At 43.2% G+C, this 102,899-nt stretch overlaps 1 protein-coding gene across 4 annotated transcripts; it reads left to right on the top strand.

Moving 5' to 3' along the window:
• The first annotated feature begins 813 nt into the window (after nucleotides 1-813).
• Nucleotides 814-97,942, top strand: SLC22A16 (solute carrier family 22 member 16). 4 transcript variants are annotated; one of them, XM_027600832.1, is made up of 9 exons: nucleotides 814-927; nucleotides 1,142-1,285; nucleotides 72,109-72,588; nucleotides 79,447-79,564; nucleotides 84,144-84,675; nucleotides 87,971-88,098; nucleotides 90,482-90,591; nucleotides 91,655-91,754; nucleotides 97,370-97,942. In XM_027600832.1, exons 2-9 carry the CDS (start codon nucleotides 1,158-1,160, stop codon nucleotides 97,577-97,579), a joined length of 1,806 nt encoding a protein of 601 aa, XP_027456633.1. In that variant the 5' UTR covers nucleotides 814-927; nucleotides 1,142-1,157; the 3' UTR covers nucleotides 97,580-97,942. The 4 variants fall into 4 exon arrangements, 3 of the variants coding, with proteins under 3 accessions (XP_027456633.1, XP_027456634.1, XP_027456635.1); XM_027600833.1 differs by lacking the exon at nucleotides 814-927 and having other exon boundaries at nucleotides 1,071-1,285; nucleotides 90,482-90,586; XM_027600834.1 differs by lacking the exons at nucleotides 814-927; nucleotides 1,142-1,285 and adding an exon at nucleotides 56,012-56,133.
• Nucleotides 97,943-102,899: the final 4,957 nt, after the last annotated feature.

A 102,899-nucleotide genomic window follows, 5' to 3' on the forward strand; every position in this document is an offset into this window, starting at 1 on the left:
GAGGCCTTCTCCCCTTGCATTTCACAAACGTCAAAGTGGGATCTTCCCAAAATTCTTGATGCGGAGGGAGGAGCCAGTGTATACTGTTCACCCTCCTCCTTTTAGGTCAAATGTCTCCTCTCAGAGAAACGGCCTCGCCCCGGACTTCTGTGAATGAAAGGTGTTTTATCAGAGTGAAAGGGCCAACTAGAAGCCGGGGTCATCCTCTCTTCACGCGGTCTTGTGTTCAATGGTCAGCATGATGACCGGGAGAGAGCACGTCCCCTCGGTGTTCCCCCTGACGCGGGCCATCAGGGAGCGGGGTTGGAGGGGTCACCCCACCTAGTGATGCATCTAAGAAGCAGGTCAGCCCAGTACAGGCCGGCACAGAGCCCTCTGTTTGCAATTAGCACAAAGAGCCAATTCACCAGCCCACAAAGCTCGTCCTCCATAATAGTCCTAATTAGAAACATCATACATAGGAGGGAAACAATTTACACCGACTCCAACATGAGCTCATGGCAACAGAGTTGTTTGTTTTTCAGCCCTGGGGCTATAGACACACATGGCTCAAAAAATAATGCCTATGTATTTTAAAGACTGAGATTTTCAGACACTCCAGAAGAATGTGGCAGCAGCAAGATGCTGTGCCAAAGCAGCCTCAGTTATGACTCCCGCCCACCCCCACCCGTCCCCGCCCCATTTTACTTCCTCTGCTGTCCGTCTTAGGGAGTGTCAGGGTTTTGTCAGTAGCTTAATATTTCACAAAATAATTTGCAACCGGTTCTTTCTTCTTTGTTCTCGCGTAACCTTGAAATTTAAGCGTCTTTCCGTCTGCTTTCGGTCCTTTTCCACCAGTCGGACCCTGATGATGTTTCCCTTGCTTAAGGGAGCAGAAATCAGCATGCATTTCTGTTTAGCAGTCCTGGTGCCTGGAGCAAGAAGCAAGTAAGCGTGCTGAGCGCTGGCTGCAGTTACCCCACGGTTGCTAGGGGAGCCAGAGAGGGCCGACAAAGAGCATAAACCCCAGTGTCTCCCGACACTTTGCCATCAACACTCCGAGGCTGGCTCCTCATTTGGAGCAGGGGTGGTTTTTGGGGGTTTGCTGTTTTTTATTTATTTATTTTTCCTTCTCTCTCTACGGTCTCTCCGTCTGGTGCAGTGGAGAGTAATTCTCCATGTCAGCTCTGGGAGATGCCCAGCGGACGTCGTCTAGAGTCCCACCTGCACTACAGCACCACCTTCCTGCCTCTTCCTTTTTTCTGCCTCTGGCTCCTTGTTCCCCGGCTCCCACAGTAGCTTCTGGGTAAGTGTGTGGTCGGTGGGTCCACTCGCTGGCCGCGAGTCCGGGCTCTCGTTCTGTGATCTGGGGCCACTTCAACTCTCTGAACCTATTTCCTCCTCTGTAAGACAAGAGAGGCTTGATCCCCTCCTCATGGTATTGTTTTCAACATTAAATGAGATACTGCATCGAAGAGCCTAGTACAAAGTACTATGGCGTCCGATAAACATCCTTTATCTTGTCATTAATAGTCTCATGGCTTTCTAGATTTTCTTGGTGATCGGTCCTCCCTGAAACTGTGACCACGGAGGATGGCAGCAGGGCCAGAGTACACATAGTAGATGTTCAGGAAATGCCATATGCTGAGTACCTTTTTCAGTTAATACCCAAAACTACGCTGAACATGCCGAACTGATGTTTGGAAAACACATCAGGACCTCCTCAGGTTTTGTTGGTTTTAAGAAGGCCAGGTTAGTATTTTGCTGCCCTAAGGAAGAGGTGAAGATCAGTCAATGGACAGAATGCCACTCCAGCCCAGCTGTCCCCTGCTCCCTTCTCCTCGCCCTGTGGATTGAGATAAAAAGTCCCCCGAGACCCCACCTCATGCTGTAGGGGCCATGTGGGGGTATTAAGTAGCACCCATTAAATTGCCTTAAGGACAGTGTTCGAAATAGTTCTTCCTTCAGTTGGATATAAGATGTATTTTGCCACGAGGCTCTTCCTGATGACCCACTTTTACTTCCCCACTTTTATCTATGTGAAAATTCTCCACTTGCAGACTTTGCTTAATTTAATGCTCCCTGAAAATTTACACGTTCACCAAAGAAATGAAAAGAATGACCACAGTGTGTACAGAGGGGTGTTTTCTGACTGCTACAAAACTGCTTCATTATGCACACAGCTGTGTTTCCCTGGGTGCACCTTGCCCTGGCCCCGCCTCCTTCTCCGGGAGCCTGGCCTGCTGGGGGGCGGGGGGCATTGGCCGCAGAGGTGTAGGAAAAGGGATCAGGAAGTGCAACTGAGTGGCGCAGACCATTGCCCGAGCCCTGAACCACGGGGCAATCACAAGTAACTCCAAATCCTAACACAGCACTCACAGCACAAAGACAAGTTCCGTTCCTTTGTGCTGCCCAGAGCCTTTGCCAGCTCTCAGGTCACGTTGCCCGGAACCATGTGCTTCTGCACTGAAAGGCCCCATTGTGCTGACTAGTCAACAAGGCAAAGCAAAGTTTGCCCCCTGCATCAAAACCTGGACCGTCCCTGACTTTTTACGTGCTGAGAAGTGTGTGCTTAGTATTGTATTAAAGTAAACGGGGAGGGGCAGTTCCTAAAAAGAAAAATAGATACTTATCTGCTCAGTATCTCGGATTGGAGGCTTTTGAAATGATCTGAGAAATGGGCTTATTGCTTTCATTGCTTCCTTCCTTCCTCCTCCTTCTCTTCTCTGGCATTCATCCTCCTCTCCAAAGCTTCCTTTCACAGTGACCCCAGGTTTCTGTCGGGAATTTTCACCCCACTGCATGGATAAACAAACAAAACAGACTGTTATAAGTGCACTGAAAACATGGACAAAAAGACTTGGAAAAGTTTCTGACACAGAAACCCAGTTGGGTGTGAAGTTATTCTTGCAGGGAAACAACAAAGTGAGCTGAACATATATACAGCATCATTAAGAGCTGCCTGTTCAGACATGGGCATCCAAGCGCAAAACCAAGATCTTTGCCCTGCTTGGGTGCACCAGTGAACCTGTCTAGTCCCAGTTTCCTTGTCTATACAATGATGCATTTGCTCAGAGGATCTTGGGAAGTCTCTGGGGTATGAGCTCAAATTCCAGTTCTACTGTCTGCCTCTTCCTGGTTCTGAGATTCCACAATATCCTTCTAGAAGACCGACATGGTAGAGGATGGAGGGAAGGAATAAAAGCCTCTTCATTAATGCAGAAATTGAGGTAAGGGGTCAATGTCAGTGAAGGCACTAAACATGGCAAATGTTGAAATGAGGAGGACAGTGACAGCAACTGACTCTTACTCTTTGACACACAGGACTCTCGATTTGAAGTTCCTCAAGCTCCTTCTTTTCTCCTGGGAGCTCATTTCTTTCCTAACAACTTTCATCTGAAGTCAGGGGAACTGGCCCAGTTCAGGGCCTGCCACAAACTCAAGCAGGCCCTTTCCCTGCCTCAGTTTCTTCATTGGTGAATGGGAGATATGGAGTTAGCTGATTTCTAAAGCCCATCGAAGGGCTAACATTCAGATTCCGGAAATTCCAGGAAATGCACACTCAAACTAGCATTCTGACGAGTGAAAAACCAGAAAAATAATTGAACCAATGATTTTCAGACATTGGACCACCAGCAGTGCACGACACTGATTCCTGGAAAAGTGGAAACAAAGGAAGCGAATCCTGTGATCGTCCCCAGCTGACTACCTTCAGAGAATTTCCAGGCCATAGTGCAGGGAAAGGGAATATGGGTGGGGCCCAGCAGTATCCCTGAATAGAGGAGATGGAGCTGGGATCCCAGGGAGACCAGTGAAGCTAGAATTCACAGAACAAAATACTGGAGAGGAGGGAACTGTACCCAGAGGACACTGTGGAGTTCTACAGAGCATCCTCTTCAAGTCTTCAGCTGAGTGCCGATCAGCACATGGCATGTGAGGGAACTCCATGAGACCAGGGAAAGAAGCATAAGGATTAGAAGGAATAATCCCTAGAGCCCACCTAGGACAGGGAAGAGTTCCTATCCCCACCAGCCAGAGTTGAGTACTTTGTAATTCATGGGGCATTGAGGAGAGTACTCAGAAGGGTATTGTCTCAGGAATGGGCCTAATTAGCCTGAGACTAAAGGCTGCCCTGGTCCTTCCTGACGAGGCTTAACAGCAAGCCTTGAAAGGACCAAACTATTTCCAAGTAACTTAACCGTGTCCCAGAACAACACCCAATAATATCTTAAAAATAAAAGAATATCCAGCACTCAATAGAGTGAAAATCAAGCAAGAGAAACATGAAGAATATTCTACCAAGGCACAGGATAATCAAATTGCTCAAAACCGGTGAAAAAGAGAGAATCTTAAAAGTAGAGAAAAAAAAGTTATGTTATGAACAGAACACAGGTAAGGATGAAAGCAGAGTTCTTGTTAGAAGTAAAGCAAGTTGCAAGACAAAGGAATAATAATCTTTGAGGGTCTGAAAGAAAAAATTGTCAAGCTAGAATTCTATACCCAGCAAAAATATCTCTCAAAAAAATGAATGCAAAAGGAAGATTTTTAGACACACAAAACCTGAAGGAATTGATCACCAGCAAACCTATACTGGAAGGAATGTTAAAGAAAGTCCTTCAGGCAGAAGGAAAAAGAAACAAGATAAAATTCTTCCTCTACACAAAGGGATGGAGAACTCTGGAAATGGAACTTCATTTAAACATGTAACAAGCTCTTAGGTGGGACTCTTTCTGTTGACCTGGTACCAGGACCCAAGAGTGAGAAAAGAAAATTGCTCAATACTCAAGTCAACATTCATAGGAGCCAGAGAACCAAGGATTCCTAAGAGGAGACAGATGTGGCCCTGTTACCACCAACCACCATCTTCTCTGTAACAAGATGAGGAAAGAGAGAAGTCAATCTAAGAGTCATTGGAGTATAGGGGGTATGAGGAGAGGCAATTCCTCTCCTTCTTGTGGGGATGAGAATGGAGATAGCTGTATGTTCTCTCCACTAAGGGTGTTCTGAGAAAATCATTAATAAAGATTGGGGTAGAAAGTAGTTCTCCAGTTGGACAACTGAGTAAGAAAAGGATTTGCTGATTCACCAGTATGTCATTAGGAGCAGAGAAGAATCTTGGAGAAAGAAGAGAGAAGGCACAAAAAGCGGTTGCAAGGAGAAGCTGGAACACACCCAGTTTGCCAAGGCTAGGGAATGAGTTCTCTGTGGTTCATGTGCATGTTACTTAGAAAGTAGTTGGATTTGTTCTATTTACATTCCAAGATAGTTCTCTCCTACTCCCCAGGGAGCTTGAGCTCAAAGAGTCTGTAGGTATACATTCAGTGATGGGAGCTGAAAAGCATGGAAGGGTTGAACCTGATTTACCATATCCCTGCCCAGCGAGTCCCTCTGAAGAACTCACATGTATCCCCTAGGAAGCAAGTGTTTGGGTGTCCACCTCACAGAGGGCATCAACAGTCAGTCTAGGTCTGCCAGTGAAGTAGCCACCACTGCTAGGCTATAGCAGTGGTCTGTTTGTATAAGACGCTTGCCCTCTCCCTGCTCTAACTCTTAGCCCAACACACTAGAGGAACTTGACCTGGAAGGAGAAAGTAGGGGTAGAAGTGGCCCAGAATTCGCCTTCAGTCAATCAGGGTCCAGTTGCACAGGATGAGGGAGGTGAGAACGTGAGAACAGAACTGAGTTTGGAATGAATGTTTTAAATTCTACTGAGGTTTAGGGTGCCTGGGTGGCTCAGTTGTTAAGCGTCTGCCTTTGGCTCAGGTCATGATCCCAGGGTCCTGGGATCGAGCCCCGCATTGGGCTCCCTGCTCTGTGGGAAGCCTGCTTCTCCCTCTCCCACTCCCCCTGCTTGTGTTCCCTCTCTCGCTGTGTCTCTCTCTGTCAAATAAATAAATAAAATCTTTAAAAAATAAAAAATAAAGTCTATTGAAAACAACTGGAAAATTATGGATCTGCTGAAGATGCCATTGAAACATCTACTACACAATGGAGAAAGTAGACTTAGTATAGTACATTTGGGAAGAGTATTTAAGAAAAATAAAAAGCTTTAATGTATTGAAAAAACAAAACAAAACAAAACAAAAAACCCCAAAACTGTCTTCCCCCCAAAGGCACAATACCTTTGTGAAGACTTTTCATCTTGGTGCTCTGGTTCCCAGCAGAGAGTGAGGTGCTAATGAGGCCAGAAAGGGGCCATGAGACCATTCACCCTCTCTACCCTGCTCCTGGGGAACTCCCAGCATGCCTGGCCCTTGGACTGGTGCCTTTTCTCTGCAGCTGGCTGTTTAGTGCATGGCCTGTCTGCCTGGAAGGAAAACAGGAGAGAGAGACCTGGTCCAGCAAGGAAAGACCTCATATGCCATGTGTCCCTTTTCAGCAGAGGGGTGGTTTCTGAGTCCAAGCCCAGCTTCGGGACCATCCATCTCTAGGCTCTGGCAGCTGTGGTCCCAGTTAGTCCCACTGGAGAAGCGAAGGTAATGCCTCTGCCTGAGGATAGGGTGGGTAACTGGCTCTCCTGGGAAGAGCCCTTCCCACCAGGTGACTAGCAGCTGAGCTCCACCCCAGTTGAAGCCTCGACACTTAAGTTATTTTATCCCCTTTTTACTCTGCAAGTAATACGCATTCTTAGTTGAATAAATGAGAACATACAGGTAAGTGAAGAGAAGAAGAGGTGGAGGAACAGAAGGCTGGACCTCAGAGAACGCTGGAGAAACCGCTCTTGTCCTTTCTTCCTTCTGTTTACCTGCTTCATCTACTGCTTTGTCTAGGCTTCCTCTTACCTCTTCGCTTTCATCCTTTAATTTCTTCGTCCTTTGCCCCTTCTGCCATTTCAACTCTGGATTATTCCCCCGCGCTCAAATCCCATTCTGCCGCGGGGCTTTGAACCTTCTCTCCGTTGCTCCGCCTGCCTTTGCGCTACTTCCTAACTGCAGCGTCATGATAACGCGGCGGCCGTGGGCTCTGCTTCGCACCCTCCTGGATTTGCCTGCCTACTGCGGGGAAGAGAGAGTGTGGTTCCCACAGTTCCCTAGGGACTCTCTCACCGGATTGGTTTAGGTCACATGCTCATCTCTGAACCAATGACTGGCCAGAGAATACGATGTTTTGATTGGCTACCTCTGGGCCACTTTCCAAGCCCTGGAGCTGGGGGGGCAAAGCCTCGTCCAGCCCACAGGTGCTAAAAGGGCCAGAGAGAGGTGGGTCCTCACCTGACAATCGGGCTCTGTTCTGGGAATAATATCCTGGAAATCTCTATCTCAGGAAAATATGGAAAGCTCCTTGTATAGAGCAGAAGAAATATGACAAAATAGATTATGGGAAGATTTTGCTTTTGAGTGTAGTAAGTGCCGGAGTCATACTGGAGGTGTGATTAAATTAAATAAATCATATTAAATGGGCACAAATCCGAAGGGCATACCTTAGTTTATTTAATACTACAGGGTTTTTTTCTTTTTTTTTTCCTTTTCTTCAAAGAAAAAACCCTCGTGTCTTCTAAACAAAAGAGGATTCTAAATGAAGGATAATCTACTTCGTTTCCAACCAAACTCACAGTGTTAAAAATAATTTCACTATTAAGGAGCACTCTTTCAATGCCAGGTCCTGCCCTACACTCTGGACATGTTATTTTTAATCCTATTAGGACTCTGCAGAGTAACTTAATCATCTCATTTCAGGGATGAGGAAACTGAGGGCGAGGGAGCATGAATAATTTTCCCAGAGCAATACAACTAGTAGCTCCCACTACAGGATTCAAGCCCAGGTTGTATAGCCAGAGTATCTTTCTCCGTTAAGAAAATACCCCATTCCCTAAACTTGTGTTTGGTTGAGCTTCAGAGGGATTTTTGCGCTCAGAGTGCTTTTGCAGCTTCAGAAGCCAAAGCTTCAGTTGCTTCTGAACATCTCAAAGGCCACAGGGACAGAAATAGCACCACATGGACAAGGGACTTAAAAGAAGAATCTAAAATTTCAGATATTGTATAGACCAAAAAGATGCACGACTTGGGTCTTTTAATATGGATTAAAGGATGCCACACCTCGGTTTTCCAAAAGAACTCTTTCCTTTTGGTGTGCCTGGACTGGTGAAGTGTACGTGGGCTTCGTAGAAGCATTCTGATGCCATCTCTTGGTCAGACCAAGGGCTTGGGAACTGAAATGCACAAGAAGGGAGCACCCAGGGGAGCACATTACAGCCTTTTCTCTTTGTACCTCCTCTTATTTCTGTGGGTTGGTTTTCTTTTAATTTTTGCATCACATCTCTAATGTTATTTGGCTTCCCGAAACTCTCAGTCACAAGATTTCAGGGTTGCAGTGATAGTTTCTGTTACCATCTTATCTGCTCCCAGAGTCCCCTTTCTGTTACAGAAATTCAGAGCAGGAAAGTTGATGCTTTTCCTGACAGGTGAGTCGCCAAGAAAATGTTTGAGTCCTCAAAAGGTGATGGTTTCACTCCAAGCTGGTGAATTCCACGAGCAAACAAAGCTCTGTTTGTAACCCTGTCTGATAAGAATAATCTGGGATGTGTTTTCTGTTCGGTACAGGAAATAAGAGGCGAGTGATCCTACTTGGCGGAATTTGGCAGTTCTTCTCTTTAGTCAGTATCTCTTATTTTGTTACTCATATTTTAACAGAAAGAAAAGAAGCCTCTTAGAACACCATGAAACCCATATTTTGAATGGGGTAAGGTAAGGAAGGAAGTGTGGGATGTGTCCAGAGGACAGACCATTCATCTGTGTGGCTGGAGCGAAGGAGATGTGGTGGTCAGAAGGAGGTCAGGGCCAGTTTTCAGGGAGGGCACTGAAGGGTCAGCTGAGGAGTTTAGGCTTTATTTTCAAAGCAATGGGAGCTACCAAGGGCTTTTGGTGAGGTGGATCAGAACTGTGTTTCAGGGAGAACAATTTATTAATATGTGAAATAGAATAGAATATAGAGAGAGTGGAGACAGGGAGGCCCGGGAGAGGTCCACGAGAGTCTGCCGGGCAGAAGCAGGAAGGCAGGCATTAGCATCTGGAGAGTGTCAGGATGGAAAAGATGGCACGGGGGCGGGGGAGAGCTACTGTAAAGACAGAAGTTACAGGATCAGAGTTTGCATTTGGATATGGAAGGCAAAGACGGTGCCAAGATTTCTGCAGAGGGAAGACGGTAGTGCCATGTACAGAGGTGGGGGGAACACAGAGGAAGCCTGTCATGAGCTATGAAGGCACACACACGAGTTGTGTCTTTCCACGATGTCAGCTTTATTCAATCATAGAGCAAAGTTAAATAACAATTCTAAAGTAGGTTCAGGATTCCAAACTCAATGACAATTCACCATGGGATTAAATTTGGCTTCTTACACAGCACCCAGAACAGGACAGAAGACACGCCACAGAGCAAACAAGATCAGAAGGGTGAAGGAAGTGAACGAACCAAACTCGAAGTCAGTCTGGGCGCACAGTTGAGATAAGGCCTCAGGTCTGGTCTGGGTCAGTTCTTAGCGCTTCCTTCTTCTGATGTTCCAGCAGGGAAGGCTCTCGGTTCTGTTGGGATACCCATCAGACAGAGCCTTCAGTGCAGTTGCCTTTTTTAAGTGGTCAGACATAGAGGGGTCAGGTCTGAAGAGTCTGACCATTTGCTGCCTAAATCCTCCTCTTCCTAAAGGGATTGAATCAGTTTTGGGTCTCTGCGGACTCCTCTGGTTCTGCTCGTTATCAGTTCTGGGGCATCAGCTGACATTGATCCTGGCGATATCTCTTAGCTGCAGTACCTTAACTGCTTGTGTCATTGCCTAACACAGGTCCCTGCTTGACCCAGGCTCCTGCTTGACACGAGAGACTCCATTTTGCTCTCTACAAAGCACAAGTTTAAAAGAAGAGACCGTGAGACCCCTTTTGGACATACTAAGTTTGGGGTGTCGAAGGGATATGTAAGTGGGGTTGCTTAGAAGGCAACTGTATGTGTGCACCTACAACTCAGAGGCTTAAACTATTAGCTAAGTTTTTATTTTATTTTATTTTTATTTTTTTAAGATTTATTTATTTATTTGAAAAGAGAGAGAGTGTTGGGGGGAGGGGGAAGAGAAAGAGACTCCCTGCTGAGCACAGAGCCTGACATGGGGCTCATCTCATGCCCCGAGATCATGATCTGAGCCTAAATCAAGAGTCGGAAGCTTAACCGACTGAGCTACCCAGGTGCGCCATTAAACTATTAGCTAAGCTTTTAGCCCATGTCACCTACACTGAGTGGTTGGTTGGAGCCATAACACTGGATGAGAATATGAGAGGTTCCCAAAGGAGCAATAAAAACTAAGGGGAACTGGGCAGGTCCTTGAAGAATACTGATTTAGGGAATGGGAGGAAGGGGTTAGAGAAATAGTCCAACCAGAAAAGAACAGGGGTCCTGGAAGCTGAGGGAAGACTTTTAAGAAGGGTGTGGTTGGCAATATCCAGTTTGGTAAAGGGGCAGAGAAAGTTGAAGATGGGAGCTGCTGACCTTTGAGAGAATGCTTATAGGACACTGGCGAGGGTTGAAACCAAATTACAAAACATTGAAAAGTAAGTGGTTGGGACACCTGGGGTGGCTCAGTCGTTAAGTGTCTGCCTTCGGCTCAGGTCATCATCCCAGGGTCCTGGGATGGAGCCCCGCCTCAGGCTCCCTGCTCCACGAGATGCCTGCTTCTCCCTCTCCCACTCCCCCTGCTTGTGTTCCCTCTCTCGCTGTCTCTCTCTCTGTCAAATAAATAAATGAGATCTTAAAAAAAAAGTAAGTGGTTATAATTATTGCCACTGAATTGCATATTTATTTTTAAAAGATTTTATTTCTTTATTCGACAGAGAAAGAGAGAGAGACAGAGCACAAGTGGGGTGGAGGGGGGCAGCAGGGAGAAGGAGAAGCAGGCTTCCCGCTGAGCAAGGAGCCCAATTCGGGACTCGATCCCAGGACCCTGGGAGCATGACCTGAGCCAAAGGGAGATGCTTAACCAACTGAACCACCCAGATGCCCCTGAATTGTACATTTAAAAATGATTAAAATGGCAAACTTTATGTCACCTTTTACCACAAAAAAAGTAAGTGGGAGAAAAATGTAAACATTGAAAAAAATCTTCTCTTTCCATAAGTGGCCTGAGGTGATCTCTGAAAATGGCTCTCTATTCACTTGACCCAGAAAACCCTACAAAATCATGCACATCAAGAGGTTCAAATCTTCATGTTCACTTTAAGAACACACGTGAAACTGCCCAGGCCATCAAGTGTATGCAGATCCAAAAAGCCACTGAGTCTCTGAAGGACATCACTTTGCAAAACGTGTATGTGCCATTTCGTCATGACAATGGTGGAGTTGGTAGGTGTGCCCGGGCCAAACACTGGGGTTGGAAAAAGGGTCGGTGGCCCAAATAGAGGGCTGAATTTTTACTGCACATGCTTAAAAACACAGAGAGTAATGCTGAACTTAAGGGGCTAGATGTAGAGTCCCTGGTCGTCGAGTACATCCAACAAAGCCCGCAAGGTGAGGCATAGAACTTAAGAGGGCTCGTGGCTCGTGGTTGGATTAACTTGTACGTGAGCTCTCCCTGCCGCATGGAGCTGATCCTGACTGAACAAGAGCAGACCGTTCCTAAACCAGAAGAGGAGGTTGCTGAGAAGAAAAAGATATCCCAGAAGAAAACGAAGAAACAAAAACCTTAGGGCCTGGGAGTAAATTCTGCATAAATAGATGCAAATAAAAGTAAAAAAAAAAAAAAAAAGTCATACTATTCTCTATACTTCTCTCTATGCTTGAAATAAACTGATTTAAAAAGTAAGTAGGAAAAAATTAAGTGGTAACTCAGAAATGGAGGTAACAAATACAGATTACTTTTTAGAGAGATTGGTAGCTGAATGTGGGAACAAAAGGAAGGAAGACACAGCTTGAAAGGGTAACAGGATAGAAAGAATTTATTTTTCTTTTGATGAGGCAACTTGACCATGTTTCTGGATTGAGTGTAGGATCCAAAGGCAGGGGGAAAATGAAGGTGGGGGGTACAGAGTGGGTTGAATGGTGGCACCCAAAAAGATACGTCCACATCTTAACCCCTGGAACTGGGAATGTGACCTTATTTGGAAAGAGGGTCTTTCTAGATGTAATTAAAGGACCCTGCGATAAGATCATCTGGATTCTCCAGTGGGCTGGAAATCCAATGCCAAGTACCTTTGCAAGAGACTCAGGAGAAGACAAAGAAAGAATAGGAGGAGGCCATATGAAGGTAATGACAGAGATGGGAGGGATGCAGCCACAAGCCAGGGATGCCTAGTGTCACCAGAAGCTGGAAGGGGCAAAGAAGGAATCTTCCCCAAAGCCCCTGGAGGGAGCAGGGCCCTGCCAATACCTCGATTTGATGTCTGCCCTCCAGAACTATGAGAGAATACGTTTCCATTGTTTTAAGCCACCACGTTTGTGGGCATTTGTCCCGCAGCCTTGGAAACGAATGTGGGTGCAGGTGGGGGTATTCTGTCACAGGTTGAGGTCCTGAAACAGACCTGGGGCTGTATCCTGGGCATCTAGTGTTCTGTGCCCAGCCCAGGGCCAGCACAAACGGGTGCTTGGTTATTAATTTAGACATTTTGGCTTCAAATAAACAGAAATTGTAGGATTTCATTCACAGACAATTTGCCTTTGCCTTCATTCTTTTCTCTTTCCCACTCAATTTTAAAGAAAATCAACAAAGATTTCAGTAAAGAGGGCTTTCTCTTTCACTTTTACTTTATGTCTTTGAAGGTACGGCTGTGGAGCCACGTGAGCACCAGAGGGCTCTAGGGGAGATCTTCCCTGCGAGATCGTACCTTGTGCTCATCACAGGCCAGGTGATGGGGAGTCTGTGCCCGAGTGGGGCAGCAGGTGGCGAAGGGAAAAGCTCCGCGGAGGCCTGGAGATGGGCCTGCCCCTCACAACTGGGATGCACAGTAGTTGCTGATTTCAACCATGCCCATCCTTCCAAATTCCAGTGCCGGTGGGCATTCCTGGGGGCCAAGCTCCCCAGGGACAGAGATTTCTGTCTTCCCACCCAAGCGTCATCCTAGGGGAGATGGGGAGATGGGTGTGGGCCAGGATCCCCCTCCAGGCCAGAGCTCGGGTACTATTTTGAGGCCTGAAGGAGGTGGGGTGGGCCTGACATGCTGCCCCCTCCCCCATCAGAGCTTGCCTGCTCCCCACATCTCCTGGAAGTTTTGCATTGGGAACTTTCAAAGTTTGAGGAGAGGACCTCAGTGGCAGAGCTGGGGAGTGTCCTCTGGCAGTTGCCTCAGATTTCTTGGGGTGACAGTGACGGGGGGGGCCACAGACATGACTGCTGGGTTGGGTGGCCCTCGGGGATAGCACAGCTCTGACAGGGTCCTCCACCACCAGTGCCGTCATTCCCCAGCCTCTCTCATGGTCACAGTGTACCCCCCCCCCCCCCCCCCCCCCCCCCGCTGCAGCAAGGCACCATCTCCTCTTTTCTCTCACTTGGGGCATCTCTCTCCTTTCCTTCTCATTCCTGTTTGTTCAGGTGCCCCTATCTGGAAACTCTGGTCTTTGTGCCCCCTGGTCTGACCACTGCGTGCTCAGCTGTCCAGGTCTTAGAGCCTGCCCACGGCATGAACAGCATGTTGCAGGCTCCTCGGCCACCACCCTGTGCTCTCTGTAACTTGGTCCCATGACAGCTCCTGGTCTCTGCCCAAACCTCCCACTTGGGCTACATTGGGCTATTGTTTCCTTAACACGTGGCTCTGGGTTCTTGCTCATCATGTTACCTCCACCTGGAAAGGTATCACCACTGATCTAATCAGGCATTTCCTTTGAGACCCAGCTTTCCTACTTTCTCCACGAAGCCCTTTCCACTTCGGTGGTCCACAGTGCCTTCTCTTTCCTGTGGAAGTTTCTGATTCAGTAGTACTATCCCCTGTTCCTACTCATTTTTCATCTGGCACTGATCATTTTCATGGATGTATGTACGCTCTCATCCTCTCCTTCACACATTTGTTCAGAAACAAATATACCACGTACCAACTATATGCCAGGCATTTGAATATAACAATGAGTAAAACCTAGTCCCTGCCTTCTAGGAGCTTTGGCTATGGTGTGTGTGCTGGGTGTCTCCCCCCGGCTCTTCCACATCCATCCGCTGCCCTGCTTATGCCTGAGAGGCTGACCTGTGTGGCGCCATCTACAGGCCCCCTAATCCCCCTCCTCCCTAACCCCCCCCTGCTTCCGGTGGGCTCTGCCGGTGGAGATCCCCTGCAGGAGAGCAGAGCTCTGAGCTGGAGGGGTCTTGCTCCGCCCGGCTCCTTGCTGTGGAGTTGCCCTGGTAGGCAGTGTTGCTGGTTTTTCTCTCTGGATCTAGTAACGGTGGGTTGCCTTTAATCCTCGGGCAAGGGGTGGTAACTGTGCCCACTGTCATTAGCCCCACACCATTGCATCATCCATCCCTGTGGCTTCTGCACGCCCCACCCATACCTCTGTGGGTGGTCCCTGCAGTCCGTGTCCTCCAGGTGTTTGCACCCTGACCTATCCGGGTGCAAAGCCTTTCCCAAGGGGAAGCTGGAAGGCAGAAGCTCACAGTCTGGGAACAGGAGAGACTACCGCATAGTGTAAGCTCTGCACATCAGAGTCTCACGCACAGAGTGGATGCCCAATAACCTCTTTTACTTATATGTTTATAAAGGAAATGTACTCTTTCCAACTTAACTCATATCCCACTCTACTTCCCATATGGAGCATTTCATCATGGCGAGACTACCAAAATAATTAAAAAATTTAAAAAGCATGCTTTGCTGAGGAGCTTCTGGCTAAGAGCTCTGAATGTGTGCCCCAAGGGCTCCAGGGCAGGACTCCAGCTGGGTGGTGTAAGACTTGCTGTCCTCACGTAGGTGGCAGTTGCTAGAACGGGGACTGTTTCGTTTCATTAACAGAGCAAAGCATGCTGTCAGCAGGCAGCGATAGGCACGGGACAAGATGCAACCAAATCTGACTCCGAAACATCCTGCCCTAGCTTCAAGCACACTTCCCCTGTAGGGGTTTTCCAGGAGCAGGATGGTAATCAGACAAGGAGAGCCCCCTGGAAGAGGAATTCTGCTGAAGTCCAGCTAACATGTTCTGGACATTCAGTTGCCCCAAAACTGCCCCAAACACTGTTTGCTACGAAGCGGAGTTCAGGATCCAGCCGGACCGTCTTGGACTTCACCCACGAGTTTAGTTTTTGAAGTGTCTATGGGATTGCCCATGTATCTCTAGGGTGAGTGCAAGAGCCAGATCCCAAAGCATCGTATCGTCCGTGGATGCTTTAACACCCTGCTTAAGGAGAATTTATTAGAAAGAAAAGACTGTTCAGCCGGAGGAGATGTATCTAAGACGCAAACTTTTCTTAAACCCCACTAATGTACAACCTCAACCCACAACTGGATTCAATTACTGCGTGGAAAGAAAGGCATTTTCTCATAAAGCTGCTCTGTTTCCATGCCTGGCTGCGAGCTGGGTCAGTCATGACAAAGACAAGCCTGTGTGTTGTTTTTGGTTGTTTTTCTTTTCAAGCTCTTCCACTGGTACGGCCAGGCCCCAAGCCGTTTGGATCAGTGCTGTGGGGGCCAGCTTACTTGTTTTGGCTTTCAGCCTCTTTGTCCAGCATTGATGACAGAAGAGCAAGCCAGTGTCCTGCGTGACGGGAGGAACGGCCGGGCTGTACGGCATGATTCCGTGGTTGCACGGTGCTGTGTGCCCCTGAGGAACAGCACTTGGGAGGAAGGTCAACATTCCACGGAGGGAGAGCAGAAGAGATTGTAGGGGACTTGTGAGGGGACTTGCATACGTAGGTCTGGGTGTATCTGTTCTCAAATATTAATAATTATAGCTGCCAGATAAAGTGCTCCCTTGTGGGCTCTGGGCTACCTGGTCTGCAGGGCTTTACCGTGAATTTACGTAATCCTCCCAACAATCCTCTGAAGCAGGTACCGCAATTATCCCCACTTTCAGGTGGGAAAACCGAGGCACAGAGAGGTGATGTAATTTGCCCCAGCTGACACAATCAGTAAGTCGCTCCGAGCCGAGGCTCTTGTTCACTGCATTGTCCCAGAGTATGCTGCAGAAATTTTACAACCACAAGTGGCATTTATTTAACCACTAAACATATTCATTGTTCATTATTCTTAAATCATTCTTACAGTATTCTCAATTCATGATTTTCCTTGACACAACTAAAGGATCTATTTGTATTGTTAGATATGCATTTTAAATAATAGGACTGGGAGACCCGTTTGGTCCAGCCTGCCTCAGGTAGACTAGAAATGATTCATAAGGAAAGCCAGTGGGCTTTCACAGAAGCTCTTGCACACAGGGAGGCTAAGAACCAGCTCACTCAGCTGTCTGATCAGGAGCCCAGGCTCCCGGCACGGGCTTGGCTCTCTGATAGGAAAATCCAGGCCTTCTGATCTGGAATGAACATAGGCGGAGCCATCAGCTTAATTCCTTGTGAAAGTTGCCAATTTGTTGCCTTTCACATCCTGATTTACCCCTCATTACTTGCTCTGCAATAATGGACCCAGCCCCTATTCGCGGTTCTGCTTTGCCAGCTAGTGTGGTGTGCAGTTCTGTCAGTAGAGTGTCCTAGCGGGGCGCTGTGAGAGGCTGGGCCTTCTCTGTCGGGTTCCGGCGGGCTTGCCTTGACAGGCTCCTGCGGCATGCACGGCTCTTTCTGCCCTGCCAGCTGGCCGGCAGCTGTGGGACCTTCCCGGGGGCAGCTCCCCTGGCCCCTCCCTGTGAACGATTTCTGCTAAAGCCCCCACAGGAGGTTCACAACGGAGTGCCAAAAGTGGCCCGTCTCCCGTTGGATGGGTCCCCTGGCATCCCATTGGAGAGCTTTGTTGTGATTTCTGGGGCATGGTATCTCAATGGATGGCTTCCTCAGTACTCAAGACAGCAGGCTCTGGAAAGTCCCACCCATGCAGCCCCTTATGAACTCTTCTGAGCACCATGGCTGTACCCTCTCCAATGAAGTCTAGATCTCAGTCTTAGAAGGAGGTGGCCTCTTCCTGAAAGTTCTATCTCAGCCATAAGGGCGATAGCCCTCCTCTGTGTCTGTGATTACTGTTTTCTTTAGAGCAGTCTTTACTTCTTACTAGCCAATCTCTTGTTACTCCAATTCCCTGTTAATAATTCTTTTTTTTTATTAAAGATTTTATTTATTTATTTACTTGACAGAGAGAGACACAGCGAGAGAGGGAACACAAGCAGGGGGAGTGGGAGAGGGCGAAGCAGGCTTCCTGCTGAGCAGGGAGCCGGATGTGGGGCTCGATCCCAGGACCCTGGGATCATGACCTGAGCCGAAGGCAGACACTTAACAACTGAGCCACCCAGGTGCCCCTAATAATTCTTTATAGTTAACTTCCCTTGTAGAAATTACTGTGTGGTTTCTGTCTCCTGTTTAGACTCTAATATATTTACCATATTGTTTTTAGTCTGTCATTTGAAATAAAGATGTATCTCTTCTATGAAAAAACATGTAAAAATTCATGGAAGCAATGGAAACAACATAAAAACACTTTCACCACAAATTTACTAGTAAGTAACAAACTTACTAATAAGTTAGAAAACTCCGTATCTTTTTTTAATTCTTATCTCTCTATCTGCATGACTAATTGTGACCCTGGTGCATAACTGAGTCTGTGATCTATGTTTATCAGTTTGACATTAGTTTACATAAGCAACTGGATGCAATCCCATAATCCACATGGAGCCAGAGTCCACACAGGCTTGCATTTATCATCAGCCATGGCAAGATCATATTCCATTTTTTTCAGATGCTAAAGTTTGCTTAGCTGGTTCCTAATTGGTGGATGCTTGGGTTGGTTCCTGCTTTTCCATATTACAAAAACTAAGGCTTAAAATATCTTTGTTGAAGTTGTGTCAACCCCAGCTAAGTTTTTCTCTTGTCTCCCCCTTTCTCCTCTCTTAACAGCTGGGCTTACACTCTTCCCCACTGGTAGACAAGAGATTATAGGGAAAGGAATGAGAAATACAGGGAGAACGTCTGCCCAAGAGAGATGATGGAACTTTTTATTGCAGTACAGTCTTCAAGAAGCAACAGGCTGTACTCTGGAGGTACCTCTTGCCCAGAATAGAGTGGGTCTCAGAGGTAGGGGACAACAATTGGTTGGACGGTATGGGGGAACTAAGTATTGGGAAGAAAGTCATTCCAGAGCCCAGGACTGTCTTTTTTTGAGTCTCATATTGTAACTTGTGACTAATGCATTAGTCATACTGAGCACGTGGAAACTGCACAATATATACTAGAAAAACATTTTAGTTCTCAAGAATAGCCTCAAAATCAGACAATGCTTGAAGTAATTGAGAGTGGGAAGCACATTGTGATTACTGCTCTCTGACATTTTAAACCACCAATAACTCAATTGTTTCCTGAATTCCCAGGGAGTCAGGGAACACCAAAAACCCTCTTTGTCATTCAGCTAAGTAAATGTTAAAGTCCTGCTTAAATCTTTTTTTTTCCTTTTTTCACAAAAAAGCATTCCTGGTGTGATGCCCAGAAAGAGGCTTAAGCATAGCACCCTTCATATTGTTCATTTTTTTGTTCACATATCATGTTTATCTAAGCATTATTTATTCCACACTCATTCTTGTTTTTTTTTTTTTTAAAGATCCACCTATTTATTTTGAGAGAGTGAGAATGAGAGAGAGAGAGTACATGAGAGCTGGGAGGGTCAGAGGGAGAAGCAGGCCTCCCGCCGAGCAGGGAGCCTGATGCGGGACTCGATGCTGGGACTCCAGGATCATGACCTGAGCCGAAGGCAGCCGCCCAACCAACTGAGCCACCCAGGCGCCCCCCCACACTCATTCTTAAAAACAGCTTTTGCAGCACATGCAATTCTAGGTTCTTTTCTCTTATCACTTTGAAGATATTATTCTACCTGTTTTCTGGTTTCCGTTTCTGTTGACACCTTTATAGGTCTATGCTGACAACCTAACTGTTTCTCTGTCGGTCATCTGCCTTTTTTTACTGCTTGTTGCCTTTAAGATCTTCTTTTTGAGGTTAGCATTCTGCAGTGTTACTATGATGTATCTTAGTGCAGATTTTATTTATTTTTCTTAATCCTGCATGGTCTCTGTTGTGCTCCTCTATCTGTGGATTCATATCACTCATCAGTGCTGGAGCTTCTCATTCATTATCTCTTTGAATAATGCCTTTCACCTGTTCTCCCTAGTCTTTTCTGGGACTCTTATGATCAGCATATTAGAACTTCTCATTCCATCTTCCATGTCTTCACCCCTCTTTCATGTATTCCTGTCTCTGTGTGCTGTATTCTGGGTAATTTCTTCACACACACTAGTTCACTGATTCTCTTTTCAACTGTGTCTTAGGTACTGTTTACTCCAGCCATTGAGTTGTTAATTTCAACAATTATATTTTTTATTAAAAAATGTTTTACTTAGCTCTTTTCCAAATCTGCCTGGTCATATTTCATATACAGTATTTAAAAATTTACATTGGATAATTGCAGTACCAAAGTCTTGAAAGTATGAATTTGTGCTTTCTGCTTTCCCTTACCTATTGTGGCTTATTTTCTTGCTGTTTGGTGATGTTTGATTCTGAACTCATTTTGCTTGATCTGTGGGAGTGCTGAGGGCCTAAATCAGAGTTATTTACCCAAAAGAGGTTTTCATTTGCTTCCTCCAGGACTGAGACAACTGATCTAGCCCCTTCAAGGGTCAGAGTTTAAAGCAGGACTTGAGTTTGGCTTTTGCACCTTCAATGGGCCCAGGACTCAGTGTTTGATTTGGTCCTGTACTGACCTTAACACCTCTGATTGGCTTTCAGCTCGATGCTCATTTCTTTGGACTCTGGAGGGTTCCTTTGCTATCTGCAAGCCCACATTAAAAATGACATTGTGTTTGGTGCCCGGGTGGCTCAGTCGTTAAGCGTCTGCCTCCGGCTGAGGTCATGATCCCAGGGTGCTGGGATCGAGCCCCATGTCGGGCTCCCTGCTCGGCAGGAAGCCTGCTTCTCCCTCTTCCACTCCCCCCGCTTGTGTTCCTGCTCTCGCTGTCTCTCTGTCAAATAAATAAATGAAATCTAAAAAAAAATGACATTGTGTTTAGGATCTAAGAGAATTGTAGCAGGAGGGCCTTCAGAGGATCGGCTCTGCCATGATACTGGGAATAGGTATCATGTGTTCATAATATTCAGGTCATATGGACACTGAAGCAAGATATACACATGCAGAAGCAAACACAGCCTGCACATCAACATTTTAAGATAAAATAAGGATATGAGAGAGAGAATATTTAAAAGCCCCCTCTGTCCCTCTTCATACACATGCGTGTGTGTGTGTGTGTGTATACATACATCACATTTTTATAATAGAAAAGTTAGAGATTATTTTATAATAGAAAAGAGCTGATACCCAAAGTAGGTATAATACTTCCTCTAAGGGACTGAAGCTGGTATTCAGGATGGAGTAAACAGCATTAACAGAGGCGCCAAGAGGGAATAAGTAAGGCCTTATCTTTGAGTCTCTGTTTATAAACCAGGCCTCGCCTCACTGTTATTTTATTCCTCTGGTTTCATAATTATAAGACTTAGCTAGTAATTTTTCATATGAATATCCCTTTTAAAAGTCCTCTGTAATTTACAAGATGGGTGCTCATTAGAGTCCTCCTGGTCTTATCAGGTGGCTTTCAAACATGGACAACAAAAGAATGAACCATGTCATTTACTCTCCTTGATGATTTCGTAGTTCAGGGTCCTGAAATCAAATGATACCTCAAAGACACGCACCTTGTTTCCTACTTCTGTGTGCAAAGTTAACTTTTCTTCCTTACAATATGCACTTACTGAGGAGAGTTTTGAGAGGACTGGTTTTTGGTTTTTAATACTGAGATTCCCTCTGACATGTATATGCCTTCCCCTTGGTATGGCAAGTCCGTTTGGCTCAGCCTCCATCCAGATCTGTGGTGCTGCACTAAACTTTGTCATTTTCTCTAGTCTTCAAAACAAGATGATCCAAAGCAGGGCCTACTTATGGGTTGGAAATTAATTGTAGAAAATCTGGGCTCTGAACAAAAACCACATTTGAAAGAGTATGTCTTTTCTTTTATTGGCTTTTGCTCTAAAAAGCAAAGGCTGAAAAACAGCTGTTAGCTGTTTATACAGTATTTTTGATTTAAGTGTTAGACAATAGCCGTTTTCTTCTCCACTTAGAATGACACATTTTTTTCTCGGGCCATTTAAGTCCTCTCTCCGTGTGGCCGCAAGTATTGGTATGCACCTCCTCCCTCTCCCTAGGTTTCTGGAGGAGATTAAGGATTCTTTCTTTCTTTCTTTCTTTCTTTCTTTCTTTCTTTCTTTCTTTCTTTCTTTCTTTCTTTCTTTCTTTCTTCCTTCCTTCCTTCCTTCCTTCCTTCCTTCCTTCCTTCCTTCCTTCCTTCCTTCCTTCCTTTCTTCTTTCTTTCTTTCTTTCTTTCTTTCTTTCTTTCTTTCTTTCTTTCTTTCTTTCTTTCCTTCCTTCTTTCTTTCTTCTTTCTTCCTTCTTTCTTTTCTTTCTCTTTCTTTTTTTCTTTTTTTCTTTCTTTCTTTCTTTCTCTCTCTCTCTCTCTCTCTCTCCCTCCCTCCCTCCCTCCCTCCCTTCCTTCCTTCCTTTCTTCAGTTTCTGTTTTTTCATCTTGAAGTCAGACCTTGGCTTCTCAGAATAGATGGCTGAGTTTCATACCAGGTCAGAGATCTGCAGGTTACCTTTTGGGCCAATTTGACACAGGTATTCATACAAGACACTCTAGAGGAAGTTTCTATAGGTGCAAAGTATCTATAGGTTTGTGGCTAGATCACATGAACCCAATTCGATATGTACTGAGTTGTCATTTATTCTTGAGCCCTGAACACTGATGGTTGGTTTCCTCCATTTGGAATTCAGACGGTAATTCTTGGCAATCCCCACTTCCTCAGACATGCTCTAAGGACAACAAACTTCATCATCGCCCTTACGGTGCAGAGCAGAGCAAGATCAGCAGGACTCACGGAAGCCTTGTAGATGGGTAGGGAGCACTTTCTAACCTGCTAAAACGACCCAGCCAGAACGTTTTCTTGCATTCTCATCTCATGTGTTACCATGGCAATTATTTAAGACAATGGTAACAGCACCAAGTTACATGTTATTTCAGGTTTTCCTGATATCAGGCATTCAGAGGCTGCCTAAAAAACATTGAGCCTCTTCATTTATCAGTTTATCACACCATGAGCCAGGCAACCTCTAAACCAGTTTTTAGAACTTGGGGATTCTTACAAGGTGACATCTGAGAAGCATTAAGAGCTTGTTGAAATAAAGATGTAGCTGCATGAAAAGCAATTTTTGTACCTTTCACTAGGACCCTGGGTATTTGCAAATGTATCGTGATAATGCCACCTCCAACCCCCTAAAAACACCCTAGAGGTAGTCCTCAATCTTATTTTTTGGTGACACAGGAAAAACCATTTTTGCTCTTATTTAATAAGGAAAACACATTATCATTTTAAAATTAAATTAAATTATTTTTAGTTTAATTCCAGTATAGTTAACATACAGTGTTATATTAGTTTCAGGGGTACAGTATAGTGATTCAACAGTTCTATACATTACTCATGCTCCTCATGATAAGTGTGCTCTTAATCTCCATCACCTATTTCCCCCATCCCACCACCCACTTCCCTTCTGGTAACCACCAGTTTGTTCTCTATATTAAAGAGTCTGTTTTCTTGCTTGTCTTTTTTGTTTGTTTGTTTTGTTTCTTAAATTCCACATATGAGTGAAACCACATATGGTATTTGCCTTTCTCTGACTTATTTCACTTAGCATTATACCCTCTAGAGCATGTCATTGCAAATGGCAAGATTTCATTCTTTTTTTATGTCTGAATAATATTCCATTGTATATATATATATATACCACCTTTTCTTTATCCATTCATCTATCATTGGATACTTCGGCTGCTTCTGTAAATTGGCTATTGTAAATAATGCTGCAATAAGCATAGGGGTGCATATATCTTTTTGAATTAGTGTTTTCATATTCTTTGGGTAAATACCCAGTAGTGGAATTACTGGATCATATAGTAATTCTATCTTTAATTTTTTGAGGAAGCTCCATACCATTTTCCACAGTGGCTGCACCAGTTTGCATTCCCACTGATAGTGCACAAGGTTCCTTCTTCTCCACATTCTCACCAACACTTGTTTTTCTTGTGTTTTTGATTTTAGTCATTCTGACGGGTGTGAGGTGATATCTCATCATGGTTTTGATTTGTATTTCCCTGATGATGAGTGATGTTCAGCATGTGTGTCTGTTGGCCATCTGTGTGTCTTCTTTGGAGAAATGTCTGTTCATGTCTTCTGCCCATTTTTAATTGGATGATTTGCTTTTTTGGTGTTGAGTTGTATAAGTCCTTTATATGTTTTGGAAACTAGCCCTTTATCAGATATGTTATTTGCAAATATCTTCTCCTATTCAGTAAGTTGTCTTTTCATTTTGTTGATTGTTTCCTTTGCTGTACAGAAACTTTTATTTTGTTGCAGTCCCAACAGTTTATTTTTGCTTTCTTTCCCTTGCCATAGGAGATGTATCTAGGAAATGCTGATTTTTTTTCAACAAAAATGGCTGCTGTCAGAGAAATTACTACTTGTGCTCTCTTCTAGGATTTTTATTGTTTCAGGTCTCACATTTAGGTCTCTAATTCGTTTTGAGTTAATTTTTGTGTATAGTGTAAGAAAGTGGTCCAGTTTCATTCTTTTGCATGTAGCTGTCCACATTTTTTTTCCTTTAGAATAATTGGTCCAAATTAGATGATTAGAAAAACAGCTCCCTTGGGTGCAACTTAAAACACTAGGTTTGTATGACATTATTTCAAGAACAGGTTTTGTGGTAAAATAATCTCTTCCTTTGGGAGATATAAATTTTGGCCTATGAAAGACAGAAATCCTGTAGTGAAGAAAACCTTGTGGAACTACGTTTTCACAGGACATCTCTTAACCTCTCTTAGTATATTCATTGGGAAGAAGTGGTCCTGAAGTCTGTCTTGAAATTCATGTCATCAGCATCCTTACATTCTGCTCAGCAGCCCAGGACTAGGAACCACTGGGGATCCTACTTTCGATCACCCTCTCTTATTACTGCCAGCTCTCTACTTTCCTTACCAACTCCCTTTGTTTATGGGGCAGAGCCCAAATCGGGAGCCAGTGCCCAATAATAAGGCCAGTCCAACTCCCACTGACTGACTTACTCAGAGCCTTGACTTAAGAGGGAAGGAGTCCTGATGGTTGAAAAGAACTGACGTCTTCTCCGTGGTTGCCCTCACCTGCCCTCTTGCCTACAGGAAACTGTTTCTCTTTTGTGGTACATCTGCTTGCATTATTAATTATTGTGTGGCTCATCTGCCACTTTGTGCTAGGTGGTGGGTCAGTGTGGGTGGGCAGAGCCATAACTTGTGGGGAAGAGAAGGATGTAGAACCACAGCTACTCTTACAGAAAGGGGCAGGCATTTCCAAAATATAGGGCTAAGGATATTTATCCTCAGCCATGTCAAGGCCGGCCCACATGAAGTCGAAGTCGACATGGGGAATAACAGCCACAAAGAAACACGTGTGACTTTGCAAAGGGCTAAAAGTAGACGGTGACTCAGGCCACTGCACCACACCACCTAGGTGTCAGCTTCCTGAGCGTGGAAACATCCATCTCAGCCCGGAGATCAGAAACCTTTGTCAAATAGTGTACCAAGGTTCTGTGCCCTCTTCCTCTGGGTGTCTGGCCGCAGGGTAGGGAGAGCAGAGGGGCAAGGAGGAGGAGGAGAGAACTGGCGTGTTCGGGCCAGTCATTCCCTTGAGCAGAGGCCAGTGAGACTTTTCAAGAGAGCGGGATTTCCATTTGCCAGTGAAATCCATCTGTGTATGTATCACTTTCACCATGCCATGTCACAGACTGCATAGTGTTGGGTCACAGGTTTACCTGGTTACATTCATGACCCTAGCCACTGTACATGGACAGCCTTTGCAAGGAGGAAATAAAAAGTTAGAAACGGGTTGCATAACAATCAGTTTCATAGCTGAGCAAGTTATGCCTGATAGGGCTTTCAGCTATTTTGTTACCAATCTGCCCCCAGGAACAAGATAAGGCTGATAAAATGTTTATGGGCTAGTAAATTTTTTCTACTAATTTGCAAGGCTATAATAAAACCCATGAACTTGATGGCCTGCAGGAAACATAACAAGAACTGGGAATGTACAGTAATTTGGAGCTAGAAGGCCTCTTAAGGCCCTACAGGAAATGACTCCAGGCAAAGAGATGAATCACTCTTTTAAATAGAGAAGAATGATGCTAAGTTTGTACTTAACCAGTTATAGCCTGAGAAAAGATGTTCCAGAAAGAAGTGGTGGAAATATCCTGCTTTCAATTATTCTTGCTTTAAAGAATAAAATTAATTCAAGAATATAAAATCAATCTTCAAACGAAAACAGTTACTGAGGCACAGAGTGTCCTGCTGTGTAATGCTGACGGCTATTTCATACAGTAGCCACAGTCACACTCTGCCCTCTTGTGGCTGAAATATTATTATAATTAGAATTCAGAAGACACTCTGGCCTATTTTAGTTATTCATCAGATTTGTTTTGGGGAAAGTTTATTCAAGGGAAAAGATGGTTTGCAGAAAAGCATCATTGCTGGGGTGCCTTACAGCATGTACATTTGAGTGGGGTTATTCTTACACTCAGGGGAGCAGGAGTCAAAAGGAATCATGATGTTTTCATAGATCAAAGAATTATTCATCACAGAAAGCTGGCATTTTAATTATTTGCTTAATGTTCAAATGCTCTCATTTTTAAACATTTTACAGTTATCCACATCTATAAGTAACAGTAGATTATATACACTATCCTATTTTATCTCAAAACTAGGGAAACTGAGGCTCAGGATATTAAGTATTGTTCGAGTTTACCTAATGAGTAAATGGCAGAGCTGGGATTTGAATTAATCTTTCCCTTATTCCATAAGCCTGCATACTTTCTCCACTGTGCCAAGTTGACTCTCTAGCCAAATATTTCTTGAGTGTTTAATACATGTGAGACACTGCTGCTGGGTGCCTTGAGACTGATAAAGTGTAAGATACTCCTCATTCTTCAGGAACTTATAGCCTAAATAGGGAAATAAAAACATAAATGGATACTCAACAGTGGAAAACTTAAAGCTTTACCTTTAAGATCAGAAACAAGGCAAGGATATCCACTCTTGCCACTTTTATTCACATCATATTAGAATCCCTAGCTGGAGGCATGAAAAAGAAATAAAAGGCATCCAAATTGGGAAGGAAGAAGTAAAACTGTCATTATTTGCAGATGACATAATATTACCTATTAAAAAAAACTGTTAAAACATAAATGAATTCAGTAAAATTGCAGGAAACAATATTAATGTACAGAAATCTGTTGCATTTCTATGTTTTTTTTTTTAAGATAATCTTTAGGTAACCTCTATACCCAATGTGGGGCTTGTACTATACAACCCTGAGATCAAGAGTTGCATGCTCTATCAACTGAGGCAGCCACACGCCCTGAAGAAATCTATTGCATTTCTATACACTAATAATGAACTATCAGAAAGAGAAATTAAGAAAACAATTCCATTTACAATTGCATCAATAATAAAATACCTAGGCATAAATTTAACCAAGGAGATGAAAGAGCTGTACTCTGAAAAGAACAAGACATTGATAAAAGAAATTGAAGACAACACAAATGTTCATGGATTGGATGAATATTGTTAAAATGTCCATACTATCCAAAGCAATCTATGTTCAATGCAATCTCTAGCAAAATTCCAATGGCATTTGTCAGGGAAAGATAAAATATAATATATAATATAATATAATACATATATAATATAAAATTTGTATAGAACCACAAAAGACCTTGAATAGCCAAAGCTGTCAGAAGAACAAAGCCCAAGGTATCACTGTCCCTGATTTCAAACTATATTAAAAAGGAATAGTAATCAAAATAAGAGGGTACTGGCATGAAAAGAGACACATAGATCAATGGATCAGAACAGGAACCCAGGAGTAGGAGACCTAAATTTCATGTGGTCCCAGGAATTCAGCTAAATGGGGATCAAACCATTCTGGACACCTACGAACTCAACAGGAGATCGAAGAAAAGAATAGCAGCAACTCTGAACAGAAAAGTGACCATTTTCTGGAAGGTAGGACATGTGAAGTGAATCTGAGGCGATATTCAGGAGGATAGATGGCGGGGGGTGGGGTGGGGGGAGCCTCCGTCGGCCGCTTCTGGCAAGTGCTAGAGCCGCAGAGCACAAAATCGGAACTTTTAGAAGCCGGCTCCGCGGAGGGACGTCGCTCCAGTGGCTAAGCGGGGGGGTGGAACCCTCGCGGGACAGTGTGGTCTCAGGACCCTCGGGGTCACAGAAAGACCGGGGGTGCCTGACTGTGGCAGAGCTCCCAGGGATTGGAGCGGGGAAGCCGGCTGCAGAGACGGAGCCGAGGCGCGGGCTCTCCACTCGGGGTTGCCATAAACTGTGATCCGCGGCACAGTCAGGCCACTGCTCCTCCAGCAGGAACACAACAAGCGGCAGATCTGGGGAGACTCCCCTTCCTCCCCCAGGAGGAGCGGCGCAGAAGTGCACCGCAGGGATCTGCTGGGTTTGGAGACTCCACACGGGGTCGGGGGCCAGAGATAGAAACGCTCGGTCACAGGCCGGGTGAGCACGGAGTGCGGCCGGAGACCAGGGAGACGGGAGTGACGGACTGCTTTTCTCTGGGGGCACACTGAGGAGCAGGGCCCCGAGTTCTCGGCTCCTCCGGGCGGAGATTGGGAGGCTGCCATTTTCACTCATCCTCCAAAGCTGTACCAAGAGCTTGCAGGGAACAAAAGCTGATGAGAGCAAACCCGAGCAGATTGCTTAGCCCGGACCGACAAGGGCGGGGCAATTCCGCCTCCGGCAAAGACATTTGGGAACCGCGGCAACAGGCCCCTCCCCCAGAAGATCAGCACGAACAGCCAGCAAGTCAAGACCAAGTTTACCGATCAAGGAGAACGGGAGAACTCCAGCGCTAGGGGAATACTGCACATAGAATTCATGGCTTTTTTCCCATGATGCTTTAGTCTTTCAAAGTTAATTTTCTAAATTTTCTGTTTTTTTCTTTTTCTATTTTTTTAGTTGAATTTTTCTTTCTTTTTTCAACCAACATCTTATCAATTCCTTTTTAAAAATCTTTTTTATTTTTCACATTTTTACAGTCATATTCTATCCCTTCATTGTATTTAACCTTATTTTTTGTATATATATATATATATATAAGTTTTTCTTTCTTTAAAATTTTGGGATACAATTTCTTCTAACAGACCAAAATATACCCTAAATCTAGTGTATGACTTTGTCCTAGTTTTCCACCTGATCACATTCTCTCTTTTTAAAAAAATTGTTTTCATTCTTTTTTCAACCAACTTCTTATCAATTTCTTTTTAAAAATCTTTTAAAATTTTCATCTTTACAGTCATATTCCATCCTTCATTGTATTCAGCCATATTTTTGTATATATATATGTTTTTCTTTCTTTAAAATTTTGGGAGGCAATTTCTTCTTGTTAGAAGACCGAAATACACCCAAAATCTAGTGTGTGGCTCTGTTCTATTCACCAGCCTGATTATATTCTTTTTTTTTTCCTTTCTTTTTCCCCCTGTTTCAGGTGCCTTCTGATTTGTTTAGTGTATATTTTTCTGGGGTCGTTGTTACTCTTTTAACATTTTGTTCTCTCATTCATCTATTCTCCTCTGGACAAAATGACAAGATGGAAAAACTCACCTAAAAAAAAGAACAAGAGGCAGTACCAACTGCCAGGGACCTAATCAATACAGACATTAGGAAGATGTCAGAACTAGAGTTCAGAATGATGATTATAAAGATAGTAGCTGGGCTTGAAAAAAGCATAGAAAATACTAGAGAATCCCTTTCTGGAGAAATAAAATAACTAAAATCTAACCAAGTCGAAATCAAAAAGGCTATTAATGAGGGCAATCAAAAATGGAGGCTCTAACTGCTAGGATAAATGAGGCAGAAGAGAGAATTAGTAATATAGAAGACCAAATGACGGAGAATAAAGAAGCTTAGAATAAGAGAGATAAACAACTACTGGATCACGAGGGGAGATTTCGAGAGATTAGTGATACCATAAAACAAAACAACATTAGAATAATTGGGATCCCAGAAGAAGAAGACAGAGAGAGAGGGGCAGAATGTATATTGGAGCAAATTACAGCAGAGAACTTCCCTAATTTGGGGAAGGAAACAGTCATCAAAATCCAGGAGGCACAGAGAACCCCCCTCAAAATCAATAAAAGTAGGTCAATACCCTGACATCTAATAGTAAAACTCACAAGTCGCAGAGACAAAGAGAAAATCCTGAAAACAGCTTGGGACAAGAGGTCTGTAACCCACAACAGTAGAAACATTAGATTGGCAGCAGACTTATCCACAGAGACCTGGCAGGCCAGAAAGGACTGGCATGATATAGTCAGAGCACTAAACGAGAAAAATATGCAGCTAAGAATACTATATCCAGATAGGCTGTCATTGAAAATAGAAAGAGAGATAAAAAGCTTCCAGGACAAACAAAAACTAAAAGAATTTGAGAACACCAAACCAGCCCTATGAGAAATATTGAAAGTGGTCCTCTAAGCAAAGAAAGAGCCTAAAAGTAACAGACCAGAAAGGAACAGAGACAATATACGGTAACAGTCACCTTACAGGCAATACAATGGCATTAAATTCATATCTTTCAATAGTTACCCTGAATGTAAATGGGCTAACTGCCCCAATCAAAAGACACAGGGTATCAGATTGGATAATAAACCAAGACCCATTGATATGCTGTCTGCAAGAGACTCATTTCAGACCCAAAGACACCTCCAGATTTAAAGTGAGGGGTGGAAAACCATTTACCATGCTAATGGACATTGAAAGAAAGCTGGGATGGCAATCCTTATATCAGACAAATTAGATTTTAAACCAAAGACTATAATAAGAGATGAGGAAGGACACTACATCATACTTAAAGGGTCTATGCAACAAGGAGATCTAACAATTGTAAATATCTATGCCCCTAACATAGGAGCAGGCAATTATATAAGCCAATTAGTAACAAAATCAAAGAAACACATGGACAATAATACAAAAATAGTAGGTGACTTTAACACCCCCCTCACCGCAATGGACAGATCATCTAAGCAAAAGATCAACAAGGAAATAAAGACTTTAAATGACACACTGGACCAAATGGACTTCACAGATACATTCAGAACATTCCATCCCAAAGCAACAGAATACACATTCTTCTCTAGTGCCCATGGAACATTCTCCAGAATAGATCACATCCTGGGTCAGAAATCAGGTCTCAACCAGTACCAAAAGATTAGGATCATCCCCTGCATATTTTCGGACCACAGTGCTTAGAAACTAGAACTCAGTCACAAGAGGAAAATGGGAAAGAACTTGAGTACATGGAGGCTAAAGAGCATCCTACTAAAGAATGAATGGGTCAACCAGGAAATTAAAGAAGAATTTAAAAAATTCATGGAAACAAATGAAAATGAAAACACAACTGTTCAAAATCTTTGGGATGCAGCAAAGGCGGTCCTAAGAGGAAAGTATATAGCAATACAAGCCTTTCTCAAGAAACAAGAAAGGTCTCAAATGCACAACCTAACCCTACACCTAAAGGAGCTGGAGAAAGAACAGCAAATAAAGCCTAAACCCAGCAGGAGTAGAGAAATAATAATCAATACAGATCAGAGCAGAATAAATAAAGATCAGAGCAGAAATCAATGAAATAGAAACCAAAAGAACAGTAGAACAGATCAACAAAACTAGGAGATGATTCTTTGAAAGAATTAATAAGATTGATAAACACCTGGCCAGACTTATCAAAAAGAAAAGAGAAAGGACCCAAATAAAAAAATCATGAATGAAAGAGGAGAGATCACAACCAACACCAAAGAAATACAAACAATATAAGAACATATTGTGAGCAACTATATGCCAGTAAATTAGATAATCTGGAAGAAATGGATGCATTCCTAGAGATGTATAAACTACCAAAACTGAACCAGGAAGAAATAGAAAACCTGAACAGACCCATAACCACTAAGGAAATTGAAGCAGTAATCAAAAATCTCCCAACAAACAAGAGCCCAGGGCCAGATGGCTTCCCAGGGGAATTCTACCAAACATTTAAAGAAGAATTAATACCTATTCTTCTGAAACTGTTCCAAAAAATAGAAATGGAAGGAAAACTTCCAAACTCATAAGGCCAGCATTACCTTGATCCCAAAACCAAAGACCCCATCAAAAAGGAGAACTACAGACCAATATCCCTGATGAACATGGATGCAAAAATTCTCACCAAAATACTAGCCAATAGGATCCAACAGTACATTAAAAGGATTATTCACCACGACCAAGTGGGATTTATTCCTGGGCTGCAAGGTTGGTTCAACATCCACAAATCAATCAATATGATACAATACATTAATAAAAGAAAGAACAAGAACCATATGATCCTCTCAATAGATGCAGAAAAAGCATTTGACAAAGTACAGCATCCTTTCCTGATCAAAACTCTTCATAGTGTAGGAATAGAGTGTACATACCTCAATATCATAAAAGCCATCTATGAAAAACCCACAGTGAATATCATTCTCAATGAGCAAAAACTGAGAGCTTTCCCCCTAAGGTCAGGAACACGGCAGGGATGTCCACTATCACCACTGCTATTCAACATAGTACTAGAAGTCCTAGCCACAGCAATCAGGCAACAAAAAGAAATAAAAGGCATCCAAATTGGCAAAGAAGTGAAACTCACTTTTTGCAGATGATACGATACTTTATGTAGAAAACCCAAAAGACTCCACCCCAGAACTGCTAGAACTCATACAGGAATTCAGTAAAGTGGCAGGATATAAAATCAATGCACAGAAATCAGTTGCATTTCTATACACTAACAACAAGACAGAAGAAAGAGAAACTGAGGAGTTGATCCCATTTACAATCGCACCTAAAATCATAAGATACCTAGGAATAAATCTAACCAAAGAGGCAAAGAATCTGTACTCAGAAAACTATAGAATACTCATGAAAGAAACTGAGGAAGACACAAAGAAATGTTAAAACGTTCCATGCTCATGGATTGGAAGAACAAATATTGTGAAGATGTCTATGCTACCTAGAGCAATCTACACATTCAATGCAATCCCCATCAAAATACCATCCACTTTTCTCAAAGAAATGGAACAAATAATCCTAAAATTTGTATGGAACCAGAAAAGACCCCGAATACCGCCAGAGGAATGTTGAAAAAGAACAGCAAAGCTGGTGGCATCACAATTCCGGACTTCAAGCTTTATTACAAAGCTGTAATCATCAAGACAGTATGATACTGGCACAAAAACAGACATAGAGGGGTACCTGGGTGGCTCAGTCATCAAGTGTCTGCCTTCAGCTCAGGTCATGATCCCGGGGTCCTGGGATTGAGCCCTGCATTGGGCTCCCTGCTCGGGGGGGAGCCTGCTTCTCCCTCTCCCACTCCCCCTGCTTGTGTTCCCTCTCTTGCTGTGTCTCTCTCTGTCAAATAAATGAATAAAATCTTAAAAAAACAAACAAACAAACAAAAAAAACCAGACACATAGAACAATGGAACAGAATAGAGAGCCCAGAAATGGACCCTCAACTCTTTGGTCAACTAATCTTTGATAAAGCAGGAAAGAATGTCCAATGGAAAAAAGACAGTCTCTTCTGTCTTTTGGGAAATGGTGTTGGGAAAATCGGAAAGCCACATGCAGAAGAATGAAACTGGACCATTTCTTTACACACAAAAATAGACTCAAAACGGATGAAAGACCTAAATGTGAGATAGGAATCCATCAAAATCCTTGAGGAGAACACAGGCAGCAACCTCTTTGACCTCAGCCGCAGCAACTTCTTCCTAGAAACATTGCCAAAGGCAAGGGAAGCAAGGGCAAAAATGAACTATTGGGACTTCATCAAGATAAAAATCTTTTGCACAGCAAAGGAAACAGTCAACAAAACCAAAAGACAACCGACAGAATGGGAGAAGATAATTGCAAATGACATATCAGATAAAGGGCTAGTATCCAAAATCTATAAAGAACTTATCAAACTCAACACCCAAAGAACAAATAATCCAACCAAGAAATGGGCAGAAGACATGAACAGACATTTCTGCAAAGAAGACATCCAAATGGCCAACAGACACATGAAAAAGTGCTCAACATCACTCGGCATCAGGGAAATCCAAATCAAAACCTCAATGAGATACCACCTCACACCAGTCAGGATGGCTAAAATTAACAAGTCAGGAAATGACAGATGTTGGCGAAGATGCAGAGAAAGGGGAACCCTCTTACACGGTTGGTGGGAATGCAAGCTGGTGCAGCCACTCTGGAAAACAGTATGGAGGTTCCTCAAAACGTTGAAAATAGAGCTACCCTATGACCCAGTAATTGCACTACTGGGTATTTATCCCAAAGATACAAATGTAGTGATCCGAAGGGGCATGTGCAGCACAATGTTCGGAGCAGCAATGTCCACAAGAGCCAAACTATGGAAAGAGTCTAGATGTCCATCAACAGATGAATGGATAAAGAAGATGTGGTGTATATATATATATATATATATATATATATATATATATATATACACACACACACACACACACACACACACACAATGGAATATTATGCAGCCATCAAAAAATGAAATCTTGCCATTTGTAATGACGTGGGTGGAACTAGAAGGTATTATGCTAAGTAAAATAAGTCAATCAGAGAAAGACAAGTATCATATGATCTCACTGATATGAGGAATTTGAGAAACAAGACAGAGGATCATAGGGGAAGGGAGGGAAAAATGAAACAAGACAAAACCAGAGAGGGAGACAAACCATAAGAGACTCTTAATCTCAGGAAACAAACTGAGGGTTGCTGGAGTGGAGGGGGGTGGGAGGGATGGGGTGGCTGGGTGACAGACATTGGGGAGGGTATGTGCTATGGTGAGCGCTGTGAATTGTGTAAGACTGATGAATCACAGACCTGTATCCCTGAAACAAATAATACATTATGTGTTAATAAAAAAAAAAGAACAGAAACCCAAGATATAAACCTATGCATATATGGAAAATTAATATATGACAGGAGGCAAGAACATACAATGGAGAAAGGACAATCTCTACAATAAATGGTGTTGGGAAAATGGGACAGTCACATGCAAAAGAATGAAATTGGACCACTGTCTTACACCACACACAAAAGTTAACTCAAAATGGATTAGACTTGAATGCAAGACTTGAAACCATAAAACTCCTAGAAAAAACCATAAGTGGTAAGCTCCTTGACATCGAACTCGGTGATGATTTTTTTTTATTTGACACCAAAAGGAAAGGCAACAAAAGCAAAAATAAACTACGTCAAACTAAAAAGCATCTACACGGCCAAGGAAACCATCAACAAAATGAAAAGGCAACCCACTGGATGGGAGAAAATATTTGCAAATAATATATCCAAAATATATAAAGAACTCATATAACTCAATAGCAAAAAAACAAAGTAGCCAATTAAAAAATGAGCAGAGGATCTGAATAGGCATTGTCCAAATAAGATACACAGATAGCCAACAGGTTCCTGAAAGATACTCAACATTACTAATTCTGAGGGAAATGCAAATCAGAATCATTATGAGATATTATCTCACACCTGTTAGAACATTAAGAATGCCTATTATCAAAAAGACAAGAGGTAACAAACGCCGGTGAGAATGTGGAGAAAGGGGAACCCTCGTGCATTGTTGGTGGGAATGTAAATACGTGCAGCTGCTGTGGAAAACAGTATGGAGGTTCCTCAAAAAGTTAAAAATGGAGCTACCATGTGACACAGCAATTCCGCTTCTGGATATCTATCCAAAGAAAACAAAAACACTAACTCGAAAAAGATGTAATATGCACCACCATGTTCACTGTAGCATTATTTACAATAGCCAAACATGGAAACAACCTAAGTGTTCATTGATGGATGGAATGGGTAAAAAAACAAAAATTGTATAAATTGTGGTTCAGTCAGTAAAGCATACGACTCTTGATCTTGGGGTCATAAATTCAAACCCCACACTGGGCGTGGAGCTAACTTAAAAAATGTATACACACACACACATACACACACACAATGGAATATTATTCAACCATAAAAAAGAACAAAATCTTACCATTTGTGACAACATGGTTGGAGCTTGCAGGCATTATGCTAAGTGAGATAAGTCAGACAGTGAAAGACAAATACTGTATGATCTCACTTATATGTGGAATCTAAAGAAAAAGAAAACTAAAGTTTATAGATACAGTGAACAAAGAGGTGGGGGAGATGGGGTTGGGTAAAACAAGTGAAGGGAGTCAAAGGTACAAACTTATATTTATCAAATACATAAGTCACAGGGGGGTCATGTATAGCATGGTGATTATAGTTGATACTACTGTGTTGTATATTTGAAAGTTGCTAAGAGAGTAAATCTTAAAAGTTCTCATCACAAGAAAGATAGTTCTGTAACTATGTGTGGCGATGGATATTAACTAGACGTATTTGGTGATCATTTCCTAATATATACAAATATTGAATCATTACGTTGTACACCTGAAACTAATATAATGTTGTATGTCTATTTTGCCTCAAAAAAAAGCATACATAGAAAAGATATCACCATACAGTTCAGTATAAAAGGAATAGCAGTGTAGAACTATTTTTTAAACAAACAAACAAAAGATTTGTATGGTCATGCACATTTTCCCCCCTACTAGTGCAGAAAAGTTATATACTTTCTTTAATTGTTCTATTGCTTTTGGCCTTGAGTGTGGGCAGGACCTGTGGCTTGTTTCTAATCAATAAATATGGCAAAATTGATGAGATGTATGTGATTATGTGTGATTACATGATTATGTGACTTAAGATTTTAACATCCACTTTGCTGGGGTCTCTTTCTCTCTGGCTTTGAGGAAGCAAGATTTCACTTGGGGAACCCCACATTATAAGGAACTGTGGGTAGCGTCTAGATGCTAAGGGCAGCCTCTGGCCAATAGTCAGCAAGATAGTGAAGTCCTCAGTCCTACAACTGCAAGAAACAGACTTCTGCCAGTAACTGTCCCTAGTGGAGCCTTGAATGAGATGGCAGCCTGGCTGACATGTTGACTACGTTCTTCTAAGACCCTAAGCAGAGGACTCATTACACATGGCTGGACTCCTGGCCCACAGAAATTGTGAGATAACAAATGTGTGTTGTTTGAAGCCACTAAGTTGGTGGTAATATTGTTATTTAGCAATAGGTAGCTAGTACAGTTATCTTTTAGAATTATATAATTTTTACTCTTATGTGCATGTCTTTGATCCATTTCAATTTATTTTTTATAGATCATCTTTTTCTCCTTTTTTTTTTTTTTGCATATGACCATCCAATTATTCAAGCACCAATTGGTGAAAATATTATTCTTTTCCCATTGAATTGCTTTGGGATATTTGTCAAAAGATAATTGACTCTATAAATGTAAATCTATTTCTGGACTTTCTGTGCAGTTGCTCTATATGTCTTTATGCCAACATGCACTGTCTTAATTACTGTAGCTTTATAATAAATCTTGAAATCGCATAATACAAGTCTTCCAACTTTGTTGTTTTTTTTTTCCAAAGATTTTTGGCCATTCTAGTGCTTTGCATTTTCATATAAATTTAGAATGCAGATACATCGTGATGCAAAAACACCCTGCTTTTTTGCCTTGCTGCCCCAGGCCTCTACCTTTAGCTTCCTCACCCATGAGTCACTTGTCCCCTGTGTTTCACCATTTCTGGAAATACATATCAAGCTAAGAGGCTTCCTGGAAGCTCCTCTTACTAGACTTGGGAGAGGCGCCATTACTCCTCATCGCACAGTGTGGCTCTTACCAAGGAAATCTTGTCACGAGCCCACTGCAGTGGGGTTCCAGGTGGAAAGTCACTGCACTGTTTTGTGTCTTCAGTGGGTTGTATTCTTGACCACCTGTGATGAACATCTTCATCTTGGTCTGTCTCATAACTTGTTTTGTGCCTGATATCGACTGTGTTTTGGTGTCTCACTCAAAACTCCCAATTTAACATTTTGTTATATATTTAAATTTAGATAAATTAAACTACCCAAACAATTTCATCTAGCATTTTTAGTTGTTTTGTAGGGGGAGGGTTGTCCAGAGAATTGAATCTGTAATACAGAAGTCTGCATTCATTTTCTACTGCATGATTGCTGCTATTCTTTTCCCGCTACCATTATAGTGACAGATTAATTGTATGGAATGTACAGAGCATTTCTCTGCAGGGCAATCACACCACAGAACGCAGACAGAACTTACCTATTTGGAGGGGCAGAAGAAATAGAGCAGGAGATTTTGCCTTTTGAATATACTGGGAAGAAAAGAAGTGCTCAGAACCCAGTAAAACCTGAAATTTTCCAAGTCTTTTTTAACACTGCAATCAGCTCCTCTGAGCACTGGGCTCACCAGCCAGTTGGGAGTGTTATGCAGCCGCATTTAAATGGGAGATGAACAGTCCTAACCACATGCTGGTTCGGAGGCAGTTTCCTGCAAAATAACACTATAAATCCAGATGAATACTTGTTAAACACACAGTTACGCACCCACAGAGCTGGACTGAAAGCATGTAAGCAGACAAGAAGCATGGTGGGCATAGTTTCTCAGGATTAACAATATGGCTATAAAAGAGCACACATACTCATGGTAAAAAGTTTGCAGCACCCAAGTGTAAAGTGAAAAATAAAAGTCCTCCTCTTCATCTAACCCCTATGTTCTATTCCGCAAAAGACACCAATTTATCCATCCTTTGTGTATCCTTCCAGAGACACTCTGTATATATTTAAGCATATGCGTATATTATTTTTCTTAAAGGATGTTTCTACTAGGCAAAAGGATCCTCCTGTTTACTTTTTCACAATATATCCTGAACATCTTTTCATTTATTTTTTATTTTTTTAAAGATTTATTTATTTATTTTAGAGAGCAAGAGTGAGAGTGAGCGTGAGAGTGCATGCATGCACGTGTGAATGAGTCGGGGGAGAAGTAGAGGCAGAGGGACCGAGAGAATCTCAAGCAGACTTCCCACTGAGTGTGGAGCCTGATGTGGGGCTCAATCTCACGACCCATGAGATCATCACCTGAGCTGAAACCAAGAGCAGGACACTCAACAGACTGAGCCACCCAGGCGCTCCAACATCTTTCCATTTAGTACATATTGTTCTACCTATTCATTGTCATTGTATGGATGCACCGTAATTTATTTAACCACTTTCCTAAATTGCCTTTTTCATATAGCAGTGTTTTCAAGATTTTCCTGTATCTTCCATATGGATTTCCCCCTGTTGCATGGTATTCTGCTGCAGGAATATGCCACAGTGTATTTCTCCACTGAGAGGTTGTTCCCAATTTTCTTCTATCACAAAAAAATAACATTTCTAGTACATGTCCTCTTGTGAGAGTTTCGTTAAGGTAGCAGTCCCCATATTTCCAAAGAATCACTCTGGCTGTTGGGTTGTGAATCGACTGGGGTCAGCGAACAAGAACAAAAGCAGGAAATCAGCTGAGAGGCCACTTCCATGGCCCAGGGGAGTGGCAAGAATGGTGGTGACAAGTGGTTGGAATGGGGTACATTTGGGAGGTAGAGGTGACATGATTTGCTGCTGCTTAGGTGTAGCATGTGAGAGGAAAAGAAGAGTCAAAGAGATTCCAAAGTTTGGGGTCTAAATAATTAAGGGATAGAAGGTACCATTCACTAAAACACAGGACACTGGGGGAATGAGCAGCTTTAGGGAGATCAATCGTCACAAATTCTGTTTTGGAAAAATCAAGGATCAATGCCCATCAGATTTTCCAGTGGAGATGTCAAGAAATAGGAGTTCGGGGAAAAGCTCAGGGCCGGGGATCCTGATTTGGGAGTCCCAGGTGTAAGGATGGTATTTACAACTATGAGCCCTGTGAGAGAGTGAGTGCAGAGTGAGAAGAGGTCCATGGACTCTTAGAGCAATCCCAACATTTAGAAATTGGAAAGAAGAAAAAGATCCAGGAAAGGACACTGAGAAGGGATAGTCATCAAGACAGGGGGAAACCAGGGAGTGAGGACGCTAAGGTCAAGACATTGGGACATTCTCGTATGCAGATGAGAGCTCCCAAGCAGAGAGGGGAATGTGGGAGAGAGGCGGTAACTGCACGATTGATTACCTTGAGTAGGAGAGAGGAGACAGGGGCCCAGCTCACAAGTTGCAGGGCTGGCCTGAGTTAGAACAGAGTCTGTCCTTCACAGCAGTGAGAAAGCAGAGTATGTAGGCATAAGGCAGGAGAGTGGTTAGATGTGATGCTGGGAGTGTGTACATGACCTTTACTAATTTTTCTCTACTATGTCCTTGGTGCAATAAGAAGTGTCAGCTGAGACCAAGGGGCTGGGTGATTGAAGGCAGTCACACCAGGGGTGAGTGAGAAGTTTTGCCTATGATGGCAGACAGCTGGTCAATGTTGTGTCATAGAAGATAAGTGAATTAACAAGTGAAGACCATCATGCCTACCGGCAAGGCAGGCTGATGAGCTGTCATAGGAAACCCAAGAAACTGAAGGCCAGCTGAACAGGGGGAGCCGTTCCTCAGCAAATCAGTTACCTTTCATGACAGGGCAGTCATTCCACAAACACTGGCTGAGAGCCACCGTCAGGCTAGGAGGTCAAGACGTGATGGTGGATGAGATCCCTCCTGGAACACATAACCTATGGAGGTATATTTTCCTGTAAGAATAAATCTCAATTTTATAACTGAAGTAACTGGGGGAAAAGGGATATTCCCAAGGTACCCACTGAGAGTAGGTGGAGAGAAGGAAGGTTGCGAGAACTGATGGATAATTTGCAGGGGGATGGGAGGCACACATATTACAACTTGGAACATTTCTCCTTAAGCTCAACTATCCCTTTGACCTAAGTTACACGGAGTTTGTTACTGCCCACTGGGCTACCAACTGACAGTGTGGTCTTCAACAAGTCCTTTAATTTATGGGCAAAGTACATTCTAGATGAGGTGCTCTCTGAGACCCCACCCCCCGGTGCTATGATTCTGCCAAGGAACCTATTTTTCCATTATGAGCAGTAACTGGAGAAGCTGTTTTGCCAAATTGCTTAAAAGAAAATTCATGCCCAATAGTAACTGTTTTTGCAGACCTCTCAAGTTATCCTATCCTCTCCTTTTATGGTTCCAGGTAAATCCAAGAAGGTCATCATTAAATGAACCAAAATTGTAAAAGACATGCTAAAACTTAGTGTGCTTTGCCTAACTCCGCTATTTAGCAGGCAGTAAGCAAGCCATGAATTCCAGCAGGATTCCATTCCATCATATTCTGCAATTATTGTTTTGGTTCCTTTCTTTCATTCTTCCAAACAGACCCACGCTGAGCTCACACACTTTCAAAATGACCATTTGTTTCCCCATACTGCAAAAAGTTGTATAGCGTTTTCTATTCAGAGCTCTTGTTGTTTTCCCACAGCACATTTATGTCTTAAAGTTCTATTACCTAATGCCTGTTTGCGTGTTATGATTTCTGCTTGCTACTTTCAAATGTCTTCACTTAATGGATTTTAAGTAAATATAGTTTTTAGCCAATTAAGCTTTTTCCCACTTTTTTTCATCTTTACACAGATTGATTATTTCTTTATTCCATTGAAAACAAAACAGTACTCGGCAATGCTTAATTCTAGGCAATCCCATCTCCAAAGATGCCATTTAACCAATTCCCATTAAGGGCTAATTAATAAGTACTTGGCAGGGCAATAACAATCTTTTTGTTTTACTGTTCTGACCTAACAAGTGTTTTTATTCTCTCATATATCCTTGTATGATTTAATTATAGTTATTGCACAGTGCTAAAGATTAAGTGATTCTAAGTTCTTTCTGCTATTGGAGGCAGTTGTGTGATTGCACAAAACATTCTATATTTTGTAAGCTGTGCTTTGCAAGTGCTTTTCTTTGTGCATGGAGATCCGTTTATCCTTAAAGTTTATTATGAGTTTTTCATTATCTTTGTATCAGTTAGTATCCTGTGTTGCAAATAACTCAAAGTAGCTTAGACAATAAAGAGAAATATTGGCTTAAATAACAGAAAAGTCCAGAGGTGGTTTGGTTCAGGTGAGGTTTGATCCAGCAAACAACGTTATGGAGGATAAAAGGATTATAAAGAGCGTCAGAGCAGGGGCACCTGGGTGGCTCAGTTGTTAAGCGTCTGCCTTCGGCTCAGGTCATGATCCCCGGGTCCTGGGATCGAGCCCCACATCTGGCTCCCTGCTCTGTGGGAAGCCTGCTTCTCCCTCTCCCACCACCCCTGCTTGTGTTCCCTTTCTCACTGTCTCTCTCTTTCTGTCAAATAAATAAACAACAATTAAAAGAAAAAGAGTGTCAGATCATTCAGTAATAAAAATATTAGGTTAGTTTTTGAGATTTTGTGATTTTTTTTGTATTTGTCAGCTTTTTGAAATTTGTAATGCAAACCGCATTGAAATTTTTTTCTCATTCTAAATAATTTTTTTATCCTCTATAGTGGTTTCTCCAAATCGCATAAACTTCAGACTTCACAAAACCTGGAACTATCCCTGTTGAAGAGAGGGTGAGAAATTGCTCCCAGAAGAAAATATTTTATAAAAATGAGGGTGAAAAAAGAGGGTGACATCTCTAGTAACACAAACAAGACATGACCACTAGGTTTTAAACTTGTTTTGAACTTTCTTAGCTTTCAATTCTGCCTGTATGGGTCTGATGAATGGTTTTGTTGGTAATGAAGCTATTTAAGGCAGGCACTATGTGTTAAACTTTTCTGGTTGTGCTCCCAGTGATCAGCAAAGTAGTTTGTGTGTAAAAACGTAGTAATTTACTAATGCCTCTTTACAAGAATGTGATTCCATACTTCCTTTTTATTTGACCATACACAAAAGTTTCATGGAGGAGTCCAAGTTCCACAGAGGAGTTCAATCATAAACTCAAAGGACCCTATACAGAAATACTATTACAAAAACAGCAAAACATATTTATAGAACAAAACAATGACCCAAGCCTTGCCCACTGACTCATTTATTTCAAATAGTTATCTATCGGCTCGTATTATCTATTCCTTCATATTTGTTGAAACAGAACTTTAAAGTAAAAATTCTTGCCTATTATAAGATTGTTATTACTTTAGGAATTACTAAATGTAACTCAGTGTTTTCTAGCATCCTTGAAGAACATGTGTTTATTTTAAAGGTTGACTTGGAAAATGCATTTTCATAAAGAGTTAATGTCAAATTACTTGGGAGGAAAATATTTGAATTAGACTGCTCACTCTGGCATTTCCAGGAAAGGCTGGGCTTCATGTTCAGTTTTGTCATTAACTGAAATTCATTCTCAGTGACAAAGCTTGTGAGAACGAATTTGGTCAGGTTTGTCTAAAGATTGTTGTCATTGGTCTGGAAAGGTGAAGATCTGTCCCTCATAGAATCTTTGGCTTCTTCCAGAACTTCTTCATTTGGCAGTCATGGGTGACACTTTGGTACATTATTAAGTAACCATAGTTTGGGGCCTCTTGTGGTCTAATGGGAAGAAATTGAAACAAACGAGCTTCTACCTTGTTTGTACTTTGCTGTTTGCCAAGTTGCCTCTCTTAGCACAGTGTTTTTATTTGTAAAAACCATGGGTTGTTCCAGAATGATCTCCAAGGTCCAAGCTGCTGTGACAGTCTGTTATTCTAGGATCTTATTATAGGATATATATATTCTATAGTACTCTATAGAATATAGTATATAGATATTTTCAGACAAATGTTGAACACTTGATTAACACAAGTCCTGGAAATTCAGAGCTACTGCACTAGGCAGCCCAGCAGACGGTGGGTGCTCAATTTCCAAAGGTGGTGGTGGGGGGACTAAAAAATACTTTCTACTTTCACCGGTGGTTTGTACTGGGAGTTTTATTTGGGTAGAGCCAGCTAGCATCCCTGACCTCTCATCTAGTTAATTCTATAATGGTTCTTGTTTAATCCTGAAATGCTGCATTTCATCCATCTATTTATCTATCTGCCCATCCATTCATCTAATTCATAATCACCCTAAGAAAATGGAAACTACATGTAAATAAAAAACGGGTGCCTGGGTGGCTCATTCCGTTAAGTGACTGACTCTTGGTTTCAGCTCGGGTCATGATCTCAGGGTTGTGAGATTAAGCCCCATGTGGGGCTCCCCACTTATTGTGGAGTCTGCTTGAAATTCTTTGCCTCTCCCTCTCTCGCTGCCCTTCCCCCCACTTGCTCACACAGGCTCTCTCTCAAATAAATAAATAAAATCTTCAAAAAAAATGGGGGGCGCCTGGGTGACTCTGTTGTTAGGCATCTGCTTTCAGCTCAGGTCATGATCCCAGGGTCCTGGGATTGAGCCCCGCATTGGGCTCCCTGCTCCGCGGGAAGCCTGCTTCTCCCTCTTCCATTCCCCCTGCTTGTGTTCCCTCTCTCGCTGTGTCTCTCTCTAATAAATACAATTTTAAAAAAATATATAAATAAAAAAATTTAAAAAATCCGAATTCAATTAGCTCAAGAAAATCACCTCCAAACTTTTTCTATAACTAAAGAAACACACATTAAAAAAATGGGATCATATTGCTCTCAAACATGCATTGTCATCTGTTGTGAACATCTTTCCATCTGAATAAATATACAACCATACCATCATTTAATTTTTTTTTTAAATTATATACTATTTATTATAAAAGTAACAATTTCCTAGTGTAAAAGCTTCAGAAAATTCAGGAATGTATTAACATTGAAAGACCTATTTCCCCATACCAAAACAACACTTTCAATAGCTGCATAGTATTTTATTATATAGAAAATACCATAATTTAACCAGTCCTCTGTGAATAGTTAGCTCTTAAGTTCCTTCCTTTTTTGCTTTTATTATAAATAATACTGTATTGAAATATGTAGCATGTAGATGTTTGTACATTCCTGTGATTATTTCCTCATTTTGATGATATTTTAATATCCTTATGGTTATAAGGATAATGAATGTTTACCAAGTTTGTAAATAATAAAAGTATTTTTATCTAAGGCAGTTAAGACAAGTAGGTGGTTAACTGAAAAAGTTGGTAAAGCAAGATTTCATAAAAAAAAAGAGGAATTTTATGAAAGACAAAGATGACTCTAAAGCTATTTAAACCATTCCAGAGCACAGAAAGAGAAATAAAGCATCTAAATTATTATTATTATTTTTAGATTTTATTTATTTATTTGAGATAGAGAGAGAGTTAACATGAGCTGGGGGTGGGTAGAAGGAGGGGAAGAAGCAGTCTCCCCGCTGAGCAGGGAGCCCAGTGTGGGGCTCAGGGCTAGATCCCAGGACCCTGAGATCATGACCTGAGTTGAAGGCAGACGCTTAACCTACTGAGCCACCCAGGGCCCTAAGCATCCAAATTATTTTATATGAAGCCAACATAACACTGATAATATGCAATAATGATTACATAATGATTACAAAAGAAGACCATAGAGTAATCTCACTTACAAATATCAATCCAACAATCCAATGTAAATATTAACAATCAAACTTCAGTAGCATATTAAAAGAATACTAACATTAACAATTAGGAATTCCAGGAATGCAAGGGCTATTCAATATTAAGAAATCTATTATTATGATAGGAGAAAATTAGTATTATCTTTCCAATAGGTACTAGGTAGGCATTTGATAAAATTCAATATCTATTCCTGGTAAGATGTAGTAAAATTAGCAATAGTTAGATACTTTCTTAACATGATTAAATAGATCTATCTCAAAGCCAGCATTGACTTTAATGGAGAAATAATATGTTCCCATTAAGGTCAGAAATGAGGCAAGGATGTCTAGTAACACTACAATCATTTAACATCATTCTGCAGGTATTAGCTAATTCAATTAGATGAAAGAGAAGAATTAGAGGTATATTTAAAAAAAGAAGAGGAAGCATAACTACTACTTGCAAATGAGGTAATGTTATTCTTTGAAAGTTTAAGAGAGTTCACCTGAAAAATGATGTCAAACAATATGGGAAGTAATTTGGCATGGTTAAAAAAATACACACACACACAGAATAAGCAGGTTTTTTAATATAAAATTATTGATTATTGATGATAAAAATAATCAATTAGAAGGTGTAATGGAAGACTACATTGTAACTGAAAAAATAAACAAAATATGGAAGTTCTAATGAAAGAAAAGCTTAAGGTAAACAGCTACATGAAAAGATGTCCGACACTACTAATCATCAGGGAAATGCAAATTAAAACCGTAATGAGATATCACTTCATACTTGTTAGAATGGCTGGTATCAAAAAGATAATAACAAATGTTGGCAAGGATGTGGAGAAAAGGGAACCTTCGTGCACTGTTGGTGGGAATGTAAATTGGCACAGCCACTGTGGAAAATAATATGGAACTTCCTCAAAAAATTAAAAATAGAAATACCATATGATCCAGCAATTCCACTAACTGGAAAACATTAACTTGAAAAGCTATATGGACCCCTGTGTTCATTGTAGCATCATGTTCGGCAATAGAAGTTTGGATAAATGGACTACAGTATATTCATACAATGGAAAAATATCATGCAGCTATTTAAAAAGGAAATACAGTGACCTGAACTGTTCTCCAAGATACAGTATGGCAAGCTGCAGAACCATTTGTGTGAAAAAAAGACGGAAACGAATATATTTACTTTTGCTTGTTTATGCATAAACTTTTTCTGAAAAGATACCCAGGTATCTTAGCTTGGTCTGTCATAACAAAATACCATAGACTGGGTGGCATAAATAACAGGTTCTTGCAGATGGTTCCAGTGCACCTTAACCCTGCAACTCTCCTCTTAGCATTCAAGCCCCATAAGGAACACATTTTAGACATAGGACTAAGAAAATCTCTCTCTTTCCTTCCTCACTCTTGCTCCTCACTTTTTGACTACTTTGGTCAGTATCACTGTGACATGCAGCTGCTTCCAGGGTGTCCATTGTTCTTCAGCTCATTCATAGACTTGTAAATACAGACACAGAAACAGAACACACACACACACACACACACACACACACACACACACACACACACACACACCTTGCACCTTTCTCCTGAAGTTGGAGAAATCCATCTTCTGCTATGCTCACCATTTCTTTTTAAAAAACAATTTATGTATGTATGTATGTATGTATGTATGTATTGGGGGGAGGGGCAGAAGGAGACAGTGAGAGAATCTCAGACTGCGCCCTGAGCGCCAGCCCACGCAGAGCTGGATCTCACCACCTTGAGATCATGACCTGAGCCAAACTGAAGAGTCCCATGCTTAACCCACTGAGCCACCCAGGCGCACCTATATTTCTAACACAGATATATTATAACACTCAAGTTTCTTAGCCAAAACTTGTATTCATTTCGTGCTCTTAAAAGAGACCTACAGCAGTTATTCCAAATCTTTTGCACATTCTGCAAGTCCCGTTTGTTTGCTTATCTTTTATGGTAAGAGGGAAAACATTTCACTCACTTGAATCTTTGTTAACATATTGCATCGTTTATGAACCAATCCTTTTAAAGCTATTCCCGCTAAAGCCCTCAGTGGCTGTGCCAGTGAAATGCACCAGAGAAAGACTGTGCTTTCTAGGATGGGAGAAACTTGCATCTTCCCCAAAACAGTAGGGAAGGAGGAGGAAGATGGAAAGAGGGAGGAAAGAGGAGCCCAAACGGCCAGGCTATCATCCTCAGTCCCTCAGGCTTGTAAGCTCTGGCTCTCCTCACCTCCTCACTGTCCGTGCCCTCCCCAGGCAGCCAGTTGCCAAAGCCGGCCGTTCTTCCCTCTCTGCCGCTTGAATGGGAATCCCCTTCATTCAGGTTCTACTATCACCTCTCTAATTTGTATCTTGAACACTGGCCTCCAAGTGTATCACCCTCCCAAACGACTTTCCTACCACCACCTTCTCCACCTTCCTCCTCCCTCTGTCACACCCCCATTATCAGACCAATTTTCACAAAACATACCTTGTTCACCACAAGGGACAAAGCCTTCAGTGGCTCCTCACTGCCCGTTAACTAAAGTTCAATGGTTGCAGCCTAGAATTCAAGGCTCCAAGCACTGTGGCCCTAATTTACTTATCCTTCTTGGTCTATCCTCATAGCATTAGCTTTTATTAAGCACTTACCATGGGTTAGGTACACTGTTAAAAGTTTCTAAGTGTTATTCATCTGGAATCCCTTTCCAGGAAGCTGTGTGTCCCCTAGTTCATGAGGTACTATTGGGCTCTTTCTGATGAGACTCGAACAGGTGACACAGGCCAGCCAGCCAATCAGAGGATTCCCTGCTCTGCCACAGGCCAGCCAATCAGAGTTCCCTGCCCTGCCACAGGCTAGCCAATCGGAGAGCTCCCTGACCTGCCACAGGCCAGCCAATCAGAGTTCCCAGCCCTGCAACAGGCCAGCCAATCAGAGACTTCCCTACCCTGGCCGCAAGCCAGTGGGTCAGTGCACCTCCACCCTTGGCTTTGAAAAATTGACTTGTAGGTGTGGGAGGGAGTGTTTTTCTCTCATATGGGATTGAGATCTACACAAAGAAGCAGAGAAGAGCAGAGAGAAGAGAATGAGAGAAAGGGAAACCCGAGACATTGTTCCTCTGGATCCCATCACACATGCAGCTAGCTCTACCCCTGGACTTCTCCCAAAGTGAGTCAAAAAAGTCCCTTTCTTACTTTAGTTTGAGTGTGGTCTGCTGCTATTTGCAACTGAAAAGGTGGCTGGAGCACTGGAGGCTCATTTGACCCCACCACTGAATTCAACCCTTTTGACCAGGTAGTGATGCCAGAGAGATGTGAGTTGGGCGGGGTGTCGAGGTTTTTAAGTGATGAAGATGGAATTTACGACGAGGTTGTCAATGGCAGAGCGTGAGCTCTTAACGACGCCTTCCAAGGCCGTTCCGGTAAATGTCCCCATTATTTTCTGTGTGCCAGGCACGAGGCGGAGCGCAAACCACGCCTGCTCTCATCAGTCAGCTGCACTGCTTCACACTGTGGCCTCATGCATGCCTGGATTTTTACTTCTGTTTTTTTCCTCAGGCTATTTTCTTCACTCAAACACACTTTCTACCTTGCCTCTGACTGGCGGTATTTACTTTTATCCTTCAAATCTTGAATCAAATATTAAATTCTTCTGGAAGTCTTCAAGGTTACCTCACCCAGGAGCAATTACTTCCTTCTTTGAGTTTTAAGGACTTGACTTGAACACCTGGCCAGATGGGTGTCTTTGAGGGCTAATGGCATACTAACTTACTTGTAGGCTTTCTTAGGGAGGTTGGGGAAAGTGGTGGTTTGAAGTCACCAGATTTCCACTCCAGTCATTTTAAGGGTAACTGTGCACAATTCTGCACTTTTTGTAACAAGCGGTGCCAATGTCATGGTTATGAGCAATAGTTTTGGAGTAAGAAAGAGCTGGGTTGGAATCTGGCTCTGCAACCCAAGGATGGGCAACCTTAAACAGATTGCTTATTTTCTTGGAGAATTGCATCAGGCTCCACGCTCAGCATGGAGTCTGCTTGTCCCTCTCTCTCTGCTTCTACCTGCCCCTGCTCATGCTCGCATGTGTTCTCTCTCAAATAAATAAAATCGTTTTAAAAAATGTGAGGTGATTTGAAGTTCATTTAAAAATGCATTTATAAATTTGTATAGATACAGCAATTATCATGAAGGTGGTCACCAATGGTTAGTTGCTAAAGCTGGGGAGACACTGATCTCATTTAATACTCATGACCAGGTAGGCACTATTATTTCCTTCAAGAGAAAACTTAGAGCTGTTAAAAGAAAACTTAGAGAGGTTAGATAACTTGCCCTAGATCACATAGGTGGTAAGTGGTGGTTCTGACTCCACCTTTTTAAACTGGAGAAAGGAGTTGGAACTTCATTCAGTTGTCAACAAGGATGAGGCATCAAGCAGCACCTGAGCTGCGTCCTGAAGAATTAGGAGATTTAGCCAGTAGATGAGGTGGGGAGGGATTTCTAGGCTGAAGTAGCAGCATGGGAAAAGGTGTGGTGGTGTGAATGAGCACCCTGCGTTGTGGGATCTGATGGAGGCCTGCAATTCTGGAGCAAAGGGGTTGTGTAGGAACATGATTAGAGGTGATGCCTGAGAGGTAAGAGTATGCCAGTCCTGGGGGGCCTTGGAGGCCATGCTGAGGAGATAAAACTTCATTTGGAAAGCCAGGGAGTCATAGAAGGATTTTACTGATGGTGGGACCTATTTACCTGGGGATTTTAGAGCTTAATCTGGTAATCTGAGGCATGACCAGATGAAGTTGTCCAGTAGAGAGTTGGGATAAGGGTCTAGAGGTCATTAAGAGAGGAGTAGGCTGGAGCAGCCCGTAGGTGGGTGATGAGAACTGAAACCATTTACCTTTATATGGTTGACTGTCCACATTGACATAATTTTACTAGTTGACTGTTTTTATTAACATGCCTTTACTATTCCAGAAAACTCTTGCCAAGGAAAAGTTATAAATACGTTAGTGTTCATTTCAGGAATTTTCCAAATGCATTTAAATGAACATCAAACTCTTTTTTTTTTTAAGATTTTATTTATTTATCTGACAGAGAGAGAGAGATAGCAAGAGCAGGAACACAAGCAGCAGGAGTGGGAGAGGGAGACGCAGGCTTCCCACCAAGGAGGGAGCCCGATGTGGGACTCGATCCCAGGACCCTGGGATCATGACCTGAGCTGAAGGCAGACGCTTAACAACTGAGCCACCCAGGCGTCCGAACATCAAACTCTTCAACATTTCAGTGAAAAGCATGAAAGGACTGTTTACTTCCCAGGACTCTTAACACCTTGCCTCAAAATCCTTACCTTTTTGTGTTCTCCAATCCTGAACTCACATGTTAAGATCCTTTTCCAACCCCAGTCAATCCCATAGAAAGACCGGCCTGAAACCAGACTCCAGGACCTCACTTGCTCTTGCCCTTTCCCCTCTGAGCACTACTGGGACTCTGGCAAGTCGGTGCTCTCTCTTGTTGCGGCTCTGCTTGACTTTATCAAGTAGTTTTGGTGGTATTTTTTGGGTTCCAATACTGATGAATCTGCTCCATCAAGAGAGAATATAGGGCAGGAAGAGAAGTCCAAGGATAAGAAATGCCAGGGACATCATCATTCAAAGGCGGTGGAGGAGCCAAGGTATTTTTTTCTGACAGAGGACCCAATGTTAGCATAAATTCCATCTAGAGTCATGATTTCTCAAATCCACAAACAGCCTTCTGCTACAGCTGTACCCCCCTGCCCCAGCCATGGATGAGAAAGGAAGAGCCAGAGGACCAATAAAATAGATAATCTTGACAATGAGCGACTCAGGTCATCTTTTCCTAAAAATTGCCAACTGCTGATTACAGCTGAAATGGAAACACATGTTTGCTTTCTGATTTATTTTATTTTTTAAAAAGATTTTACTTATTTATTTGAGAGAGAGAGAGTATGAGCGCACAAGCAGGGGGAGGGGCAGAGGGAGAGGGAGAAGCAGAAGCAGACTCCCCACCGAGCAGATGCTCAACGATATCTCATGTTGAATTCTTTCTTTTTTTAAAGATTATTTATTTATTTATTTGAGAGAGAGAGAGAGAGCACAAGCAGGGGGAGAGGCAGAGGGAGAGGGAGAAGCAGGCTCCCCGCTGAGCAGGGAGCCCAATATGGGGCTCGATCCCAGGACCCTGGGATCATGACCTGAGCTGAAGGCAGACGCTCAATGACTGAGCCACCCAGGTGCCCGTGATTTTTTTTTAATAGCTATTTGATAAATTTATCTTCAGGAGCCGAGTAAAAGGGGAGATTTCTAAACCTAGAGCAGCCTTCGACCAGTGCCTGTAGTCTCTGTCCTGGCCATGTTTTATAGAGAAAGGGATTTGAGCTGCAGGCCTGCGTCCTGTTCTCGTTCTCATGAAGCTGCCTTGATTGAGGCCTCCGAGCCACAAGTGCCACGCCTCAGGCCTTCCGTGGCCTGCTGGCCGTCAGGAGGACAGAGCCTGCCTCAGTCTGCCACAAATGTGCTTGGACTGAGCCTTCCTTGGAGGGGTCACAGCCCTTCGGGACTCAACTGGGCTTTCAAAGTGCAGAGAAACCCTCAGACTGCCCCGGCAGCTGCAGTTCTCCTTGCTGATTCTCTGCCCTTCCTTCCTGCCCTGTTTCAGACATCACGGAGCCCTGTCTGATTTGGGGGGTAGATTTCTGCAAAGAAGGTGGAAAGTCATTTCTCTGTAATCCGTGAAGTTGTGAAAAAGCCACTATCATGGTTTTTCCATTGAGTATTGGAACATTTCAATAATAATAAGGGTATTTTCCTAATTAAGAAAAAAGAAAACCCTGGGCAGTAGAGCTTTGGCCGAGGAAGAGGAGGCAGTTTTCGCTGGGAAGCTTCCTGTGGGTGGGACCCGGAGTGAGGTGGGGGTAGGAGTGGAAGTGGCACTTGGAGAGCAGTCCCAGCCTGGAGCCCTTGGGGACAGAGGTAACGGGGTCCCTGGAGTTGGAGGGAAGTGTGGTCAGGGAAACGTGAGGGTGCCAACAGAAAGCTTCCCTCCAGAATTTCCCTTCAGGCAGGCTCTGCCGGGGCTCTGCTGAGGAGGGATTTCAGTTCAGGAGCACGTGGCAGTCTGTCTAGGGCTTGGGGAGGGCAAGGTGGGACAGAGCCTGTGAGAAGTGGCTTGCAAACCTCCTCTGGCGGGAGCTGTGTGGGCTGCCACCCGTCCCCCCATCCCACCCCCACACACCAAATCCCCTTCCTGCTCTGTTGGTAATTTCTTAGCCATGGGCAGAAAAACCATTTCCATACATTTATTACTAACCTTATAATCTGATGCATACTTAGCATTTTATAAGTAAGGCTCTTGGTCACTGTTTTTTTTCTTTGTTTTTGAGAAAGAGAGTATGTGCGCATGTGCGCACAAGTTTGGGGGGCGAGAGACGGGGCGAGGGAGAGAGAGAATCTTAAGCCAGGCTCCACACCCAGTGAGGTGTTGACACGGGGCCTGAGATGATGACCTGAGCCAAAATCAAGATTCAGATGCTTAACCGACTGAGCCACCCGGGCACCACTGTGGGTCACCCTTTGCCCATCAATTAACTTAATCACCATTTGCTCTTTGATTTCTCTCTAATTTGTGGATACCTCTTAGGGACCTAGATGTAGCTCCAAGGAAACTTTGAACAGACTGAGATGAGGGTTGGGACCTGGAAGCTGTGAGGCCACAGGGCATCAGAATATTTACTCCCATGCCAGGGATTCCAAGTCACCCAATTGAACAACTAATCCATCTAGATTTAGAAGGATGCACAAATGTTGTTTTTCTTGGGCCCCTGCCTTTCTCCCCTCCCTATTCCCCCATCCCATTTCTGCTTACTCGAAGAAATACATCTGCCCTGTATTTGTGTTAGAATTATCTCACTGGATTTCTAAGAGGGCAAGTGTTTTGTTAGCGGACTCCTTTTTAGGAAATCCCAAGACTTGCCTAAGCTGTGGGTAGGATTTGAGCTAGGCCCTTTGTCTTCTTCCATTCATGTGTGGAGAAACTGGTGCTCTTAGGAAATTGCTTAAATTTTGTTTCAATATTCCCCCATTTGAATTATATTTACTCATTCATTCCACACATACTTACTGAGCATCTACTATATGTCTAAGTCCCTGCTCTCATGGAGTTTATATTATATGGCAGTGATATCAAATTATATGTATGCATCTCAGGTTGAAGAAAAATACAGCAGGGTAGCATAGTAAGGGGCTAGAGAGTGATGCGGACTGATGTTGTAGGAGGAGCAGAGAAATCTTCCCAGAAGAAGCAACGTTTGAATAGTGACCTGACTGAAGTAAGGAAATGAGCCCTGTGGCTTCTTGGAGACAGAAGTCTTAAGTAGAGGAAACCGAACTCATAGAAACAGAGAGTAGATCAGTGGTTTCCAGGGGTCAGGGTGGGGTTGGGAGAAATGGGTGAAGGTGGTCAAGTGGTATAGACTTCCAGTGATAAGACAAATTGTACACCTTAAACGGACACAATGTTATAAGTCCATTTTATCTCCATAAAGGTCCAGGAAAAGTTCCAGACTGTTGGTGGGGATGATTTGTTTGTTTTTATTGTTGTGGCTATTTTATTTGGGGGGGGCATATTTTTAAGTTGAAAAATAAATAGAAAGTCAAAGTGGAAAAAAGTTTCAAGTAGAGGGGATAGCAAGTGTAAAAGTGTGGGGGCTGGGGTGCGGGTTAGGATGAGCAAGGAGGCTGGAGTGGAGTAGTGGTTGAGAAAAAGGTGGGAGATGAGTTAGAGGAACAGACAGGGTCATGTCGGGACTTTGGGCTTTATTCTAACAGTGACAGAAAGCTGCCAAGCAAGGGAGTGTCTTACCCGGAATTATATTTTAAGGAGCTGTGTGGGGTAAGGGAGGAAGCATGGCGACCAGTTAGGAGGATGTTGTGTAATCCAGGCTGGAGATGATAGTTTGGACAAGAAGGTTAGCAGCGGGGGTAGAGAAAATCAGGCTCTATCATGAAGGCGGAGCACCTGGAATTTTCTGATGGAAAAGGGTGTGGAGTATGAAAACAGGAGAGGGATAAAAGGAGACACCAGGGGTTTTGGCCTAAGCAGCTGGCGCAAGAGGTGCCATTTACTGAGATGGGAAATGCTGGAGAGGAGTGGGAATGAAGGTGGTCATGGCAAGTCTGAGGTGGCTTTTAGACCTGTGGACGAGGTGGTGGCACTGACAAGTCTGGAGTACCGGGCTGGGGTCAGCTTGGACATGTGGATCTGGGAGTCACTAAAAGCCATAGGAGTAGATCATGGGTCAGTAAGCCTTTTCTGTAAAGGGCCAGATAGTAAAATTTGAGGCTTTGTGGACCATACAGTCTGTCACAACTACTCAAGTCTGGCATTTTGCTGTATGAGGGCAGCCATAGACAATATGTGAAGGAATGAGCATGACTGGGTTCCAATAAAACTTTATTTGCTAGAGCAGGTAGCAGACCAGATTTGGCCCGTGGACTGTAGTTGGACAGCGTCATGCTACTGAGGGAGAGTGTAAAAAGAGAAGAGCTCAGAGCCCTGGGGCACTCCAACATTGAGAGAAAATGGGAAAAGGAGGAGGCTCTAAGTGACAGAGAACAGCAAGCTGGAAAGTAAGAGAAAAATCATGGGACTGGGGAAGCACAGGCACCAAAGAAGATGTTTTAAGAAAGACAAACTGATATTGTGGTGCCAGGAAACACTGTGAAACACTTTGAGATGGGAAAATTTTTTTTTAAAGATTTATTTATTTATTTATTTGACAGAGAGAGACACAGCGAGAGAGGGAACACAAGCAGGGGGAGTGGGAGAGGGAGAAGCAGGCTTCCCGCCGAGCAGGGAGCCCGACGCGGGGCTCAATCCCAGGACCCTGGGATCATGACCTGAGCCAAAAGCAGATGCTTAACTAAGCCACCCAGGCGCTCCATGATTATACCTTTTAAAATAATTTTTCTTTAACAGTGGGAATTAAATAAAATAAGGATTGAGAATTGACCATTGGCTTTGGCAACATGGAGATCATGGTGACTTTGATAAGAGGTATTTTAGAGTAGTAGTAAAAGATTGATTGGAGCAGATTGTATAAAACTATAATAATAAAGACACATGGGCACAGGGAAAAAGAAGTAGATCAATGGAACAGATTTAGAGAGCCCAGAACAAACCCACACAAAAATAGAAAGTTTATAGATGATGAGGTGGCAATGCAGAGAAAATGCAGAGTATTCAATAAATGGGGCTGGGACAATTTTTTATCTGCATGGAAAAAACCCAAAATTGGATCGCCATCTTAAACCAAACAATCTCTTCCAGTGGATTTAAGACCTAAATGAGAAAAGCCAAAAGCTAAAACTTTTAGAAGAAAATATAACAGAATATTTTTGTGACCTCATGGTGAAGCAGAATTTTTTAAACAAATTACAAAATCACAAGTTCTAAAGGAAAATATTTATGAATTTGACTTCATTACAATAAAAACTACCACTTCTGATCATTGAAAAACACCATAAATGGATTGAAAATACAATTTCTCATAACCCTTAACTGACAGAGGAGAGGTATCTAGAATATACCAGGTGGTGAGGGAAGTACTTTGGGAGTGTGCTTTCCTCGGTTTTTCAAATCCTGTTCAAGCACAAGTTTCTTTTGATACTATTCTGCTTGAGTCTCTACCCAGAGAGTTCCTTTGCTCTTTGGGAACCATACAAGCTTGAACACAGCCCTGCCAGAGCCTGTCACTTCTCAGGGTTATCAGAATCCCTTCTTTATGCTCTGCTCTTGGAGACCCTGTCCTGGCCCTCAAACCGTTGGCTTTCTCTGAGAAAGCGGTATTTGTGCTGGTCAAGAGTGGAGTCCAGAAACGTACACAGAAAATCAAATTCTGCAGGACATCCTTCGGCACGCAAGTTGGAGAGGCACGCTTGGAAGGCGCGTCTTTTCAAAGATGCTAGGTTCTTGCAGCCCCCAAACCTAACCCGGGCCTCTCATTCCTGCCTTGGGCTGTCCCGAGGCACTGCGACGACATGAGAAAGAGAGAGAGCGAGAGGCGCGACCACGCGGACGCGGTGCGGGTGGAGGGTCGGACGCGGCGGCGGAGAGGGAGCGGGCGCAACGGCGGGCTCCCGGGACCACAGCTCACTCGGGAGGAGGCCGCGGCAGGGGGGAGCAGCCGGAGACTGCGCTAGCGGGGAGGAGAGACGGCGCCTCGGAGGGAGGAAGCCGACAGGCCCCGCGCGCAGCCCTTGCCCTCTGGCGCGCGGGGAACTCAGACTGCCGGGCTGGCCCCCCGGGGCGCGGCTGGCGGGGGCGGGGCGGGGCGGGGCGGAGCGGGGCGCGCTGCCCTCGGCTCCCGGGTCTCGGCGAGCTCGGCGTGCCCAGCTTGGGAGCGCAGTGCACGGCGGCACCATGCGGTCCCACAATTTCGAGCTGATTTTTGACCGCGTAGGGCACTTTGGCAGGTAGGGAGTTGGGGGTGGGGAGGAGGAGGAAGGACTGGCGGAGGGGAGCGGGAGCCACGTGGAGGAGGCGCCGGTGGGGTCTGTTTCTTTCCGTTGCGGTGGGGTTCTCGCGCGGCGCTAGCCATCCGAAAACCTCTCCCCATACTTTCGTGGGGGAAGTCGGAAGACCCGCGTGCAGACTCCTGGCTCCGACCTGGCCGTGTCCTCTCGGACTCTGGCGCCGGGATCGCCCCTACAGTGAGCAGAGAGGCCCGGGCGCTGGCCTCGGGAGTGGTGGGTGCGGGCCCGGCCGGCCTGCCTGCTGCGACAGGTGGGACCCGGGGCGCGCCCTCTGCAGGAGCCGGAGTCCCCAGGCCCGTCTGGACACGCCGCCGGGTCACCCTAGTAGAGCAGTGCCTGTCCCTGGCGGCCCGTTTCTCTGGTCCGCCAAACCGGCTCCTCTTTCACTTTCCCGGACGACTGCTATCCAGCTCGGCCCCGTAGGGTCTCCCTCTGTGCCTGGCAGGTATTGCCCAGGAACAACCGTTAGTCAGATTTTGTTGCCATTTATAGAAACCTCGTATGTGCCTGGTACATTGTGTCGGGTGGTTACATGCAGCGCTTCATTTGATGTCCTTACAGAGGAGGTGTTGGCAACCTTATTTTAGTGATTGGGAAACTGAGGCTGGTGGGGCCAGGGACCCACAGACACCCTGCACTGGGACCCCGATTGAGCCACTTGACACCCTCCTTCCATTTGTTAAATTAATTAAGACATTAAAAATACTTCATTCGTTCATTCGTGGAGAAACTCTCCAGTCTGACCCAGAACGTTTTGGGAGAAGAGGCAGCTGGGTGAGGGGCTATACAGCATGACGATCCGAGTTTGGAGCTGAGTCTGAATCCTGGCCTGCCTCTTACTTCTGATATGATTCTGAGAATATTTGTGCCTCAGTTTCCTATCCACAGAATGGGAATCACTGTCATTCCTGCCTTACCTCCCTCCTGGGCTTATAGTGAAGAGATGATGCAGTGCTGCTCTCCAAGTTGGAAAGATGCACAAATGTTGGCTATTATTTTGTGTTCACCCCCCAAAAAAGGGGTTGAGCGGCCGGAGGAGGGGCAAGAGACCCCAGCTCTCTCCTGCGTCCTCCTGAGACCTGTATTATTGAACACAGATTTGTGGCTGGCTGTGTCAGAAGCTCTTTGTACATCTTAGCTTCCTTCTTCAGTATAGCTCCGTGAGATTGGTGGTATCACCCATTTTACACATGAGAAAACCAGGGCCTTGCCTCTGTCACAGATCTAGTAATAGTAGGGCAAGATTGGAGGTTGCTGGATGTCCATCACCTTCCACAGCCCATGCTCTCATCCGCAATGCTCTCCTGAGCACAGTTAGGTACCAACCCTGGGGCTCCACCAGGGTCTTTATATATTATTTCATTTCATCCTTCTTGAAGCAGGATAACATGGGGATTATAAGATCAGCTCCGGGGTTGGATGTCTGAATTCCAGTCCTGGCTCTACCACATATTAACTGTATGATCTTTAGCATTTTACTCACTACATCCTCATCTGTAAAATGGGGATAATAATAGTACTCCAAATATTTATTGTAAGGACTCCACATGCAACCTCTCATTACATCCTTATAGTAGTCCTAGGAGGTAAGAGGTACAAATACCATTCTTTCCCTCTGTATTTTAGGGATTAACTCAGGTCATTATATCATTTGGTGTTTGGCTAACAAAGAGATCCCTCAGTTGGAAGTTTGTCCTTCTCCAGTAACTATTCAGGGTAGGTTCTGTCCCATGGGATCATCCAGGGATCCACGTGGGTGAGGCAGCTCCGCCATCCACAGCATGGGGCTCGCTCCCTGTGCTTGAGGCATCTGCTCCCATTGTCCTCACTCACATTGGTCAAATGAAGCTCTCCATGGTGGGAGAAGAGGAGAATGGATTGGGGGAGACAACTCTTGGCCGGCTATAATAATGTGAGCAAAAGTCTTAACATTCAGGACGTTCTCAATAAAGCCTGGTTATTATTGTTACCTGAGTCCTCATCCTGGTGGGAACAGTTGGCTTGTGAAAGCAGCATGTAGCAAGGTAAGGGTAACAAGCTAATGCTTACAGGAGAAGGTGAAAACAGTGTGACCAGAGCACAGGACCCCCAGTTTTCTGTGATGTTTGCTTTAATTATGCTTTTTATTGTTTATAAATAGAAAGGGAGGTCATTGGGTTTTGTTATTTAGCCTTCTTTTAAGGAAACCTAGTGAAAGTGTTAAGTAGAGAACCCTAATTCTCTTTCATTTCTCATTAGTCATTTCTAGGCTGAGGAAGCACTATCCTCATCACCTTTACGAGAGGAAAGCAGGACACTTAGAATTAAAAAGGCATTCCAGGTCTTGTCCTGCAGCCACACTGAAGTTCCATAAATTCATGGCTTATGGCCCGGGTGAGAGGGAATTGAGGAAACACACTCCAGCATCTGTGCTGGGATAATCTAAGACCCTGGATCCCTGAGTTGTCTTGGCTTAAGGGGAGAAATGATTTAAAATATCAGAGTTGGAATGTGGAGCCTATAGATGATTTACACCTATGGACATAGGTAGCTTTGTTTTGTTTTTCAACATAAAAAGCTGCTTTGGTTCTTCCTTTTTGACGTCACCTTAAGAACATTATAATAGCTAGCACTTCTGTGTGCTTCAGTGTGCTATAGTGCTATACATGTAGTAACTCCTTTCATTCCCAGAACAACCCACTTTTCAGATAAGGAAACTGAGGCACAGAAAGTTTAAGGAGTAAGTTTAAGGAGTCTGTAAGTAACAGATATAAGATTCAAATCTTGGCAGTCTGGTTCTGGAGTCCACGCTCTTAACCACAGTGGGATGCCACCTGTTATGCTTCTTTGTACAGAATGATATAGATCTAGGACTGAAAGCAATTTCTTCACCTATCATCCAGATTACACGGGTCCATTTTCTGGGGGTTCTGGTCATCTTTGCTTTTCTTTGCTTCTGGGTTTTCTGCTTATTGTGTCTGTATGATTCTTTTTCCATTAGTGTGTCTCTCTAGCTGTGAACGCAGTGGTGTGTTGTATCTATAAGTATTATCCCGGAGGGACCTTAGGTTGGGCCTGTGGATAACACCCAATGGACAATAGTCTTTGTAAGGGAGAGTGATAGGTCACAATGCTAGCTGTCTAGGGAAGTAGGGTCTTGGTTTTTTTTTTTTAATTTTTTAATTTATTTGACAGAGAGAGACAGCGAGAGAGGGAACACAAGCAGGGGGAGTGGAGAGGGAGAAGCAGGCTTCCCGCCGAGCAGGGAGCCCGATGCGGGGCTCGATCCCAGGACCCCGGGACTGCGACCGAAGCCGAAGGCAGAAGCTTAACGACTGAGCCACCCAGGCGCCCAGGGTCTTGTTTTTTCAAGAAGTTATCCTTGCAACAGGGAAAGGGAAGTTTGAATTGAAAGGATACTTTGGACCTTTCTGGCACATGAAAAGCATATTTATGTGAACTAGCATGGATTGTTTGGAGACTGATAGGTGGTTTATTATTCCTGGGGGATGAAGTATGCGGGTGAGAGAAGAACATCCCCAAGAATGTTTTTGTATAGCATGCTAAGGAGTTCAGGTATTAGGAAGGTCACTTTGCAGAATGGAAGTTGTGTTGGAAGGGGCAGGAGTTTGGGCAGAGCCCAGAGAAGACCTAGGTAAGAGCCTAGGTGGGAGATAAGGAGGGTCTGGACTGAAGCAGGGGGGAGTGTGAGCAGGGAGGACTGGACAGTTTTAACGGGTGGAATTGAAGGAACCTCCTGCTTATGAAAGAGAAGTGGGAAGGACCTGTCGGCCTTCTGCCCCATGCCCCATATTTCTGGTTTGTGTAGATGTTGGTGTCCGAAACTCAGAAACAGTTACACTCCAGGTGGGGCAGGCCTGGGGCTTGGATCAATTTGAGAGTGTACTGAGTTCCTCGTGGGAATTCCAGGTTGAGACATTTAATAGGCATTTGGATAAATAATGTATTGCTCAGCAAGACGCCTCCTTGTCAGTATGGATTGGGTGACCATTCAGGGCTGAAATCCAGCTGGTAGGCACCAGGTGGAAAGACTGGGTGTGACTTAGTACCCATTCCAATCATGCCTCAGCAGGGCATTGGTGAATACTCTTCTCGCTCTCTGGGGCTGGTAGATATAAAATGTTTAAATTGATATATTACTTATACACAGAAAAGTATGCACCATAATCTACAACCTGATGAATCATCATAAAGTGAACAGAACCATGTTACCACCGCCAGACCACCCATTCTCACGCCCTCTCCCAAGCACTACCCCCCAACTACGTCCTCATATCTACCACCATAGGTGAGTTTTGCCTGATTCAAAAGATTTTATCTATTTACTTGAGAGAGAGAGAGAGAGACAGCACAGACAGACAGGGAGAGGAGAGGGAGAGGCAGGGAGCCTGGTGTAGGGGCTTCGATCCCAGGACCCCAGGATCATGACCTGAGCCGAAGGCAGACAGACACTTAACCGACTGAGCCACCCAGGCGCCCCTAGTTTTGCCTGTTTCTAAACTTTATATAAATGGAGTGAAAAATCGTGTACTTTTGGTCTGGCTTCTTTTGTTCAACCTCATATGTGGGAGATTCACCCATATTGTATGTCACAGTACTTTGTTGATTTTCACTGGTGTATAGTATGTAATGGCATGAATATTCCACAACTTATTCATTTGCTGTTAATAGACATTTAGATCGTCTCCAGGTTGGGCTTATCGTGCGTAGTCTTTCTTGTCTACATCTTTTAAGGTGTAGTATGAGGGTGAGAGAAGGAAGGTGAGAGGTAAGCTCACAGTCCTCCCCAAGAATGTTTTGGTATGGCATGCTAAGGAGTTCAGGTATTATGAAGGTCACTTTGCAGAATGGAAGGTGCGTTGGAAGGGTAGGAGTTTTGTACCCACATTCTGTTGTGTACATACAGGGAAGAGGAACCACTCTGTTGCTGAGTGTGCCTGTGGTCAGCTGCCAAACAGATTTGCAAAGTGTTATAACACATTATGCCCTCACGAGCTGTTTATGAGAGTTCCAGTTGCTCCATGACAATTGTTAAATATTTCGAATGTCAAACCTTGTACCAACAGATTGTTCAACCAGAGAATTTGATTTCCTAGGGTAGTGTTTCTCATCCATTTCAGAATCTCTTAGGAAACTTTTTAAGCTTGTATAGAGTTCTGGATCCTATCTCAGACCTCCTGAACCACAATCACTAGGGGTGGGACAGAGAAGACAAGTCCTAGCTTCGGAGGTCTGCCAGGGTGGGTGGTCTGTGCGTGTGTATGTGTGTGTGTAGGTAGTTCTAGTGTTGCCTGTGGGGTTCAGGCTGGCTGGGGAAGGAATTGAAGCCAGGAAGGCAGCAATGAACTAGAGAAGCTGGTGGGATCCAGAGACTGGGCACCTGATTGGTGCTGGGGATGGGGTCATTGGGAAGGACTGGGGGAGCTGGGAGTGTAGAAGGGTATGGTCAGCAGAATGCGAACTTTTCAATGGCGGAGCCATTCCAGGGGATGAACTATTTAGGTACCAACCCAGACGCTAAAGTGCATGATCCAACACACATTGCCCAGGACAAGGCCAAATAAGGTGTTAGGTACAGCACAAGCAACAGGTGTAAACTGGGGGAGGGAAATGGGGAACGTCTGCTGTGCAAGAACAGGCCCATCCAGAGTCCGCCTGACAGAAGCAGAACCACTCAGATGGAATTCTCTAGTAGGGCCCTTCTAGCTAGCGATCATCTTTGCAGGTTGGGAAATGCTTCCTGAGAGATTGCCAGGGAGGGAAGAAAAACCTCTTGAATTCACAAGCCTGTTGCCTGGGGGCCGGTGACCCACCAGCCTTGCCAGGTGCTCACAGGTAGCTCAGTGTGTGTAGGCCAAGGGCAGAGCCTTGACCCCATGGCATCTAGCAGCCTAGATGTTAGTGACCTGCAGGGCTGAGGGTTCCAGCACCACCCTTCCAAGCTGTGATCTTAACTTCTTGGGATCTCTTGAGTCACAGCAAGTCAGGCTTATCTTCCCCACCTGCTGTTCCTGCCCAGCCCCTCTGTGTGGACAAGGCTGAGGCAGATTTCTGATAGTTTTTCTTTGGGCAGGGGCACCTTTTCTGGAAAAACAGAGTTGGCTCACCTTTAGCCACAAGGACTCAAGCTTCAGGGCTTCTGGGCTCTTCTCTCGGTTGCCCATCCCTCAAAGACCCCGAGAATAGCATTTGTGTGTTCTCCCTCCCTTTCTGTTGCTAGAAAAAGGTCACTTGATTCTTGCTTACCTTTAGCTTTGTGTATTTGTTTTCTGAACTAGCTGCCAGGGGGCCAGTGCCAGATACAGAGTTGAATTTTGCAACTGTGGCCAGCTCCAGCATGTGGTGTCCTGATAGCCACAACCCATTCAGTTGATTCCATTTTACTTCTTTATCTGCACAGGGTTCTATGAGAAGTGAGGAATGGGGCCACGTACCATCTTGGCAGTCATCCCTGAGGACTTGGGGGGCTTGCCTGCTTGATAACTTCACATCACCACTTCTGCAACTTTGCTTAGCCTTGCCAACCTGAGATAGTCTTCAAAGTGGGGTGTGTTCACCCCTGTGGTGGGCAAAGATCATCTTTTGGAGCACCATAAAAAAACACCTATTTTACATATGAATGTGTGTATATAAGTAAATATAAATATGAGTTTTTATTTCAATATGCACAAGATTTTAATTCAGTATATAAATATTGCATATTCATATATGCTCATTTTATACATCTCTGCACATACACACACATACACACATTCTTTTTTTTTTTTTGCTGATGGAGAACCCAGTCAAAAAAATACTTTTTCAAAATTCTTTATACACTGGCCTCTTGAGCACCTGTCTTTACCAGAGGCACTGAGTATGCATTAACCTCAGCGCAGTTCATTTTAACCCTGAGGGATTCTGAGACATTCTATAGACGCTGCACTATACACCATGCCAGGTACCACAGGAGATACCAGAGTGATGGCAGTGCAGTTTCTACCTTTGTGGGACTTTCATTCAAACTTTCATGGGACTTTTGTTGTTGTTGATGATTTGGTAGAGAAGTAGAAAACGTTCACCAGGTGTTCTTTAAAAAACCAACATAAAGAACAGAAAGGTACTTCAGCTGTCTATCGCCGCCGGAGAAGAGAAAGAAAGCAATGGGAGAGAAAATGCAGGGCAAGCAAAGAGGAAGTCTGGACCTGGGAGAAGCAGGCGGTGAAGGGTGAAGAGGGGCTGAATGGGGAGGTGTTTGGTGTGGAGAGGAAACACCGAGGCAGGAACAGGTGAGGCCAGCAAGTCTCACAATGTGCCCTGTGCCGTCTCTGGGTCTGCAAGGCCCAAACTGCTGTCATAGTAACATAGAGACACTGGTGGCCGTCTTTACTCTCGTTGCTCGTGAATATACAATAGGGTTTTCCAGAGGCTAGCTGACATGTAATAATGTATCAGATCGAACGCAGACACTGATTGGAGAAACTAGCTGTCTTCTGTTAATCTAAGTTGTGTGTGTGTGCATGCATGTTTTTAAGATTTTATTTTTAAGCAACTTCAACACGCAATGTGGGGCTTGAACTCACAACCCCAAGATCCAGAGTTGCCTGCTCCACTGACCAAGCCAGCCAGGCGCCCCTATTAATCTAAGTTTTGTTTTTTTTTTTTTAATCTAAGTTTTAAATGTAAAACACCACCATTCTTCTTACTAATTTTGTTTCATTTTGTTTTGAAAACTATAGCTATATGTTCCTTAATGTTAACATGCGTGGGCTTATTAATATGTTTAAGTGGATTCATAAATACTTAAAATGTTCTTCATTTTAATTTCTTTTCTTTCTTTTTTTTTTTTAAAGATTTTATTTATTCGACAGAGAGAGACACAGCAGAGAGAGGGAACACAAGCAGGGGGAGAGGGGGAGGGAGAAGCAGACTCCCTGCTGAGCAGGGAGCCCGACGCGGGGCTCGATCCCAGGACCCTGGGATCATGACCTGAGCTGAAGGCAGATGCTTAACCGACTGAGCCACCCAGGTGCCCCTTCATTATAATTTCTAATACGTACTGACAACTCACGTAAAGACAAGGCCCTTGGGATCCTCAAGATTTCTGAGACCGTAAAGGCTCCTGAGAACAAAAAGTGTGAGAACAAGTGAGCTAAAGGATGGTCAGGAGGGCCTTCCAGTGAGGGGGAGCTCCAGGACCAGGCGGGTGGGCTGCTTTGGAAAGTAGGCAGCGACGAGATGAAGATCACATGTGTCAACAGTGCAATTTGGCATCTGTGCGCTCTGATGGGACCTATTTTCTATTTCCTGTCATGACGGTTTTATAGTAATGTTCTTCGTTGTCTGCACTGATCCTTTTAAAATTGAATATTGAAACCATCTGCCCAAAGAGGGCTGTTCTGACTCTTTATTCCAGGGGTTTGAAATGAGTGGGGCAGTCCAAATGTTATGTATTCTACCCCGCCGTCCTGTGGGCACCGTTGTCCTTGTGAGGCAATTTTTATTTCCGAAAATAAGTCCGTGTTGGTTTGAGTCTGTAAATTTGGAGACTCTACATTTTACATTTTGAATACAATTATACATTTTTGGATACTTTCAGATTTACAGAAAAGTTGCAAAGATTGACAGAGAGTTCCTGTATGTCCCTCATGCTGTGTTCCCCACTGGGAACACCTTACGTTAGTTACCGTGGCACATTTGCCAAACTAAGAAGCTGACATTAGTATATTACTATTATGTAAACTCCAGACTCTGTATAGGTTTCACCAGGTTTTCCACTAACGCTCTCTTCATGTTCCAGGATCTAACCCAGGGTACCGCACTGCTTTGAGTTGGTGTATTAGCCCACTGCCCTCTACCCTGTGGTAGTTTCTCAGTCTTTCCTGTATTTTTGTTTGTTTGTTTGTTTGTTTGTTTGTTTTTATGACCTTGACCATCATTAGGCATCTTGGCCTGGCAACCTGTAGAATATCCTACAGTCTGGGATTATCTGTTGTTTTTCTCATGGTTAGACTGGGGTTATGGCTTTTAGAAGGTGCCACAGAGGCAAGTGCTTGTTTATCACATCCTATGAGGAGGTACATGACATCCACATAACATCACTGGGGATGTTAAACTTTCAACATTTGGTGAAGATAGCATGTGTCTGATTTCTCCCGCTGTAAAGTTACTAGTTTTTCCTTTTTCCTACTGTATTCTTTGGAAGGAGTCACTGTGTCTTAGCCTGCCCTCCAGGAGTAGAGAGTGGGAATTAAGCTCCCATCTCTTGTAGAGGGGGAATGTTTATAGATAATAGTTGGAATTCTCCTGGCAAAAAAGACTTGTCTCTTCTCTCCTTTTTATTTGTTCAACCAGGTAGTGCGTTTGTCAGGATTCTCCAGAGAAACAGAATGGATAAGATATAGAAATAGATAGATAAGAGGGTATTTAGGATAGGAATTGGTATGTACAATTATAGAAGCAAGAAGTGCCGCAATGTGCCACGTGCAAGCCCGGAGATCTGGGAAAGCCAGTGATGTAATTTAGTCCTAATCCAAAGGCCTGAGAACCACAGGGCTGATGCTGTAAGTCCCAGGCAGGGTCTGAACTAGGGGCACCAATGTCTGAAGGCACAAGAACATGGATGTTTCAGCCCAAGCAAAGAAAGTGAATTAGGGGCGCCTGGGTGGCTCAGTTGGTTAGGCGACTGCCTTCGGCTCAGGTCATGATCCTGGAGTCCCCGGGATCGAGTCCCGCATCGGGCTCCCTGCTCAGCGGGGGGTCTGCTTCTCCTTCTGACCCTCTTCCCTTTTGTGCTCTCTTTGAGGAGCTTTGAGAATTCACCTTTGCTGTAAATATTTAGGAAATACAGTCTTACATAATCAGATTGTTTTTTGCTTTATTAAAATGAATGAATATTTTTTCTTTATAATGAAGGAACCTATTAAATGATCTCTCATTCTCTCTCTCAAATAAATAAAATCTTAAAAAAAAAAAGAAAGTGAATTAGTCGTTCGTTGGCCTTTTTGTTCGTCGGGTCCTCGACCGATTGGATGATGCCCACCATGTTGGCGAGGGTGATGTTTCCTTGGTTCACTGATTCAAATGCCAGTCTCTTCTGGAGATCCCTCACAGACACACCCAGATATAATGTTTCACTAGCTGTCTGGGCATCCTGTGGCCCAGTCAAGTTGATTCATAAAATTAACCATTACAGGTTAACCACCCTTTTGTCAACTTGCAACCCATATGGATCTCCTTAAACCAAACTTAATCTCTAAGTAAAGACAATAACAAGGTCTTAATACCACTTGACGTGATACAACTATCCTGAATACAACCTGCAGTACACTAATCCTTTCCCCAGAAGGGGAGGTAAGGTCCTTTGATGATGTTTATTCTTCTGATATTCTGTAACTTAAATATTATGATGTAAAACTACTTAAATACTGATATAAAGTCAGTACATCATATGTTATATGAGAAGAGAATAAGGAAGAAAGCGAAGATATTTGCTTAATAACTGTCTATACCCACAAACATAACAAAATAAAGAAGAAATACTCATGACAATTACAGTCCTTGTTTCTGTAAGTAGTCACGTGGTTGTAGGTGGTATTTATTATAACTCCCTTCTTTCATGACCCATTTTATATTCCCTTTGCCTTAAGCAAACATCTCAATTGGCTATGGACCTTTCACCTGATAGAGTGACCCACCCTTTATTCCCGAAGGGTCTGGGCCATTAGTAGTCCTGCCTGGATTGGGTTGTAATTTTCCACTGACCTTCATTACAAGGCACTGTAATACTCAGAGACACCCAAAGGGATCTCCTGTATTGCAGACATATTCTTCCTTACTGCCACTGGGGAGCCGATTTCCCCTCCCCCCCTTTTTTAAGATTTTATTTATTTATTTGACAGAGAGACAGCGAGAGAGGGAACACAAGCAGGGGGAGTGGGAGAGGGAGAAGCAGGCTTCCTGCCGAGCAGGGAGCCCGATGCGGGGCTCGATCCCGGGACCCTGGGATCATGACCTGAGCCGAAGGCAGACGCTTAATGACTGAGCCACCCAGCCCCGATTTTCCCTTGGTAGTCAGGATCAATCACCCCAGCCAACACTGTAACTCCCTTCTTTGCCTTTTGATTCAGAGGCCTGAGGAACCGAAAGTGGCCGGGCGGCAGTCTTTATTTCCAGTTCAGTGGAATCATTGTTGTGTCTCCTAGTGGAAACATTCTTCCCTCTGGAACTAAGATCTTTAGGCTAGCAGAGAGTAAGGGTGTGGGAACAGGAACCAAAGTTTTGTTAATGGGTCCCTAGGTGTAACTCCCATGTCTACCCCTTGATTCCTGGACTCATGAGTGCTGACTAGGAGAGAAATAGCTCTATATATTGGACCCTGATTCAGAGCATACACAGCTTTCTAGAGAATCTCATCCTAGCCCTGCATGATATTGCCACCTAGCTGGCTTTGTAATTGAGTCTTCAAAAGGCTATTCCACCATTTTATCAAACCAGGGGCTTCAGGATAGCGGGGAACATGATAAGATCAGTAAGTTTTATGAACAGGGGCCCACTACTATATTTTTTTGCAGTGAAGTGAGTTTCTTCATCATGAGCAATGCTATATGGAATACCCCACTGATGGATAAAGCATTCTGTAAGTATGGTAGTTTTGGCAGAAGCATTGTGCAGGGAAGGCAAATCTATATCCAGAGTGTTTATTCTAGTAAGGACAAAATGTTGTCCAGATGGTTCTGCACAACAAGCAAACACTCACTCCAGGAGTGGTACCATATTGGGGCTCACTGTTGGTCTCTGCTGCTGGGTAGTGGTACCATATTGGGTACTCAGCGGTGTCTGTAGCCAGATCAGCTCACTAAGATGCTGAGCCCTTGCATAACCTCTGTCCCTGCCACCATAACCACTTTGTTCATTAGCTCAATGGGCAATGACAAGATGGCTTGGGAAAGAAGCCAGCTAGTATCCATAGAATGGATCATCCTATCTACTTGATTATTAAAATCCTCTTCTGCTGAGGTCATCCTTTGGTGAGCACTCACATGAGACACAAATATCTTCACATTTTTTGCCTATTCCTAGAGGTCTATCCACATACCTCTTCTTCAAATTTCTTTGATGCCAATTTTCTGATCATGTGCTTTCCAAGTCCTTGACCATCCAACTAAACCATTGGCTACAGCTTATGTGTTGATATATGATCAATGTCTGACCGTTTCTCCTTCCAAGCAAAGTGTACAACTAGGTGCATTGCTCGAAGTTCTGTTCACTGGGAAGATTTCCTTTCACGACTGTCCTTCAGGCCTGCCCCAGAGAGGGGCTGTAGTGCTTCAGCTGTCCACTTTCAGGGGGTGCCTGCATATTGTGTGGAAGCAGCTGTAAAATCAGGCCCAAGTCTTTTACTCTGTCAGCTGACTGTAGGGAGCTCCCATGAGGCCAGTGGTGCAAGCTGGGAGAGAGAACGTGGTGTTTAAAGACTTAAACATGAGACTGGAAACAGTAAAACTCCTAGTAGAAAACAGGGAAAAGCTTCCTGACACTGACGTTGGCACTGATTTCATAGATATGACATCAAAAGCACAGGCAACAAAAACCAAAAATAAGCCAGTGGGGCTACATCAAACCAAAAAGCGTTTTCACAGCAAAAGAAACAATCAACAGAGTAAAAAGGCAACCTACAAAATGGGAGAAAATATTTGCAAACTATATTTCTGATAAGGAGCTAATTTCCAAACAAAATAAGGAATGCATACAACTCCCAACCAAAAAATTAACAACCTGATTAAAAAAATGAGCCTATGACTTGGAAAGACAATTCTCCAAGGAAAATATGCAAATGGTCAATAAGTGTGTGAAAAAATGTCTTTTGTCATTAATCATCAGGGAAATGTAAATCAACAGCACAATGAAATATCACCTTATACCTGTCAGGGTGGCTATTATTAAAAGAAGACAAAAGCCAACACATGTTGGCGAGGATGTGGAGAAATTGGAACACTTGCGTGCTGCTGGTGGGAACGCAGACTGGTGCAGCCACTATGGAAAGCAGTATGGAGGCTTCACACATATGATCCGGCAATCCCACTTCTGGGTATACTTTTAAAAGTACTGAAACCAGGATCTCAAAGAGATATTAGCACTTCCATGGTTATGGGTATTCCGTGGGCAGTCCTAGTCACAATAACTAAAATGTGGAAACAACCTCAGTGTGTATCCACAAATGAATGGATAAAGGAAATGTGGTGTGTACCTACAATGGAAGAGTAGTCAGCCTTAAAAAAAGAAGGAAATTCTGCAAAACACAGCAATTTGCTGTGTATTTACTTAGCATTTTGCCAAGTAAAATAAGCCAGACACAAAAAAATAAGTATTGCGTGATTCCACTTATAGGAGGTACCTAAGATAGTAAAATTCATAAAAATCAAAGACCAGAATGGTGGGTACAGGTGTCAGAGGGGAGTCATTAGTGCTTTTAAATCTAATCTGATTAGAAAACCAATTCCAGAAACCCTAGAACTAGTTCAGAAAGTTCATTCTTAAAGTTCTGTTTAGAACTACTTTCAGTACCAAAATCTGAATTCATCAAGGTCTCCTAGAGAGACAGAACAAATACTATATATATATATAAAGTTTTTATTTATCTGACAGAGAGATAGAGAGAGAGCACAAGCAGGCAGAGCGGCAGGCAGAAGGAGAGGGAGAAGAAGGCTCTCTGTTGCAGGGAGACCAATGTGGGACTCGATCCCAGGACCCTAGGATCATGACCTGAGCCGAAGGCAGATGCTTAACCGACTGAGCCACCCAGGCACCCCGTGAACAAATAGGATATATAGAGAGATCCAGATGAGAGATGTATTATAAGAATTGGCTCACACAGTTATGGAGGCAGACAAGTTGCACAATGTGCTGTCTGGAGGCTGGGATCCAGGGCAGCCGGTGGGATTCTCGAGAGGTCCAAGTCTGAAGGTCTGAAAATTGGGAGACTGATGATGTAAGTCCTGGTCTAGTTGCTAGCAGGCTGGGTCCGAGGACCCAGAAGGAGTCCCACAGGACCAGCCAAGAGAGTCCCTGGCTGTGCACAGGATAGAAATCAAAGTTGAGCCAGCGGGAGGGGAAAGCAGAGTTTATTGAAAGTAGAGAGAAAGTACAAACAGAGCTTCTGGGAGACTCAGACAGGAAAGGAGGAAATCTTGTCTTTGGTCAGGGTCTGGAGGTTTTTACTGAGGCTCGTGGTGTGGTGTACGTGTCCTCTCAGGCATCCAGGGACCAGTTAGTACAGAGACAAAAGCCCAGGTGTTGTTCTTGGGGGCATGGGCCTTCGAGATATTTGCCTAGCTCTGGTGGTCTGGAGTATGCATATGAGAGCTTCATCCGGTCATTGTCACCTGGTTTTTCCTTAGGTATTATCTATTCTAAAGAAATTGTTAACTCTGTGTTCCTTACAAGGAGGACATGCTGTTTGCATTCTGAGGCATGTATAAAGTGGAGGTGCAGGCCCTAGCAAGAAGAGAAGCAGGAAAAGGAGCAAAAAGCAGGTTTTTATGGAGTTCTTCAGTTTCCCTATTTCAGTCTGAGTCCAAAAGCCTGAGAACCAGGAATTCTGGTGTCTAAGGGTAGGAGAAGGTGGATGCCTCAGACCCAGCAGAGAGAGCAAATTTGCCCTTCCTCCACCTTTTGCTCGAGTCAGGCCCTCAGTGGGTTGGAGGATGCCCACCCACAGGTGAGGGCAATCTTCTTTACTCAGTCTACCCAATCAAATGTTAATCTCACAGACACATCCAGAAATAATGTTTACCAGCTATCTGGGCTTAGCCCAGTCTTGCTGACACATAAAATTAAACAAAACATTATGGACTTGTATATTTATTTTATACCTTGGGATATACCATGCTATTTATTTTGTTGCTCAAATTGTTTCAACCTTGCCCACTGGGAGCTTTTTCAGATTGATTCCTGTGTCCCTTAGACATGCCCCCAACTTTTTGTATTTTGAGTGCTTCTTTACTTTCTGATTCCACAAGATGCTTTAGGCATATTTTTAATTTTCCCTGTCCTGGTCTTAAATCAGCTTTTTTCCTGGTCCCTTTTACTGGAGAATGTATTTAGAAAACAAGATCTGGGCACTGGATGTGCATGTTGCTATTGGGATGTTGATGCAGGTTGGCCAGGTTTGAGAACCCAGAGGATGTCCCGCAGGACCAACCAGGAGGGTCCTTGGCTTTGCACAGGATAGAAATCAAGTGTGAGCCAAGAGGAAATGAGAGCAGAGTTTACTGAAGACGTAGAGAGAGCAGATACAGACAAAGCCTCTGGGAGAGTCGGAGAGGAAAGGAGAGTGAGTTTCATCTTTGCTTGGAGTCTGGGGTTTTATTGGGGATGGTGGTCTGGTGCAGTGTCTTCTCAGGCATCTGAGAACAAAGATGAGTGTTTAGGTGTCCTCCATAAGTCACTTATGCCCTGAAGCCAGGGGTCTCGATGAGTTAGTGGTCTTGGAAAATGTTCATGATGACCCCACCTGGTCACTCCTTAGATGCTATATACTGTGCTGGAAGTCTGCAAAGAAATCATGAATTCCTTGGCCTTTGTAAGGAAGCCATATATTATCTGTTCTATAAGGTGTGTGTAAGATGGGGGTGTATATCCTAGCAAGAGAAGAAGCAGAAAAAGGAGCAAAAAAGTATTTTTTCATGGGGTCCCTTTAGTTTCCCTGTCTCAATGTCATTGCCTGTGACATAACAGAGCTATGTATATATACTAACAAATAATACACACACACACACACACACACACACACACACGGGAACATTTGTAATTATTTCTGTATTTATACATCTGTATATATATTAAGCTAAATATGATGAACACCCTTCATATGTACTTATAGTCTTTTTGAGCCCATAGGCCAGATATAGTAACTTGCTTTTCTTCTCTTTGCAGATTTCAGATAGTCCTCTATTTTATATGTGCCTTCCAGAACATCTCTTGTGGTATCCACTACTTGGCATCTGTGTTCATGACAGTGTCCCCCTACCATACCTGCCGGCCTCCGGGCAACGTGAGTCAGGTTCTTTTCCACAATATCTCTAGTTGGAGGTTGGAGGACATCTGGATCCTGTTTTTCACAGGCCATGAAGATCAGATTATAGTGCAGCTACAGAATGGTGAGGTCTGGGAGCTCACAAGTTGTCACCGATTCCGGAGGGATGAAAAGTCTGGTTTGAACTCTGATTATAATGGCCAGAAGAGCAGCTTTCCTTGTTTGGATGGCTACATCTATGACAAGAGCAAGTGGGACAGCACCGTGGTGACTCAGTGGGATCTGGTGTGTAACCGAGAATGGTTTGCAAAGATGGTCCAGCCCGTATTTATGTTGGGAGTCCTGCTGGGAGCAATGATTTTTGGCTACCTTTCTGACAGGTAAAATGAAGTATTTAGGTTTGTTGCATCAGTGTAAGGTTCATTTTCCTATCTGGTTTTCTTAGAGGTCAGGAAATTATGTTCAAAACTTTAGTCATGTTCATACCTCCTATTAAATGCCTACATCTTTGCTGATTGTGTTTAGGGATACACCAAAAACATAGTGGGTAGAGCATGGGTTCTGAAGACAGCCTACCTGGGTTCAGATCCTGGTTCTACCACTTACTTGTCATGAGTCCTGAGAAAATGGCATAACCTGTGTTTCAGAAACTAGTTTGTAAACTGGTGATGAAAATAATAGCACTCACTTCAAAGGGTTATTGCAAAATTAATGCAGAAAAAGTACCTTGGACATATAACCACTCAATAAATACTGGTTATTATTTGAATATATATATATATATTTAAATAAACTTGCTTTTTAATAGATGTAACTTGGTTCTAAGTTCTTGATACACTAGCCATATTTTCTTAAAAAACATACATTAAAAGGGATACATAGCATTTAAATAAAGCAAAGTTATCTCTGTGTGGACATGGACTGCGCTTTAAGTACCTGTGCTAACACACAGAGATGAATTTATTTGGTCCCCATAGTTGTGAATTTTACAGGCATGTTCTGGGCCCTGGGAACCTGAAGGCAACAGCTTAGGTCAAAATCTCTGCCCTTGCGGTATGCTAGTCTAATGGGCTAACAAATGTCCAAAATAAAAATATAGGGCTTTGTTGTGGCTGGGGCCAAAATAGAAGTGAAAGTCAATGGAGGCAAAGTCTATGGAGGCCTAAAGGGAGGAGTGCCCAGGTCTCCCCACCTCTAACTCACATCCCATGAGGTGCCGTTTGAGTAATAAAATTAGAGAAGTGGAGTCTAGTTATTATTTGGTGGGTGAAGTTATGTTTCTATGATTAAGAATCTTCTATTCCATAACTGCCTTCCTGTAGTTGTGTGGAAGGTGTGGAAATTAGGTCAGTCAAAGCCAAAACACATGATTAAAAGGCACCATGAGTGAGAGTCAGCAAAAGCAGCCTTTATGCGCAAAGACTTCAAATACTAGAATTGTCAGGCATGGGTAATAAATTCACTATGTTTACTGCTCTTAAAGGAATAGAAGACAAGCTTAAAATTATTGCAAAAAATCTGGAAATCGTATTTTATTAAAAATTTATTAATTTTTTAAATAGACTTTTTCTTTCTTTCTTTCTTTCTTTCTTTCTTTCTTTCTTTCTTTCTTTCTTTCTTTCTTCCTTCCTTCCTTCCTTCCTTCCTTCCTTCCTTCCTTCCTTCCTTCCTTCCTTCCTTCCTTCCTTCCTTCCTTCCTTCCTTTCAGCGCTACGCCCAACATGGGGCTTGAACTCATGACCGCAAGATCAAGAGTCACATGCTCTACCAACTGAGCCAACCAGGCACCTCCTAGAAATTTTTTTTTTTAAGATTTTATTTATTTATTTGACAGAGAGAGACAGAGCAAGAGAGGGAACACAAGCAGGGGGAGTGGGAGAGGGAGAAGCAGGCTTCCTGTGGACCAAGGAGCCCAATGCAGGGCTCGATCCCAGGACCCTGGGATCATGACCTGAGCTGAAGGCAGATGCTTAACGACTGAGCCACCCAGGCGCCCCTGGAAATTATATTTTAAAATGACATAAAATTGAGGAATAACTGCCCAGAACATCTAGAAACACAAACCAAAATAAGTGACTGACAAATTCCTGGGTAGTTTTAACAACCTATTATATAAAAGTAAAGAAAGAATGAATAAAATGCATGAGAGCTCAGAAAAACTTACCAATAATAAACATCAGAGAGACAGATGGAAAATATGAGAGATTAACATTCATGAAGGCAGAGGTGTAAGGTCTGAAATACACTTAATATTAGAAACTAATCAATGGAATTTACCACATTAACAGATTAGAGGACAAAACTCATATTAGCAACTCAATAAATATAGGAAAAACATTTGATAAATTTCAAAATTCATTCATGACAGAAACTAAAAATTGAAGAATGTCCTTAACCTGTTAACAGGTATCTACAAAAAGATCTGCTATGAACATCTAAACTGAAATGTCAAAAGCTTTTCCTTTAGAATCAGGAATATACAAAGATGTATGACACACTGCTTCTGCTTAGTTTTGTACTGGAGATTCTAGTACTATAAAGCAAAACAGAGAAAGAAAAGAGAGGGAGAAACAGAGGGAGGGAGAAATGCATAAGCAGAAAGAAGAAAAAAAGTCATTATTTTTAGCCATTACAATTCTGTCTGAAGAAAATCCAGCAGATGAATTGTTAGAATTAATGAACTTACATGTAATGAGGTTGCTGGATATGTTATCAATACATATAAATTTAATTATTTTATATCTACTAGTAGTAAATATAAAAATTAAAAAGTGCCATTGCAGAGTCCAGAAATAAAGTCACACTTATATAGTCAATTAATCTATAACAAAGGAGGCAAGAATATATCATGGGGAAAAGACAGTCTCTTCAATAAATAGTGCTGGGAAAACTGGACAGCTACATGTGAAAGAATGGAACTGGACCACTTTCCTACATCATACACAAAAACAAACTCAAAATGGATCAAAAACCTAAATATGAGACCTGAAGGGCCCCTGGGTGGCTCAGTCGTTGAGGGTCTGCCTTCGGCTCAGGTCATGATCCCAGGGTCCTGGGATCGAGCCCCGCATCGGGCTCCCTGCTGGGTGGGAAGCCTGTTTCTCCCTCTCCCACTCCCCCTGCTTGTGTTCCCTCTCTTGCTCTGTCTCTCTCTGTCAAATAAATAAATGAAATCTTAAAAAAAAAATAAATATGAGACCTGAAACCATGAAACGCACAGAAGAAAACATAGGCAGTAATCTCTTTGACATTGGCCTTAGCAACATTTTTCTAGAGATGTCTCCTCAGGCAAGGGAAGCAAAAGCAAAAATAAATTATTAGGGCTGCCCCCAAATAAAAAGCTTTTGCACAGTGAAGGAAACCATGAACAGAATGAAAAGGCAGTCTATTGAATGGGAGAAGATATTCACAAATGATATATATATATAAGGGGTTAGTATTCAAAAGCTATAAAGAACTTAATACAACTCAACATGAAAAAAACAATCTGATTAAAAAAATGGGCAGAAGACATGAGTAGACATTTTCCCAAAGAAGACATGCAGATGGCCAACAGACACATGAGAAGATGCTCAAGATCACTAAATGCAAATCAAAACCACAATGAGATATCACCTTAGCCGTGTCAGAATGGCTAAAATAAAAAAAGAGAAGACAAGAAATAACAAGTATTGGTGAAGATGTAGAGAAAAAGGCACCCTTGTGTACTGTTAGTGGGAACGTAAATTGGTACAGTCACTGTGGAAAAATAGATGGAAGTTCCTCAAAAAATTAAAAATAGGAATACCACATGATCCAGTAATTCCATTACTGAGTATTTACCCAAAGAAAATGAAAACACTAATTGGAAAAGATATATGCATTTCTATGTTTATTGTAGCATTATTTCCAATAGTCAAGATATGGAAACAGCCTAAGTGTCCACTGATAGATGAATGAATAAAGAAATTGTGATATATAAATATATATTAATATAATCTATTTTATTTATTATCATTGACATATTACATATAAAATGTTATTTATTATATATTAATAAATTGTAATAAAATACAATAATATGTTAAAATATATAACAACATAATATTAATAATTATATAATTATATAAAATATGTAATATAAGTAAAAACAAAAACAAATAAAATATAAACATGCAAATATTATATAATAACAGAATAAAAGAATAAATATTAATAAAAATAATATTAATAAATTATAATGTATAATATGGTATATAATATATATGATATATATAGTATTATATGGCTGAGTGATATTCCAGCCATGAAAAAGAACAAGAACTTGCCATTTGCAACAACATGGATGGACCTGGAGGGTATTGTGCTAAGTGACATAAGTCACAGAAAGTCAACAAATACCATATGATTTCACTTATATGTGGAATCTAAAAAACAAAACAGATGAACAAACAAATAAACAAAAAACAGGACTAGACCAATAAATACAGAAAACAAACTGATGGTTGCCAGAGGGGAGATGGTTGGGGGGTGGGTGAAAAGAATGAAGGGGAATGGGAGATACAGGTTTCCAGTTATGAAATGAATAAGTCATGGGGATAAAAGGTACCGCACAGGGAATATAGTTAATGTTATTGTAATAACGTTGTGTGGGACAGATGGTAGCTACACTTGTGGTGAGCATAGCATAATGTATAGAGTTGTTGAATCATTGTGTTGTACACTTGAAACTAATGTAACAGATGTCAACTATACTTCAATTAAAAAAAAGTTTAAAAAATGCCATTGCAAAAACCTAAAAATATAAAATATGTATGGATAAATCAATCAAAAAGTGTATAAGCACTTTATGGAGAAAATGACAAACTTCAAGAATCAAATCATTAAGATAAATAGATGTATCATTAGACAAACAGTCGATAGTTCCTTAGGGGACCCTGAAAGAGAGTAGTTCAATTATAGATATAACTATGGAACAAATAAGGCATCGAACATCAGCAGGAAAAGGATTAATAAGTGGTGCTGGGACACTTGTAGAGCTGTACAGAAGAAAATACAACTGGTGTCCCTTCCTCACACCTTATAGTACAAACATCAGAAGAATTAAAATCCAGAAGGATTAAAGGTACATACATGAAAGGAAATCTATATAACTTTAGAAAGATAATAGGGGAGAATATTTTCAGAGCCTAATTGAAAGAAGGGAAGATCCTTTTTAAGACACAAAAAGCACTAACCATGAAGGAAAAAATGGATAAATTTGACTTCACTAGAATTGATGTCCATGAAAAGACACCATTAAGAGAAGAAAGACAAGCAGGAGAGAAAAAGAGAGACAGAATATTTGCTTTACATATAACTAAAAGATTAGAATCCAGATTACTTAAAGGACTTTTATATCAATAGGAAAAAGACAACCCAATAGAAAACTGGGAAAAAGATTTGAAGTCACTTCATAAAAGAGAAAATCCAAATGGCTAATGGAAAGATGGAAAGGGTGTCAATGATCTATAACCATACCATTTATTTTTGACCAGTTGTCAAAAGTAGAAAGTCTTGTAATGCCACGTGTTGGTGAGGATATAGGGTAATAGGATCTCTCGCCCTGCTGGTGTGAATGCAAATTGAGAATGCAAATCAGGAAAACTTTGAAGAATGGTTTCTCATTATATAGAAAAGTTGGTGATGGGCACAGCTCACATGTCCTGGGGCTTGGACCCTGGAGATGCCCTTGCACGTGTCCACATGGGTATTTGCATCAAAAGGCTCCTATAGCATTGTTGCTACCAGCCTGGCCATGCAAGCAACCCAAATGTACTTCAGCCATATTGTAGACACACATATTGCAATATTTCTTGCTGTGGGATGTGCGGCCATGCAATGAATGATTCATAGCTACACAAACAACAGAGATGAATCTCCAAAAATAGGATTGAGTGAAAGAAGCAAGACACAGAATAATACATACAGTACTGTTCGATGATAGAAAGTTAAAAAACTAGCAAAAGTAACCTATCTTGTTTAGGGCTGCCTATAAATGTGGTAAAATGGAATGAAAAGTAAGGAATTGATGGTTGCCAAAATTAGGATAATGGCCTCTCCAAAAAGGGGGCAAGGAGTTTGGGGTTTGGGATCACGAAGGGAGGTGTGAGAAACTATTGGGAGGGTGGCAATGGATCTCTTTCTTACTTTGGGTTGTGACTTCATAGATGTTTGAGTCTTTATTATTCTCCAAATACATACGTATTTTTATGCATTCTTATGTATGTATGATATATCATAATAAAAAAGCAAAGAAATAAGACCTGACCCCATCCTTATGGAGCTAACAATGGAGGAGAAAGACTTTTAAATAGATAATTTCAATGAAATGTGAGAAAGCTTTTAAAATAATAACTCACATTTATGCACCATTTACTATGCACCAGGTACTGTTTTAAATGTCTTGTGTATTATCTCATTTAATTATTTAAAGAAATCTAGGAGGTAGGCACTATTGGCCCTATTTTAAGTACCGGGGCAGAAAAGGAGGCACAGAAAGTTTATCTGGAGAGTAAGCAGTGGAGCTGGGACTTGAACCCAGGCCTGAACACCTGATTACTACATTGCATTGTCTCTTCATTTCTGCCTCAAGACCCCAGAGGATGGTCAGAATAGGCTGCACATTTGACCTGGGTTTTAAATGCTCACTAGGGAAGGCTTTCTAAGGGGGAAGGAACAATTTCCTGTCACGAGAGAGCCTGGCACGTTCAGGGAATTGTGGGGAGGCCCATTTGGCAGAAGCATAGGCTGGATAAAAGAAGTGAAGCAAAACTACACCTGGGATTGTTCTTATTTCTGGGAAGTGTGGGAGGGGGCTGCACTGGTGCGACATGAGGAGGGCTGGTTGGGAGGCCGTTGGGATGAGAGATGTAGGAAATGGTGAAGGCCCAAATGAAGGCAGGAGAGACAGAGAGGGAACGATGGACACATATCCCCCCTCTTCTCCCTCACCAGTCCTGGGTTGGGAAGTCCTCCGGGGGATCACCCAGGGTGATCATGTATGTCTATTAGTGGCTTAGGTAGAGGCCTCTCCACCAAAAGACTGGCCTCTTGCATGTGTTAACTCATAACTTCCCCCCAATAAATGAATGAATAGCACAATCAATACATAAGCTATTAAATACATAGGTAATACTCATCTTTCGTGAATTGGAGTGGATGCTTCAACTGTTATAACACTACTTTGCTTGGCCCGCTGGGCCATTCTTATTTTTCAGGCTAGGAAGACGGCTCGTCTTGTGGTCCACAAGCACTGGCATATTTTTCTTTGGCATAGCAGTGGCTTTCTCATCTGATTATTACAGCTTCATGATCGCACGCTTTCTCCTAGCCATGGTGAGTTGTGTGTGTGCTTTTTTTAGAAAAACCTCATTAATTCTCCTGCAGTGTTTTCATATCGAGCCTGTCGTAGTTTGGGTCATTTCGAATGTGGCGAGAGAGGGCAAGGACTCATCTTTGTTCGTGCCCCTGAGAAGTCTTTCTGTGGAAAAGCAGTGCCCTGTGTTTTCAATGAAACTCATTAACATGAAAAATGGTTGCTTACTAGGCAGAGACTTCTTGTTTGACTCCATGCTTGGCACGTGGTCCACATTCCACAATTACTAAGGCATGATTTCATTTCTGAGCAATTCTAGCGGCCGAGTCAGGCCCTGTATGCATGAGCCATAGGTGTGTTGGTAAGGAAGTCGTTTGCATACTGTGCAGTAGGAATGAAAACAAGAAAGCATTGGGCTTTTCTGTTGCGAGGAACAAGGAAATAGAGGGAAAAGGGCATGAGTTTGAATACCAGCCTTGTCATATTTTGGCTTTTTCACTGTGTGGCCTTGGGCAAACACGGTGTTCTCTTCAAGCCTTAGTTTCTAAGCTGTAAACTGTAGAAAATACTACTTGCTTCACTGGGTTCTTATCAGGAGACAGTGAGATTAAAGTTAACATGCATGGCAGGGCACCTGACACGACATAGGCCGTCCTTCCGGTGGGGACTGTCATTGTAAGTGGACCAGCCAGTGACGAAGTGTCCCCACACTTGGGGACAGAGTCCAAGCTGCCAAATGACAGCAGCAGTGAATCCTGTTGGAGGTCACCGGTCAAGGATAGTGGAGTGAAGTTTCTGTCTGTGGGAGGAACTTGTGACCTTGCTAAACTCAGGGATGGGTATGCATCCCCATTCACTGGGATGTACGTATGAGCCAAGATTCCGGGGAGAGCCAAGGACTGCAATCTCAGGAGAGGTCCCAGCCCTCACAGAGCAGGCTGGTGGGTTCAGTTTTGGAGTCCTCACTGATGGCTGGACAGAGTTCCTAGGAAGCCACGTGGATGGCCAGGGATGGGGACGATGCATAAAAAGAAAAAAATTTGGGACCGTTGGAGGTGTAGCCCCTTAAAAAAAAGTAATTTTATATATTTAGGAAGGTAAAGAGTTCTTAATACAAAAGATAACAAGCAGCAGTCTGTGTCCACTGAGGACAGAATGAGAGGAAATGGCTCTGTGACTGCAGAATGAGATTTGATGAGACCTTGGTGGGAATGATGGTTCAACAGAGGCACAGGGATGGAGAGAATGCGAAGGTCCTCTTTTGGAAGGCTTAAGAGGATGCATTCTGAAAATATCTGTTTCTGTCTTGCAAATACCATGTGTTTATTTCCAGAACTGAGAAAATGAGACAGCCACTCATTGAATACATTTGTAAATGTGGCCTTAATTTTCTGCCTTTGATTTTCATGAGAAATGTAGTTGGGGTTGAATTCTGAGTAGGGAAGATGCAGGCAGACTCATTTACTCAACACATTTATTAGAATCTGCCCACAGAGTGTAATGCTAAGTAAACCAGACCAGACTGTTTCAATAACCCTACAGTGTAGTGGGAAGGCAAGACATTGATGGGCCATTTTGGAAAATAAAATGTTGACAATGGAGGCGTGAGAGTGGGGGTGGGGAATCTTAAGTTGGGAGGGTGGAGAGTCTGGAGAGTTAGGGGCTTTTGGTGAGGGATGGGTAAGAGAAGAATGTTCCAGCTAGAGACAGCAACTAAGAAGGCCCTAAGATGAGAAGGAATTGAGGGGCGCCTGGGTGGCTCAGTCGTTAAGCGTCTGCCTTTGGCTCAGGTCATGATCCCCACATCAGGCTCCCTACTCCATGGGAAGCCTGCTTCTCCCTCTCCCACTCCCCCTGCTTGTGTTCCCTCTCTCACTATCTCTCTAATCTTTAAAAAAAAAAAAAAAAGAGAGAGAGAGAGAAGGAATTGAAGGTCCGGATATCTGGCGAATAGAGCGGAGGTAAAACACCTTGATGAGGCTGAAGGGATGGGGATGATTAGCCAGGGCCTTGGAGGATGATCAAGAGTTTGCTTGATTTCCTAGAGGCAATGGGAATGTCCTGAAGGGGTTCCGGCAGGGGTGAAGTGGCTGTTCTGGCTGCTATGTGGGGGTGGGGTCAGGGGAGATGTGTTATCAGTGGAGGTGACAGGTGTGAATGAATCCAAGGAACGTTTTGGAATTACAGAGTTGTGTACAGCTTGACTGAACCCAGTGACAGAAGTAACCAATAGGAAGTGGGAGTGCGCTCAGGATTACTATGAAAAAAAAAAAAAAAAAAAAAACCTGCCAGGGACTGATGTTACTGCTTAACTTAATGCAGGAAATCTGTAGTATTTGGCGGTCCTCACCATCTTTGTGTACTGTAACAACAGTAAACATCACCAAACAACTAGATTCTTGGGTGTGGGAGTCCTCATTTAGCAGGGTTCATTATCTGAGTCTTGCAATTATAAGGTTGTATGGAGAAATGAAAGCTGTTGTCACAAAAATATTAAACTGAACATTAATGCAGTAGAGGCCTCACCACCCACATCCCTGTTCACGACTCGTGTCTTGCTCTCTGTCACAGGAAATCGCTGTAGGTTAGCCTCTTCCTGACTCTCTGATGCAAGGAGAAATTAAGGTCTTACCAAAGATATTTGATTACAAAAAGTCTTTGAGAGCAATGGGGAAAACTAAATGATCCTACCCAAATCCCTTGGCCAGTTGGGCTGTGGTAGAGCTAGACCAGCTAACTTTTGAAGAAATGAACATCCACAAGGATAATGACATGATGAGCCTTCAAAAGAGTATGATTTGAATATCAAAGGATTAAGAGAGGCCTTTGGCTCTTGAATAATTTTGCAAAAATTAACTTTATGGTTTGTGTTACAGAAGTCAAATGTGAAATACTCTTGTAGGAAAAACTCTAATCCTTTCATCATCCCCCCCCCACAAAAAAATCCAACATTTGATTCATTCTTTGTTTATTCCAAGAATGATCACATATTGCTATTATAGTCTACATTTTGTTAAAGATAAGCTTATTTTCAAAATAAAAAGTTACTTTCCCCAATTTTTAAAATTGTGGTAAAATACACATAACATAAAATTTACCATCTTAACCATTTTTAAGTATACATTTCAGTGATATTAAGTACATTCATTTTGTTGTGCAACCATAGTCACTATCCATCTCTTTTAATTAGAACTCTTTGAATTTTGCAAAACTGAAACTCTATACCCATTAAACACTCTCATTTCCTCCTCCCCCCAGTCCCTAGCAACCATATTCTACATTCTATCTCTATGATTTCCACTACACTATGTAACTCATATAAGTGGAATCATACAGCATTTTATCTTTTTGTGATTGGCTTATTTCACTTAGTACAATGTCCTTAAAGTTCATGCATGTTGTAGCATGTGTCAGAATTTCCTTTCTTTTTAAGGCTGAATAATAGTCCATTTTCTGGATAGACCACATTTTGCTTGTATATCCATCTGTCAGTGGATGCTTCTGTTGCTTCCACATTTTAGCCACTGTGAATAGTGCTGTTACAAACATGGGTGTACAAGTATTTCTTTGAGGCCTCGCTTTCAATTATTTTGGGTATATATCCAAAGTGGGACTGCTGAATCTTACGGTAATTCGATTTTTAGTTTTTTGGGGGAATCCCCGTGCTGTTTCCCATAACAGCTGTATCATTTTATATTCCCACCAATAGTGCACAAGAGTTCCAGTTTCTCCATATCCTTGTCAACACTTGTTATTTTCTGTTTTGTTTTTGTTTTTGTTTTTTTTTAGAGTAGCCATCCTAATGGCTATGAGGTGGTATCTCAACGTGGTTTTGATTTGCATTTCCCTAATGGTTAGTGATGTTGAGTATCTTTTCGTGTGCTTATTGGCCATTCGTATATTTTTTTGGAAAAATCCAAATTCTTTGCTCATTTTGAATTGGATTGTTTGCTTTGTTGAGTTTCAGGAGTGTTCTATATATGCTGGATATTAATTTCTTATCAGATATAGTATTTGTAAATATGTCATTCCATAAGTTGCCTTTTCACTCTGTTGGGAGTCTTCTTTGATGCACAGAAGTTTCTAATTTTCATGAAGACCAGTTTGTTTATTTTCTGTTTTGTTGCTTGTTAAAATAAAGTTTCAATCAGATCTTTTTCTTCACATTAGATATCATAACTTTTTATCCCCGTTTAACAATTTAGGATTTAATAATAAGGACCTCTTATCTATAGAGTAATTGGTATGCATGTTTACAGTTACATTAACTGAGAAATAAAGGCACACTACAAAGGAATCCTTACCTGAAGCAAAAGGCAGTGCTTAACATGTATCATACATGTCCTCTCATCTATATCATACATAGCCTCTCGAGTTTGGCCATTCGGGGTGGCGAGGGTGGGGGAAGGATGAAAAGAACCATTTAAAGAAGAGGGATGGATTGGATTAAATGCCATTTTCGAAATGTGGTAAGGGTTTCAGAAAACAATTTTTGTCATTTTCTTTCTTGCCTATGTGTGATATGCAGAGAGATCAGACCCCTGAGCAGTTGTAAATGTGACCTTAAATCTGGACCACCCTCCCTGCTTTGTTTTTCAGTCTGGAAGTGGCTATCTCGTGGTGGTGTTTGTCTATGTGACGGAATTTATTGGCATGAAGTCTCGGACGTGGGCATGCATCCAGATGCATTCCTTTTTTGCCATTGGAACAATGGTGGTGGCTTTGACAGGCTACTTTGTCAGGACCTGGTGGACCTATCAGATAGTCCTCTCCACAGTGACTGTCCCCTTTGTCGTGTGCTGTTGGATACTCCCAGAGACACCTTTTTGGCTTCTCTCAGAGGGAAGATATGAAGAAGCACAGAGAGTAGTTGATACGATGGCCAAGTGGAATAGGGCAAGCTCCTGTAAACTGTCAGAACTTTTGTCACTGGATCTAAATGGTCCTGTTGGTAATGAACCCTTTGAAGTTAAGAAGCACAACCTATTAGATCTGTTTTATGACTGGAATGTTGGAACAAGGACACTTATTGTTTGGCTGATTTGGTTCACTGGGTGTTTGGGATTCTACTTCTTCTCCTTGAATTCTGTTAATTTAGGAGGCAATGAATATTTAAACCTCTTCCTCATGGGTAAGTAGTTAAATTATATTTAAGCGTAGCAATGAAGTGATGTTTCCACCTTGTTTTTCTTGTGTTTTTATTGTCTTTTCTCTACCAGGAACAATACTGCCAACTATATTATTACGGTCTCTTTTAGTGTTATTATGCTGGAACACAGGTATATATTTTCTTTTAAAACAATGCCAACGGTCAGAAGAATTTAGTTCCTCCTTCCTTTTCTGCCTCTGCTCCTTGCTTGCTTCCTTCCTGGAGGCCCACCCCCATCTCAGAACTCTCTTTGAGAGGTGATGTCTCTAATATCTGGCTTTTCCCTTTTTAGATCTCTTTCTATGCATTTTCATACATTTGCGCAGAGAAAGAGATCATTCTCTTTGTAGGTAACTATTGTTTTTTGTAAGTGGCTTTCCTTTTAAAATTTAATATGTCTTGGAGATCTTCTGGTATCTTTCTACCTTCAAAAGCCCCTAATTTAGAAATTGCAGTCAGTAAGATCACTTAAATCCATGCAACTATAATTTCATTGTTGTGCTTCTTTCACTTTAGTGGCAGGTTAAAATGGCCCCAGATACTGCTGTGACGTCTTGAGGCGTGACGCCGAGGGCCAACCAAATTCACACCAAACATGAGAGAAATATTAGAAATCGATATCTGTCCATCTAGTCTTAACTCCTGGTCATTTTCACGAAGGCTGACTGCATTTGCTATTATCCTCAGAAAAATCTTGCTCTTACATTTTTACACATAGATAGCATCCCTTCTCATTAAAGTGCTCTGATGTCACATCTGTTTTTGTTTATTATAGCTCAGCAGGAATTACCAGAGAAGTCATTTTAAGAAAAAATAAAACCCCGTTATTCTCTTTTTGGGCAAACCAACAAGTTTGCAGAGTCCATCTTGGCTTCAAACCCATTCTAGATGTCAGTTTGAGAAATGATGTGGTCTTCCTAGAACAGAGCAGGAGGTGACGGGAGGACCGAGTAGGGTGGGGTGTGACGTGGGGAAGCTTCGGGAAGCTGGAGTCTTAGATCTTTATGACGTAGTTTCTTTGTTTTAATGAAGATATAAATTCTCAAGAAACTGGGACATCTCATAAATACAAAAATGTGTCTAAGATAAATATACATGGTTTTCTATTCCCTACTGTCTTGGATTTTTCATGTTATTCCCCTTCCCAGAAGTCCTCTTGCTGATAGGTGCTTCCAGTCAACATTTCTATGCTGTGACATTTTGGAACGAGTTTTTCTCTCTTGAGACGGGTTGGGGCTGGTGGGGATTTCAGCCCAGGTTTTGTGCCGCTTGCAAGTGATAACTGCTTCAGTAGCTTCAAGACATACCCTTGGGGTTATGTGGGGATAGGAGCGGAAGTGGGTCTGGGTGATTGAGGAGATTCTGTATTATAGAGTGAAGAAAGTAATGGCAGACTGTCCGAATCCAAAGAGGTGCGGGCCTCATTGCTTGCACCATTTCTATCCCAGACACAGTCACACCAAAAATTAGATGGGGTATCAGTATCCTGAAGCGACAACTCAAGAAAAACCAGTGTAGGATACTTTAAATGTCTCTACAGCCATTTCACAGTGGTTGCCCTGCTTGGCTAGACCCCAGGAAGTTGGTTGGTGGCCCAGCACCCAGTCCTGAGGCATGGAGGGAGGCAGTGGGGGAGGGAGGCTTCAAGAAAGGAGTCTTGCCTCTTGAAGATCTTGCTTCCAGTCCCTGAGGTGTCCCTTACTCATTCGGCTCAAAGCATTTACTCTCCATTGTAAAGTGGGGACATGAAGCTGGGCTCACTCCCCTGCGATTCTTTTGAGGGTCATGACCCAGGCAGGGCCTTGAAAAGTGCTTGATAAACTCTTAAAAAAAAAAAAAAGAGTAGAGTAAGAGATGTACACCCTGGTCTGGCCCCAAAGCATGGACCTTACCACTGCAGGGTCCGTGCAAGGGAGCATTTCCTTCAGAGCTGACTATTTTCCATGTCGATGAAAGGGAGCAAGACCAGCTCTCAAAGGCGGCTCAGAATGTTCTTTCTTGCCTTTGCCTGAGCCACTTTTTTTTTTTTTTTTTTTGAGCAACAGCAGCTGTGTACATTTCTGATGTACTACTGAGAATGTTCACCAGGAGTATAGGTGTCTACCCCTATGATGTGTTCAGAAGCTGTGGGAGACAGAGAGGCAGACCTGCCTCTCCAGGTGCTTGCAACGTTCTGCAGTTGCATGGACAAGGGCAGGTCTCTCCTGAGCGGTGGGGGGTGGGGCGCATCCTGAGATTTAGGCAAGCTGCAGAGGGAGGGGAGAACTCCAAGACTGAATTACATGGAAGATCTGGCCTGGTAGACCATGGCAGTTTTCTAAAGGAGATGGTAGGGGTTGCTCAGTTTGGCCAAAAGATCTTCTTGCTTGCTTCCTGTTTCATTCTGGCCGGTAGACATAGAGCTTTTTGGCTCTGGATCTCACTTTGGTTTTTCAAGAGAAGGGCTTTTAAGTCAGTTATGGACTTGGAGATCCAGCTCTTTACTTTTGTGGTGGGGCAGTAAAAAGAGGCCCGAGGCAATTTCTGTTCTGTAGGGGATTCATGTTAGATTTTTAGATGTTTACTTTTAGATTTAAAAATCCATCACGCATTATCATTTGTTTGTGTACTTAGCCGACAGTGAATTTTCTACTTCAGTTCCTAACTTTGAAGTTACTGATCTAGAATTTTCCCTCGTTCTGCCAAGCGCGAGAAACCAAAGATCAGAACTTATCAATGTCATCTATGAATTTACTCATGTATTCATCCAACAGGCCTGTCCCCTGGGCCCTGTGTTGTATACTGGGGAGCTTACAGCCTAGTGGGTGGCAAGATCCCCGGGACAGGTGCTAAGTGTCAGGTGGATTGAGGGAGCGCTAGTGCACTTAACAGGACACATCCTCTTCACTCCAGGGAGTTTATTTATTTATTAAGATTTTATTTATTTATTTGACAGAGAGAGAGCGAGAGCAGGAACACAAGCAGGGGGGAGTGGGAGAGGGAGAAGCAGGCTTCCCGCCGAGCAGGGAGCCCGATGCGGGGCTCGATCCCAGGACCCTGGGATCATGACCTGAGCTGAAGGCAGACACTTAACGACTGAGCCACCCAAGCGCCCCCCTCTTCACTCCAGGGAGTTTAAAAGGGGTCGGGCTTGTAGGGCAGGCGTTGGGTAGCTCTTAGGGGCTCCTGCAAGTGGGAAGAGGGCTGATCATTCCTTTTGGGTGGTGGGTTAGAAGGCGAGGTCCCCTTGTGCGGTTGGTTGCCATGGCTTATAGAGAGCACTTTTGCTCAATGACAGGTGCAGTGGAAATTCCTGCCTACGTCTTCATATGCTGGGGGATGGACAGTATAGGGAGAAGAAACGTTCTGGTCTTCTCCCTTATCTCAGGAGCACTGCTCTGTGGTGTGGTTATGGTGATCCCCAAGGTGAGTTATTTTTATGTTTTATTGAAGGCATGGTTAGTTAGTTATACTATGACAGTAAGGATGAAGATCAATTCAGACATATGGACAGAGTATATACATAATATTTTAAAAAACTGTTCTTTCCCTGTGTTGTAAGTAATACATGTTCATTATAAAAAAATTAAGGAAAAAAGTGTTTTCTTTTTTTAAAAAGCCCATAATCCCACTTCCCAGGGATGACCAATGTTGTCTTTTGTAAACACAATGGTGCTGAATGAGGAAAGTTGATCATGTCTTCCAGTGATTATTATTATCTTAAACATTCATTCATTCAACAAATATGTATCCAGCATCTCTTATGTGCCAGGTGTTGTCCTAAGTGCTGAAGACACACAGTGAATCAAGTTTCTATAAGTATGAAGAAAAACAAAACAGGATGACGGATGGAGAATGTGTGTGTGTGTGTGTGTGTGTGTGTGTTTGTGTGTGTGTGTAACACATGTGTTTATTTTATCCAGGGTGATGATCGAGGATGGTGTGCCTCTCAGACAAGGTGACAGTTGATTAGAAACCTGAAGGAGGGAGGAATCCAATAGAGACATCTGAAGGATACAATGAGTTTTATATTCAGGACTGTTTCCATTTAAATAGTCCTGTTTTTCATTGCAGTAGATTAGTTGTTTCCAATAGTTGTTTCCAATTTCGGGTATGCCTAAATCCCTCAAGGAGCTTGTTCTTAAAAATGCAGTTTCCTACTGAGAAATACTGCCATAAACTACTGAACCCACTTTCCCATTCCTATATTTTCCTATATTCCTATGTAACTCTTGCATCCAGAAGTGCTCCTCCTCTTTCTCCCCCAAAACTGTTATCAGAACCTGTGTTTTCATTCTTGATTTGGAAAATATGGTCACTCTAACAATACTTTAAAATACTTTCTATAATTTTCTCTAGGATTATATAATTATTCAGTAATAGTATCTCACCATTTAGAGCAGGGCATGTTAAGTTTTGCATATTGTTTGAAATTTACTTTAACCAGTGACTTCTTTTTATAGTAATACTTCATTTAATTCTCAAGGTTGGCAAATCATATGTTTTATGTAACTGAAATTTCCAGCTGATTGATACACAACTAATATGAATGCAGTAAAACTACTCAGGACCAGGGGGTTTGCTGCCAATTTGAGGGAACTTCAACCATACCTCTTTTTGTTTGTTTCTAAAGTGGTTTACAGATATACTAGTTGAGTTGATGGCAGCTGTCTCTGAAGCTAGCTGGTAAAGATTTAGGGGAACCCCAGAACCTTTAAGTTCTGTAATGGTTAAGCCCCTGTGATAATGGGGAAAACAGGAGAGTAGCTGACAGGGATTTCTAGAAACAGGGCACTAACTCTTAACCACAAATTTCTTCCTTCTAATGAAGTTTCTCCCCAAGTGGCAGTGTCAACACCCTTCAGTGTTTTTCAAGTTACATTAATTCATTCAACAAACACTGTCTACAACAGATACTGTCAACAGATTCATCCAACAAACACGCAGGAATCAGGATGACAAGGTGACATTAGTTGCTTTATTAAAGGCATCATCGAGTCCCGGGGACTTCACATAATAGATATTTATTTCTTGCTCGTAGAAAGTCTGATGTGGGTGTACCTGGTTGGTAGTGGCGGGAGTGGTGAGGGGATGTGTGGCTCCACGGCGTCACTCGGGGGTTCAGGTTGACAAAGGCGTTGCCATCCTCAACACACGAACTCCAGGGTCCCCTGGGTGTCCACACCCAGCGGGCAGACAGGAGAGGAGAGGAAAGATAGAATGTGGGAGGCCTATGTGAGCCACAGCTGGACATGGAGCACATCAGGGACAGCAGACACTGAGTTGGAGTCACGGAGAAGTGTCACTGTTGAGGTGCATGGACCAAAAAAAAAAAAAAAAAAATCTGTTTTAATAGCCCAGTTATCACTTTCCAGTTATTTTCTGAAAATAGTTTATAAGCTAGAGGATTACTGTCACAAAGGGCCCAATTTGTTTTTATGGCTCTTTGATTCATTCTGCTTGGATCAATTCCAGAAGGAGTGGGTCAGTTACTACTGGAACCAGCACCATCTGGGCGTGTCTCACTTCATAGCAGTCTCTGCAAATGGCTTTTCTAATCGGGTCATTTGACATCTCCAAGGCTGGAGGGGAGGCACAATTAAACTTTTCTCTAAATTTCAGGGAGATGAAAAGCTTTTACAGACTATGAGTAGAGATTACAAAATAAATTCAAACAGAGAGATAAAACTTTTCATTGTTCTGAACAATATCGGATAATTAGAAAGTTTTAAATAATAATTAAGACTTTGTATTTTCTTTTAAAAATATTACTCATGATGGTCTATTTTGCTAACATATGTTTTTTCAGGATTACCTTGTTTGGACTGTGGTGGTGACTATGGCTGGAAAATTTGCCATAGGGGCATCGTTTGGCCTCATTTACCTTTATACGGCAGAGCTGTATCCAACCATGGTAAGGTAAGAGTTACTTATTTTTCTTTTGTTTTCTTGTTATGTTTTGCTTACACGTCGTTTCATTATATTTGATCTTTGAGTAGAAATGCTTTCTTTCTGTAGCAGTTGCTGGAACTCTGAGATATGGGAAAGTCACACGATGATGCTAATTCTGAATCTGAGGCTTTGTCTACACCCCATTAGCAAGGATATTAAAGAAATTGTTGTGAAATCACACTCTATAATCTCAAGTACAATGGACTTACACTGACTCTCCATATGACTCAAGGCTAATTTTCTGAGGATGTGTCTCTTGATGTTCTGATGTCTGTTGTCTTAATTTTTAGGGCTTCCATGACAAAACACCAGAGGTTGTGTGGCTGAAACAGCAGAAATCTATTTTCTCACATATCTGGAGGCTAGAGGTCCAAGATCAAGGTGTTTGGCTGATTTGGTTTCTCCTGTGTGGGGCCTCTCTCCTTGGCTTAATAAGAGATACTTATTCACATTAAAAGCACATTCTTTCCTTCTTACGAGACGTTCCATAAGGCTACCTTAAATAACTTTTAAAGAAAAGCACATTAAGATACTGCTTGACTTTAAAAAGCTGAAATAGAATGTTCCATGGATACAAATCTTTTGTTCTTCCCCATTCCCGTCCGTTCCCTACCGCAAACAAATTCCTGCTCTAGAAGACCAATGTTAGTCTCAATGTTAGACTGGATGAATATACATAAGGGCCTCATCTGCATAGGCAAAGGAAGAATGGCTTATTTTTATTTTTATTTTTTTGGAGGGGTCTTGAAGTGTCTTGAATGATCTGTATGCTTGTATATACCACTGTTTCACAGAATGTGGATGTAAATCACAAGTGATTCTCAAAACTTTAGGGTAAAATTATTTTCCAGTATATTAGGCCGAGCTTCAGTTTTATTATGTTTCTTCTCCTCTGGGAGTGTGGGCGGGGGCTGCAGGCAGCGCCTCCCTCCGCGCACCTGGGCTCCGCTCGGCTTACAATCCGGAGGCAGTCTTTTTTTCCTTTTTCCTTTCCTTCTGGCTGCCGTGTTAATGCTCCTCCTGTTTGCAGGTCCCTGGCTGTGGGAAGCGGCAGCATGGTGAGCCGTGTGGGAAGCATCGTGGCCCCGTTCTGGGTTTCTCTCTCCAGCGCTTGGACCTTCCTACCACAGGTGTGAATCGGTTTAGAGAACTGAGACAGCAGAGAGGCAGAGCAGCTGACTGCCTTCTGTCTTTGTCCTTCTTGGAAGCCAGTTTATAATTCAGTTATGGAGGTTTATGGGAACTTTATTAACAGCTCAGCGGTCGGTAAGGAGAGCGGTGGTTGCTGTTTTGTGTTGGGTGATTGCCTTCGGCCTCCGGTGAGCCGTTAATTGCAATCGTGCCTGCTATGGAAGGACCTCTCGCCACCCAGCTCCTGAAGCTGCGGAGGGAGAGCTCAGGCCTCCGTGTCCTCCCAGGCAGCTGGCCCATCCCGCTGTGGCTCTGGGTTCCCACCAGGTGCCTGCTGGTCAAGGTGAATTCTGGAGGCTGCCTGCTGCTTGGAGGATGGAGAGATTTAGGGGTCTGGTCTCCAGCTTACCTGAAACTTGACAGGCGCTTCATGGGGGAGGCTTCTGGTCAGGAGGAAGTTGGGAGACAGGCAGGGGTGGGGGCTTAGGGAAGTGGGCAAGGGTTGGGGGTGCTGGGAGACTTGGGGGAGAGGCCTGGGTCTCCGGCCCTCTCCCCCTTCCTCCACGTGCCCTCTCCTGAACTTCTGTGCCACGCTCTCTCTAGGCTGTCCTCTCTCGTCTTCACTGCTCCTCATTCATTTTCCTGGTTTCCCCTTAACTAGACTCATTCTCTGAGAGCCATCCTGGCCGTCCTCCGCAGTCCCTGCACGGATAACCTCTTTTCCTTTCTGACTTCCCTTCCGCACTGCAAACCCATCCTTCCCCTGGTCTCATGGATACTCTCCTGGAGTATCTCACGACAGAGTCAGCTTCTCCCGGATAGGACTGGTCTGTGCCTTAATGCCCTTGTCCTCTGCCCCCCACTTTGGAATAGAAATCCGCGGCCTCCAGCATGACACTTGAGCATCTGCGTTTTATTTGCCCTGTTCTTCTACCCCCCATCCTCCCCATCCATGACATCAAACCCTCACTTTCCTTCTCCAAACCGCCCCAGCTTGCCTGCTTCCAGTTCAACGGCCCCCACCTTCTGCCTCCCACAACCTCTCCCTGTGCTTCTTCCCCACCCCAGCAGAAGACTTTGCCACACCACAGCTCTGGCCCGCCTGCCACGTCACCTTCAGGGTAGAAGAAAATCTGAGCTCTGCTGGATGTTGAAGTCCTTTCCAGAGGGAACCCCCGCAGAGCGCCCCTGTCTTCTTTCCCTTCGTCACCCACTTCCTTCTCCGCTGCACCCCCCTCCTCCTGTGCCTCATCCCCTCTGCAGAGAAGCCTTCTTCCATCTCCCCTTGCTAAACTTGCATGTATCTTGAAGACACAGAGCAAACCCCACTTCTCTGAGAAAGACACCCGGATCGCACACCCCCACGTCTCCCTTCCGCACAGTCTGCGTAGCATTTCTCGTGTGCTGCTTTCCCAGCCCACGTGGAGCCACAGTCCGGCTTTATGGTCTGCACGTGTGTCTTTGTCCCCCTCGTTAAGCTGTTGGACTCTGGCAGGACAGGGCACTTGGGATCCCGACCGTATCCGGCAAAGCATTTCCCTCTCTCCGTGTGCCGCTCATGTTATCACTTAATTGGTATTTTAAATCAACTAGACTGGCTTTTTAAAATTAGCTTTGTCTTCAGCAATATCATCAGCGAAATCATGGGTGTTATGCTAGTTGTATGTTTTTCTAAAGTAACGAGATCTCACCATAGAACAAAGCGTGTGGTGCTCTCTAAAAAAAAATCACCTTGCACACACAGGTGGTGTGCACCTACTCTTTGGGAATCATTGGCTTAGCCTGGATCTCTCTCACGTCCCAGTAACAGGCACTCGGTCAAGTTTGCTTAATTGCAGTGTTGGGATGCCAGCATCTCTCAGGGGCTGACTGAGGTTGAGAAATGATACGTGCTGTCTGGCCTGCACAGGGAAGTGTTTTTGGAGAGTCCACCATCATTTTTAGGGCATTGGCTTTTCTAGAAGCATCTTCTTTGTGCTCTTCATTAAATAAATAGGAGGTAAAAGTGGAAAAGGCGTTTTTGAAACCAATAAGCTGAAACACACAGAAGAAGATAGATAAATCTATAAAAGCAAACTGCTATAAAAATACTAAAGCAAAATAAAGATTTTGAAAAAGAAAAAAAGATATCCATAATAGTCAATTAGGGGCTATGGAGTCAAAAGGGACTTTAAATTTTATTTAACAGGTACTTAAATAGCACTTGTTATGCTAAACTACAAAAACCGGTCTTCATAGAATGCAGATTCATTTTACAGATGAGGAGACTGATGTGTAGAAAGTAATTCATAGCCCAAGGTCACAGAGGTGACAGAACTTGGATTCAAACCCAAATACCATGCCTTTCACACAGGTTAAACAGTACAAAAGGGAATGCAGAGAAATAAGGTCCTCCACCCTGACCCTGAGTGCCCCAGTCCCCTTTCCCCAAGACAACCTCTGTCAGCAGGGTCTTGTGTATATTTGCAGAGATACTCTGTGAATATCCTCCCTCTGGATGCCACAGATGTTGCTTGTTGTTTTTAATGAGTAAGAAAATAAATTATAAAATTTCTCATTAAGCTTATTTATGGGTGTCAAACTTCCTGGGGAGCCAATATTTTCATTTGGAGGAATGGAAATGCTGATCTAGAAGATAAGTTTGTGTTTTTTTTCTTTCAAAAAGAAGCACGAGAAAATCACTCATTCTGATGCTTTTATTATCAACCATTGTTTTTGAGTAATCTAAAGAACAAGTGGATGGTAATGCCTATCAGTTTTGTATTCTTCAATGAGTTTGGCAAAGACTTACTGAGTGTTGTTTTTTAACTAACCTCCTTGTTAGGTGCTACGGAGCAGGGATGAAAGAAACAGCCTCTGTCTTGAGAAATGTCCGTCCAGTGTGGTGGGGAAGGCGGAAGAGCAAACCATCCCGAGCCCCAGAGATGAGGGCTGTACATGGGGAAAGTTAGGGTTCTGGGTTATAGGAGAGGGCTACCAACCCATGCTAGGGCCAGAGGGAGGCTTCCTGGAGGAGGGGACCTTCAATCTGTGTCTGGAAGGGCCAGTAAGAGTCAGCCAGAGGAGAAAGAGAGAAGGGAATTCTAGGCAGGGGGAACAGGAAGGCAAAAGCTTACAGGGAAAAAGGAACAGGGCCAGTTTGGGTTTGGGGTCCAGCTCATTGCTAACACCAGGGTGGGTTACGGAAGTCAGGAATCATCTAGAAAAACAGGCAGGGATGTCAAAGGAGGTCAGAAGGGAAATGCCTTCGTGCTAAGGGTGACTTAGAGACAACAGGGTGGAAAAGTCGCATCCACAGGACCTGGTGACCAGCTGGGTGTGCTGCAGGTAGGGAGTGTGTGTGTGTGTGTGTGGGGGGTGCCAGAGCCGTTCAGGAGGAGGGACAGGTTGACCTGGGGAAGGACAGTGCACTGGGATTGTGTGTGGTGAGTGGGAGGCCCCTGCCGCTCGGCGAACAGAGGCGTCTGGGAGGCAGCTGCCTCTCCGGGTCTGGAGCTCAGGGCACAGGAGTGAGTGTGGGAGTGGGTTTATGAAGCGGTGAAGGGGGGTGAGCAGGCTCAAGGGCAGATGGCATTTTAGGTGTGATGGAAGGAGGGCCCAGGTGCTGCAGCCAGGGAGGTGGGGAGGTGACCAGGACCCCGCAGCAGGAGAGGAGGCGAGAACGGCGGGAGAGGACGGCAGCTGCGAAGGAACAGGCCAGGAAAGGGTCTGTTGGGTTCGGCAGCTAGGAGTCTGTGGCCTGGGAAGAGCAGCTGCTGTGGACGGCGGGAGAGGGCCCACGGACGGGCCAGCAACTTGGGCGGCGTGGACCGAGGCTGGGGGCCTCTCTGGCTTCTTTGAATGATAGGGTCACATTTATCGACCACTTACCGTGTGGACAGGTACTGTTTTAAGTGCCTTAGATGGGTCATTTAATTTAATTCGTTCAGCCATCCTTTGAGACAGGTACTACTCTTATTTCCATTTTACAGATGAGAAAACTGAGGAGCAGGAAGTTTAAGTAACCGAGTTCACACAGGTAGCAGGAACAAGTTCCCAGGCGGAGTGGGCACGGAGATTATAAGAACTGTTATTTTTGCTGAAGGAAAGTAACTGGTAGAAAGGAAAAGGTCAAAAACATGTGAGGAGGAGGGAGGGCTGTTGATAGAGGAACGCTTCCCCCCCCAAAACACCCCGCCCCCGCTCCCCCCCCCAGCCCTTGGAGGTGAGAAGCAGTGGGGTCTGGAGAGGGTGAAGGGGGAGCGAGAGGTGGGGAACGAGGGGTGGGGGCTTGTGAGGATGCTTGAGGGGGTGGAGGGAGCTAGCTGGGTGGCAGGAGACCAGGTCTTATGCTGAGAGAGAGGAGGGAGGTGGAGGGTGATGGGTTTGTGTCCTGCCTATCCTTCTCACTGCCAAGCCAAAAAGAAAAATCCAGTCCTGGTTTGGTCCTTCCAGTGATTCTAGTTCTTGTTTAGACTTATTCAGTGGGTATACCTTGCTATGTCTGGAAGCACCGGAAGAGGCCTTTAGGCGTCCTTTGGAATGTTGCTTTAAATTCTGTGACTGCTTCTAGGCTTGCTCAAGTATTTCTAAAAGTTAGGGTCATCAGCGTTCGGCAAAACAAAATAAAAACCCGTCTTCCCGGGTCCCGTGTAATTGGGGCCTTGCATCAGGCCACCGAGGCACTGCATGCTGTGGGTTTCTCCTTCTCCGAGGTTGTAAAAGCACCAAGTGTGTAGATCTGTCAGGAAAACCATGCCTTATTTTATTTTCATGGGCTCTTCCCAGACAGTAATTTTGGCTGGAAGCATTTAAATTATGTAAGGATGGAACTCACTTTTATAGACTGTGTAGAGATTTAGTTCTAGAATCCACCCAGGATCTTCATAAGGATCAACTGAGAATAGATATGCAGACTTTAATTCTTAATGCAAATTGCTGTTTTTTAGATTGAGGTAAAATTGGGATAATGTGATTTGCATTTTTAAGGGCAGACACCTTGGTGCTAATCTAAAAGGTTGCCTTTTTGGTGTGAAAATTTGGAAAGTAAAGAAATACTGAATTTTTTAGGAAATCACGTGGACCCATACCCCCCAAAGTAGCAGTTGGTTTCCATTTGCCTTTGTTTGGTTCTCCCTAAATTCTGTAGGTTTTTGTTCATTGAAACATTCGTTTGTGCATTCATTCATTCATTCATTCATTCATCTGTGTCATCTGTTGAATATTGATCATGTACCGATTTGGGGGGCAGGGACAGGTTTGACTAAGATAGTCTCTGACCATGAAGTCCCAACCCCAAGTTTCAATTGCTGGGTGCCTCTGGGGTCTGGGAAGATGGGACAGGGACTTTTTTCTCTGCGCAGCTCCTAGGATAGTGCCTGCAAGAGCACTAATCTAGACACTAACTGGGATTTACTGAGTAGGTCTCCATGGTGGTCAGTGAATAAATTAACGAATGGCGGTCCTGCGGGTCCTCATTAAGTAACCCAAGGTTTCCCCGGGGAGTAAAAATGACAACTGTTGCATCCAGTTTAATGTTATTGCCCTCTGAAAAAGGTTCAGGAATTACTATTCTCTGAAGGGTACATTTCTTTATTGATATGTCACTTATTATTGTTCTTCTAATTCCTTCTAGCTGCTTGTTGGGATTTTGGCCTTCGTAAGTGGAGTGCTGTCGCTAATACTTCCAGAAACCATGGGGATGCCTCTGGCAACGACTTGGGAGGAGGCTGCCAAACAGGATACAGAAAAAGAGAGTTCAGGCAAATTATTTCCCACAACCAAAAATACCGCGTTGGAAAAAATGGAAGTCATTGACTCGGGGGTTTCTGGTCTTGGTGAATAAATGTACTGTGTTTACTTTAATGACTTTGTATTAGAGGAATATTATTCTCATCTCCTGAATGTCACTTGTATGTCTTTTAAAATTTTTTTTGTAAGAAAATCTTAAAACAATTGTTTTGTAAAGGTAAAAGAAATAAAACCAGGAGGAGAATTCTCATTTTTTTTACACTGCTTTATTACTGCTATAAAATATTTCTCCCTATTTGTTCTTAAATGTTATTGATTCTCAACCGTCCCCCTGCCTCCAGCCAGCCATGCAGGCCCGAGAAAATATCACACCTTCCCGTCCGGACCAGGGTCCCCCTGCCCCCTGGGGACTGGGAAGAGAGGGCATGGGAGCTTTCAACAAAGCCCCTTGAAGATTCTATTTCTGACATTCCTTCTCCTCTTACGAGAATCATAGCTCTAAATTCAAATTTTATTCAGAAATGCCCAGTCGACGCACCTGGGTGGTGCAGTTGGTTGAGCGTCTGACTCTTGGTTTCAGCTCCGGTCGTGATCTCAGGGTCATAGGATCAAGCCCCACTTTGGGCTCCACGCTCAACGGGGAGTCTGCTTGAGATTCTCTCTCTCTCTCATTTAAATAAATCTTTTAAAAATGTGTCCTGTCAAAAAATGTTTGTCTTCATAATTTAACCATAAAAATAATAGCTACAGAAAAAGGTACTTGCTTCCCTGCACCCTGAGGCAAGAGGGCCTGAATGAGCAGACAGATGTGCTTTGTGTCAGGTCCGGTTAAAGGACACCTGTCTGCTCGGGGCCAGGCGTGAGTTTTCTCTCCCTAAGTCTCCTGCACAGTATAGAGAAGCTGTGGCATTTTAGTGCATTGCAAAATTTTTGTTTGCAGACCATCCAGGAAACTGACTTTAAGTACCATTTGGATCTGTTACCAATGTAAAAGAAAACAAAATTAAGTACTTTTGCCTTGAAAAATCTTTTTTACAGGAAGATTTCACTCTTTTTTTAAGTACTAAATTTTGTTTCCCCAACTTCACCTAAAACCATATTTTGCACATATGTTCACCTTGATATCCTGAATATTTCAACAGCAAAATTATGGCATTATCTTACCTGTTAGAGGAACACATTTCAGACAAGTGTGCCATAGGTTTGGGATTTTTCTTTCCTATGGTTTCATCATTATTTTTTTCTTTGCTCTTGAAATTTAGCTGTTGGATATGCCTATGTCTAACATATTAGAATTGATGAAGCATTAGTGTTTGGAGCAGAGGCAAGTAAAAGGAGGATTAAGACAACTATATAGATACAATTGTTTAAAAAGCATTATTGGGCACCTGGGTGGATCAGTCGGTTAAGCGTCTGCCTTCGGCTCAGGTCATGATCCCAGGGCCCTGGGATCGTGCCCCGTGTTGGGCTCCCTGCTCCGCGGGAAGCCTGCTTCTCCCTCTCCCTCTGCCCCTCCCCCTGCTTGTGCTCTCTCTCTCTCTCTGCTCTGTCTTGCTCTCTCAAATAAGTAAAGAAAATCTTTTAAAAAATAAAATAAAAAATAAAAAGCATTACTAAGAGGAGAAAAGGGATTTGACTTGAATTATTTAGGCTTTTTATATTAATTCAGTTCTCTGGATAATTCCTCAGTTCTTCACTTGGCAAACAAAAAATAACCCCCCAAACCTCTCTCCCTTTGTGAAAGAAAACAAATCAACAGGAGGATATGAGAGGGAGATATTTCTTTATCCTTCCTCTCACCTCTTACTGTGTCTCTTTTTCTTTTTTTTCCTTTCTCTTCAGCCTGTTTTTCTACTGATATTTAGATTTTTCCTCTTAGTTAATCTTTGATATTTTCTTGACTTTCTTTTTACCATCCGTATTAGTTTGCTCAGGCGGCCATCACAAGACACCACGGCCCCGGGGGCTTCTACCACAGAAATGTACTTCTCACAGTTCTGGAGGCTCCAAGCTCCAGGCTCCAGGATCGGGATGGCTGCAAGGTAGATTTCATCCTGAGGCCTCTTTCTTGCCTTGCGGGCAGCCAGGCTCTCTCTGTGTGCTCACTTGACCTCCTCCTTGTGCCTATGCTGGGAGGAGACAGAGAGAGAGAGAGAGAGAGAGAGAGAGGGAGAGAGAGAGAGCTCTTTGGTGTCTCGGAAGGGTACTAATCCCATCACGAGAACCCCGCTCTTTCCGCCTCGTCGGACCCTACAAACGTTCAGTCTGTAGCACCCATGTACGTGTTTCTGTATTAGTAAGAGTCCAGTCAGCAAAACAGAAACCCGCCGAGCTATTTCGGGCATAGAAGAATTTAATACAGGGAATTAGTTACAACAGTGTGGGGAAGACTGGTGGAACAAAATGGAGAAGGAGAAGTTAGCTAGAGGCCAGGAAGCCATTGCCCCCACTGGGCTGGGAGCCCCCAAGCCTATATTCTCGGCTTCCACTGCACGTGCAGAAATCACGTTTCTGCTGCTGACCAGGAACCCAGGAGCCCACACTCCCACTGATGCTACGGAAACTGCCCGGCATGGTTTCAACTTGAATGGAGTCGAATTTTTAGATTAATTTAGGGAAAATTTACCTTATTCCTGGTATGGACTCTTCCATCCATTATCATGAGTTATGTCTTCGTTTACTCAGGTTATCTTTAATGTCTTTCAATGAAGTGCAATTCACAAAGCATGCACATTTCTTATTCTACTTACTTTTGGGTATATATATTTTTTACTAGCAGTGCTGAGTTTCTAATATATTTTCTACTGCTTATTGCTGGCATCAAGGAAGGTGATTGGTTTTTGTATGTTGTTGTTATATCTAACAAACTCAATTAAAAATGTTTTTAAATCAGTAGGGATTAAAAAAAGCTGTATTGGGAAAAAAATGGGCTTTTCATCATTAACAATTACAAATATTAGTCATACAAGAAGCCAAACATACTTTGTTCCTCAAGCATTTCTCACTATGCACAGCCTTCTGATTTTATACCTGAAAAATAGTGATGTTAGATATCTTTAATAGTTGGAACCAAGTCCTGGCACATCAGATCTGTCTCTAGTTGTAAATATTTCAAGGAGTACTTCACCGGGCACCGGGAAGCTCAGAGAACAAGCCACACACAAGTAGGTGAACTTGAGGCAGGTGACCTTGTCACCAGATCGGTTCAGCGGAGGTCTAGGCATCCACCTGACTTCAACAGGCAGTTATTGTGAGAGGTGGTAGAGGCTAGTGGGGGGAAGAACGCCCTCCTGCTTAGGCAAATTAACCTCTCTTTATCTCAGCCTTCTCATGTAAAAATTCAGGATGAAAATAAGATGTCCCTCATGGGACTGTGAAGATGAGATACTATATCTACATTACCTATCCACCCTGATCCAGCTCTGATGCTGTTTCTGCTCCGTAGATGATTCCACCGCTCTGGCAGGGAGGGTGTCTTGGTCTTGGCCAGTAGGCGTTGGAGGCCCATTCCGTCAATGACAGCACGCTGTCACTGTCCTGGGTTGATTGTGCCCTCCAGCACGTGCTGTTTCTCTCTTGAGGACTCTGCAATTCAGATTGTTCTGGCGACTGATTTTGGCTCACAATAGCTGTAGGGAACGCCTCCTATGAAGCCCAAAGAGCATGAACTTCAGGTTCGCTTCCCTCCCTCACACAGGCTCTTGTGAGAGACCTCCATAATGGGTTCATTTGGTCACACGTTTTTGTAAAATTTTGTAAATTTTGCAAAAGTAAGATAAATCCACTGCAATCAGTTAAGACCACTGTCTCTGTCCGCTCTATTTTCCTTCTGTCACGTTTCCCCTCTGTCAGATGATATCAAAGTGACCAGAGGCATTTTTTTCTCTCATGATTTTGTAAATTTTTTTCTTATAGAGGACTTTGAAAACTGTATAAACTTCAAACAAACAAACAAACAAACAAACAACTGTATAAATTTCAGGCCCCACAAAAGCTGAGTCTGCCCCTCCTCCCATCACTGTGTTGTTAGGGAAGTTCATATTGAAAATATACTCTGAATGTATTCTGAGGCCTTTCTCTCATGCTTATCAAATACTTACTGAAAGCATGCTAAACACAAAGGGTTTAGTCTATAAAATGACATATCCAAAGGGGGTACTTCATAAATTCCTGTAGATGGTGAAGAGGAATATTTTCTATTTCAAGATTGTTTAAGCTGACCGCGGACGCCAGAGTCCATGGTAACTTGCCCCAACAGAGATGAATTATCTGAATTTGCCAGAAGTCAGTAACAGCTGCTTGTTTTATCTCTAAAGTCCACATTGCACGAGTATTTACTGACAACTGTTAGTTCCCTAAGTAAATTCATCTTCCTTATCCATTCCCTGCCTCTCCCTAGGCTTACCTAGCCCATCAGGAGATTTTCATGGATGTTCCAGTAAATGAATCTTGAAAGTCAAATTATTTTACAGAGAGAAAAGGTTCAGTTATAGATTCTGCCCTACTCCCGTGTCTCGAGTCAGGGCTAGCCAATATATCAGAGAATCAAGTCACCCTGAGCTCAGTCCTTCCCTGTTTCCTTACCCCAACCTGTAGCCTACATGGCTGAATCCCTGGCCCCATGAGCCTTGCTTCCTTAATATCCTTCTAGAACATTCAAGTTCTGCTGGTCTGAGGCTCTTTATGGACTGGCGGACTAACACAATTTAGCAAGTTAGCAAGGCTAACACATCACAAGCCATCGACGCCCATGGAGAGCAGAGCAGGAGGGGCTGTGGGACCAGGGAGGCCTCCAATACACAGCACAAGGGAAGCCTTGTGGAGCTCCAGAGCCTGCGGTAAAAAGTCTCTGAAAAATTCCTGGGGAGGAGTGTGACACTGAGCTCACCTGCACTCTCGGTGGCGGGGGGGGGGGGGGGGGGGGGTCCTTTCAATTTTTTGGACCTCAGCCACTTGCCTATAAAATGATAAAACAAGACCCCACTAGATGGCCCCAGATCTCCCTTTTACCCCCACCCTCGAAGATACCTAATTCAGTTTTCCAAATGACCCTTCTTTCAAGTGATATGGTTACAGTCCTGTGGAGCCAAAAATAAAAGACCTATTAGCCCTTTATACACACAGCTTGTGTTCTTGGTTTCATTTCTAAATGTTTCGTCTTCTTGCTTTCAGAGGGAAATAGAGCCCTGCCCTGGGCAGGGATTAAGGAGCATTCTCAGGGATCCTCCATGGCTCCCATTGCTTTCTCAAATGGTGTCCTCCATCTTGGTCAGATGTCACACTCTGCTCTCACGCGTACCTCCCCATGGAGACACAGGCTGTTTCCGCAGCTCTCTTGAAACTTCCTGCCTCTGTGACTTTGCTCACCCTTTCCTCCCTCGTGATAATTCTCTCCCTCCTCTTTTTTGTCCGTC

Source organism: Zalophus californianus, chromosome 7 (assembly GCF_009762305.2).
Source record: "Zalophus californianus isolate mZalCal1 chromosome 7, mZalCal1.pri.v2, whole genome shotgun sequence".
Taxonomy (NCBI): Eukaryota; Metazoa; Chordata; class Mammalia; order Carnivora; family Otariidae; genus Zalophus; species Zalophus californianus.

What these genes read in the sequence shown, in the direction of transcription:
- SLC22A16 (XM_027600832.1), top strand. Translation starts at nt 1,158, where the DNA reads ATGTCAGCTCTGGGAGATGCCCAGCGGACGTCGTCTAGAGTCCCACCT. An exon ending in CACGCTTTCTCCTAGCCATG is followed by an intron (nt 79,565 to 84,143) that starts GTGAGTTGTGTG and finishes TTTGTTTTTCAG; the next exon opens with TCTGGAAGTGGCTATCTCGT. An exon ending in TTTAAACCTCTTCCTCATGG is followed by an intron (nt 84,676 to 87,970) that starts GTAAGTAGTTAA and finishes GCTCAATGACAG; the next exon opens with GTGCAGTGGAAATTCCTGCC.